Below are 144179 nucleotides of genomic sequence, written 5' to 3'. Positions count from 1 at the left end.
ATAAAAGATATTATTATGTATGAGCCTGCTTATCTATTCACACATCATGCCTTCGACCTTTAGGGAGAAGTATAAAACCAGATGGCATCAATCTGATATCATGCCAGCTTGCTGACCCCACCAATGTTGAATCACCAGGTAAAGCTGTGAACCTTTTATTTAAAATCAAATAAATGAGAAAGATCACCCCTGATTAAGGAGGACCTCTGCTCTCACCAGCTATTTGCAGTTTAGAGCGCAGAGAGAACAGGCTTGCACACCCGCAGCAGGTAGCACTGTCACATTGTTTGCTGGAGGAAATATTTAATGTTTTCCCCACTAGACCTGGTAATATCTCTTATGTTTAAGTTAGGTGGCCATTGCAGATCATGCAGAGTGAGCTGACTTAACAGGCATTAGGGGAGCTGCAGATGTTCAGGTCCCAGCCTCTCCCAGCACAACAATCACTCAGAGGATGCAGAGCATAAAAGACCTTCAGTGTACACAGAAAATGCTGGAGGTAACTGTGACTATTGCTAATGAGTGGTAGAAGGATAATTTCTGCTTCTTTATGTGTGTGTGTGTTTTCCTTCCTCCTTAAATCACAGCAATAATTTTGAACCCAATAACCTTTATAGAAACTCCATCGTGACTAATTATAAGAGAACTAGAAGTACCTATTATTAGCAGAAATAAGATTGTTATTCAATAACCTTGTGAGGTTGCACATCCAATGATGCTCTGAATCTGTAGTTATTAGACTGGGGGGGGCGCAATATTAGTGATGGTTGCTTCAGATTGCTGCTGGCATCTTGCTGCTGAGCTCTGTATATTCAATGCCACAATGTCAGCAGCTCGAAATTCCCTGTCTGGATTTTATGCTGCTAATAATCTTCAGTTTAGTACTGTTTGCAAAGAAAGAGAATGAGGTATTTTCAAAGTAGGGGCATTCTCTGCAGCTCGCTGTCTCGGGGCAGTTCTGACAGTACATTCTCAGGCACTGCTCACCTGCAGCAATGAGTCATGTACTGAAAAACTATTTGCTTAAGCTGCTGGGATGTGTACTGATGTTGATTAACACAATGCAGACATTTGAAATTGCCTTTATATTGTATACATGGCTTTGTTTGAGCAAAAGGTGAAGAGGAACTGGTGCTCCTGCCAGAGATTTCTAGACACCCAGATCTTCACCTGCAACTCCGTGAAAGCAGGAACATCAGTGAATTTCAGCATTACTGAAGCAGGAGGATATGCTTCATTTTCACACTGTGTGGATGTTGATGAGGGAAGAACATACCAGCAAACTAGAAAGCAGACTATTCTTTACAGAGAGCAGTCTTCAGGGCACTGGCTTAATTCCATTCCAGAAGGTAACAAACAAAGCCACAGAATTAATTTTCAGACCCAACATCTGTGTTTTTGTAGTAAGAGACTTACATCTCCCAGATGATTCCTGGACAAATGACTTTGAAAGACTGTTTTCTCTGGAAAGAGAAGCCAGCCCTGTCCTTCCTTCTCTACAGAGGTTCTGCTCCATGAACCATGAGTTGTTTCGTCAGAAGTTTCTTCAAAATTTGGTTTCTGGAAGAAGACCAGATAGATTTAGCAATTGTTATTTGTAGCAAGTGCACCAATTACAACATATGTCAACGTCATTAGAAATCTGTACTTAAGTTAGAAAACCAAGATGAGAGCCAAAACCAAGTTAGAGACACATATTCTCAGAAAGTAGAGACCCTTATTCACATAGTAGCAACACATTTACCATGGTTTAAGCATAGCACTGTTCTGAGAAGATTGATAGCTGTGGAAATGTAACACCTGCCTCGTCCCATCCATCAGAAAGGCACCAGTATGATTTCAGGGTGTTTTCTTAGTCCAGTACATACTCTCTGGCGGTTTTTCAAAATCTGACCATAAGCTGCTGTGTAGACGCACAGCCCTGTTTCATTGATTCTCAGCTTGCAGGCAGAGGTTAGGACCTTCTTCAGTATTTGTTTGATTCACAAACCTCTTTCCCTGTCTAGTCTGTCTTTATATAGAATCAGCAATTAAGAACAACTGTTCAGAGATCTTCATACCCATACTTGCACACTTTCATTTTTCATTTTGTTTTTTAAATTGAATATTTCTGCCATCATCATGCATATAGAAAAAAAAAAGCTGGATTTTTTACAAAATTTTAAAACTGTTTTAAAATTTACAAGACTTTTAATTTTCCTGCTATAAAATTGTTTTTTATTAATCCTTGTTAATAGACAAAATCCCTCTTATCTGTAACTGGTGTTGAAAAAATTGTCCATCTTCATTCAAATCTATTAACACAGATAACTAAAATCATACCATGATTTCAGAAATACCGATACTATAATGCCTCCACTATGGCTCATTGCTGGATATTGTTTATAACCTGACAGAACAAATAAATACACAGAAATGCTAAAAAAAAAAAAATCACTTACTTACCTGAAGAACCAAAGCAGCCTGCTTCTGTCTATGTCACTTTCAAGCATTACTCTCAGCCCACTATCCACAGTTTGGAGACAAACCCACATTTTGGCATGGGGAATGTTCAAGATTCAAAGGATGCTGATACTTGATTCTCTACTTCAAATACAGTCCAAAACAGCCCATCCTGCACAGCAAGCAGGTAGAAAACTGGGGTATGCAGCTGGGAGGTACAAAATGGTGCTTTTATTTCCTGTACTCACTATGGTTACTGGCACAGGTGCAATCTATTCACAACATATTGCAGAATGGAAAAGCTGATTCCTTTTGCACAGCTGAAATAATGTCCAAGCTCTCAAATGTCTCGCTCTTATACCTAACTTAAAAGCTGAATCTGAATTAATAAATGTTTGTCTTTGTTAACAAGTACAATACAGACTTGAATCCAGGGAGATTAATCTGACTTTGCAAACTGAACTTGCTGCAGAAATTCAAAGCTATTAGCTTAGTTCTGAGCAAATTAGCATGCTTTGAAACTAGTGTGTTACTAGCCTGTTTCTTTCCAGTTGTGCAGTGGTATTCGGTAATCTTCTGATTTTATGCATGTGTTATTCTATAAAATGTTCCAGTCAAGAATTAATCAGTATACTTTAAGTTTCATATGAAAGCTTTGAAGAATCTATTTAAAATAGTTTGCTTTTATGTTATTTCTTATTTCATTTGGATCTGTAGCAGATTTTTGCAGCTGACTATAATAAGAGCATAATTACAAGATATCTTTGCAATTCTAATTAAACTGGGAATTTGTACCAGTGGCTTTTCATACATGACATTTAGCATCAGTGAATAACAACATAGTAAACAACAGCAATGAAACCAGCGTCATTTTTGCCTCTCAAAACTCTGAAACAAATTCTTCTTTAAATTTTCAAGCTCATTTGATGCCAGTGTTAAGCAGAATTTGCTCAAAAGTCTCCAGCACTCTGTGGGAGTTTGTAACTAGATATTGCTTCAGGTAGAAAGTGCATATCATATACTGCCACACAAACAAACTCTAAATAGGGTATGCTGAGTAAAGAACAATACTGAATTTGATACTTCAGCCATGAAGCTAAATGCCACCCTTGTGACTGAATTCAGAAAGCATGAAAATAACAATGTGCAGTGATACTGTGAAAAAGCAGATAAAGAGTAGCAGAGCTAAAATTCAAGAAAACCCGTCTTTACCAAACAAGAACAAGCACGTTTGCTAATCTCTCTATCCCTGTTGAAGTGAAGATGCATGTAAAGAAACATGGGTGTGCTGAATAAACAAAAAATGCCAGCATCTAATCCATCCTTAAATTAACTATCGGGCAGAAGGGAGCTACTCCTACAGAATAATCTCATTGTGTGGCTTGAGACAAGGAGGCACAAAAGCACAAAATGGAATATAAACATTTTTAAATAAGTGGAATCAGTTCTAAGTAATGTTAAGTTTGATGGTTTTGTAATGGAAAATAACTGAGTTGCATGAAGGTAAATGCTTGTAGTTGATAAAGTTTTAGGTCCTTATGACCTTAGTACAAAAGATGTAAGAAAAACAGGACCTAGGGATGGAGAGTATCTGGGACTAGCAGATGTCTAGGTCAAAGCATGTCAAAGGTGATGCTGCCCCTCTACTCTTGTGAGACCTCACTTGTAGTATTGTGCACAGTTCTGGTGTCCTCAACATAAAAAGGACATGGAACTGTTGGAATAAGTCCAGAGGAGGGCCATGAAGATGATCAGGGGACTGGAGCACCTCCCGTATGAAGATAGGCTGAGAAAGTTGGGTCTGTTCAGCCTGGAGAACAGAAGAGAAGGCTGCGTGGAGACCTCATAGCAGCCTTCCAGTATCTGAAGGGGGGCTACAGGGATGCTGGGGAGGGACTCTTCATCAGGGACTATAGTGACAGGACAAGGGGTAATGGGTTCAAACTTAAACAGGGGAAGTTTAGATTGGATATAAGGAAGAAGTTCTTTCCTGTTAGGGTGGTGAGGCACTGGAATGGGTTGCCCAAGGAAGCTGTGAATGCTCCATCCCTGACAGTGTTGAAGGCCAGCTTGGACAGAGCCTTGCTGACATGGTTTAGTGTGAGGTGACCCTGCCCATGGCAGGAGGGTTGGAAGTGGATGATCTTAAAGTCCTTTCCAACCCTAACTATACTATGATTCTATGGGTGTAATTAAACTAACTGATAAGCAGAAGCACAGGATGATTGCTATGTCTGTAATGTTAATTAAGCTGGTGCTTCAAAGACTGCCAGAACTTATAAAGATTGTTGAAAGAAGTAAACGACCCTCAAAGACCATCACATTTTTGTATGCATGAGGGAAACTTTCTAGAAAATCATGTAGTTCATGCGTAACCTCATGACTATATATGTATGCCCAGTGACTATATAAGGACTACTTGTGTAGCAATACGGGGATACACATTGGAAGAAGCTATACCCCTTGTCTCCCGGCGCCACAATAAAGAATACTAGCTTGTCAACTTGAAAAATTTTGGCAAGTTTATTCCTGGAGTTTTCTCTGAATCTGTTTACAGTTGAGTATATCAGTGAGGAGATTTTCTTCCAGGATGTGGAAGGAGATAATTTCTTGCAGAATTTTTTTCTATCATTCTCATTTTGTGTCATAAATTAAAATTGCAAATAAATGTCTGTTAATATTGTTTCTGATAAAATGGAGAATGCAAAAATAAATTTTTGTCTCCATTTGACTTTGAGGCAAAACATCACATCTTGTTTCAAGATGGGAAATACAGATACATGACAAGAAAATGTAATAACCCAAAAGAGGAAAATAATATTTATACCTTTTCTAATCCCAAAACATTATTGCATGTGGTCATTTACGATCTGATGAACCAACCTTAGGATGGATAAATTTAGATCCAGCTAGTTCCTTTATTTTGAAATTTATTACATATATTTTTATTAAATGTGCCTGATGCTAAAAATTAAGAACAGATATTCTATTAAGCATATTATCTTAAAAGAAATAGTTGTTGGAATACCATCTTGTTGTCCCCTCTCATTTAGTTAGTCCTGCTCAAGACCCTGGGATTGCTTAGGTACCCAAGGGTTACTAGAATAAGAAAAAAATTGCAGTTTTCAAATTGTTTATTAATAGCATTCATATTTACCTCACTCAATACATCTGCATGCTTTACTTTTCTTGACTGATTGCAATACATTTCCATAACTTAAAAAACCAATTTGGCTAATTTTCTAGTCAGATAGTTTTCTGCATAAAGCTCACTGAAAGCTTATATTGCATTTAAAGTTCGTTTCCATTTGGAATTTGGCAAGCACTTTTTTAATACGGGAAAATAATGTTTAAATTATCCATGCTAAATGACAGTTTTTAATTGCCCTCCATACTTTTCTTTCCTCTTTCATACTGTAGATGTTTTGGAATAGTGAGCAAGCATATTAAATCCCTAACATGTAGCAAATCTCCTTTAAAAAAGTTAAATGGTACTGGATTGGAATATGTCTACTTTTTCCATCAAAGTCTGCTGTCCTGTGCTGACAGAGCTAATCCTGCAAGGCAGTTCATAGTCATAAATGTGACTAAGTTTGCAGCACTTTCAAACTGTGATTTTAAAGGACAGAACCATAATGCTCATTTACACATTGATTTCAACTTACTCACTTGAGTGACTAAGGACTGCTTACACAGGTATGATATTACCAGGCTGATTTTGTCTCATATAACATGTTGGATGTCAAAGAAAGTTGAAATACTGAACAGAACTGTTTTTCAGCGCCTATATAGATCTTGCTAATTCTGTTAAGAAATTCCCTGGCATTTTAAATCTTGCTTTGCTCCTACATTAAGATAGAGTAAGAACTTTTCAACTATTTTATTCTCAAACAGTAAAAAGGCATGAAGATCTTAAGGCCCTTTCCAACCCTAACTATTCTATGATTCTATGAACTAAAGTGAAAGATAAATTAAGAAATTAGTTTTATAGAACAAATGAGATATGCAGTGGTCTGAAATACTATAATTTATGGGGAAGAAAAGAAGAAAGATAAGGAAATCAGGAGAGGCAGCTACCATTTTACTGACATCACAGAAATCTGTTGTATTAAAAGTCAAGTGACCTTAAATGCCACAGGGCCATTAAAAGTAATGGGATATGATTTCAAGCCAGTGAGTGATGTGACGCCAATTCTTTCTCAGGGGCTCAAACTGTAACATCCACATTAATGTATTAGTATCAGTAGATGAAACGTAACGAATAGTACATCTCATTTACATAATGGATGAGACTGGGGAAGCAGTTCCAGATGTCTGATGAGCACCTTGAGCCAAAAGAGGAATTTTTTTTCTGGGATATCAGCATCCACAAGTCAAAAGTGCTGAGATTAGATGAAAATATGGACTTTGAGTGATTTGTTGCCCTTACATTTGAAGAAAGTTAAAATATCTCTCAAGAACAACAGCACTGCATGCAGCTGTGGGATTTTCTCTGCTTATCATTGTCATTTGCTTATAGCTGTGGTAGTTCAATGGAAATTAGGGGTACAAACTTCAGGAAAAATCTTATTCTATGACCAGACCTGTTGAAGGTGAATTCAAAGAGTCAACTGATGTGGTCAAATTCAAAGTCATATTTGTGCATTATACTAGGTTTGTGCCTTAATGCAGGTAGTGATCATTGTGTGGAAATTCTGGTCTATTCAAAAACTCACTACAATGCTCAAACATTCAAACAGCTTAAAGACAAATAAGAATTCAATGTCCCTTTTAACAACTATAGGCTTGCTTTATAAATGATCTGTCCAAGCCTGGCACAGATATAAAATCGAAGACATTGGATCACTTTTATCAGTGCATTGAATTATGTGTTACTGGAAGAAGGAGTCTGTTTTGCCACTGTAAAAAGGAGCTGATGTCCTTGATGACTTCTTATTTTTGGAGAAGGCTGTTTTTTGTGAATGAGCTGAAGAAGGACAAGAATATTTATTTGCCCTGCGGAGAAGGCCTTGGGGGTGTTGGTTGATGAGAAAATGAACATGAGCTGGCAGTGTGCGCTCTCAGCCCAGAAAGCCAACCATATCCTGGGCTTCATCAAAAGAAATATGACCAGCAGGTCAAAGAAGGTGATTCTGCCCCTCTACTCTGCTCTTGTGAGACCTCACTTGGAGTATTGTGTGCAGTTCTGGTGTCCTCAACATAAAAAGGACATGGAACTGTTGGAATAAGTCCAAAGGAGGGCCACAGGTCTGGTCAGAGAACTGGAGCACCTCCTGTATGAAGTCAGGCTGAGAAAGTTGGGTCTGTTCAGCCTGGAGAAGAGAAGGCTGCGTGGAGACCTCATAGCAGCCTTCCAGTATCTGAAGGGGGCCTATAGGGATGGTGGGGAGGGACACTTCATCAGGGACTGTAGTGATAGGACAAGCGGTAATGGGTTCAAACTTAAATGGGGGAAGATTAGATTGGATATAATGAGGGAGTTCTTTACTGTGAGGGAGGTGAGGCACAGGAATAGGTTGCCCAAAGAAGATGTGAGTGCTCCATCCCTGGCAGTGTTGAAGGCCAGGCTGGACACAGTCTTGGGTGACATGATTTAGTGTGAGGTGTCCTGCCCATGGTAGGGGGTTTGGAACTAGATGATCTTAAGGTCCTTTCCTACCCTAATTACTCTATGATGCTATTATTCTAAATATTTTTCCCAAGTCTTGAACTCTCTAGGTGTTTCAAGAATCCCAGTCAGTCCATAGGTAAGATATTTCTGTGTACCTACTAGTACTGAGTATTTTCAGCTGAACTAGTTCGTGTGCTTTACTCACTACACTAGAATTACTTTATGCTAACCAAACTATTATTAAACCAGTACTATGTCAGAGTTAGACCCATTTCCAGAAAAAAAGTCCTGTCTTACCCTTTCCCTTTGCCTGGTTAGGCTGGCAATGGCATTATAGTATTTTTATCTTTCGTAACAGGCAGTGAAGTCTGCCTCCCAGGAGAACTGTGGCAGTTTAAGTCAGTGAATTCAGCATTTCAAAATGTTATAACATTGACAACATTATTTTCTGGGGCACATTAAATTATTCTTATCTGTTGCATTTTTACTCATGTATTAAAGATACTGAGTATAAAAATGCATATGAAAGACTGATTTAGTCATTATGAAAAGGTGTAGGTGCGACAGAGGCAATGCACTTAAGGAGCTGTCGTGGTTTAAACCCTGTCAGCAAGTCAGCCACACAGTGTCTCCCCGTTTGAGGAGAATCAAAAGAATGCAGCTCCCATGGGTTGAGATAAGAACAGTTTAGTAACTAAGGTATAACACAAATAACTACTGCTATCACCAATAATAATAATGATAAAGGAAATAATAAAGGAAGAGAATAAAACACCTCACCACCCGCCGACTGATAACTCACCCCACTCCGCTCAACCGAGCACTGACTGATACCTTGTCCAACCCCACAGTGAACCAACCCTTCCGGGTAACTCTCTGTTACGTTCTGGGCATGGCATACTGTGGTATGGAATACTTCTTTGATCAGTTTGGGTCAGGTGTCCTGTCTCTGCTTCCTTCCGGCTTTCCCTCCTCCCTGGCAGAGCATGAGACTCACAAAGTCCTTGGCCAGTCCAAACATTTGAGCAGTAACTAAAAACATCGGTGTTATCAGGTCTGTTACCAGGTCGAAAGTCAAAAACACAGCACTGCACCAGCTACTAAGAAGGAGAAAAAATGACTGCTACTGCTGAACACAGGGCAGTAGTCTTATAGCTTTCATGTGCTAGGCTGACACTAATTCAGTGTCTGGAGCCTTTCTAGACTTCTGTTTCATACCTTTTTCTATCTTAAGTAAATATCAGAACACAGAATTTCAAAAAGCCTTGGAGAATGTTAGCTGAAACTATAGATTTGTGTCTGAGTGCATGCGTGTGTGTGCACACGAACTTTAGATACATGTATTTGTAGGAGTAAGACGTGGGAAGGAGATATGTAAACCATTTGGTAGAAGGCCATTTACTATTTGAGGAACAATCTCACAGAGTCTGTCAGCAGTTTCTGGATTTAAAAAGCTTCTCAACACCTGTTCTCTCTCAAACATTGGTTTGACTTTTGATATTAAAAAAAAAAAAATTAAAAAAGTTTCCAGCAAATTCCTAAATTCAAAAGAAATCGGAAGAGAAAATATTTCTGAGTACAGGAAAGTTTTACATGGAATTCCCAGTCCTCAGAAACCCTCATAGGCGAAATGCAGCTATGGGGAGTTTATATTTGCTGCCTTGCAAGATTATGCTGTACAGTCAACAAGATGTAGAGAGGCCTGTTGGGTTTGGGAGGCTCGGAAAAATAGATTGCCCATTTTCAAAATTCAGCTATTCCTATTTCAAAATAGGAGGCTACATACAGTTATGAATCTGGTTCTCAACCAGCTCTAATATGCTAACAGAGACTATTGGAGAAAAGTTACCAGTAAGGGGGAAAAATGAAATGCGAATTTAAAAGCACTAAATTTAAATTATATCAGAATGTAACTCTATAAAGAGATATTTTGCTACACTATACACCTTTTTTTTTTTTTTTTTTATGAAACAGCCTTTCTATAATCTTAAAATTAAAAAATGATAATGGAATTCTTTAAAGGTTTTCTTTTAACTTCCCCCTTCCCACTTTCTTTTCCTTTCTTAAAAATCAGTAGCAAAATTGCTTTTAACTTGATGTGTTTTCTATTGCCTGTGGTCCGTGAGCACAATTATGCGCTGTGTATCACTGAAAATAGTATAAAAAGCCATCAAAACAATAACAATGTTGGGAGGTGAGGTGAAATGAGGAAGATGTGATGCAAATGCATCCCTTTGTGCTATGTGAAGCATAAAATGAAAGCATCTTTCATTGCAGAGAAGTGGCTATGAAGCATTTGAGAATAACAGCTAGATTTATTTTGACTTAAGTTAATATTGATTGAGGTGAAAGAGCCAAAACACGAATAGATACATTAATTCATATCATTATGCACTATTGGCAGCTATATTTTTTGCAAGCTTAATGAAATTATAGTTAAACTAATTCATCCCTAGAGGTTTGCCTTATTTAGAGATCTCCTACTGTCTGATTTGTCTATCTTCTCTTAATTTGTTCAAACAAACACTTTTTCGATCCTTAAATTAAGCTGGCTTTTTGCTTCTCCCTCAAGACAGTTGCACATCATTAGAGAGCTGGTGGAACAAGTACAATTGCGAACATCTGCTACTATGTACAGTGATGCCGTAAGCTGATCTGCAGTCATTGTGACTTCAAGTTTATGTAAAGGTCACGTTGTTTGATTGTGGATAAATGACCCTGGGATTTCATGCCATCATTAAGGGACTATAAACCCATTTTGATTACTCAGTAAATCTGTTATGTGAAGGGAGAAATTGTATGAAGTCAAGTAAAAGTCCAGAACTGCGTGCTTTTTCATTACATATGAAATATTCTCCATCATTTATATCACATGGAATTTCAAATGCTGCTACCTAGCTTCTTTCAAATGGGAGAAAATAGTACTGTAATAGTATCATATAATGAATTATTAAACTGTGCTGCTGCTAGGCATGGCTTTTTAAGTGCATACACAATGTGAATACTGCATATAGACAATTTTCTTGAGTTTAAAACTCAGGATGGTTTTTTTTCTTTTTACTGTCAATATTGGAAAGTGACTCATTTATAATTGCAAGCATACTATCTTTTATAGCCTAGCAATCTGTGTATGATCCTACAAGGACAGCTTTCCCTAATATATAGAAATAAGATTTCACCACTAATTAGAGGACTTAGTTGTAAATAAGCCACCTCTGCTTAAATCCTAAAATATTCTCATACTCCCAGCGACAACTGTAGTCAGAGAAGTTATGTACGTACTTCCCTTTAGGGATCTGATTCTTCGTTTTGTTTGGACAAATCTTAAGTTAGTGTAAATTGGAATTGCTTCATTGCCTTCAGACAGGTGATAATAATTTATGCCAGCTCAGAATGTGGTGCTTAATCTTGGGACTGAGAGAAGAAGGTAAAAAAAAAAGAACACTCCATATCAGGTTAAAAAAATTTAGCCTCTGGTCTTAACACAAGACGATGGAAAATTTAATGCAAGTTATAAATAGGGCCATTAATTTGATATACAATGCTCTAGCAGTATACTCCATTAAGCATCTATATTTACTTAGCTGCTACTGTGCTACCAATATGACACAGCAAAGTTACTATGTAAAACCCTTCCATCATATCATATTAATTTTGTGTTTCAGACTTGATTAAAATGCGCATCGCTGTATAATAAAGTTTCTAGTTTTGCCAAGTGCTCACCTGTTATCATAATACCTTGTGATAAAATAAGGATGAAGAAATCTCTTATTCTGAATCTATAGATTCTGAATCTACTTGGTCTGTGTGAGTTTAGAAGTTTGACTCAAATATTATTAAACTAAAATTCTACTTGGAGTTTAAAAACATAAAAATCTTATGTGATAAACATGGAATTTATTAGAAAACCTTTGCTAAAGCACAAATTAAAAAAAAAATAAACAGAGATGAACACATGAAAACTCAGTCTACAGAGAAGTAAAAAAAAAATAGATCAAGTGATAGGGTTAGATGATTGTGTAATGAAGATAAAATTGAGTTTCAGTCTCAGACAAGGGCCGAAGGCATCAACACCCTTACCACTGTTGTCATCAAAAAGACAGACATGGAATATAAGTCTTGCAAGAACCTCCAAGGTCAGTAAATCCAATTCCCATAAAAGCAGGCAATTATTTCATAGTGCCTTATGCATGTAATTCATAATGTCACATTACACTGCCTACAGATGGCTTGGGAGAGGGGTTTGTTCTCACTATTCTTTCCTATTGGAAGGTATTTCAGACCTTTATTCCTTTTGTGACTAGAAGCAACTTCTAATTACTATCTTAAATTTATTAATTTCAGTGCCTCCCAAAATTTCTGGGTCCTCAGAGTCACCCTAATTTCCTCTCAGTTCAGTAAACAGTACACAAGAGTCTGTGTCAAGAAATATCAATGTAAAATTGTATACCACGTACAGAGGCAATCAGATTAGATTCTATAGTGGTCCCTTCTGGCCTGTTTTCACTTTTCCATTGATCAGCTCAATAGCAGCGATTCTACATAAAGTAGACTTGAAATAGCACAAAGAGCTGTAATAGCAACTTCGTAATTAACTTGCCCAATAGCTTTCCCCCATCTCACTGAGGATTTTATAAACTGTTATTTGCTGTTTCCTAGGGTTTGGGGGGAGGGGGGAGGGGGGTTGCTTTGGATTTTTTTTATTTGGGATGGTTTGGGGGGTTTTTTTAAACACTTTTTTTCTCTTGGTCACCTTTCATTCATTCCATCAGAAAAGGCCATTTTCTAGCTAAAGGCACATCTTATGTTCCTAGGGAAGAATGAGGTTTCTGATGGGCAATATAAAGAATATCACGTTCTGCTGCTCCTTGAGTCTTTATCATTTATTAGTTAAATAAAGTAGAGTGAGTCTGTTAGTAATACACATAAACAATTACATTCACATAAAGATATTTTTAATACATAAACAAATAAGGATATATTAAGAATATCACCAACAGACCTACAGAATGGAATGGAATGGAATAGAATATTTCAGTTAGAAGGGACTACACTGATCATGTAGTCAAACTTCCTGATCAATTCAGGGCTCACTAAATGTTAAAGAATGTTATTAAAGGCATTGTCTGAATCTCTTTTAAACACTGACAAGCTTGGGGCATTGACCACCTCTCTAGGAAGCGTGTTTCCAGTGTTTGACCACCCTCACAGTAAAGAAATTATTCCTAATGTCCAGTCTAAACCTTCCAGCAGCTTTGAACCATTCCCAAGTGCTCTATCACTGGATCACAGGGTGAAGAGCTCAGCACCTCTCTTTCCACCTTCCTTTCTCAGGAAGCTGTAAAAGATAACGATGTTTCAAGCATAATTAAGAGTACAATAATTTTCACATGTAGGATTTAGATACATAAAATCTACTTATATTTCTGTAGATGCAATTTTGCATTAATTCATCCAAAGACTGAAAGAGAGCTACTGATGAAAGATTAACATGTTCTGACTAGCAGTAGCCTTGTTTACAGTAAGAATCAAAAGTCTTGCTATGCTATCTTTACCTCAGAAGAATAAATAAATTTTGTACAAAGGAGAAATTCATTGAGGAGATATTTTACATTTTTACATTTTACATTTGTGGTATGATTACTATCACATAATTGCAGATTTTACTCTGAAAGTTTCTGTATCAAGATCAACTCTGTTTAGCCGTTACAGGGTTTTGTTCCCATGACCACACATGGTACTTTATATATACTGTTATTTATTGACAATAAGATTATGCTATTGCAGATACTGGAAATATTTGATGGAAAAATGTATCATACCATGTCTCTTGTGGTGATTAAGAGAAATTGCAGTTCCTTTGCTATACCTTTCCCTCCTCTTTGATTTCTTCTTGCAGGTTCTCATAAACCACTAATCAATTTCCCAGTCCTTACATGTTCTATCCAAGACAAATAGAAAGGGAAGAAAATAGCATTTCTTATACCAAATGGCCACTGAAACATTTTTCAGTGAACCATCAAAACAGTTTACGTCCACTATTTCAAGAGACCATGATTTATGCAATGTTTCAAAACCTGCCTCCAGAGGTGTTTGTTCTTCACACTCAGAATCCTTTAAGGATATAGTGAAGTAATTTAATTCATTGCCAGACTTCAGCCGTAAGAAAAATTACACTTTTCTCTTTTTTAATTGCATCTTTAATTTAGATATTCCAAATATTTAAAATCTCTTAATTCATATGCAGAAGAAAGAATACAGACATGCAAAGAAAAGTACATAATATCTATATTTTTCCACCTATTTTGCTAACAAGAAGTAATAAAAGTCAAAGTTCCCAGCTTTAAGGAGCAAAATAATCACTTTGAAGTGCTGCACCAAGCGTTGAGCTTTTCTTGAATGCATATCAGTAAACCCTACCAGCTGTTTTTAAGAGAATCTCAGTGATCTAGAAATCACTCAGAAGAATTTGCCATTCTGTGAATGCTATCTCACTCTTTGGTGTGTAGTAGCTGAACTAATGGAAAGCTTTATTCAGTCTTACTGAAACTTAACTCAGCTTGAAATTAGTTTTTGATCATAATTCCTGCTTAGAGAAATCAATATGGAGCTAGTGAGCATTGTGTCCGTTCCACAGGGTTTTTAAATGCTGCATTCCTACTGTATAATAGCCTATTTCATATCAATATAATCAGTGCTGCAAAGAGCCAATTAATTCCAGTTTGGATAATGAAGGTATATTCTGAACACTTCAGAGCTGTCAGCCGGGCACTCTATGTTTGAATGCAGTTATGTTGCCAAGACTTTCCGAATTCTCGAGGGTCTAGGAAATAGATGAAAGTTACAGAGCAAACAAATAATAAAATCACAGCTAAAAGTGTCGGCTAAAGTGGTAAATCGTCTATATGCACTTTATCTCTGGAGATTAGTGCTCCAATTCTGCATTAGGACCCGTAGTGAAAATCATTTTAATGGCTTCAATCTGATCCCCTGGATGCAGTTTATCTTCATTACAGATTTCATTATGCCATTAAGAATGACATCCATTTTTCTGCTAAAGAAAGGTGTGGAACAGGAATAACAAGGGACACTTCACAGACCAGGACTGATGTATGTTGGCAGAGCAATGTGTGAAAACTGTAGGCCTGTAAAAGTAAGGGGATTAAGTATGGATTAAGATGCACTGAAAGGGTCTGTGAAGAACTCTGTATGACCTCTGTCTGCACAATACTGCTAATATTCGAACCTTAGCTTCATGAACACCATTTTCATCAGTGTAGTTATTAACTATAATAAATTCTAGTTCATAAATTATAAATTATAGCAGAGGGACCTTGACACACTTGTGAGGTGGGCTGCTACCAACCTGATGAAGTTCAACCATGCCAAGTGCAAGGTCCTACACCTCTGTCAGAGCAATCCCAGGCACACCTACAGGTTGGGCAAAGAAGAGATTCAGAGCAGCCCTGCAGAGAAGGACTTGAGGGTGCTGGTCGATGAGAAAATGAACATGAGCCGGCTTCAGTGTGCGCTCGCAGCCCAGAAAGCCAACTGTATCCTGGGCTGCATCAAAAGGAGCATGACCAGCAGGTCGAAGGAGGTGATCCTGCCCCTCTACTCTGCTGTTGTGAGACCTCACCTGGAGTACTGTGTGCAGTTCTGGTGTCCTCAACATAAAAAGGACATGGAACTGTTGGAACAAGTCCAGAGGAGGGCCACGAGGATGATCATGGAACTGGAGCACCTCCCGTATGAAGACAGGCAGAGAAAGTTAGGGCTGTTCAGCCTGGAGAAGACAAGGCTGCGTGGAGACCTCATAGCAGCCTTCCAGTACCTGAAGGGGGCGTATAGGGATGCTGGGAGGGACTCTTTGTCAGGGACTGTAGTGACAGGACAAGGGGTAACAGGTTAAAACTTAAACAGGGGAAGTTTAGACTGGATATAAGGAGGAAGTTCTTTCCTGTTAGGGTGGTGAGGTGGTGGAATGGGTTGCCCAGGGAGGTTGTGAGTGCTCCATCCCTGGCGGTGTTCAAGGCCAGGTTGGATGAAGCCTTGTGTGGGATGGTTTAGTGTGAGGTATCCCTGCCCATGGCAGGGGGGTTGGAACTAAATGATCTTGAGGTCCTTTCCAACCCTAACTATTCTATGATTCTATTCTATGATTCTAATGTATATCTAAAGATCAGGGCCTATGGTAGCTTATCTCCCACAAGGCTGCGTGCTGCAAATCATAAAAAGACTGCACTTTTCACTTATCCTGATCTAAAATTGTAATAAAAATGAGAGGAGGCTACATTTTAGAGATATCACAATAATAATAATTAACTAATACAGTTGTAGGGTTTATTTAGTATTTGTTGTGGAAGCTGTACCAAGCTGCGGCTTATAAACATGAGGACCGGCTTGATTTATCACAGGTAGTAATTCAAACCATTTTTAGAGGTATATTCTCGATCAGTGTTTTATACATCACAATGTGGGTTTGGAACATATTTCTCCTTTGTTCTGTTCTGGCACTTAGTTCAAGTTTAATCTTCTTGTACCAGCTCTTTCACTCCCATGGGCTATTTCTCTTGTTCTTCAGATATTAATCCATGTAGCTGTTCTTTACAATTACATTAACTTTCACCGTATCTGGGATCTTCTAAATGATGGAGTTGATCCATTTGTGAATGTAACTATAAGAATTCCCAGAGGCAGAATTTTTTAAAGCAGCTGCCTCCAAGCTAGTCTCTCAGATGTCACTGGTACCATGTTGTCTAAGAGACTCACTGACATTGCATGCAGCTAGAAGCAATAAAAAAAGTTAAAACCTGACACTGGCAACAAGAGCAAGCTTGTGGTATTGCCTGTGGTGCAACAGCTACTGTGGTGTAACAGCTGTCATTTCTGGCCCTTCCATGCCTAAAGGATTTCTTGGGTGACCCAGAGAAGCTCTGCTGACCAAAACTGCAGCAGTGAAGGACTGAATGTACCTCTCCAAAGTACAACACTGTGACTTACCTCATCTAGAAAATTATTCTTGGAGCACAAACGGAAGCAGGGAGAGCTGTAGCAAGTTCCCTCTACTGTAATGTCCCATCTGGAGTTTCTGTGCCAGTTAGCTTGCAGAATAGTCATCACTAGATAACATCAGCCTGCAAATACTTGCAGACACCTTAATTGTTCACATTTCTTGCAAGGAATAACATAACCTATATGATGTATTCTGTAGAAGAGCACTATTTTGGTTTTTATACCAAAAGGCTTCAGAAATCTTGAGAGATCTCCATATGTAGGAAAATACAGTTTTGGTATATGTACTATTTGGCCATAAACTTAGGGTGAAATATTGACCATATAGAAAGTAATGAAGTTCTAACACCAACAGGGCCAAGAGTTGGTGCTCTGAAAGCTACAGCTGTTACAATAACCACTAGGTGGAAGACTGGCTAAAGATTAATTTGGGTGGAAGCTTTCTCAAATACACTTCACCCACCACTTTGAAGCACCACTGTACATATTTTTTTCTGTTCTTTTCAACAAGTTTCAACTCAGAAAAGATTAAAAGAATAAATCTTCTTTCCTTTTGATAGCCAAATGGGATATAAGGAAAGAGCAACAACACTGTAATGGATTTGGAATAGAGATGATCACAGGAATAGATGAGAGGAAGAATTAAACAGGAGAAAGGAAAACTGCTGATTTCCAAGTCTAGCTAGTGCTGATATTCAATTAATTTGGCCATTAGCAACAAAAGTTTAACTTTTCAATGTCCTTTGACTTTTTACACCCAATGTGCTTTTCCTTTTAGAAGAGAAAATTAAAGCAATTTATTTAAGGGGAGAAAAAGATTGAGCAAGTCTGAGAAGGGATCAGTTTTTTTTCTATACTTTTAAAACCAAAATATTCTCCATAAGCCTTCTGCACTCTAAAACAAACACCGGTAAAGAGAAAAAGCTGTAAAAATGAAACATTTTCCTTGGCAACAAGGTTTTGCAGTGAGCATGCTTCTACTGAAATACCAGCTGTGAAATGTTTTGCATGAAGTCAAGAGAAAGCCTTAATCTTCCAGTCATTGGCATTTTGCTTATGCATTCAGCATATGTTATTAGCGTTCCTATTGTTATTATAGAACATGTTTTTAAAACTAGCTTTGCCTTTGTTCAGTGACAATGGTTATGAACAAATTAGAGTTTGAAAATGCGTTTTCCTCTCTTATTTGAAATTCAAACACACAATCTTTCATACAATAAGAAATTTCAAACGGTACTTGGAAAAAAATAGAAAAAAATGTGTACAGCATTAAAAATGCCATAGTTTTATTTATTTTTATTTTTGTAATACATACTCTGGTTATTCTCAGTAGGTTGCTGCAAAATGTTCATAATGTAACCTTAGGATAACATGAATTTTTCTCTAAGCATAAAATGCAGCAGAAGGTACCAAATGCCAAATATGTGGATCTTCTTTTTGCTAATCCCAGGCTGATGTGTATCCTCTCATGAAAACCACAGGAAGCTTAAGGATTTGACATTAAACCAAGGGAAACTCTGTAGGTTTTGACTGGCCTTGGCTTCATTCCATCTTGAAATTTAAATTCAGGCTTGTGGCAATTTTACTCATAAGATCAAATTAATCCTTACCTTAATGCAGATCTGCAGAGGTTAGAGTTCTTTTATCTGGGATAAATTAGATCACAAGGACCTCATATTATTCCATGGAGAATATGGTACTTTCAGTAGCAAGTTGTTTGCATCATTCTCCAATTAAGAAGTAAGAATGCAAAGATTTTTCCCCATAATAAGTGGGTAACTTTGGTCTGAAGCATCAGAATTAGAAACTGTCATGGAATTTTAGCTATTGCATGATGAAACAAAAATATATCAGAATGGCTTCTCTGTGGGAAGGCTTTTGTCTCATGTTGACAGTAGGATGCAAAGTTGGTTTACTGTCCTGTACATGGATGCAAGTTAAAAACTTTATGCTGCTTCTACCTGCCTTCTCATCAGCTGTGAGAAAGGATTTCTCCCAGTGTAACTGGAATAAGGTCAGTTTTAGATGATTACAAATAGCTCATAAGAAAATCTATTACTGTAACATTTCAAACAACCTTTGAATTCTTACAGAATCTTCTTTGTTACAAATGCACTCCAGCCAGATACGGACATACTTCAGTGCTTACGCACACTCCTACTCCTAACCTATTATAGTTTGTCCTTGAGATACTAGCTAAGCAGGATAACTATAATTATTGGAGGTGATAAGCAATACGGTTATATTTCTCAGTTCCACATCCAGAGAGAATTTTTTAAAAGGTTGTTAAATCTTGTGACATAAAATTTAAAAGAGTAGAATCCAGAAAAATAACTGAAAGTTAAATTAACGATAATTTTTTCCTTTTTTATTTCATGTTGTTGTAAGTTTTCTGAAAAGAAAAACAAAAACACCAAAACCCCCCACCATGCCTCAGATGGCACAACACTGAATTAATAAGAGAAAATAAAACTATATAGTTTAGAATTTAGAATGTTTTTTTGGTTTTGTTTTGGTTTGGTTTATTTGTTTACATATTCTGACCAACAATGTGGCCAGTTACCTAAAATAATGGAAATTTCTGTAACCACAGCCATCTCCGCTGTTAAGGTTGTATGTCTTCACTGCTGCAATGTTTCACAAAATAACTTCAGGATAGGAAAATTTGAGGATTTATCTAGGGTTTTACACCCTTTCTGACACTGATTCTCTGGGGAAAGAAAGTCTGCTTAAGTTTGCATTTGCTTCAGCATTCAGATTAGATATTAGGAAAATATCTTCTCTATGAGGGTGGTGAAACACTGGAACAGGTTGCTCAGAGAAGTTGTGGATGCCCCAACCTTGAAAGTGTTCAAAGCCAGGCTGGATGGGGCTTTGAGCAACTTGGTCTAGTGGAAGGCATTCCTGGCAGTGGCAAGGGGGGTTGGAAGTAGATAATCTTTAAGGTCCCTTCCAACCCAAGCTATTCTGTGATTCCATGATTCCATGATTCTCCAAGAGTGCTGTAGCTACATGGAGTCTTGAGTCCATGCTCAGGCTTCAAAGTGCATTGTAACATGCTTGGAATCTCCCTTTAAAGAGGTGTTTGTGCTTGTGCAGACATAAGGATTAAGTAACAGTACTCAAAGTGACATCCACTACTGCAGGTTTGTATCCCAGTCCTGTGCTTCATTGTTCAGTGTTTGAAGAAGGGGTTGTTATTCTAGTGCTAATTAACTACTTCTCCTTCCATCCTTATTGCCATAGCAAATTTGTTACAGACTGTCTAAGTAGTCTTTTTATAACAACAAGAACCAAATATGTATGAATATCTGCAAAACATTTAAAATAATTTTTTTTTGGGGGGTGGAGAGGGGAGACATCAAAATTGTTGCAGAAAATTAGTTCATTTGGTGTGAAATTGCCCTGTCAGTATTTTCACTCATTGCTTGTAATAGACTGATTCTGAGGTGGAAGGGACAGGCAGATTAAGGAGGAGAGGGGAGTGCTGTTCACAACTCTAATTCCCTGCCTTTAAGAGGAACAGCAGTGACTAACGCCTGACCGACTTTCATGTGATTAAGGAAGGCTCCTACTTAGGATGCAACTCTTGGCTATGCACTTTCATATGAGATGAAGGAGTTCTACACTGGATATAAGTCTTGATTATTTTTTATGTCCACCTGACACAACATAAAATCTGCCACCTTAGCACAGAGTAAACTGTACGATGCAAAGACAAATTTAATACACTTGGAAAACTGTAACTGAGACCAGGGGTTGTGCAATATGGCTGTGTAGTTAAAGTCAGCATCTCTCAAAAAAAAAAAATAGAGGAAAGGTTTAGTTCTAGATATGCAAATGCGGGTGCTTATCTCAAGATATTTATTTCCTTAGGTGCTATGTAATCAATGAAGCTGAATAGATCAGATGCAGACAGATTAATTTGGTGGCTAACATAGCACAGCCAGGTTTCGCAGAGTGTTATTCAAGGTAGAGTTTGCTCCAGACTCCTGTAGGTAAAATTCCTTAATTTTACGTGCTTCCTTTCATTGTCCTTCTGGCTGTGTTATCTCTCCTTCAAAGAGCATTTGCTAGCCTGCTGTAGCAGGAGTGCCAAGTTCATTCCTTCTTTTATCATTTTTAAGAATAATAAGACTATAATAATGAATAGTCTTTCATATGCTTTAAAAATGTAAAATGTTATAAGGTAATATTCATGGGGCAAAGGGAAACTTTTAAAAGAATTTCTGAGTAGATGCCTGGGTATTGCCAGCCAAAATAAAGAAAATTATAGCACTAAAGAAAGAAAAGAGATCACATCTTTGCAAGGACAACACTATATAAAGTCAGAATAATTCACTTTGTCCTACCTTGGGGTTAAATTCTCACTGCTGCTTGGGAAAGCTTGTATTTCTTTTGTGCTGTCTATGTCTGTGAATGTTTTATGAATCTCACTGAGCTTAGGAATCAAGTTTCTTAGACAGACACAGTTTATTCAGAAGAATAAAGATACAGCAGAAAGTTATTGATTTTTGAGGAATCTACGCCTTGTGAAAAATTAACCAGACATTCCTTCCAAATCAATACTATTATCCTTGCTGTTTCAGGACTTCTTAATCTGACCCACAGAGTATTTCCAGTGGAAAATAGTGTATACTATCATTCCTTCAATAAAAACTGATTTCTGTTCTCCCCTTTGTCTATGTTAATATATGCCAATTGTCCTTCCAGGTGTGCATACATGCATGTCTCTGTGTATGGATACTGGTATTAATGAGAAATAAAGAAACTGTCCTCCCATGTTTAAAAAATTTAGGTGTGTGACAAATGTGCAAGAATCTTTGGCATAAGAACCAAATCTGCTTTTACTAATGGAACTGAAAACACAGTTATACTTTTCCATAATGCTTAAATGCTGTTTTGGAAGGAATAGTACTAGGAGATTAAATCCTTTTTGTCTTCATTCCCAAGAGGAAGCTCACAGCTACAGGTACTAAGTCTTGGCTAGATTAGCCATTTCCAAAGCAGAAATATGCTGCAGTTGCCCATCCGTTAAAAAAAAAATTTAGTTAACAACTGTCAGCTATAAACCTCCTAGTCAGGAGAGTTGCTTTGTAAACCTTGAGCAGTCATTTCCCTCTGCTCATGAACATTGTTCTATAACTGGTCTCCTGCTTCAAACTGACTTATTTTAAAAATTGCTTATATTTTATTTTCCCTCACAGAGATTAAGTGCTGGCTCCCCTTAACTTGAAGAAGTCTGAATGCTCTTTGTTTTGAGATAACTTCATCAAGTTGGCAAAAGTAAATTTTCCAGGAAAAGACTTTGCTAACATTCCTTTGTGTTTAATGCCTTCTGCTGCTGTAAAGCAGGGGGTTTATACATCTTAATTTTTTACTTTTCTAAGACTAGTGATGCTTTCTGTTTGATAATATACATTGAATAAAGTCCTTATTGAAGGAAAGGAACAGAATTACTAACAGCTGTCAATGCTATAGCACAGAACAGGAAAAAAAAATATTGTTTTGCAGTCATCTAAGCCAAGTGCAAGGTTCTACACCTCTGTCAGAGCAATGCCAGGCACAGCTACGGGCTGTGCAAAGAAGAGATTCAGAGCAGCCCTGTGGAGAAGGACTTGGGGGTGCTGGTCGATGAGAAAATGAACATGAGCCGGCTGCAGTGTGCGCTCGCAGCCCAGAAAGCCAACCATATCCTGGGCTGCATCAAAAGGAGCATGACCAGCAGGTCGAAGGAGGTGATCCTGCCCCTCTACTCTGCTCTTGTGAGACCTTACCTGGAGTCTTGTGTGCAGTTCTGGTGTCCTCAACATAAAAAGGACATGAAACTGCTGGAACAAGTCCAGAGGAGGGCAACAAGTCTGATCAGGGGACTGGAGCACCTCCCGTATGAAGACAGGCTGAGGAAGTTGGGTCTGTTGAGCCCGGAGAAGAGAAGGCTGCGTGGAGACCTCATAGCAGCCTTCCAGTATCTGAAGGGGGCGTATAGGGATGCTGGGAGGGACTCTTTGTCAGGTACTGTAGTGCCAAGACAAGGGGTAATGGGTTAAAACTTAAACAGGGGAAGTTTAGATTGGATATAAGAAGTTCTTTCCTGTGAGGGTGGTGAGGCACTTGAATGGGTTGCCCTGGTCACGCTCCTTTTGATGCAGCCCAGGATGCGGCTGGCTTTCTGGGCTGCGAGCGCACGCTGCTGGCTCATGTTCATTTTCTCATTGATTTCTTGGGCATTTGAAATTTTTACAGACATTTTTGTAGGTTTCCAGTGTAAAAGTGCTTCTGTCTGAATTAAACTCCTCCTTACATGGGGAACAAACAAGAGGAATTACTTAATTAAACACCTATTTTCACAAATGTAGTAAATTGTTTTCCATCTCTGTAGTTGCTATATAATTTAAATGGTTACTACTACTTATGAATGGCTGTGTTTTCCTGTAAGACATAATTTGTAAAGTGCTTTGGAATCTATCCGAATGAAAGTTACTCTGTTCACAGAAATGATTTTAATTATAAACAATGAGAATTCTAAATCTAAATTATTTTTTCATTGTGTTCAAGGACTCCCGAAACTACCATGGGAAATAAATTACCCTGTGACATGGGAGTATAGGTCTTGGTCAGGGAAGAGCAGCAAGATCAGTGACAGTGAAGCTGAACTGTAAAGGTCTGATTTTCCTGGGCTGGCAGGTTGTATACAAGGACCTGAGTATTTTTCTTAATCTGCAGTACTGCAGTCTATGGTACTTTTACTCTATACACAGGATCTATGCATATGTGTGCATATGAAATATGTAGTTATTTATATTGACTTCTAACAGACACAGGTAAGAAGCTTCACAGTATAGAAAAAGCAGACTGATATTTCAGAACATGAGATATTCTAATTGATTATCCGCACCAGGAGTATAAAATTGAAAATGTCATAGCTCAGAAGAGATTTATAGCCTTCCCAATATTAAAAGCTACAAATAAATAAATAAATAAATAGGAAGGTTTATGTTGGAACATGTCTTAACTTCAAATGGAATCAGAGATTTCAGGTAAGGAAAACAAATGTTTTAATATGAAGTCATCTGAGATGCAGTTACTGGGAGGCTTTTAAAGGCCTGTGTTTTTTCTTTTTTGCAGTTGTTTCACTGTAGAACTGTAATTGAATTTTTCACTTTGAATCCAGTTGGTGTTTCATTTTAAATTGACTTTAACTCTTTCTTGAATTTACCCCAGAGTTTAGAGAATTTGAATTCTTCAGTGCAGATACGGAAGATCAATTCAGTATCAGTTTTCCCAGGTTCCGCGCGATCACACACACATGATGACTGATTACAACAAAAATTAAAAGAAAACCCCACAAACCAAACCAAACAAAAAAACAGCTTAGGTAGAGTGAAGTTTGCCAATAACTTACTCATAAGCATTTGGAACATCAAAGATCTCAGATTCCAGATTATAGGGAAAGATATATTATAAACCCAAGTTTGAAATAAATAGAGTATTCTGCTGGGACGAATAATTTTTTTAAAGTTTTTGCACATTGTCTTTTAAATAAGAAAGGTTATGACATGATCAGCCAGGACTGACAGAAGGTATCTGTTTAATTAGCAGATGGGTTAAAAATTTGAGTGACATCATGTTTTCCACAGAGTAAGTCTTGACACTTTTTCAACCTGTGCTCTGATATTTGCTAAATGATACTTCACAAGCAGCAGTCTCTGCGGGGCCACACTGATTACAGCTGAGAACAGAGAAGCACAATGAACACAATGACAAAAAGGGCCAGCCTCTTGTACAATTAAACTTGATTGAAAGGTGCTGTGAAGACATCCATAAGAAATTAAAAATGCAATGAATAACAAAGTAGAAAGTAGAAAAAGGAGGCAAAATACTTTAAAAGTTATGAAGTGTAGAAAGATTGTTGAAAAAACTTGAAATAGTAAAGATGGTGCTGATTATTAACCACAAAGACAAGTTCTTTATTTTAAAGTAGAAAGAAAAAAGCAATTCTGCATTGCTGTAGGTGTACTAAATGGAGATGGTGAAATTATTAATTAGATGCAGGGCTGGCATATGTGTTTGATAAATATCTCTGCGCTCCATGGGAAAAAAAAAAAAAAAGGATGTTGTATTTAACCTTAAGAGGATGATAAAGTGTATTCCAACCTATTAGAAACTGACGACGTCTTAACAGATGCTAAGCATAAACTTCTTTCCTAGCTAAAAAAAAAAAAAAAATCCAGTTATGCAAATTTCCAATACTTTTCTGATATTTTGAATATTCCAAAATAGTAAACCAATTACATAGATTTGTCAGGCTGCAGAAAAACAATCAGGTTAATAGGGCATTTGTAGGCTGGTTAGTCTGGCACCTGTCTGGACAAAGTAATAGAAGATATAATACAGTAACCAGTTAATAAAGAAATAGAGGATAGGGATATAATTAATGCCAGTCAAAATGGTTTTATGAAGAATAAACCTTGTCAGACAAACCTGATTTAGTTCTTCCATGGGATTACATGTTTAGCTTGTAAAGATACTGAATATGCTTAGATTTTTGTAAAATATTTTACTTAAACCATCTGACATTCAGATATTGAAAAATTACCTTCATACCCTATCAAAATCAAGCATGCTTAATGAAATACAAAGTGACAGATCTCCAAAAGTAGCTGTCAGTTTGGACTGATCACTGAATGAGAATGTTTTCAGAGGAACTGGTATTCAGTCTGGTAATATTAATTATTTTTTTTTTTTTTTTTTTTATCCAGGATCCAGGAATAAATATGAAATTGCTTCTTAAAAAAATAAGTTAGTAGGTGACAGGCAAGAATAGTAAATAACAGGGGAAGAGGCTTACACTAGAGAGGCGTATCATTGAGCAGGCTGGGGGCATTAGGAGAACTTGCAAGTGAAAACTAGAGTTTATTACTATAAGAGCACTGCAGCCAATACCAGATTTTCACTCCAAATGCAAGAATATAAGCAAGCAAAAGACTGTAGTCAGAAGACTACACTAACATAATTATTTGCTTTCCAGACCTGTTAGAAACTGCCCTGCTAGACAAACCAGCTAGCCCAGAGCTGCTGAGTGATGCCTGCGTGGCACTACACTTTGCTGCGAGGACCTGAGGGATAGATCTCTCCTGACATTAGATATTTAGTCTCCTTTTATAATCAATGAAGAGAAGTGGACCTCTCTGAAGTGTGATTCATGTGATCTATTTTAAACATTAGACTTATAATGAGACAAATGTGACCTAGAATTATCTGTTTATTTCAACTGAGTGTAAAGCAAGACTGCATAACTAATGAAGACAAAAATGTGACATTTGGTGAGATGAATCCCAAATGCTCGTGGAAGTTAGAAGCTGCTAGGTTAAGGCTGACATCAAGTGAGCTATATCTAATTAGAATTCATACTTTAGAACCTAGATTTTACCTACATCCCTTTAAATATGACCCATTCCTTCACTGCACCTGCATCACAGTTGACCTTACAATGCTTTTAGTTTAAAAAGTAAGCTGAATATCCTGGAAGGTTATTCAGGTGAATATTGGTCTTGGGAATGAGCATCTTCATCAAACCCTATTGTCCATTTCTGATGCTTTCTTCCTTTATCCATCCTCTTTGAAAGAAATAAACATGTGTTCTTCAAATTATCTACTTCATATGGTCTTTGCTCAGCCATCAGGCAAAGATGCATTCAGAGACACACATATCAGAACTTTACTGTATCTGTTAGTTGTTACCTCAAATCTCATTTCCAGAGTCAGCTCTTCTGAGGTTTTCTGGGTGGTTTGTTTTCGTTTTATTGTTTTTGTTGGGGTTTTTTTGTTAGCTATTTCTTCTTTTTACTGGGGAGGGGGGGAATTGTTTGTTGTATTTTGTTTGATGTTTGGCATTTTTTGTTTTTTTTTTTTTAGTGGTGGTGGTTGGTTTGGGTTGTTTTATTGATCAAAGCAACTTATTTAAAAGGAAATGGAAATTTGTTTTAGGAAAATGAACATCTTATGAATCAAATATAAAAGAAGTTTCATACTATATATTTAAGATAATTATACTAAGTATTCCTGAAGTATTCCAATAAAGAACATAAAAGGAGACAAGCAGAAACATATGTATTAAAAATATGGACTTGGTAATAAAAAATATGTTAACTTCCAGCGCTCCCAGACTATTACTCGTTCTCCCCAAATTCTCCATATTACAACACAATCAGCAATTCCTTATGATTTTTACTTTTTCATTATGTATTAATCCTATTATAGTTTGTAAATCTTTTTAAAGGGAATGACTATTTCAATGGGAAGAACTTTAGATTTCAGATCACTGCAGCTGGAAAAATTAAAAAGTTTGTAAAGGTAGAAGAAAACAGAAAAGTTTTACTCTGACACCCTTGTGAATTTGTTTGAAAACTGATAAAAAGTGAAAACAATACCAGAATGTATAAAGTAGAAGAAATAAAAAAAGAAAATATAATCTAAATATATGGTGTTTAGAACACTGGTCTCTGCCGCTTGCCAACCGCCTTGTTTAGGCACAGAGCTCAGAGTGAGATGTAATTCATTGCTACTCTTAAAAGTATGTAGCTTGTGAACCATTTTGATAAGTCTTACCTAAATTTAAAATATTATTACCATCCTTGTTCCATGGTAAATCTTTGCTCCAGAGTTGCTTACAAGTCTGTTTGTTTCAACTACATTGAAATAAAATAAAATGTCTATATTGCCTAGAGACCAGAAGTTATTTTCTAAAGCTAATGGAAAAAATATGAGGACTGAACAAATTTTTCATGTTGCTGTAAGTATACCCATGCACTCACAAACAGCCTCACAGACTGTCGTGGTTTAAACCTACCCACACAGCTCGACCACTCACCCCCCACCCCGACCCTCCCCACTCCTGCAGGGATGGGGAGGAGAATCAAGAGAATGTAACTCCCACAGGTTGAGATAAGAACAGCCCAGTAACTAAGGTACAACACAAATCACTGCTGCTACCACCAGTGATAATATTGATAAGAGAAAATAATAAGAGAATACGATACCACCGCCGAACGAGTTCGACCCCCCTCGAAGAGAGACCGTGCCCTTCCGGGTAACTCCCAGTTACCTCCCTGGGCATGACGTGCTGTGGTATGGAATACCTCTTTGGTCAGTTTGGGTCAGGTGCCCTGTCTCTGCTTCCTCCCGGCTTCCCCTCCTCCCTAGCAGAGCATGAGGCTCAGAAAGTCCTTGGCCAGACCGAACATTTGAGCAGCAACTGAAAACATCAGTGTTATCAGCACTGTTCCCAAGCCAAAAAAATGAAAACATAGCACTGCACTAGCTACTAAGAAGGAGAAAAATGACTGCTACTGCTGAACCCAGGACACCTGTCCTTCAGCATTTCAATTTCTATTTCAGAGCAACTTGTGTAGAGCAACACAGTCCAGAAATGAGTAACTCAGGTTAACTACTCTCTCAGGATTCAATTTTAAATTCACAACCACGCACTCTTCCCACTTTGTACTTGACTTTTCTACAATCAGACCAAAAGCGATGTTGACTAGGTGAATTTGCAGTCTGCCTTCTTAATAGTACCCCTTACGTGAAGTGCAAATATTAATCTAAACCAGTCTAAAACATAGAGGAAGCAGTAATTCCTGTGTCCTTCAGGTTTGCATGCTTACCTGGAAGTGGAAATTATTAACGAAAATTGGATAAAATATAAAACCGGTGCAGATTATTATCATAGTCTTTCTGAAGCTGTCTTTTTTTTTTTTTTTTTCTCCTAGAACACATTATTTTTCTGATGTGAAAGGCTTTCCTTGAGTGCAGCTTTTGTTTGGTTTTCAATTCCCTGTCAGAAAGAGGAAGACAGGTAATACATTGTAGTGTATCTCAAAGAGTAGGTGTTTAGATGCTGAAGGTCCCTCTTGTCAGTAAGGACAAAGAGTTGCTTCTGTGAGTTGATTCACCAAACAAATAAGGAAGTATCTATGAAATTCAAATTCACCTTGAGCCTACATCATGTGGGACAGCAGACTGGACCTGCACCCCTCAGTTCCTGGTAATTTTTCAGAGCTCCTATCCACCTTGCCGGTTAAGAAAAAGTATGTCCATGTACACAGTATATTCATCAAGAACTAACGCATAGTACAAGAAAATACGCAGTCCTCCAATATCACCTGCCATTATCTGCTGATGTAGAGAAGCTACCGCAGAAATTTTTGTATCCCCTATTTCTATTCCCTGGAATCCTAGCAGTTATAAAAAGGTCAGCAGCAAACTCCTGAAAGACTTTTGTTTACTGCTACCTAGATACCCTATGGGGATTTTATTTTGATGGGGCTGTAAGCAAGCTAAATGGTCTATTTGCATATTATTATAAAAGTATAAGCCTTTTATAGTGTTTAATAAAGATTTATGCAAAATCGTAAACTTGATACATATCCACTGCTTGTATAATTGAGAGATGCTAGACAAACTGTACTTGCGATATCAATTTCTTCTGTTATTTATGATTTTGAGTAACACCATTAGTCATAAACATATGTTGTTGTAAAACATTTGGTAATACACTCCCCTCCCTCACACTTTTAGATCTAAATCTCATTGAAATTCACCTGTTCTATCACAAATGTGACATTTGTCAAGGGAAACACAGGGAGAAAGATATATTCACAAGTGGCCTGTAACCAGAGGAAATGCCTTGTACCTTTCTTCACTTGCTGAGATTATTTCATTATTTATAGTGGCAGCAACATTGATTTTTGAAGAAATAATTGTAATGTCAAAAAACATTGATTTTTGAAGAAATAATTGTAATGTCAAAATTACATTATAGTGAAAGCTTGCAACTGCAGCTGCAAATGAAGTACGTAAGTAAAATAATAAAACCGGACATCCAGACTGTTGTTAATTTATGTTCAATTAATATAGAATACATATTCTTATCCAGAACAACTGGTTCCCCAACATCCAGAAACACAAACGTCAAAACTAGATAATCATGTCTCTATACACAGATTTTTTGGTTTTCTGTTTTTGATTTTTTTTTTTTTTTTTGTATGGGCAATGAGCATATTTCATCTCTGGGAAAGCCAATGGAAGGAGTTAAAAAGCAAACCAGAGAACAAAAATAACCAAAATCCAACAAAAAACCCTGTATAAAATTATTGGTAAGGCCACTACCTCCAACTATGAAATTGGCTAGTACCAATGTGCACTGGTAGCATAAGCAGTGTTAAACTATGAATGAAGTGGTTCATGGGTGTAGACTTGCAGTGAAGCTTGGAGTCTTGGTTCACACCAAAGCAGGCAGACAACACAATCTTTTGAGAGGTCTTTTAACTTGTTATAATGTTTTTTGTCCTTGTGCAACAGAAGATCTCTTGACCTCCTTGTGCTTGATTTTCAAATCTGTAAAATAGCAGTAATGACACATTCCTTATGACTTGCTGCAGTGACAATGAATTTATTGAGAGGCGCTTAGAGTGGTTTATGCTATAAAGATATCAAATAATCAAGGACTAGGACCTAGACTCAAAATGATAGATTTAGCTTTCCAAAATAATACTAGATTTTTTGGTGTTAAATAAATTTGTCACAAACACTTGCTATGCCTTTATGTTCACACAATTGAAATCTTGCAAGAAAACCTGCACTCCTTCTTTGCACTGATTTACTTCTGTTATGTCTGGAAAAGTGCTGTGTGCACCTAAATGTAACTGTACTCACACTTAAATGATTTTAAATGGGTCATTTGTGCTTTCTGAGAGATCTGATGTTCCAGATTGGGTCTTCTTTCATTTCCAAGCCAAAAGGAAATCTCATTTTGATTTTGTTTATGTAAGATCTTTCTGAAACCATAGCTGTTTGGTTTTTACAAATCCAAAACCATGGATCTAAGCTGCCTAAACTAAGTGTCTTTGATTAAAAACATAAAGAAAATCTAATGTCTGGGTATTTCTAATGCATTCATTATTCTGGCACCGAGGCTGCATCTGGGTGGTAAGAGAATAAATTTTATACTTCTCAAAGTATTGTAGAGGCTTTTTTACATTCTCTTTGAAGAATTCTCAAAACCAAGAAAATAAAATCCTGACTTTAAAAAAAAAAGTTAAGAGGTCAATTCTGTTCCTTCTAAATTAGTGTTGTTACCTCCTGCTGAATTACTGCTGTTCACAGAGCTACCTTAACTGCCCCAACTGTGGTTGCAATTGCTTTGTATGTTATAAATGTCAAGGGAAAGCAAAAGGGGAATGCATTTTTGAACTAATGACTTACTCTCTTACTTAATCTCTCCTTACTAATGTACTTTTTAAATTCAGCCTTTGAGGACATTCATCTGAACTTATGAAGGTCTCCAAAAGGGCTGGTTATCAGCTTTCAGGCTTCAGCTGTCTTCCTGCTTTTACAATCCTTTATGAATGCCATACCATCTATATATGTAGAAGGAAGAAGTGACTTGAATTAATTAGCTACTAATAGTTAGGTACTCATTGACACCTGATGAAGGTAATGCAGCCATATTTTATTTAAGCAAAAATGGCGTAAATGCCTAACTGCTGTTCAGGAACTGAAGTGGTGAAGCCTTTGATTGGTACCATATTTCTGCTTCCTTGTGGAGAATGGAATAGGAAGTCTGAAGATTAAAATCCTTTCAGAATGACAAGCCATCAAACCTAAAAGAAATGCAAACTAGTATTGGTGATCAGCTGATTTGTAAGAGTTTATTGAGTACTGTATCTTCTTATTCTTTTATTTCTCATTTTCTCTTCATGTTTTATTGAAATCCTGCCTTCTTCTTCCAGGAGTTTTTCGAAACCCTTTTGTCACCATTGCTGTAAATGAACACAGGAGACATATTGAAGTAAAGCAGTATTCTTACTATGAGTAGTCTGGGGCTAATAGTGAAATAATGAAAACTAAACTTATAAAACACATATTATTTTTTTAATTTTTGTTTCCCTGTGAAATTATGATAAATCAAGCTCAATTGTTACATTCTTGTACCATTTCTTTAAAAGCTCATTAGATACTAACTAACTCAGTTATTCCTTTGCACTGCTTTAGTCAGACTGGGAACAACTAACACACGAAATTGAGGGAGGAATATGTTTGAACTTTACAATCCACAAATAATCCTTTTTCTAATGGCAGTGGGTTTGAAGTTCAGGTTAAATTCACAATGCTTTAAACTTTTAAGAAGCCACATTCCTATTTTATTATTATAAGCTACAGCTGGTTGGAGGCTTGAAATTGCTGAAAAATACATTTCAGGTTGAATATTAAATTATATCCTGTTTCTAGTTGTAGCTTTCCTACTATACAAGAAAGAAAATGAATGGTCACATTAAAACAAAATTATTTTAAAAGACTGACACAATGTATTTCAACAGACTCAATGAATGTCTCCTCCTTCTGTTTTCCTTTATTCAACATTTCAACAGCAGTTTAAGGATTAGAAGGATTTTGTCTTTATTTGAGCAAATATAAACTCCTCAAACACTTTTCCTAATGGGAAACTGTTTCTATGTTCACATAATTGAAGTCAGCAAAATCATGGCAGTCTGCCTGTCATACAGCAAAAGCAGTACTAAAGCTCGTGAAGATGAGCCAGTGAACAGTGTGGCAGAAGATCTTTCTCTTGAATAGAAATGAGTATCTGCACACTTTCAGATTCCCAAGAATTGCTGCTTTGATTTGAAAAGAGCCTTAAAAGATTAAGGAAATGCTTTTGAAGGATCATCCAATGAGGGATGCAAGGGGACTTGAAGCTGCTGCTCTTCATGATGAAATTGTCAGTGTCTGGCATACGTTTTCTTTTGTAATTATAAATTGCTTAAGGAAATGTTTCCCTAAAAAAAAATAAAAAATAAAAAATGTTTCTATCAATTTTATAGTCTCAATCTGTCATCAGGAGAATGCATTAACCTAGAAAACTGAGAAAGAAACAGTCTCATGAAATCATAGCAAAGCCTACAATAAAACAACTCTAAGACTATTAAGCAGCTTTTCAAAATCATTTACCAATTTGGATCTGAATCCAGATGTAAAAATATTTTGCAGGGATTTAGTGACTGGTGACACAGATGATGGGGACAATTTGGATGGTAGCCCCCTCTCCTGTGAATACTTATTCAACTGCTGACTTGGGATGTCCAAAATTTGAATTCTTTAATTTTTTATTATTTTTTTTAACCAAATGGCACCTCATTCTTCATGTAAGGCTGCCCTCAAATATAAATGGCTACATTTGAAGAACCTGGTTCAGGTTAACACAAATGCTGACAAGTTATGAAACTTTTGATCTCATATTTCCTAGACCACTCATGCTTACAGCTGCGGCACAGGAAGTCAGCCTATTACTTTGTGATTAATTTCTCCCTTTCCTATAAACCTCTAAAGAATGTTTGTCTTGCGGTCACACAGACAGGAAAGATCTGTGCTATTTCTATTACTTTCATTTCTATAGCCATGACAATTTTATGACATCTGTGTGATTCAGAACTATTTCTGAGAAAACAAAGGGATTCCATTTTGTACTGGAGTTTCCTCCTTTTCTCCTCTTGTCTTTTTCCTTGCAGCCTCTGCTAGATATCCATTGTTTCCCAAGGTGCCAACCACAACATTCAAGCCTAGATTTATCCATCTCAACACACCCTTATCTTCCTTTTCCTCATGTTCCTATCTCTTCATGCCAAAAGGCAGTTTCATCCATAGACATCTGTTGCCAGCAGTAGGGTTAATCAGGCTGTAGAAGAAACAATCTTTTTTTGCCCCTCTCAATTCTGCCAGAACTAGGCAGTGAAGGAGACCCAAGCTTCATGCTCACAGCCTAGGGATGAAAAATATAAAATCTGGCTGGAAGGTTGTTACACAGGAGTTGTGAAAGGCTGAATAGTGCTTGGTGAGAGTGGCTGTGCAGAGAATAACTCTTGAAGTCTTTATAATACTCCAAGTGAGCATTTGCTAACTTGATATTCAGAGATTTCTTCCAGTCATGCAGTTTACACAGGAAAAAATCTACCAGTGTGACATGTCCATTAAACTACACTTTGGACACTGCTATCCATGATTTCTCCAAGATTATAAAGGTATTTTCCTCCACCCAAACATAATTTTTCTTGCCCTGCTAGAGACAATTTCACTTCTAAATTCATCAAAACAGACAAGGGTGTTACAGTAAGAAATATAACATCCTATCATAATTTTATTTATAGCCCAATCTATAATAAAGTTATTTCTAGTTCAAGGCCTGAGACCTTGCTTATGTTAAAAAAATTCAATATACTCTCAGACTATAATATTGACTATATCCCTAATGCCTACTGTTCAAAACAAAAAGATGACAATAAGCTTGAATATTTGTGCCAGGATTGATTTTAGTTTCTGAATCACTCCAGCTGAAGTTTATGTGAAATTTTCAGAAGAACAAAGCCTCCCCTGAGATTCTATTGCTTCAAGACTTCAGCTGCATTGGCAACACTTGGGAAGCAGCACTGCCCTCTAAGTTCAGCTCTCATTAAACAAGCAGGAACTGAAGGTGCCTGTCTGAAGATCGAATTTGACCTTTGTTCTCTCAGCAATTTGGCTCTTATGTCAGATGAATACCAGAACAGAAGCAATTTGAATAAATACACTTATAAACATACAGCCTATCTGTAATCATATACAGGCACCTTTAAAAGGGAATTCCAGCTTCACTTAGATTGCTTTAGTTGGTTTCCATTACTTTGCCTTCTACACAGGCTTGAAGTTTTCACATGGATGTTAGCTAACCAGTGTCTCGCATAATTTCTTTTAACTTGATTTATTTAATTGAAAAGATACGATTTGTCAAAACAAAGCAACATTAAACAACTGCAAAACAATGAAATGCTAATCAACAAAAATGAGAATCTCTATGGGTGGTAATGTCTTTGAGTAAAGAAGAAATTTAAGTCAAGATCCCTACATATGCTCTAATATCCTCTATAATCCTCTAATGTCCATCACTGACTGCAGAAATTTCTCATCCTTCTTCAGAGATGGTACTTTATGCTTCTACACAGCTCTTTTTACTGCAAATGCAGCGCAAGCTTAAATCTCCTGTAAGGGGCAAGGTCTGCAATAGGTCCCTGGCAAATAAGCTTTATTCCATGCAATGAGAGGAGGAGCTGCCCACAAGAGGGATAGAAAAAACAAGATCTGGGAACAACAGAATTTAGACAAAATAGCATTAAAATACTCTTGTGGGAATCAGATGGAAACTTTCTGTGGGAGAATATTTTCCCTCTAATGCTACCATAAGGGTAGTGTAGGGCTTTAGCCAAAGTGCAAACATCTTCAGCTCCTAACATCTGACTTACAGCATAGGGGATTGAAGTAGACACTTGAAGGACCAAGGAGATGTGGGGCTGGGAAGGGAAAGATAATCCTGTAAAAATTGTAATCCTGGTAAAGCTAGGGAATTAGGTGTCTGACGGTGAAACCCAGGCATAAAAATATCTGGTGACAGTTGACTTCAGCTTCTGGTCTGGTTTGGCAGTTCCCAGTGCTCTGACGTAAGGCCTTCTTGCATTTCCCAGAGCCTGCTTCATGCTAACACTTTACCCTTCTGTACAGGGATGTTCACCTGGAGGTCCTAAGGCTTATTATATGTATTCACTAAGCCTTACTGAGCCTTTGAAGAAGTAAATAATAATCCTGTTTGACAGGTGGATAAACCAGGCTATGGTGCACTATTGACTGCCTGTGGTTTCCAAACAAGCCACTGCCAAACATTACAATCAAACATCTTCATTCAAAGCATGAACCATCATATAGCAGTGTTTTTACACTCTCCCAGATTTTGATATGGGAAAGAAAAGATCCTGTTGTGCTGGGTAATTTGTATCCATTCAATTGTCTTTGAAATCAAAATGCTACAGCAAAAGTTCCTTTAAAAAGAAAAGATAAACACAAGTATGGCCTAAGACACAAGGTTTTAGCTCTTGCAACAGTTTTGTTACCTGATATTACAGGCAACGATAGAGATATTAAAAGGAGGTGAAAAAAAAAGAAAAAAAATTTGTTATGCATAACATAATTTCATCAGTGACATTTAAAAAGACTTTTTTGTTATCCAAACAGATTTTAGGGAAAGAAAGAAAGAGCTGGTTTGGCAACATTGGTTTTTTAGTTGGCATTTCCCCCAAGTTTATTGTATAAATCCCATATTCCTGGTTAGTAATCAAAGCTTAAATATTTAATGACATATTGAAAAATCTGTTTTTGTTTGTATGTCTTTTTTATTATTATTATTATTATTATTATTTTTAATGTCAGTTGTTCTCCAGTTCTCCCATTCTTTTTGATTCTTATTTCTCATTCTGAGTAGCTTGGACAAGAAAAGTTTTTTGCTGAGCTCTAATTGTTAAATTTCTTCATGGTCAAGTGAATATTTACCTTGATTTGTTTTCTTTCTCTGTACAAAGAGCAATACTAGTAAAAGTATTCTAAATAGGAAATCTTTTACTTGTTTAAAGTACAACAACTCAGCTGGAAGAATAGCCTGAAAGAGTCAAATAGTGGCAATTACTAAATCTGCAACCTCAGTGAAAAAAGGAAAGAAATAAAAAGCATTGCTTAGATTCAAGGAGGGAGATGCCACTACAGGGATCAGAAATTTTTAAGGAGCAGAATAATAGATTAGAGAGTTGCTTGCTTCCAGGTCAATTTATTTCATAATTCCTTAAAAGTAATTGCAAGATTATCAAAAAGCCACTACTGATACCGAAAGAATGTCACTGCTGTAAAGGAAAGAGTAGAAGAATAACATCAGGTCAAATTAGAAAGTTTGAAGATGAGAAGTTAAGCACAATAATAGCTTAAAGCTTTTCTCACACACATAGCCTGAAAGAAAAATCTCATGAAATGCAGCAGCAGATACTGCTTCCTGTAAGCATATTTTCAGATTTTATCTTTTCTTTATAATGTTCTTTCAAACTGTCAAATGAGCACAGTTTCATTGTTTGTTCAACTTGGACACTGTGTCAAAATAGTTTTATTAATAGCTTCATGTTTTTATGTGTAATGATGTTTCAACAAGGGTTTAGGCAGATGCTCAAAGATAACAGAGAAGGTCTAAACATTTCTCTGTCAACTTACATACACTGTCTGGCTGGAAAGAAGCTTGGCAGAAAAGGACCTGAGGGTCCTGGTAGACACCAGGTTGAAAATCAAACAGCAGTGTGCCTCTGTGTCAGAGAAGACTAAAGATACCCTGGGCTGCACTAGGAAAAGTGCTGCCAGCAGGCTGAGGGGGATAATCTTTCTCCCTACTCAGCACTGGTGAGGCCACACTGGGAGTACTATGTCCGGTTACAGGCTCCCCAGAAATATTGCAGAGAGTCCAGTAAAAGGTCACGAAGATGATTAAGGACCTGGAGCACATGAGGAAAAGCTAAGAGAGCTGAGACTTCTCCTTGGGGAAGAGGTAGCTCAGGGGGATCTTATCAATGTGTATTAATGCCTGAAAGATAAGGGAGCCAGGCTCTTTTCAGTGGCCCCCAGTGACAGGACCAGAGGCAGTGGGCACAAACTGAAACACAGCTGTTCCATCTGAACATCAGGAAACAGCTTTTTATGGTGAGGGTGGTCAAACATTGGAACAGGTTTCATAGAGAGGAAGTTATGTCTTCGTCTTTGGAGATACTCAAAAGCCACCCAGAAGTGCTCTTGGGCAGCCTGTTCTAAGTGCCCTGTTTGAGCAGAGTGTGTAGAAAAGATAACCTGCAGAGGTCCCTTCCAATCTCATCCAGTCTGTGATTCCACGGGGTTTTAATATATTCATTGTACAAAGTACAAGGGTTTTTAATTATTGGGTTGCACTTCTGGTAAAAAAAAAAAAAAAAAAAAAAGAATGAAAATAAATAGGTATTTTAATCATATGACAATTATTGAATATAATTCAAAAGAAAAAAACTGAAAGGTTGCATCAATGTATATTGTTTGATTAGTATGAAAGTTAATTTAGAACAGGGCTTTTAAAGCAATGAAGTTTTAGTCTTAAACTCAATATGATCCTAAAACCTCTATTTGGTTACTGAAGCTATTAAGTCTAACAGGAATGAAGAGTACCATGTATAATTGAAGTGTTCCCAGTGACCTTCTAAGTCTTCTACCTTTGCAGACCATTGAGACCTTTAACAAGATTTCGTGACTTCTGTTAAATTGTAATTATAGAAAGTAGTTCAGTGCTAAGCAATGATCAGTATTCAAAGCGTTCATAATTTTAGTACTATTAGTAAATTTTACTCTGTGCTGACAAGATCATTTGGGATAAAACAATTTGTGACAAGATTTTATGGTATGAAATATGAAGACGTAATTATTTGACAAGACTTTAAATAGTTTGTTAAATTTACAAACTCAAATACTGTTCCATAGCCAATTTGCTTTTTTAACAGTACTTAAGCGCCTTATCAATTTATGCTATTTACTTAGTAAAGTATGGATATTTGGTAATAGTCTCAATTCCATTTTTTACTAAAAATGAATGAATACAGTGGAATTATTCAGATTTTTTTCTGATTATTTGTGAGTAGAATTATTACTCATTTCATCTAACGTCTATTATAGTTGATTTGATGGGTTCAAGATATAAATACCTCTTATATTTCAATATTCCTTTTACTGGTGTTATTAAGATTAAACTTGTTTTGGCACACTGTAGAGAGACTTTAAATTCACTGCCACTGCATACTGGTTTTCTTAGAATCATAGAATCATAGAATAGTTAGGGTTGGAAAGGACCTCAAGATCATCTAGTTCCAACCCCCCTGCCATGGGCAGGGACACCTCACACTAAACCATCCCACACAAGGCTTCATCCAACCTGGCATTGAACACTGCCAGGGATGGAGCACTCACAACCTCCCTGGGCAACCCATTCCAGTGCCTCACCACCCTAACAGGAAAGACTTTCCTCCTTATATCCAATCTAAACTTTCCCTGTTTAAAATTTAAGCCATTACCCCTTGTCCTGTCACTACAGTCCCTGATGAAGAGTCCCTCCCCAGCATCCCTATAGGCCCCCTTCAGATACTGGAAGGCTGCTATTAGGTCTCCACGCAGCCTTCTCTTCTCCAGGCTGAACAGCCCCAACTTTCTCAGCCTGTCTTCATACAGGAGGTGCTCCAGTCCCCTGATCATCCTCGTGGCCCTCCTTTGGACTTGTTCCAACAGTTCCATGTCCTTTTTATGTTGAGAACACCAGAACTGCACACAATACTCCAGGTGAGGTCTCACAAGAGCAGAGTAGAGGGGCAGGATCACCTCCTTCGACCTGCTGGTCATGCTCCTTTTGATGCAGCCCAGGATCCGGTTGGCTTTCTGGGCTGCGAGCGCACACTGCCGGCCCATGTTCATTTTCTTCTTGGACTTCTGTAGAGCAAGAAAACAAGGCTACATGTAGATCCTCAGTTTTCCTCTGAAGATTCCTGTTAGCACACCTCCCTCCAGCACTTAGCGGGGGTTTTTTTATTCTTGATTTCTATGTCTTTTAAGCATACTTCATGTACTGCCCCTTCATTTCAGTGATTTTAGTTGAAAACTGATTAAGTCCTCTCATTTATGTATTGTGAGTACACAGGAGAGTTCAAATGAGTAGCTCTAAGTAAACTACACATCTGCAGCTATTTGGAGAAGAGTACTCAATTCTCAATATTAAGAATGCTCAGTTGCTGAATACTCAATATTCGTTAACTTACTGAACTGTATTTCTTGTCTTAGGGAAGACCTGCAAAGTGGCAAGTAGGCTGAGGTCTCCAAAAGGGCTTCAACATGAGATACTGAGATAGGTGCTAAGCTGATTTGTTGTATCAGTTTGATAATAGACCAGAATGTGTGTAGAAACATACTTTGGTTCCCTGGGGCGATTTTCTGGGGAAGACCTGAGTGTTTAGGCAGTCCAGTTACTGGTGGCTTAGAGTGCATGACAAACTCCACCAAAACTTTGGGAATTCAGGCATTTATTTTGTTATGTGCTAGAGAAACCTGTAATTGTTTATCTTGATCTGACATCTTTGGTCATATCAGAATGACAGTGCACTTTCATCAGATAACTACTCACGCAAACAATCGTCAGCAGAGTGGGCTTAGCATTACCTTCAGTAGTGTCAGAAACACAGCTGAATAATTCCTATGAGAAATTAGGATCTTTGCCCTTTGTCCCGTTTTCAGTGTACTGAACATGTGATAAAAAGTTAGGCTCCCCAAAACATGCAGTTGATCACCATTCCCAGGCACTACTAGTGGTGGAATGCTTGCCCAGAAATTTATAGAAGAGCTTAACTTCCACCTCTTTGTATCAGTACAAATTTATGCCTTCTCCCTCTCAAAATGCGCCACTGACTATTAAATTATAAACTCATCTGGGTGAAATCAGGGGCAAAGCAGCCTTCTTTGTGCAGAGTCCAAGAAGTGTTAAAACACTAAAAGAGAAGCAACATTTTTTAATAAAGAAAAAAAACCAAGCCAATTTTGAATGTCAGCATTATTCTACCCCTGCACAGCTTATGATAGTGAAGTCTGCATAAGGGCAAGTTATGATCATTTCAAGAGTCTTTCCCTGTTTGTTCTTCATTAGCATATTCATCATTTGGGATGTCTGAACGAATGGATACTCAGATTTAGAGCTCCTCCGAGACAATTAAGGGTTGAAGTTTGTCCCCAAAAGCATTCAGAAAGCAATTTTTCTGAGAATAACATTAATGCTTTGGATGTGATCTATGAGCTTAATGCCATGGGTTGCTAATGATGCAGGCATGCTTCATTCTCTTGTATAATACTTATGTTAAGATTTTAAAGACCAGATTGCTAATGCATAATTCCTAAGCCTGATCCTTTGATGGATGGAAGCTACAATGCCAGACTGAGGATAGGAACTGTGTCTGGAATCACCTTCGTGATTACTTCATGATCCTTTCCCGTTTCCTAACAGATCAATGACAATTAAGTAGTGAAAAGGGTAGCACATTTTACAAACCATCACAAGAAATAGTTTAATTTACTGATTTTTTTTATTTACCCAGTTATTATTTTTTTAGGTCTCTATAGGAATGAGCTTGAATCTTTTTCCTCTTTTCTCACTGACCACCTTTGGGAAAATCTAGGGAAAAATTAATCATTGGTAGCTGTCTGAATTGTAGTTTTGCCATTTGCTACATGATATTTTCTCCCTATTACTGATTGTTTGGCATTATATAACAACAGATTAACTTGGCACACAATGACGTTAGTTGTGAGACTGTAAGAATAATGAGAATTCTCCAACAGCAGAGCAATTCATGAAGGAATATTGTCTTCCTGTGAAAGCAAGCGCGAATGTACATATTATCTGGTTTTAATACTTCTCTCTTTTCATGCTTAACATATGAAAAAGGACCTTTCTGCTTGTTTTTCTTTGCTTCAGTTTTTAGAGCCTGCCAAGGAAAAATAAGATAGTCTTAAATTTATTTCCTTCTGGAGGGGTTCTGTGGCAAAAAGAGAAAACCAGGATGGAAAGATTTTTAAGTTAGTGCTTAATATGACAGCAGTATCTCCAGTATTAAAGAGTTTTCCTGTATTACATATTGCCTTCTAAGAGTTAATCATATTTTATATTCCTGTTAAAACATAGACATAAAGGATACCTTGAATGGAACTGAAAATTGACCTAAAAAAACTGCAGTAAGAATCAGAGATACTTCATGACAAATATCTTTGCCTGACATTTTCTATTCTCCAATTTTATATAAAATATATATACATTTCACTTCAGCAACACTAAAAGAGATTATTACGTTTGAGATTCTTTATACGCTTTCTAATTAGAAGTTTTATTTCAGCTTAGGGTGAAGACAATCCCTTAAAAATATTCCAGACACCACTGGATCTGGTCACTCAGAAAAGTAGTTTAAGACATATGTGATCTCTCAGAATATCTCTCTTTAACCCAATAGCAGCTCTTATTGTGCCAAAGCCTGAATTAAGAGAAAGAATTGCATGCTTTAATTATCCTTGTTGATTATTTCTTTCACTGAGACTCCCATGCTAGCCCCTGGTGAGTAGATGATGAATGAGGGTACAGAGTATATTTCTCTTGTGTCCCTGTCACATTGAGTTGAATATGTGTTACAAATACTGTCCCCTGAACAAGGAGACTGTCCAACTGCCTCTGCTAGTTATTAGAGCATGGGATACGACATTTCAGGACTCACATCTAATCACTAAATTGCAGGAGGGTACATAAGTTTTTCTTTTACGGGGGACAGAGTTGGTCTCTTCAGCTTTCTGTGCAACAGCTTACGTGACTTTTAGTTCTATTCTTATCACAATGTTGAGTCACAGAAATGAAAATTTCAGCAAATTTTATATATTAATTATAGCTTCTATAGAAACAGCAGGCTTTTTAAGAACGTAGGAACAGGGCACTGACATCTTGGTTTTGGACAAGAGGCTAAAGAAATCAAGGTCAATAGAGATGAGAATAAACCAGAATTTACCATGGGTTATACTGTTTCTTCTGTCCAGATTGTAAAATAGCATAAGCCAATGTCTCTTTCTTTATGTACAGAACTTCAGCTTCAAGCCAAACATTGTATTCTAACCATTGAAAAGCGCATGTGTGCTTAATGGCTGATTCACTTTACAGATGGAACAATAATCCATAGAAAAAAGTTTCCACCGAATATGCTTGTCAGTCTGTTTTTTGCATATTAGACACAGAAACAACCCTGAAGTTATTTACTTTTTATGGGTTGGAAGTAAGTAAGGGAACTGCCTAGTTTCTAACAGTGTTGACTAGGCTCACTGTACTGGAATATAGAAGAAGGTTTAGTTCTTGGGAGTGCAACTGAATCTTGAGGTTTTGCATGTAACATGAGTAAAATGAGACTATTCCCAAGAAATTTTTAGGCTGATGTATTACCTCCTATTTTACATCACTAAGTCACACTCACTGTTCTTTTTTCACTAGTGCCGGTCAGCAAGTGCAAGGACATTCCTTTGCAATATAGTGCACATTTGCTCCATGGTTAATTTGTTCTGATTCTAGTAATAAAAGCTTTTCTCTCCTCTGAGACATACAAGTATTGATTATCTGGACTTTTACTGAGAAAGCAACCTCCCTTGGTAGAGAGAAACACATGTTCATGTTGGTCACGTGCCCACTTGTGGGTCATTTATTGATATTCCGTGAGTCTTTCAATGTAAGTGGGAAAGATACAGACCTTCTGTAGATCTCTGGGGTCTGGGTGGTTTGCCTGAAATGGAGCCAGTTAAGTTGGAACAATTCTAACTCCCCTGATAAAGGGCTGGTTGTGAGGTTCCAGTAGCAGTGGAGAAAAGCATCTGTTGTTACATTTTACATGGAAGTTGTTTCACAGAGCCTTAGGTGCTTCAGCGCCTCAGCCTTAGCACTGCTAATGACTTGCTATTTACAGCACTGTAACCCTGTCACATAGGCCACTGAGTGGCTATAATTTTTCTGTGTGGCTGTGATTTTTCTTGCTGTTCTCATGCTGCTCTTCTCATATTGTTTCTCTCGTGGCCTTACACCTGCAAACCCCAGCTGTGGTACAGAGTTCTCCTGGGCAGCGCCTACCACTTGCATGAGACTCACCCTTTTCTCCCATTCTTTTCTCAACTCCTTAATGTAACATGGAGCAAAATACATGATAAAAATTAGTCAAGATGAAGGATATACGTTTGTGTGTGCACATTAATATGTGTCCACTTTTGTTTGCATGAACTGAAATTGCATTTTATTTATGCATTATATTTATTATTAGGCATTATATATATATTATGCATTTGCATAAATGAAATTAGAATTTTTGCAACTGTTTTATGAAAAAGCAATTTTTGGTGTCCATGTTATGTTCCTCTTCAGATTTGCCAACAAGATCAGACAGAACATTCTAGGCATCTCTAGGTACATGCTCTAAACCACCAACAATTCTGTATAGATTAAATCAAAGTCAGCCATTACAGGTTGAGAGATAAAAAGAGTAATACATAATTGTTAAGGATGAGTGAAAATCAACTGTTGATGCCTGTTGTGTCTGTTGTTTGCTAAGAGGTACCAGTCTGGAAATGTATTTCACTGAGCTCAGAAAAGTTACCTGGGCGCATAGCAGATTGCTGCTTAAGCAAAATGTACTGAAGTCATCTGAGAAGGGACACTATAAATTACTTTTTTATTATTATAGTGTTTTCTGTAACACCTAATGTGACTGTCATTATTTTAAGTTTAGTAAACATAGTTGATGGCCTTTCACGAAGAGTTTTGAAAAAGAATAAAACTGCAGAAGAAATATGCTGTGCTAGCTAATTTCTGAACCCAGAAATCCCAAATAACAAACTGTAATTTCACTGAAGCACTTAGAATAGGCAAATGGTCCATTTGCTCTCATTTTTCTGACCACAGCTTAGTAAAGATGCTTTAGAGGATTCTTAAGGAGTCATTTACTGACAGTTAAAGAAGAATTTTCAGCTTTATTTTTTAGCTTATGAAGTGCTGGATATTATATGTCATTTAAATGTGCATTATTTTTTCAAGTTTTAGTGACTTCTTGACCTCATTATATTTCGAAAGTAAATGTCACTGTTCAGCTATCCGATCAATTGTGTGTTTATTCTTATTGTAAACTTTAAAGTAAATTACAATTCCATTAAGAAAAAAAAAATAATATAACATATTTTGCACCATTCTTCAGGTCTTCTGTGATGCTCTCTCTCAATCTCCCAGTCTCTCAGTCATCACATAATTATTGATGTTTGGAACCACAGGACTTAATTCTCAGAGAATTTAAATAGCGGTGTGTGTGTGGAAAGGGAGAAATTCAAAACACTGTACCCTTCAGACGTGAATTACACAATCCCATTTTATAAGTAATGCGTTACCATATATAGTAGAGGTATAACAGCTATGAAAATAACTTAGTCACTCACAAACTATATGTTGAATTAAAATACAGGGATCTTTCTGGGAAGACAGCAGGACATTATGAATATAGAGGAATTCCTGTGCCCACATCCTTTCTAGGTGTTGTGGTTTAAAACCAGACAACAACTAAGCCCCATGAAGCCACTCACTCACTCCCGCCTGGTGGGATGGGGGTTAGAATCAGAGAGTAAAAGTGAGACAACTTGTGGCCTGAGATCAAACCAGTTTAGTAGGTAAAGCAAAAAACACATGTGCAAGCAAAGCAAAGCAAAGAACTAATTTGGTACTTCCTATTGACAGGTAGGTGTTCAGCCATTCCCAGGAAGGCAGGACTCCATCACATGTAACAGTGACTTGGGCAGACCAACGCTGTGACACAAAACATTCCCCCCTTCCTTCTTTTTCCCTCATCTATGTATGCTGAGCATAATGTTCTATGGTATGAAACATCCCTTTGCTTAGTTGGGGTCAGCTGTCCTGGCTGTGTCCCCTCCAAACTTGTTCACCTGCAGCCTGCTCACTGGTGATGTGGGGTGCAAGGCAGAAAATGCCTTGACTCTTTTAAGCCTTGCTCAGCAGTGATAAGAATATCTCTGCATTATCAACACTGTTTCTATCACAAATCCAAAAAAAAGCACCATACTGCCTACTATGGAGAACAAACTATCCCAGTCAAAACCAGCATGTTAGGAAACAAAAGAAAACAATAAAAATAGTTTAAAATGCATAAAATTAGTTTAGCATCACTTTCACTTTTTTCATGTTAATTGAAACAAAAATCTAACACAGTTCAAACTTCATGACCATCCACTTCCACATTTACTAGTAAAGCACTTTCTCCTGGGTCTACTCCTTGTAATACCCAGCAACCATGAAGTTTCACTTTTACGGTAGTGTATCTTTTTTATAAATGTTCTGAACAGTTTTGCTTACCTCTTTATTAAGCAAAAGTTTAAAGGGTTGGTTTACGACAAGCTAATGCAAAACTTTGAGGATATGATTTAGTGGGGAGTTTCTAGTGGCTTAGACCAGGGAATTAGGACATGATTCAACCAGAATAAGGTGGAACTTGTACTTGCCATGAGAATGTTTCCATGCCAGCATTGATCTAAGCTCCTTTAGATATACAGATGTCAAAGTAGCTGTTAATCAATCAGACCATATGAATTTATCTGTAATTAAGGATAACAAGTCTCACACCTCAATAAACCATAGTCCAGACAGGATGAGAGTGAAAGAAGAAATTGAAAACTTATACATATTCTCATAGAAACTGATCAGATTTCCGCATGGTTAAAACTATTAATGCATCTACAGTCTTGCCTAGACTGGGACTTCATTCCTACTACATAATTATTTTGGCCTAATTAGACTACAGATCAAAAACTGTATCCTTTTTTTAGAGTGATGTTCTGCAAACTTTAGCTCCTGTGGGTATTCTTCTATTATATTCAGTGCCATTACTTACATATAGGTGAAAATATACCAACTGTTCAAACTGATATCATGGAAAAGCAGAAATGCTGTCTTGTGAGTATATATATGTATCTATATTCTTATGTGTATATATGGACACATAAAGAATCAGAATGTTTTTTGGCGTGTATGCACTAAACAAACCAGAACAGTCTCCTGAAATAAAATAACATTTAATAAAAAAAAAATTATGCAATTAAACCCTCTCCTGGAATCATCTGTGAGCATTATATCTGAGATGTCTAGATACAGAAAGCATCTGTAAGGACCACTGATATTTCACAGACTAGCCACTGAGGAGAGATGATAAAAAACATAATACCTTATCATAAATACATTGGTTCAGTATATGCAACTAATTCACTATTACATTCACAACTAAAAGCTGACATACATCTACTGTTTCAGAATGATTTATGCAGTGTAAAATATTCTCAGAAATTATCTTATTAGATTTGTTAATAATTCTAACATACTTGTCTGGCATAGGTTCTTGGTTCTCAAAGTTATTTAATAACAGTGCAAATGCTTTCAAATGCCATTTATATCAGTGATGCTTTCTAGCTCAGTAGTGGTTCTATGTTTTAGTGTACATGTGATGTTTTTACTTTATTTTTTTAAAGAAAAAGATATTAATTCTAGTGATTCTTAATAAACAAATAAATGTGAAAAACAAAGTGACCTCTCACAATGCAGTTCCAATATTTTGATAATTTTCTGAAGGGTTTTGTGTCTTTTAACAGTGAAAAATTTTATCCCCACTATTTTAATTAAAAAAATATAAAAATTAAGCTTCTAATCTACATTATGTTAAAAATGCATGTAGAATTTGGGTTAATTTAACGGAAGAACTTTCATGTAAGAGATATTAAAAAATACGTGTTGTACAGAATTTGTTGCATGCATTCCTCTCAGGACTGAATTTCAAAGGAACCTGCTACTTGCAAGACAGCAAACTTTTTCTATTGCACAGAACTTTTTAAGTGTTTGCCATATCTGACACACTTTCACTCAGCTGTCAACCCAAAGCATAAACAGCGATTTATCATTATATAAGGAAGAGTTGAAGCAACTGAAATTCAAGGTAAGCTCCCTTTATTCATTCAGAGCATTACCAGCTTTACTTTTCCAATCACTTTTCAGGTAGAACTATCTTTGAGCTCTCTTCCTTTATTCTGCTAAGACTCTGTTTCCTCCACATAATCTTACAGATGGCTGCATTCAACTGTGACAGGACTGGATAAAGACTGCAAGGTAAAATTATCAGTTGTAAGAGTGTGAAAAATCACAAGTAATGTTTGTGTATTGGTAATTAATTTTTCAGCAGCTGATGGAAACAGGAAAACTTAATATAATAGGAACTTTTGGTACTGGAGATAAAACTGAAAAACATTTTAAGATTTTCACTTTTAAAAACACTCCTTTGAATGTTTCCTCATGTTCAACTTGGTGGCCATTTGCATGCAGGTCCTTTTTTGTCAAGCTGCTTTCCAAACACTTGGACCCCAGCAGGTACTGGTGCCTGAGGTTGCTTCACCGCAGGTGTAAGACTTGTCGCTTCCCTTTGCTGAGCTTCATAAGGTTTCCATCAGCCCATTTCTCCAGCCCATTGAGGTCCTTGTGGATGCTAGCATAATAAATTGTTTTCTATGTCACTCCTTCCAGCTTTGTACCATCAGCAAGTCATATAAATTTTCTAAGTACTTAAAAAAGGGTTTTTGAGAGAGAATTATCCCATATATACAGATACTTGTAATGAACTGCTATTTTGAGCCTCCTCTACTGAGGTAGATGACTTCTGTGTTGCCTCAGAGTGACCTCTATGTAACCTCTATGTTACCTTTGTTGATTATGTTGAAAGCAAAATGACCAACTACTTGGTACCAGATGTCAAACTTCTATACAGCTGAATATAAATAAGATGAACTTAGGTCTAGTGACTCTTCCTTCATCTTTGTTGATTCAGAATTAACTTTCCCTGTACATTCCCTGTGATTCTGGTCACTTTTCCTACAAGTCTTCTCTTACACTGAAGTCAAAGGTAAAACCTACAAGCTTTGAATTGAGATCTCTTAGTAGGCTCTGCTGACTCATGAAAACCTACCCAGATATGAATCCATTCCAGCTATCTTTCACAAAAGCAAGACACCACATGAGCTTGCATATACCTCTACTTAAGTGCTTGAATAAAGAAACTGATATGCAAACTAGAGAGGAATAACAGAACAAAAAATACATTTTTTAAAATGTTCAGTACAGATTCACCTTAAAAGGTGTCAGTCTTCAGGTACTTTTGTCTCAACTCAAATGCAGGATTCTCAAAAGCCAGAGGAATGAATATTAACAGGAGAGGCCTATAAGCTTTTAACTTTCAATTGAAAAAGAATGCTAAACCCCCCCCACCCCAATCTTCTAATATTTGTGAAATTGCAGAACTTCCAAAGCAACCATTTTGGTTGAAATAAAATTTCTTGTCAATCTGAAAAGAAGGAATATATCCCATCTTTTTATTTTTTTTTTTAGAAGAAGAAAACTATTAAAATGCAAGAAATGTAATAAATTGAATAGACAAAAAAGAACCCCAAATGTATAATTTTCACAACATTCTTTCATAGAAAATGGCTATTTCCACACCTCCCCCCATTTTCACTCCCATTCAAAAATTAAATGAATGAATGTTATACCACCCTCACCCCGAGGGAAATGAAACTCACATATTTCAAGGTTTATTCCTCACTTGCTCAGTGCTATTATGACTAATTCTCCAGTCTTGTGTAAGATCTAAACAGCTGATTTTTTTAAAATATACTTGATTTCTATCTAATCTATATTTTCATAATATAGCACTTTACCACACATTTTCTTACTTTCTCCATTTTTAATTTTGCAGCCCTCAAATACATGCAAAAAATGTTGTGGATTTTCTATTTTGTTTAGTATGAAATGCATCCCTGAAGAAAAATTATGAAAGATTGGTAGCCGCCGATCTCAGACAGAGGTGTCAAACTCTGAAGCACTATCCAGGAGATTTGAATTTATGCTATTTGTGTTATTATGAATTTATTTCCACATCTGGAACAATGTTATCATCTTTCTTCTAAAACCATTTCACACATGCACAGATTTTAATGCCAGAAGGAATAATATGATCATGCAGTTTCACTAGCTGCATAACATACTGCGCTGAATTTTGGAAACTTCTGACACAAATGATAAAAAGGATTTCTCATTAACCTGTGCACTCAGAAGCCAAAGCAGACAGGAGGTTCAATGCCCCCTTTGTGTTGGCTTGACAGTTACTTTTACGACAAACACTGACATAGCTTTAAAATATGGTAAATTCTCCTCACAAGAAGAGCTGCGGGTTACTGATTGTATTAAGAAAAAAATAAGAAAATTAAAAAAAAAAATAGCATATTACTGACCTGAAAAATGTGAAAAGCTAAATAAGACTTTAAAGGCTGAGGAATTATAAACAATAAAATGCAATAGCTTTAGCTTCCTAATAATTTAATAATAGGCTGCTTCAGAATAGTGCTTTAATTTACCATTTTTCACTTTCTCAAGCATTTTCACGTTATGTGTGTTTCAACAGTCACTTTACAGTGGTGCCACATCATTTTGTATCCAAAGATTATGTGAAGCCTGTTAGATATAGAAAGAAAACAGCAGATAAAAGCTGCCAGGGTCTAATACCTCTCTGCCCTATACACTCCTAAAACTTACATCAGATTCAGATTTTGCTTACAAGGTATCTCAGAGTTCATTTATGATTGGGTGGAAAATATTTATAAATGGAATTATAAAATATTCTCACAAACGTTAATTATTATTGGTGATTAATTTTCTATTCTAGGCTCCATTAAATGCCTTTACAGATATTCTTTCCACAAACCTAGGTCTCTAATTTATTTCCCGCCTTCCCCTTCATGTCCTAACAGTGCAGGGTCATGCTGGGATACTCATTAGTTTTATGCTAGCAGTTCTGCCAGGCAGCCTCAGAGGCAACGGCATGACCTCAGAAATCATTAACGTAACTCGTGCTGCAATCTAAAACTGACAAGCATAGAATAATCATTTAGGAGCTGAAACACGGTCTTAAAAAAAAAGAAACATGTGTGTTCCAGTCATCCTCTGGAGACAAAAAGAGATCTTAACAAATTGAATCTGAAGCAACTTTTGTAATACATGCTTGCCATGTTTGACGCATAGCATCAAGTTTTTCAGAGCCATGATTTATTTTTTGCTGACAAAGTCCAGAAATATTGAATCACACGTGACAGCAAAGATGCTGGATCAGGTTCGTAATGTGACACTATATTGGCTGAGCCTGATTACATTATTTGCGTACTTGTCATGATTCGTTTCACTTAAGATGTCTGCTTCCTCCCTTACAGGGACTATTTATGAAGCAATTTTTCACAAGAACAACATGAAGAATTTGCATGGTCATATGTATGAAGATTCATCTGAAATAAATAGCACAGTTTTGAGGGACTTTGAATAATTAAGTACTGATGCTGACTGGATCAGTGGGTCGTTTGTGGGAATCTCAAGAAAGTCAGCTAAGAGAATTTGGGAACAAAAAGGAGATGTCTCCTCCGTGGCTTAGTGACTTGGCCCTTCAGGCTCCCCATTCTTTTTCTGACTAACAAACAGAAACATCTACTGGTTTTCCTTAATCATTCTCTATAGATGCATGTACCCTTTTAAACACCTTTCTATTTCTAACTTTTTCTCCTCATAGCTCCAAATACATAATACTGATTTAGGATCACTTTTGCCTTTCCCAGATAAGTGAGAAGGCAGTTACCTACTGGTCCATACTGGCTCCTGACTAAAACACAGCCACATGTTTATCAGTTATAATATAAACCAAAAAAAAGGCTCTTTGAGATAATGGAGGGGAAGCTTGCCTTCATTAACTATCACATCCAACACTCAATTCACTGATAGTCTGTTTGCTTGTAATGGTCAGGTTTAGGCTTTTTGTCACATTGGAAAGGAGAAGAATAAATCAAGAGCTTCTGAGTTAAAAATACCAATGGAAGCAACACCAAATTCAGGTGATTGCAGCAGATGGTAATTTTTATTTTTTTTTTTTATGAATAAAGAATAAATTACTAAGTGTAAACTAGCCAAGAGACAAAGTTCAACAGTGACAGTCTTCAGGCCAGCGCTCATCTTATCTGTGTCTCGACTGGGGCTCAAAATTCCATTCTAGTCAGTGAAGACTAAGTCAGTGAATTCAGTATTGTTCACATTTTCATTTACCTCACTCTAAGGTAGATTTGTAGACTTATACATCTGGGAAGATGAATTGCAATCCTAAATGTCACTGATGGTACTGATTAGCTATCAGTTGATCCTGAGAGCTTTGATACCATGATCAGAGTTATAATCTTAGGAACTTATTCAGTTGTGTACAGTTTGGTGTCCAGTGCCGCTTGAGATCGCCTGAGATATCTATGACATATTCTTTCAGTTTCTGGTCAGGACAGTAGAGTTACAGAAGAGCTAGATCCCCTGAAAGTGGCAAATGAAGGTTAAGTGGGTTAGCTAGGGTCATCTCAAATGTCAATGGATACCCATGTGAGATGAAAAAAAAATCAAATCAACCCAGCTAATGTTAGGCAGCATTACTTACAACCCTTGACTGTACTAGTTATAGTTCTCCTCGGTCATGGCACTTTTAATCTGTGACTGTTCTTCATCTGTAAACTGTGTATAAAGCAATGCCTTATGAAGCAATAGAAACACTAAAAATCTTTAGGCAGACACATAGTGGGGGGTGGTCACAGAATACACTAAGACAGCTAGAGTATAAGCTAAACAAAATTGGAAGTGTTGAGCTAAATAATGCATTACGTATAGGATTGATGGCAGATTCTAAACCAGCTGTTTTGTTTGCCTGAGCTCTCAGCTTTGCTCACTAAAATATACAGTAAGTTTTCCCTTTTCTTTTCAAGGTTCAGATTGTCCCCCTCATTGCTTTTAATGCTACTACTTGCAGAGTAAAGCACTTCAAAGCAGTAAATGTGGCAGAACCCTGGCTGGTAAAACAGAAACTCATTATGAAAGTTGCTCTTTTGCTCAGGGCAGATCTCAAAGCTCCCTGCAAAATGTGGGAATCATATTCAAAATCCCAAGTTCCTGAAAAAAAACCACTACTGCTCATTTCCTCAGTTCCCATGAGAGATACACATATCACTGCTGAATCATAAGCTGATAATACCGAGGTTGAGGTAAACTTTAAAAGCACACCATCAGGCATTTTGTGACGCTCTTTTGCAACACTATAAAAATGCCATCGGAAAATTTTTCTGTTTGGCTGGAGTTTGAAAATACAGTCATCTTATCTAAGATGCGCAAGAAAAAAACTGAGCAAATTCTGTCAAGACAGATAAAAGGATGGCACTTAAAGAGTGAAGAAAGAGACTTTGTGACAAATTGATTTTTATCTCCAATTATGGCTCTTTAGAAATTATATCTCTCACAGAGGAATCAAACATATCTCCTAATGCAGGTGGCTATTACCTTTTCCTGGCAACTTTTTACTTTCATTTGTGCTTTCATTAAATGTCTTTGATGCAAAGCTGTCATGTACAAAAGTTTACAAATGTGATGCTGTCAATAGCATTTTAAGACCTGTATTGCAGTTCACTCTATCAAAAATGCAGATATGATAACTGTTACAGAGTATTCTCTGAGAGGCCTTTTGCAAAAGCAGCGCTATACACTTTCTGGAAAAATATGGCATCTTATTAGATTAAGCTGTTAAAATTCTAAAGTATTCCAGGTAGTAAATTTCTGTAGCACACTGCAGAAAAGAAGGGATGAAGTTTCAAGTAACACAGGCTTTATCTTCCTACCTCTGAATCATTTTGTTGAGTGAATTACGCCAAACCAACTGCACAGCCCTCACCTTATGCAGAAAACAAGTGAAGAGGCATTAGGATAATGGTGCCAAGGAGAGGATTCTCATTTACTTTTATATGCCACTGTGGATTTCAGAGTGTATCCGCAAACATACCCATATTTTTATTTTTTCTGTTAAACTCCTGTATCAGCACTATTAATGGAAAGAAGATATAGTATATTAAAATGCAAATTAAATGAACTTTGGCAGAGAATTCCTGTGGTACTCCTATCATTACAGTAACAATTAGCTTACGAGCAGGAGTAGTGGGTTACCAAAAATAAATATTTAGATTGGGGACTTAAATCTGCCATGTCATATTCCACTTCCAGTGTAAGTATAACTAAATTGTGACTTCAGTTGTACTTGAATGAACTAGAAGCGACATCCAGACAGTGATTTGAAAAATAATAGCTGAATAATAGCTGTGCTGTTTATAAAGCAGCAATATAGTATAAGCAGAAAAATCTACCTAAAGCAGTATATAACAGATAACAACCCTGCAACAATTAGCAGTAGCTATAAGGAGCACTAAGGTGCAATTTTCTGTTCCTAAATAGGACACACAGCATGTTTCACTTGAATTAACAAGTGGAAAAAGCCTAAAATGGTTTCAGCTGTTTGAATGAGCTTTTTGATGGTTGTTATATGGCTTCCATTTGATTAAGAATAAAGAGGCAAAGAATAAAGAGGCAAATTAAGCTTTTCGGCTCTACAGAGGTGGACTAGAAAAAAATCATTAATCTTCTTCCCCACTTCTAGCTGACTCAGTCTGGAGATTCTGAAAACAGGATACCCAAGCTATTCTGACACTTCGACTGAGGTTTGCTTCAGATTTTCGGCGGACCACAGGTTAAATTTCTCTGTCTGGCAGTACTTTTTTTTTCCCAAAAATGAGGTAAGAACTCCCTCATGATTGCAAGGATAATTGTATCACTCTCCTTGTTCTAGTCCTTAACCCAACATACTTTTACCTGTCCTGGGGAGCAATGGCATGATTTTCTCACTTTTAGACTAAGCTCTTGGTCGTAATACTCTGTATACTGCTATTGCTTACAAACAAACGCAATTTTATGTGGTAGTTCTTCCCTCAACTGGTCTGTGACCAGAGGTCAATGAACTGCCAAGACAACTTTCTTAAATCAGAATACTGTTTCACTCCAAATGAAAGAACACAGAATTTAGTAAATTTCATTTATAAACACAAATAATCTGCACAATCTGTAATATCTATAATCTACCATCCCTTAGGCATTGGTGGACCAGGCAGGTTTGGCAGTTTCTGATATCAGAAAAGTTGGTTTTACCCATCTGATTAGATACCCATGAAGTATTTTCTTTTGTAACTGCTATAGCTCTTTAGTTCTGCTGGATCCCTGCTGCTAGATTCTGAATGGGGAAAGAAACTTTTTAGGTGGCTGAAGGCAAGGAGCAAAGACTTCATGGTAGTAACTCAGCCATTATCTCATTCCAGTCCAAAAGCGACCACAAAGTAATGGCTTGTCTTCACATTCTGCTTACATACCCCTTATTAAATTTAGCCAATACATTCATATGACAAATAATACAATAACTGGGTTATGTACTGTGAACATAAATTATTATGGAACAGACATTCTCATTCTGAGAAATATTAATGAAACTGATTTTTTTTCATATAAGATCATATAGTGAACATGTAGTTGTTCTCATACTATGCTCTACATTTTTTTTCTATCTTACAGCTTATTCTATAAGCACCAGATCTTTTTAGTATTTTATAGTTACTACTGACTTTTGGAAGGTTATGTAGTCAGGAATTTTGCAACAAAAAGACTTTTATTTTTTTTCTCACAGAAAGTGGTGATGAATCAAAGATTCATTCTCATCTCTCTTTAAATCTATCAGTTTCTGAAAAAAATGGTCTAGAAAACAATTTCAGATGGAAAGTAGAAAGACAATCACTTCTTGTCCTTGGACTGTCATCTAAGTAGTTGCCTATCCCAGGGATTAGTATATCAGCATTAAGTGTAAAAACTAGAAGCCCAAGCCCTGGGAGAAGAAATTGCTTATGTCGTCCCAGATGAGTGCCTAACCATTGCTCTAAAGCAGTTTTCTGATCTTCCCCAGAAGAAAATGAATCAAAATATGTCAGGTTTGTACACAGCTGGCATAAGAATTCTGCTCACAGGTCAGTTGGGAAGTAAAAATATATAGAACATTGCATTTTGTGAGGGTGTCTATCTGAGGATTAGTTTCTTATCATAACACAAAACTGATTGCAACAGTGCATTTGGCTAGGTAACATAAACTGCAAAACCTTATGGTCTGAGGCCGTAAAAAAATCAAAACAACTTTCAGATCAGTCACAAACTCAGGCAGGTACCAGAACTCTAAATCTCAAAAAAAAAAAACCCACGAGACAAAAAACCCAAAACAAAAAAACAAACAATAACAAAACAAAAAGAAAAACAAACCAACCAAATTAAAAAAAAAACCAAAACACCACCACAACAAACACACACACACACACACACACCCAAAAAGGAGGAAAAAACTCCCAAACCAAGTCCTAATTTTGGAACTGAAGCAAATCCAATTTTTAAGTCTCCCTGCAATATAAAAGCACAATTTCACAGCAAGATTTACTTCTTCTCTAATTTCTCACATGTATTTTCACATTAAATTTCACTTAAGACTTCCCTTCAATCTCACTAAAGAAATGTGTGTACTTTACTGTGAGGTTACATTAGAAAACATTGTTATGTTTAAGAATATCTCACTGAGAAGAAGGGAGCACAAATCCAGAGATTTTGCTGGAGTCTGTCTGAAGAGTGCTCCCAGCATCCAGACAGACTGTGTGGATCATTTAGGAGTGGAGCCAAAATGAAGAAAAATCCCCTAATGGAAAAGTCACCTGTCAGAAAAGCTCTGCCAAGAAATGTCCAGAGTATGAGGCTTGATGATGTTGTTGTCCTCAAGCTATAAATATGAACAGCATCTATGAGCCAGAGATGAGAAAACCAGCAAGGATACAGAATCAGCAGTTGGACAAGAAAATGTAAACACACTTAAATCCGTGAAGAAAAAGTGTTTAAAAGTGAAAAGACTGGTATCCCTTTGAGACACAGAGGCAAGCTTTCCCTTAGCAGTGCAAGCAGCTTGCGGGCAGAGACAGCTGGCGTGACAAAGACTCTCTTCATCACTGTGTAGGCTGCTGTGTGGAAAAGCCTGCCCAGACAGCAGAGGAATGAAGCTCAGACTTTACTTTCAGAGACTCCTGGATGGCAGCCCTCTTTAGTTAAATCTAGACCTATCGTAAAGCAAATGGGAACCTTGCCAGGGACTAGGGGCTGGTATTCTCTCTCTCTCCCTTACCAGTAACAGCAAAATATTTCTATATGTATTCATTTTTGTTGTGTTATCTAAAATGTGCTACACAAGCAGGATAAGACTGAAAATATTCTATCGGTTACCACCGATCATAGAATAGTATATATTTGAGGAAGGCAGTAGGATAAAGTACTACTGATTCATTTACAGAATATAACTTCTCATTTGACATAGCCCAGTCATTTAGACTGCAGTGCTGACTATAATTGTAAAAGAGATATGTATATTTTTAAAGATCAAGGTATTTGTGCTGCAGAAGACAGCAATGAACACAAGAAATGTCTGTGTAAGATCTGTATCCACAACAGAGTACAGATCTTGGAAAAGATCTGGTATGATAGATACTCATGTATAAATAAAGACTATATATGTGTCAGAGCGATCTATGTGACAAATTGCATTACACCTTCCTGAGCATTTCATGCAGATTCTAATAACTAATGTCTCCCTCCATCATTTCACTTCACATTCCAAATCTCTGGGCAGCATCAAGCAGACTTACACTGAAATATTTCCTTCTTTCCTGCCAGGAATCTGTAGAAGATTCTAGTATCCTCTGACTGAAGTTTGGGATTTCCTTGCAAGGAGAGTGTCCATGGGTTTCACAAGATTTGACAATATTTAATTATTATTCTTTAAAAATTTAATCTCTTTCACTTATGCTATCTCAGGATTTTACAAAGGTTTTTAATACACTGATTACTGTTTTCTTGATATATAAGAATAAATACACTAACTAAAGCAGACGCATCATCTATGGAGACTATAGTCTATCTTAATTCCCACTTAAATTCAGGCCTGACAATCTCAAAAAACTTCCATGCATGAACCTCTTTTGAGTATGCTACGCAGCATTCACAGGCTCAAAAGCAAACCAAAGAACTCATTCATCCTTTTGCACATTGCTGGTTTGTTTTATTGTTTGTTTGTTTGCTTGCTTGTTTTTATTATTTATTTTCATAACCTAGATGTTCTCAGGAAAGGGTTTCTCTTGTTACGGTATGAGAACATGATTGGTGACTGTAACTATTTTTGTGAATAAATATCATGTGTATGAGAAACTGGTACATGGACAAAGCAGCTTGTTCTCAGTAGGAAAAGGATTTCCCTCCCATTGCCAAGCCTTGTAGTCTAGGGCACAGTTCTACAGAGCTTGTAATCACAACAGGAAAAGGAGTAATTAGAGACAGTAGAGAAGGGGACAAAAAGGTTCAATCTGGCCTGGGGTCAAAACAAACCCACCATATGATGCAGGGTGGGAGTTCAGGATTGATACTAGATGGGAAGGTGATTGGTATGAGAAGAAAAACCCTCCACTTGCTCCTTCAGTTTGACTTCACGTACTCCATGCACCCTCTGCACAGCTAGAGTAGCAGAAAGAGATTTAACTTAGGCTGAGAATCTGATCATTAGGCTCTCTAAAATGAATGGCATATTCATACAAAGAAAAAAAGAAAACCTAGCTGTTTGCCTGCGGACACAAAGCTCCACTGTTTTTCCTCTCCTCTCACAAAAATATCTCACCTGTTTTCACTTAAATAACTGGGACCACTGAGGAAAACCAGAAAGACTAATATGCAGAATAATATGGAAATAAAAACCCTAGTTTTCTCATTTACATGTAAAGAATAATTTGACAAAGATATGATCAATAAGTCAACAAGGAGTGGAAAATGAAGAGTAGAATAGAAGTATTTTGGAAAGGTTCAGTATAAATAACAAATTTTGATAACCAGCATCAGATATTTGTGATAAATGTAGCTAGTGTTTTAGCAACAGGTTAATGGGATTTGCAATATATACTGTAAAACTGTATACCATTGAAGAGGCAAACTGACACAGATCCCATCTCAGATTAAAAAGCATTTACATGCCTCTGAATCTGCTTACAATTCTATAAGAAATCATTGTCAATAGTAACTGTAGTTGAAAAAAAAGCCAAAAAAAAAAAACCAAACCAAACCAAACCAACCAAAAAAAAAAAACCAACCAAACCAACATCCAGAATATTTGAATAGAAGAGATGAAAAGCAAAAGCTCTTCACAGGAAGAGCAGGACAACTAATCAACCGCAATTTGGGAGGGCTTTTGTCCCCCATTCCTGTCCATAATTTAGCTAAACCATCATGGTAGGGATTCTGTTCAGCTATTTCAATGTTGCAGCTGCTTGAAAAGACCCTATTAATATATTAGGTATCATAAGGTGTTCACGACCTGCTCATGATGAATATTTGTAATTCACTATTAGTATTGTGGTACATGAAATCATATATTTTGGGATTGGTCTTTTCTGATGCTCTTACAGAGTGACCAAAGCTGTAATGAGTGCAAATGAGGCCTTTGATTCTTTTGGAGAGAGGATTTAGCAGTCAATAAATAAGCCTACACAATTTAGATCATTTAAAATCTTTTGCTATCATCTTTGAACCAGCTGGAGAATTATGTTTGGCTCCACACATGGACCTTAGGTTTTAAAATAACCATATTCCTTCCTGAGTGAGGCAGTGTGAAGGATAAAAGCCAGATGTATAGGCTGTCTGAGAGACTTAACTTTTTTTTTCTTGACACATTCACACCAAGCAGTGAAAGTGTGCGGTCCTAGTTGTGAAAGCTGTGGTTAGAGCCTGGTTCTGGCAAGGAGGTTGAGAGAATTTCTGTTTCTCTATCCCACATGCAGAAGAACATACTTTTTCACATTCCTGGCAAGTACGTGCAATGAGTTGATTTTCTCTTTTATGTAGTGCTCTCAGCAACTACTCTTCACAGAATTACTTGTACAAGGAAAGTGGAGTTGACAAAGCAAGTGACTGGGTTTGGGAGTCACTAGTCTTCACTTAATCACCAAATTAAGGGATTTTCACAGAGATAAATCCTTCTGAATAAGCACTTAAAATTTGCTGGATTATTTGCCAACTCACCTTTGTTGAGACTGCTTTCTGGCAGCTGATCTACCCTTCCAGAAGCTACAGCTCTTGAAGAGCTCAGCACTGGTCTGTTAATTTACAGAGGGAATCCAAAAAGTTCAGTTTTCCAGCCAGCTGAATCTGAAAACAAAAGCAAAAGCATAACAAAATGTTGCTGATAAATAAATTAATCTCTAATGTTCCACTTAAATCCCAATCCTATGTTTACTAATTTTTATCTGCCCACCCTATTAATTGGGTATATTGGTCTCTCTTTCTTTTACTAAATTATTACACCAACAGAAAAAAAACCATGATAGTCCATGAGGCAGTTTTCAGACTTTACGTGGATATGAGATTCTTAAGTGCAAGTTCTCCTAATTTGGAATATTATTTAATTCTTAGTGGGACCTATAATACAGGGACCCAATTCCTACCACAGTCATCAGGGATTTAAAGCCTTTTCAATGGGTCTGTAATCCAGAGATTCAGGTGCTTGTATCCACTTATATATGTGGATATTAAGAGCAAGAATATATATGTGCTTTCGTCACTGGCTCATTGAGCATAAACAAGCTATCCCCCATTTCAATCAAAGGTGTGTCACAGTGTAGAAATTAAATAAAGATTTTAGGGCTTTTAAAATACAAAGCAGTACGATCACTTGACAGCATTCTTTTCTATGCTACTTGCATAGGATACTTATATGCCGGTTTTGGCTGGGATAGAGTTAATTTTCTTGATAACAGCAAGTTTGGGCCTGTGCTTTGGATTTGTGCTGGAAGAAGTGTTGATAATGCAGAGATGTTTTTATAACTGCTGAGCAGTGCTTTCACAGCTTCAAGGCATTTTCTGTCTCACTCCACCTCACCAGTGAGCAGGCTGGGGGTGCTCAAGAAGTTTGGAGGAGAAACAGCCAGGACAGCTGACACCAACTGACCAAAGGATATAAGGTCGTCCAAAGGTCCATACCATAGGATGTCATGTTACGAATACAAAGCTGGGGGGAATAATAAGGAAGAGAGTGATGGCATTTGTCTTCCCAAGTAACCATTATGCACGATAGAACCCTACTGTCCTGGAGATGGCTGAACACCTGCCTTTTTGTGGGAAGTGGTGAATGAATTCCTTGTTTTGCTTTGCTTGTACATATGGTTTTTGCTTCACCTACTAAGAGTCTTTATTTCAACTTGTGGGTTTTCTCGCTTTTGCCTTTCTGATTCTCTCTCCCATCACATCAAAGGTGGAAGTGAGCAAGTGGCTGGTGGGGCTTTGTTGCTGACTGGGGTTAAACCATGACAACTTGGAAGCAGAGACCTGTGCTCCACTCCCAGATCAGAACACTTAGGTATTTTGCCAAACACATGTTTTCTTTGAAAATGAATAAACATGCCTCATCACAGAGAATGGAATTCAGATTATCCCTCTCCTTGGTGTGTGCTCTCAATACAAAACAAGAACAGGTTATTATCTATTTCTGATGACCAGCAGCATCAAAAGAACAATTGTGAGGATCTTCATGCCAAAGATGACTAATCATTTTGTTGCTGTTGTTGGTTTACAACACAGTTGCAGAAGCTGGGGAAATGTGACTTTCAGTCTACTAAATCTTGATGGGACAACTGAGCTCTGCTACCCCAGAGCCTAAGCAAATTTCTCAAATCATGTGGTAAGCTGTGCCAGTACAATTTCAAAGAGAAAGCTGCTAACTCTAGTTTTAGGTTAATTCTTCCAGAGGTTTTTTTTTTTTACATGTACATCAGAAATGTGTTCAGAAAGTACCTGTAAGAGCAAGTTGATGTAAATGCTTGCCTACTTCCTACTTCCTACTGCTTTCCTACTTTCTGTTTTAGAGACTGAGCTACAAAACCTGATTCAGTGCTACCACAGTTGATGCAGTCCTGAAATGAAAGAACCTGAAAACAGGTACCTCCTATACTTCCTGTTTAAAAACTAGTGGCCATAATGTTCCTCCAGCAGCAGAGAGCAAGTAAGCAAAAGGCTCTGATCCTGAAATACCATCTCAGCCCTATTATGTTCAACTGTTAGTTGATCTTGATTTTGGATACTTCTGCAAATTGAATCTAGTCCTATTGTGTTAAGATATTGTCATGTTGTTTCCAAGTACCAACTAATTCAGTACATCAGAAGCTCTCATTGGAAAACATGTATTCTACTGAAATGCAAGTAAATACTTTTGACTATTATGCTTATTATTGTTATTGTTATTAATGCTATTATGTAGTATTATTATTATTATTACTTCCACTACATTCTTTCCTAGTTTGAAATCATAGCAAATGAAACTTTATTTTGCAGCTGCTTAGAGCTGTTCTATTTGTAACTCTCAAACAGGTTTATCTTAAGGAAGTGTTTTCTTTGCTAACATTAGAAAGAGATATGTAAATAACTGAAAGATAAATCAGCAAAATGTTTGGAGGCAATGACAGTTTCAAAACTGAAAAAATAAGATTTTTTCATCTAATCTTATACTTGATTTTACAGTCAAAAATGGTCACAGATATCTTGTATAAATTCACACTTTTTAGTACAAACTTTCATATACACTCTCTCTTCAAAGATACTTCTAGTAATGATTCTTCAAGTAATTGATACAATACAGGAAACACATGAGAATAAAATAAACTACACGGAAATAAATGCAGTGACAAATGCACTGCATAACACCAGTTTGCTATACTGAAGCCTCTAAACCTATAAATTATGCTAGAAATCTGGATTGCAATCATAGCAAAATGCTATAATGCACTATAACATGTAACATCATTTTCGATTGGGAGTGAATTTCAGTGGTGTCCATGAGTGAAATCTTGTCTCTAAATTAAACGTTAGAGTTATGACACTGCATAGCGGCAGAGAATCTGTTGACGTGGTTCTTCAGATAGGAACTGGAAAGACCTTTGAGGAAGAAATGTTTAAGGCAACAGGTCTGAGAAAATAAATTCTCCTTTAAATATACAACAGTAATCCCAGGACTGATGAAAGTAACCTGTCTTCCATGATGTGAATATGCATACATGGTCTTATGAACTATATAACACACAATAAGACAAATAATCATTTAAAGGGACTCTGTGATGCAGAGAATATTTTTTTCAGTAATTTTTTCCAGTTTTGAGTTAGCATCCTGTGTGTTCGTGTGCAGGTTTTAGAGTAGAATTCACATACCTGATTCCATTCCTAGTTCTCTGACCATAAGAATTGTTCTTCCTTCCCAAGAGAAGCACTAAATGTAATTGGAACGCTTTGATCTGCTCTTAAAACCAGATCTGATTTTAACAGGGAGCAGCTACACAGAGAGTAGGGGCTAATATTGTTTGACCCAAAGCTGACATTGTTTTATGCATAGATCGTCAGTGCATTAAACCCTGCCCTGAATTTTAAGGTTCATAGTTTAATATGCAGAACACTAAGACATTAAATTTTACAGATTTCTGCAAAGATAGAATGGAAAGAACCCTGGATGTTGTCAGTGTATAAGGAGGAGGTTAGAACTAATTTTGTCCCACCTCAGAAGGTATTTTGGCTAATATTCTCTCACCCAATTTAACCACATACTATCCTACCTACATTGCATTTGCAGTGACTTTGGAATACTCATCTCTCTTTCTTCTGAATGCCAGATGTGTATTAGCTTTCAACTTAGGACTGTTATTTGTTTGAAAGGTACACTGAAATCCATAGGTAGACTGGTCAAGTCTATCTTCTTGGTGTTGGTTTACTCCCAGTTGGTTCTGTGATACTGAAAAAGTTTCAATTCTACAGTAGGAAAACAATTCTCAGCTACATTTGACTTTCAGTTGTTCTGGGTTCTCCCCTTCTGAAGATAAAATACGTGCAGATATGTATTTTGTGAGTTTTAGATACAATCTACCCACCCACATTTATATCAAATTGCCCAAGCAAAGGCTGTCCTTATCCTCTTCTCCCAGTCATTTGCATTTAAAAAATTTACAATGAGCTTTACCACACTGGGCTTTTCATCTCCTCATTAGGAGGAGAAGGAAGATAACTGAGATTTAAGGAATGAAAATCCTTATAAGATCTCCAGCTACAGGAATTTTGAGCACACTTTTACATGGTACAGCATTTACCAGGCAGTAGAGTAGGATCATTTCTTTTCTTTAAACTGAGATTTATTTTAAAGTGCTGTCTCTGCTGCTTTTAAGATAGCATAGAGCATCTCCTGCTGCTGTGCTTTGCAAGCTGTTGGTATTCTCGTGTAGTGAATTGTGGTCTGTTATTGGACACGGCTTTGGTAAACCCTAAAATGCAAAAAAAAGCCCTTAACCATAGTGCTCCTGTGATTTTGGGTAGAAGTTGTTCTGGGCATGCAATTACTTCAAATAACTGCTGTCTGCTACTAAGAAGCATTCCTTATCTCTTTCAACATTGCTGGATATATTGCACTACAGTATTCAAAAGCCACTTCAATCATCGTAAAGATACATGCTCTTGTGGTTTATACCAACTCCTCATCTCACACTCAATCTCTATGAAATCTTGGTTACCAGTAATAGGTTCTTACCAAAACTGTCATTTGACACTTTCTGAAGTATTTTCTGGGCAGGTTTGCAAACGATTCAGCTCAGTAGCATAGAAGAAAGCATTTCATCACTGAAAATTCCCACAGCAAGTATCTTTGCTCACTCAAGAACAGACACTTGATCACGTGTCTACAGCAGTAACTGTTCTATAATTAATCCAGGTTCAGCTGATTCCTAATTAATAATTAAGGTTGTGTTCAGCAGTTTAGTTAAAGAAAGGATTCAACCATTTAGCTTTATACAAGGAATCCAATCTTTCTTACATTTTGAGTGTTTAATCCATAAATAAATATAAAATAATGTCTTTTCAACTAACTGTCTTGTTTAATTTAGGTGTTAGGAATGATCAAACCCATAGCTTTTAAAAGAACATCTATCTACATATCACTTCTCTCCAGTTCTCTTTTAATAATGAATTGTCAGTTTGCTATCATTTTAACATCCAAAACAGTTAATATACGTTAAAACCTCATAAAAAGAAAACACTTCATCCTTTAAAGGACTATGCTTATACTGTTTATGACCTGTTTCTTGGTTTTACTGTTCTTGTGGTTTTCTTTAATTCATACTGGTGACAATTTACAGTCTCAATATGCTTGTTACTGCCAAATGGATTGAAATTCTTCAAAATCATGCCTCTCTACCAAAGCCCTGGTGGACAAGAGTATAAGAGTCTCTAGTAAAGGTGACCATTACAGAAATGTAGGGCTTGATTTAGGAACTAGGTGATCTTTAGGGTCACTTCCACCCCAAACCATTCTATGATTCTATGATTAACGTACTAGTGAGTTGTTGTTTTTTTTTTTGTTCCTAGTTCAGAATTTCTAGATTTGGTAGGTTTGGGTTTGTTTCCTTTGGTTTGGGGTTTTTTGGGTTTTGGTTGTTGGTTTTTTGGTTGTTTTTTTTTTTTTTTTTTGGTTGGTTGGGTTTTTTGTGTGTCTTTAGGTTTTGTTCCAGGTTTTTTGAGGGGGGGTTTCCTCATAGATACCTCAGTACTTTCAATAATGAAACAGAATTAAAGCAATACCTTGCCACTGTTTAGCTACCTGTTTGTAGCTAGACAAGGGCAAAATTCTGTATTTCAAGGTTACATTATTTTGACCTGGAAGAATAGCCCTTTATCAATCACTCAAGGACTTCCTTGCATACATTTGTCCAACCACCAACATCTGCTTGAACAAACAAATCTGTGCGTTTCATCCCACCTTTAAACAGATGACAGGGGAGGAAATCTGATCTACTTTATGTAAATTATATGTGACCTCTGGGCTGTTGGTAAGGTGCCAATGCATCCTTCAACTGAGCAAATATTGGAGACCTGATCTAAAACCTGTATTTTTGGAAGCTGTATGTATTTATTTGTGTCATTCAATTCAATCAGCTTCCTGCAATCAGTAAAATAATCCTTGTTGGAGAGGTCTGGATAGTGCATGTATTTCTTTCTGGCTCATAAAGGGACAAAGTGTCATTAGCCACTCATTCCTAGCAGGGTTTGTGGAGTCTGTGGTTTTCTTCATTTGGTCAATAGTACAATTAGTCTCACAGAGAAACATAGTTTTCATTTACACAAATAGGAGTGTTCCTTAAAGAGCATCTACAGAGGACTTTCATGGGGAAAGGCTGCTTTGGCACCTCAATATTGCTGTCAAGAACGATTTTAAGAGATGTATACTGCATGAACTTGCTTTTTTATAAAGCAGAGCACACGTACACAGCAGTGAAAAATAGATACACTTTAAGGCACATGACTAGATATTTATGATTTCATGCTATTTTACGTGTATATATTTAAAAGCTTTTTAAAATATATATCAAGTCATTTTTCAAATAAAGACTCCTTACTGTGCCAAAAAGTAAAGATGTCCATCTGTACATTTTGTAAATTTTGAACTAAATCATTCACAGCTTTCTGTGTGAAGGCATTACTAGCCATGGATTCCATGTGATACCTAATTATAGTGCGGATGTGGGTTGAGAAGTGCATGATGCAGATAGGATGGCTTTCTTGTAATTTTTTTCTGAAATATTTGCTTCATCTCTCACTCTGGTTACTTTACACCATCTGCTTTGAGTTCCCTTCAATCTTACTTGATAGAGGATAAGAATACAGCCAGTTTAGGAAGCAGGCAAAAGTCAATCCCCAAACCTTTTTCTGTTTAAAATCCCCCAAACCACACCAAAACCCCAGAACAATCAGGGCAAACAATCACACTATATATAGCAGCTGGCTTGTGAGAGTGCATGTATGCATGAGCCTGTCTATGCACATGGTTTTTGTTTTGGTTTTGATAAGATAAGGGTTCTTGCCAATGTTCTTTTTTCTATCCATAAACACTTCCAAAACTTTGGAAGGTATCCACTGAGAGGTTTTTGCTTGTGTCTTCAATTCCATTTTTCTTTTTCCACCCTTTCCACTATATTTATAGTTGAAACTATGTACTAAGTTGAATGAAAATATACACTATGCAGTTTTTATATGAAGTAGATACTATACACAAGCACTATAGCATAAGTGAGAAGGAAAGTATCTGCACTTTGAGTTCTTCAGCAATTATATCAATATGGATAAATGGCATTAAGTGTAATCATTCAGAACCTTGAAAAAAAAAAGAATAATCTGGTCTTAATATTATATATTGCAGAGAAGAACAAATGCTATTTTCTAGCACTTAAAATTACTGAAAATCGTGTATTCTGGAGTTTCTCTTTTAAGTCTTCAGTAGAATTATTGCATTTGTCTCAAATATTTTAAATTGTATCATTCACATCATGGTAACATGCCGGTGGTTAGAATAAAAAATTGAATGTAAGCAGGTACTTCCTGACAGTAGGAGGATTGAAAAAAAAAACAAACCCCAAATTCCAATCCCAGAAGAAAATCTAGAGCAGGTAAATATAGTATTAATAATAGAAACATCTTTCTGTACTTTATATGGCAGATATTTAATCTATTGATTGTTTCCCAGTGTAGTGAAAAGCATGGATTAATAAATATTAGAATAGTTAGGGTTGGAAAGGACCTTAAGATCATCTAGGTCCAACCCCCCTGCCATGGGTACGGACACCTCACAGTAAACCATGTCACCCAAGGCATCATCCAACCTGGCCTTGAACACTGCCAGGGATGGAGCACTCACAACCTCCCTGGGCAACCCATTCCAGTGCCTCACCACCATAACAGGAAAGAATTTCTTCCTTATATCCAATCTAAACTTCCCCTGTTTAAGTTTGAACCCGTTACCCCTTGTCTTGTCACTACAGTCCCTGACGAAGAGTCCCTCCCCAGCATCCCTACAGCCCCCCTTCAGATACTGGAAGGCTGCTATGAGGTCTCCACGCAGCCTTCTCTTCTCCAGGCCCAACAGACCAAACTTTCTCATCCTATCTTCATACAGGAGGTGCTCCAGTCCCCTAATCATCCTCGTGGCCCTCCTCTGGACTTGTTCCAACAGTTCCATGTCCTTTTTATGTTGAGGACACCAGAACTGCACACAATACTCCAAGTGAGGTCTCACAAGAGCAGAGGGGCAGGATCAGCTCCTTCAACCTGCTGGTCACACTCCTTTTGATGCAGCCCAGGATATGGCTGGCTTTCTGGGCCATTCTCTCCCTGCAACTTTCTGAGACTAGTTTTTACAGGCCACAAAATTCTGAACTCTAATTTTGATATGCACTATGACTGCAGTGTTTAAACCTGCTCCTGGTCCAGGGCAGAAATGAAGATAATTCTGAAATTCAGAAATGAATGAAGCATCCCCCATTAGTTTCTGTCTGTTCTATTATGTTGGTTAGGGCTGGAAGATTCAGAAGTCACATTTCAGACAGATACAGATCTGTCACATGACAAAGTGAGGATGACAAAGTCAAATATATTACCAAATTATATGACATTTATCATGAGTGGCTATTACCACCATGTACAGCTAAGCAGGTACATACGCTGCATTTATTTGAACCTGAGGGTATTTTTTCCTCCCCCAGTTCTTTAGGTACTTGAATCCCAGAGTCATGTTGGACAAACATATTGCAATCTAATTATCTCAGACTTGCCATAGGGCAGAAGTTCAATATAGCTATCAGGGAAGTATTTTGCCACGCATCACCCATTCCATTAAGACTGCCTGCACTTAGGTAGTGAATGTAATGCAATTCAAGCTAGTTTACACTGATAATATTATTCTCAGTAGAAACAGAACTTTTGTAATTGTCATTAATAAGGTAAATTTAATAAATATTTTGGGCTATTAAAAATTAGATGAGGCATGGATTGTCTTAAACTCAGGTTTGTCTGTTACCCGACTAGATATGACTCTATTTGTACATTACAAACCATATTAATATTTGCGCCCCAGATTATTTAAAGATCATTGTTTCCCAAGATATTACTGGTGCTGAATACCAAATTCGTGATACTTAAGACTTTTCTAAGTAAATGAAAAGTCATGGAAATTTACTGCATTATATAATGGAATCTCCATATGCAACTTCTCTGCAGCAAAATAAAGAATGATGTTATATGAATTTTCTCCATTGTAATCTTACTTTCCTTACTCTGAAAATCATTGTCAATGGCAAAGAAAGCTAATAAGATGCTTAAAGAATATCTTATTATCATAAAAAAAAGCATAACAAGTCATTATTTTGCTTATGCACGAGTTATGGACATAAACACATAATGTTTAATGTTTGTTTAAATATCAACATCATAGAATCGTAGAATAGTTAGGGTTGGAAAGGACCTAAAGATCATCTAGTTCCAACCCCCCTGCCACAGGCAGGGACACCTCTCACTAAACCATCCCACCCAAGGCTTCATCCAACCTGGCCTTGAACACTGCCAGGGATGGAGCACTCACAATCCTCACATATTTTTGCCATTTCTATTAAATGGATATATCTTTCTTTTTAAAACAGATTGCATAGGTGTTTTAAAGCAGATAAACAATAGCAGAGATGGTATTTATATGCCATTGAAAGACACAATAAGACTAGCTGGAAAATATCTATAAAATTAATTATTTCCTTTGGAAGTACAGTTAAGATCATTTTCTGGGGATTTACCAATAATATTTTTCATTATGAGGTATGAAATATTTGTCATGTAGAAGAACTACTTTAGAAAAATACAACCAAATGAGTTCTGAAGTTTAACTTTGTTTTGTCAAGTCATGACATGCCACATAGCAACGTTGAATACCTTGTCATGTCACAGGATAGTTAGCCCACGTTTCCTCTATTATTTTCATGCAGATTTTGATTTACTTAAAACATACAAATAACCATCTCAGCTGGTACATATGAAACATCTTTGTTTGGTGAGAAATCGAATTGCTCTCTGCTCTTTTTCAAACTCTAAAAAGATTTCCACTCTGGCCATGCTTTTGACTTAGATTCCTCCGTCTGCATTTAGGTACAGACAGCATTTGTATTGTGTGCAATCCTACACATAAATTTTAAAAATCTCCCTTTTCTGCAGTAATTTCTGCACATATCCAAAGGAGCTTAACCTGTGGAAGAGTACACTGATGGGGCCAGGCAGACCTCAGCCAGCGTATGCTTAAAATCTCCTGTGCAAGTGCACCTGCACTGAGGAGTGGGGCTATGCAGACAGAAAATCCTACTGCTTCATCTAAATTGCCTGTAACAAATTATTAAACTCCTTGATTAATAAAAGCTTTTTTTTTTTTTTTTTTTTACAGTGCATTTCCTTCCTGCTTTTATCTTTCCAATTCTCAGCCTGATTTATTTTCTAAGCAAAACAGAAACAATCTTTTCTGAGTGTTTGGTACTTAATTTCGGTGCAGGCATATGTTCTGCACAGTTCTGCTATGCTGGGATTTATTCCTATTTCCCAGGGTATAGTACCACTGGGCTCGGGTATCTGTACCAGCCTCCACATGTTCATGTTTATCACTCTTCAGCGAGCAGGCATGGCAATGCTTAGTAGTTCTGCCCTCTCCCATAAGCTGTGTGTCATACTGCTGTCGATTTATTTGGAGCCATTCTGATTTGGAGCCGATGGCAGCGTTCCTATTGCTCCATCGGAAGTCCTCAAGGTTGTTGTGGGTTGAGGACATGCTGGCCATTTTGAAACAGTATGGCATAACTAATGGAAGTGTCCCATTTCAGCAAGTCGGCATGAAGTTTATTCCTGTCATTGGTGTCACCAAATCAAATCTGCTTGCAAAAGTTAAAGCTATCAAAGCCTCCCTTGTTTCCTCACTTATAATTCAGGAATTGCAGAGCCATCTACTGGTGTTTCTTATAGCTATGGGTATGATACTAAGGCATTTGGGAACAAAAAATAAAGGAGCCCTGAATCTGTAAGAAAGATGTTCATCCAAATTAAGCAGGTGAATTTTGCCTTTGTTATTGCAATTTTGGGGAGAAAAATGAGTAGAAGTGGGCAACCACATTTCATCTGTGAAAATTCATAAAAATAATGAGCAAGCTAATAGAAGAATGTGAGTCATAATGATGAAATGCTGAAGCTTGAGTGCTGAAGTTTAAGTGAAGGTTGAAAGGGAAAACTTCAAAATCCACTTTTTTGTGTGTTTTTGACTACTTATAACAGATATTTTTATTAAGGTAAATAGCTGCTCTTAAATTGTAGTAAAGATAGACTTCTTGGCTACAAATTCTGCCAGGTGAATTGTCCTGGTGGTCCTAACTGGAGCAAAAATAAGATTGAATTTGAGGATCTTCAGTGGGAGATAAGTTCTCCTTTCAGGAACAAGCAAAGTTAAGGTAATAGTGAATATTACCACACATAAATTAAGTCCCCACCAATAATTAGCTTCTTGTCCCCAGATAAGTGTCGTTGCAATTTGTCTGTTGCATTTCTACATCTCTTGCAAAGAAAGCTGTTCTCTGGAAGGCCTAATTGCAACCCACATTCAGGCGGCGGGTCCTGTTCTGTGTCAGATCTGCTTGAATTTGTGAAGTTTAACGTTAGGATGACTAGTTGAAGGCACACTGTTATGACCACTAGAGCAACTTCTAGCACAAGGCAACAGTGAAGAAGCTTTATTCAGGCCACTTTCTCCTGGGGAGAACTTCTGGCTTATCACTCCTCCTAGGTGTGTCTAAACAGAGGGATGCAGCTGGGGAAACAAGACATATTTGCAAAGCCAGTCCCTGGCTGTCCTTAGGATAAATCTACACTAGTATATAAAACATGCAGAGGACGGTTTCTCATTCGAAACCAAGTGGCACAAATTGGCTTAACAACTGCAATGTGCTTTCTAAAGAGGAGTATACAAATATACATTACATAGAGCTCGGCCCAGAACCTTCTCTGAGCCCCATGTAGTGCTGCTGAAGCCCTAAGACATTGTAAATTATAAATATGTATTTGGTCAGTTCAGAATCTCTGAAATAATGTATGGACTGTACAGCAACCCATCAGCAAGAAAAGGCTGGCTACAAGATACATACCCTGATCTGTGTCAAGAGGGCACATGGAGGTGTCTGACAAATCAAAGCCAAGTTATATAGTGTTGAGTGACTTTAGGATAGGGGAATCAAACTGCTCTGGCCTTGTTCTTGCTGCTTATGGAGAATATCTTTGCCATTTGTTATGGCCTGAATCATGCCTGCATATTGCCCACAAAAGTACAAGCAGGGATGAGCCAAACTGCTCCTGAGAGCTTTGTGGCTATTAACCAGTACTGATGATCACAGATCAGTGTTTATTTTAGGCACATGGCTTTGTTTAGATTTGTTTTTTGTTTGTTTTTTTTTTTATTCTTATGAGCAGACAGAATTGCTTGAGCAAAATCAGGGCAAGCATTGGTTAGCAAGGAAATAAATTAAATACAAAGTGGAGAGTATGAGTAATTTGGCAGAGATTCAGGAAAAAATTGTTGTGAAAGGTGAGGGAAAGAAATTAAGAAAAATGTTCTCAAATCCAAATCAGGAAAGGAAAGAATAAGGAGTGTTGAGTAGATAAGAATGAGGAATTAGAAGGAAAATGGAAGTCAAATAAGACAAGAACTGACGGAGGAAACAGAACATCACATTCAGGGACTTATTGAACCCAGCACACAGAGATCCCTAGTCAAGTCTGTGCTCCCAAGAATTTCCCTAATTCCTATGGTGTTTCATCTCTAATTGATCTGCTTTAATTCTTACTAGAACAGAGATACTTGTTTCATTTATCAGCAGACCTAAGACAGGTCTGCTTCAGGACACAGACTAAAATATTCTCAGAAGCAAATCATAGCACATTAACAATGCAGGAAGTAATAGCTTTGTCTTTTCTTTTTACAAAGCGCTCTTGCAGCAAAGCCCTTCATCATTCCAATGCAAGTAATCAATCTATATTTGGCAAAATATTTAAGTACTTGTTTAATATTACACACAGATTTAAGGAGTTCCATATGTTAATGGATCCCAACTATATGGTTGATTTAAAGCTGTACTTATGCATTTTCCTTGAATGGGACATTTAGGTTTGTACTTGACTAGTTGTATCTTATTCCCAGCATTTCTGAATCCAGAATCTATCACATTATATAATTAGAGACCAGTTCAAGAATCTGTCACAGCAATACCTTGACTAATTCTTGAAGTTACAGCCTATATCATCCAGCTTCCACTCAAATCAGAGGGGCCTGTGCAACCTCCTTTTCAGAGACCATCTCTACTTAGCCAAAGCTCTGTCAGCAACTCTTTGCTGCCAGAACTTCCAAACAAGGGATAAGGAGGAATTGGATTGTACTGGGCAGGAAACAGTCACTTTCATGACCTTTCTTCAGCCACTCTGCGTTCAGGAATGTTAGAAGACAAACCTAGAGGCTCTTCCCCCTTCATCCTCCATCAGCACCTTACCTGCTGACTGTTGTCTCCCCAGAGAAATGTGTAAATGCACTCTCACGCTTGGGCATAATAAGTTTCAGAGGGTTCAGCACTGATTTCATCTTATGTATATATTCCAAAACACATTAAAAATCATTGAACAATGTCTTGAGCTTTTCACTCTTTTCTAATGCACCAATTCTAATCCATAATTTGCTGGATTTCACTATACAAACTGATCTCAAAAATACAAAGACCATGTTGTCTGAGACCGCTAGAGACCTGCTACTGTGCACAACTGGAGACAAGAGGCTCTCTGAGGGGGTTTATCTTCACACTTCTGTACATTTTTAAATGTTCTGAGAATGAGTGGTGAAGTGTTATTGGATTTGCTAAATATACCCCTATGCTGGTATCTGCAGCACAGCTAAAACACATCCATGTATTACATTGCTGTTGTCAGAGCATAGTATATAATTAAAAGCAAAAAAAAAAAAAAAAAAAAAGCCATAAAAGGAATAAAACCCCATCTAAAAGACTTCTTATAATAAAGCATGTAGGGCTTTGTAGGTGCATTTATATTAAAATAGGAGCCATTTATACGTTCTTATAATAGAATTCAAATCTACAAAATAATTGCCTTGGGTAAGATTTCAGTATTCTCCTAATACAATAATAAATAATTCTTATTTAATTTTGCTACAGTAGCACTGAAAAGCATCAGCTAAGAACAGCTTTTTGCACACTATGAACGCACATTAAGAAACGATTCTTCCCCTGCAGAGTAAATCAACAAGCCTGACTGTGCCATAGACTGAATGTATTTGTATGTAGCATGTACTAGAGAGTATTCTGATAGAAGTGCTTAAAAAACTGATAAATCAGGCTACTTTCAAACTTCAGCTCTTTATTGGACTGGCATTAATTGGCAGTACAAATGGTCAATAAAATCATTATCACTACATATTCAAACACTTAATCCTTAACATTCCTTTTATTCCAAATTAGTTGAAGGTGAACGTCACCTCACAAGTTAGGACAACTTAAGGCTAAGGTACCTAGTCACTGATACAGAGTTCAGGGTTGAGACATCTTGATGAATAGAACTATGGCCCAGATACGGATGCTTTTTTCTTTTCCATTTTCCTTACTCATGTTTTGTTCTGCTCAACACTTTCCACGAAAGAAAAGGGATGATCTCATTTGCTCTTGACATAGTTCATATTTGTGGAGATGGACCAGGACTTGTTCTGGTTTTGCCAAGCATCTTTCCTACTTGTTCGTGCAGAGTTAACCCAATTGCATCAGACATCTATTGTTACACTTCTTTTGTTCTTACCTAGTGAATTTTGCTGCTTGCACAAACTACCATGTGAAGCAAATACACCACAAATCTCCATTTGTGTGTTTGCAATTATATATCAGGTTTATGTTTAGCTATGTTACAATATGTTTATTGCTGTGTCTGGTATTGGTAGTATTACCAATTATATTTAAACAGGTCTACATTATTGTCACATATTTTAATGTCATTATATTGGAGTTTAAGGCAAGCAAATGAGAGTTGTACCTTTCTTAGCCTACTTCTACCTTGCCTGTGATAAAGTCTTGGCTATGTCAGGCCTGTTAAAAAGGACATTTTAGATATGTAGCACACTTACAGCATAAAAGAGGAAAACTAAAAATCTAAGGTACTTAAGGCTTCTACGATTAGGTGATGCATGAATATGAGACTTCGGATAGTGTGTGGTGTCCCTGCCCATGGCAGGGGGATTGGACCTAGATGATCTTAAGGTCCTCTCCAACCCCAACTATTCTGTGATTCTGTGACTCAGATGTGTTTTCAGATATGGACACTTTAGTACTGCTTAAGTCTCCCTTCACATGTATCAGGCCTTTGATGATAAGATTATGTCCTATTAAATAAAAGATGTAATCATTTAACCTACCAATGAAAGGATGAAGGTATTAAGTGAGAAGGTGTCCTGGGTTCAGCAGTAGCAGTAATTTTTATTCCTTCTCAGTAGCTGGTGCAGCGCTGTGTTTTTGACTTTCAGACTGGGAACAGAGCTGATGACACTTGATGATTTTAGTTGCTGCTCAGTAATGTTTACTCTGACCAAGGACTTTCTGAGTCTCATGCTCTTCCAGGGTGGAGGGGAAGCTGGGAGGAAGCAGAGACAGGACACCTGACCCAAACTAGCCAAAGAGGTATTCCATATCACAGCACATCATGCCCACTATATAAACTGGGGGCAATTACCCAGAAGAGTTAGATCACTGCTTGGGTCGGGCTGGGTATCGGTTGGTGGGTGGTGAGTGGTTGCATTCTCTTCCCTTGTCATTATTATTATTGGTGGCAGCAGTAGTGGTTTGTGTTATACCTTAGTTACTGGACTGTTCTTATCTCAACCCGTGGGAGTTACATTCTCCTGATTCTCCTCCCCCATCCCTCCGGGAGTGGGGGAAGGAAGGGGGCGAGTGAGCGATCTGTTGAATGGTTCTGGGTTGCTGGCTGGGCTTGCATCATGACAGAAGGAAAAGTATTTTTCTTCATAGTGTTTTTGTTTGGATTTTTGTTTCTTTGGGTTTTGTGTCATTTGTATGTCCTAATGTCTAGCTCTAGATATTTATTTGCAGATGTGTTGCTATTATATCAGAGTGTGCTAATACAATGCTTTTCATGACCATGAAAAATTTCATACTGACAAAAGGGTGAAATTCTTTTAATATTTGCAACAGTTCAGCATGAGGTGTAACTGTTAAGGATTTTATTATTATTTTCATGTCTTTGTACTACTATGATTAACTAACGTGAAGAAGGAATATTTGAAATAAATAGACTACAAGAAAAATCCTCAGGCCAACCCTAACATTTAAAGATGAAGAAACAGACATTAAAGAGATTGTTCTCTCGAAAATTCAGGAATTAGAGAACAAAATTATAGTTTATAGGCTTAAAAAATACCATTTCACAAAGGGTAATAAACCTTAGATATTTATCTGAAAAAGAGGAACTATGGCAATTATGAGCTTAAGTAGTGATGAGATGGCAGCTGGAACAAAAACTATTAGACATAAAGAAGTTTAAGGAAAAAGAGATGTTGTTTCAGGGTGAGGGAAAAACCACCACAAGCAGTGGCAGGGGGTAAACAAGAAGGCTATTTCTTACCTGCATATACTTTCATCCAGGCTACTAAAATAAGAACACAGGCTTTTTTTTTATTTATGTGTTTGTTCAAATGCTTGGATTTGCTGACTTTTTTGTTGTTGTGGATATTACATTTAATTGGCAGTTTACTCCCAAACTGCCCAGTAAAATCAGTATAGATGTTACCTGTGTAAAACAGAATCAGCACAAAACAACTGTCAGTTTCTTCCCTTTCCCTTGCTTATTATTCTAGCATCGACAGGCTGAACAACAATCTGTAAACAAGTTTTATTACAAACCATCAAAGAGCTTCAAAATGTGCTTTTCTTTAACCATGTAAGCTCACTCCTTTGCTTAAATCATTCTTTGTGCTTTGATTGCAGCCTTAATTATTCATATTGCAAATACTTGATTATTGATCAGATTATTTAAATGAATTTTAGCCTTCCACATTTCAAACTGTTATCAACCAATTTTGGGTATTCCTTCATCATATTTAATTTTTTACTTAAGTCTCATAGTACTGGTTTTGGAGCTCAGTGGATATGCGCATCTTTTTTAACAGGCATGTGACTAGAGAAAACACAGAATGTATTACTGGCATGAACTTTTGGATGAATAAGTCAAGTCCTTTCTCACTAAAATATCTTCTGCAGTTCCATTTAATATATCTCTATCTCTCTTTCTGTATATATATACACCCTCAGATCTATCTATCTATCTATCTATCTATCTATCTATCTATCTATCTATCCATCTATATCAGCTTCAAATTTAAAGGTGATGAGATTATGGGCTCCCAATTTGGACAAGAGTCTTCAGTTAGATATTTTGTATATTGCCCTTTCTGTACTTCATTTTCACCCTAGGGAGTGCACATTTAACTTCAAACATCTGGAATACCATATCTGCCCATATTTCAACTAGCTGCACTGGATCCCATTACAGCCAACAGAGATCCTGTTAGTCAGAGGAGTTTAATAAATCATCTGTCCAAAGCAGGCATATACTGAAGGATGAATCAAACCTTAAATGTTTTTAACTACACTGAATATCTTCTCATTAATCTTAGAGGGAGCCTGAAGTATCTTTCTCAAATGTAAACTCCCTCATATCAGTAGATAAATGTCACCATTTTTGTCTACCATATGCTTCTAATGAATGTATCTTCTCAGCATTATTGATTCCCTTTTCAAACCTAAATTAAATTAGGCTGAATTCTAAATACTTTTAATTGACTTCTAGCTATAGTTTCTCACTCTCACATTTTTTCTGTTTTTTCCTAGATGCCTAATTATTTGAACATTGAACAGCAGTGTACTAGGAAACATTTCTGATGTACAGGCAGGCAGCAGAATCACAGAATCACAGAATCACAGAATCCCAAGGGTTGGAAGGGACCTAAAAAGATCATCTAGTCCAACCCCCCTGCAAGAGCAGGGTAACCTACAGTACATCACACAGGAACTTTTCCTGTCAAAAAAACCTAACCAAATTCAACCATAGTCAGCAAATTCAAGCATAGTCATCCACAAGGATGGTAGTAAAAGTTTTGAAGGTGAATTTTTCCAACATCATGCAGATTTTCAGAAATTCACGCTTTTTCATAAATTGGAGTACTCAATTCAGCTGATGCCCCCACAAGTGCTATTTTAAATTGCCATTTCTTGTGAGGCAGGTACACCAAGTGCATTTGTAATCAAAATCTTCTGTGAGGTCTCAGTAAACAAGCATGTAGGCATAATACTCAGGACAGAGAAGGGTAAAAGTAACAATTTATAAGAATAAGAGAGGCATGAGGGCAATAATACAATGACTCTAGAAACTGTAGTTTCCTATCCAAAATTTTCCACCTGACATCAAGTAAAAGAGCTGACGTTTGTCGTGATGAAAATGCAGATCTTGATACGGCAAGATGGAAGTTTATGGGAGCCTTCTTGAGAATGAGAAGCAGCTCTGTATTTTCCACAATGTTCTGATCTTAACCTGAAGCTCAGTGTTTAATTTGGATTCACAAGACACTAGCTATATTTATGTGTTAAAGAGCCAACAGAACTCACATTGTAGATGATAAAAATGTGCATGCTATAAATAAGCATTTTTCAAATAGCATACAAAAAGCTAGCAAAAATCTTACCAAAAAAATCAGTGACTCTTCAAAATTAATCATGTCTTAATAGTCTATTTTCCTTTGCTATATTTTCATTTTGTGTTAACAGATAGTGTATTTTTTAAACCAATTAATATAGAAAAGGGAAGAAAGAAAGACAGGAAAAAGACATTAACCCTCAATTTAAAACAATTAACTCTGAGCTAGTTGTGTATTTCCAAAGAAATGCTTGCTTTGGAGTAAAATCTGAGCCACATATGAAAAACCAACACCTAGGAAACACCTACTGTGACTGTAACACATGCATTTTAAAATAATAAATAAGGATCAGATAGGGTTTCATACTAGGAACTTCCATGGGCTTTAAGGGCTAGGTAAACTTCATCTCTTTATGGTATCTTTTCTACTTAAAATGAACTTCACCTATCTGAGCATGAATCCTCCTAGGTTTGTCTGTGCTAGTTCTAATATTAACAATATAGCATTTTGTAACAAGAAAAATACACTTTGAACACCTTTAATTCTTAACATTCACTGTAAAATTACTTTGTCTAAAGCTGGGACATTTACTAATTTCATTTTGTTTGAATTTTCTAGCAGTCACAAGAACTTATCTGTATGACAAATGAGGTTAGCCACAAACTGTTAATTTGATGTTGAATTTAATCTCCAGTATATGTGTATGTTCATTCTTTCTTCTTCCCAGGTTAGTTAATTTAATAGATATTTGCAGAATACTCTACAGAAAAGAAAATTAATTGCCTGAGAACTTGGTCATAATTTAGAAATAATTTACCTATAATGTAATACTCTGTGAAAAAAGAATTGGGATTCCCTAGAGACTACTGACGAAGGACAGATGTGCTGAGCCACCCATGGACATGCAAAGATCTCCAAATGTCAAACTTTTGGACAGCCCAGGCATTACATACTTCCTGTTTTGACATTTTCTGCCACACTTCTTACTTGGATCATGAGCTCTATTCCATTAAAATTTACTAAAAATAAATGTTTTCCTTATATTGTGCATTATAACTGAAGCAGGGATTGTGACAATGATGACATTACAATTGTATATTCTCATCCTTTAAATAACTTTGTTGAAAGAAAACACACTTAGCAAATCACATAAATATAACTCATGCATTTAATATTATATAAACCACAAAACAAAAAAAAATTAAGAGATAAAGTAAGCAAAGTTTTTTTTCTTACTTTTCTTGGAAAATTACAGTTCTTCCATTAATACCTTACTCTTTTAAACAAAAGAAAACACGAATTTTACTACACTTTCCATGACTAACTTAAAGCCTTTATAAGTGGGAAAATCATAATGCTATTCCCACATAATATACCTTGAGATCCTCTGAGGGGGAAAGTCTGGCAAACAGTCACACACAACTAGACTTTATAATTTTCTGATGCTTTCCATCTGGGAAAGCTTTGCATTATAAATTATTAATAGGTACAACACTTATCAGGGCTATGGATAGGAGGTATGAAACAGTGGCATTCTGAAAAAGATTAGTTTATTGGTCTATACAAAAAGCTATACCTTCTGCTTAAGTCAGTACAAAATGCTGTTTTCTGCATATATATATCAACTGCTGATACAAATCACTTGAGTCTAACTTCAGTCTAACGAACCTATTAAAAAAATCAGACCAAACATGATTACATTGCAGACAGGTCTATCAAAATGCCCACATAAAGTCTTTCATTTTCAGAAAACTGACCCAAACTCTCTTAACAAAAAGTGGTTTTGTTCATATTATTAGTGGCCAAGAACACAGAGACTTGCTTTAGGAAAGTTTGTTTAACCCATGACAATTTTGCTACAATAAAATATGGATATCCTCTGGAAATTTTAGAAAAAGCAGATAGATTTTTCTAGGTGTGCACTAGAAAATTATGAGAGAAGTTGAGAAGTCAAGTGTTTTCCTAAAAGCTGCACCTTTGTTTTCCTCACATATTTAAAACTCTCATTACCATATATTTTCTGACTTCTGCCTATGATGATGAAGTTAATAATATGTCTTTCTGTTTTTTTCTGCCAAATCAGCATTTTCTTCACCAACTTTTCATTCATTATCTGGCCAATGACAAATGCACATTCAGGACAGTTAAGTAACATTGGTGCATTCATATTGTTAATTTTGTGTAATAGTTCAACATAAACACAAATGAGTTGACAGTTGTAGAGCCAACTCTCACCTCAGAAAACTGGCGCAGAAAAGTAGACAAAGTCATAAGTTACTGAAAAGTTTAGTCTTTTCTTTCTTCACTTTAAAGGTTTCTTTTAGACACTTTTCAAAAACCTGCAATGCTATTTGGAAACTGACCAAATTCTTTGAGTATATAAGCAGAACTAACTGAAAGCATCTCTTTAATCAGATGTCTCTTTTTTGGTCAAAGATATTTTCATCTGTATGGTTACAAATTATGACATTAGAGCTAAAATATAATGTTTCTAGCCTAATTACAGCCCATGTTTTCTCCTGCTTCAAAGTAAAATTCTTCCTGGAATTTAACAAAAAATTCTGAAAATCCTTAATTTTATTGATATTAAAAAATATTTCCATTTGATGAGAATGCGGGTTTTTTTAAAGTATTTATTAATAACAAATATTGAAGTTCTAAAAATACCAACAGACTCAAACCAGAAATGGTCACTTTTTGGTGTTAATAGAATATTAAGATTACTTTTTTTGTTTTGTTTGGGTTCATACCAAAGTTTTGTAAATGATGGAATTTCCTGATAGGAATTGTATTTCTCAGTGACCTCAAGCAAGGTTATAAGACTCTCTCCAGTGTTCTAGTGGTTCACATTGCTGACTGAGCACTAATATATTATGCAGTCAATCTGAAATTCACAGCATCCACCACTTTCATTTTTTGTAACTATTGACGGATGAAGATATTGTAGACAAACAACCCTTAGGTTGCATATGTACAGTTGCTGTTATTAATGCGCTAGTGTATTAAGACCCATTCTGTAAAAAATGTAAATTGGTATCAATAACATATTCAAATGATATGCTTACTGAAACCCATAAGGAGGTACATCAAGGGTAGGAATGTATCACGGCACTGAGGTACCCAACTAAAATTTATTTTGGTTGGAACTAGTCACTAGTCTTTGAGGATCTTGGTCTAAATTTATATGTGTGCTGTTCTTGAAGTATACCCACTCCCCATCAAGGTGGGTACATGAAAATTATTATGCCTGTGCTAGAACATATAACACAACAACTATGCTGGGTAAGGCCACATGGCATTCTGGAATGAAAATAACCCCTTCCAAGTATGCATACAGGACTTAATACAAATTCCTTTTCTTGGAATGAGATCAACCTCCCTGCACCATTCTACCACCACTTAATTTCTCAGATTAATATAAAATTATTGAATGGTCTTGCATCTTACTATACAGCCCAACTCCATTCCTAAATGTGAGATGACTTCAGCATCAGAGCAAGCTATACACATTACTAAGAAGTGGGGAGCTTGTTTAATACACAAGACTGGTTGCATACTGCTCTGCCAGAGGCACCCCAACAGCTGCAGAAAGGCAGTGCTAACACACCACAGACTGATGGGGACAGCATACTATTTTCCCTTCACAGAATCAGCAACACAAAATGACCTGCAATTGCAAGTCCACTGCACAGATGAATAACAGCAGAAGTCACTGCACAGGTAAATAACAGCAAAAGCCCTTCACATTCAGAAGTAAATTGAAGATAATCTGTGATTCTGTGATTTTGAAAGAACTGAAAACTAAACCACTTGTCCATATTTTACCACAGGGTCATGTATATGTTTGTGTAGCAGAGAGCTCAGAGATCACTATACAGTCAGCCAGTGCTCACTAGCTCTAAAGTGCTGGCAATTCTGTGTTTCTGAACTGGGTGATTGCAGGTTAAGTTGAAGAATGCTAAAAATTCTGAAGGCAAAAAGATCCCACTGTGCTGTCAAATTTAAGTAGATAAATAAAGGAGATGCGAAAAACACTAAAATGACACTACAGTTTCTTTCCTTTCAGAACAGAAGTGCATGTATCATGTTTCTAAAAGCTGAAATAAAACTGAAAAATAATACAGTACAGGCTCTTTTCAGGGTTTGTTTTCTTTTTTTTGTTGTGGGTTTTTGGGGTGTTTTTTGACAAAACGGAGCTTACATTTTGGGGCAAAGCATAGTCTAAGTGTATTCTCTTTGCATTACCAGACAAATATTCTCTTTCTAGGTTAAAAGCAGCTAGACTGAGAGACATAATAAAAGCACTGATATCACTAAATCCAGAGGCCATTAGATTTGGCAACTCCCTGTTTGCAGTGACCCAAATCTAAATGTGTCTCGCAGCAACTCATTAGGAAAAAAAGCCTCCTGGTACTAGCAGTCCTTCATGGTACACCTAGGAGGAAGGAGGCTGTGACTCCACAAACCTGACTGTTATTGAATGATCTTTTGAAAGTTATCATTCTTCAGTTAAATTTTATCTGCATTAAAGTGATGTATAGTAAAGCCCCCAGAGATCAGCTGAAGTAACTCACTGCATAGAAGTATTTAAAAAATGTATACGTTTCCAGATGGTATCCTGCTTTGCATTGGTAACCCACACTATATAGGGTTACTGAAAACAGGATACCATTCTCAGTAGTTTTATTTGTTTCGGAGCTGTTGTAACATGGTAACTACTCTTCTATTTCCCTTTCACCATATTCTCTAACAGCATCTCTAACTTGCAACACTGCTTATGTCAAAAATAAAAAAAGAAAAACCCAAAACCCTACCTGATTCCAGTTTTGCTAATGTATGTGAAAACAACTTTCTGTCAAAGCATTTGAAGGTTTCTTTCTTTTTCCTCTTTTCTATTCTCCAAGTAGCTCTTCCAAAAAATATTATTTTTAGACAGACAGATTTTTAGATGAGTGCACTTTGCATTTTTAACACACCAAATAATGAAGGGATTTTCTACAAGCTAAGAGAATATTAAAAGCTTTTAGTACTTCCTTGCAAGAGGCTTCAAACCCATTGAGTATACTATTATGATCACTGTTCACTCAGCACTCACTGTCTTTAGCTCATGAATAAAGTAATGCCCTGAAATATTCTCAAGATCCTCATTGCATTTCTGGCCATGAAGTCTAGTGTACTTATCCCAGTGCCTCCATCTCTCATCTTTTTAGGATCTTAATAAATGTCTTAGAGAATCAGGATGAACTGCACTGCATTCCAAGGAAAGAAAGAGAAAAAAAAAAGAAAAGGAACAAAATGTAATACAGTGATAGATATGCATTTCTTGGTATGTTAAATATGTTTGCATTAATAGTGCCATGTATTGGAGGCATGGAGTTGAAAAGTCAGGCATGCTTAGTTTGCGATATCAGAGACTAGGAAAGAAGTGAAATGGATTGCCATTCATCTGATATTGAACTGACCACAATGAAATATTTGACTCAGGCTCTATCATTGATATTTGCTAAATAAAACCCAACAACCAAACAGCAATCTAAACCAACCTGCTGGAGTACCTTAGAACTCATTGTATATGGCTGACCTGAGACCAAATCCAGTACTGTACTTAAGCACTTCAAAGGTAATTTGCAACAGTATTAAATTTCTTCATCTCCATGATGACACCCAGAGCCTAAAGTTAGCTTCTAAAACACAAGGCTTATCTCCTGTAAAGCATGTAATGTGTAAATTCAGAACTTTCTTGCCCTCACTTTCATCTTTACTAATAGAACTGGACAGGTAACTATAAAGGACAATTTAGTCCTATGATCTGAATTACATTGTAGCAGCACATATTCCTCTCTACTGACTACAGACAATAACTAGATGGATAGAGAATTTCAGTTAACTGTTATATACAACATGTCTTGACCTGGAAATCCATATGTATGCATAAAGGAGTTTATGTCTACCGGCTACTATTCTGAGCTGGGACTAAACTCCAAAACAAAGCAAAAAAAAAAAGTAGCTGACAGAAAATACATTAGAATGTGAATTAAATCCTGACATCCTTAAAGCTAAAAAAGCCTAATCAATGCATGAGGAAGAAGTTTTCATTAAGCTAGCACTTACCAGCAGCTGATAGAAGCAACTTGCAAACTTGTGGATGAGAAGGCAAGAGGTAATTTAGACCTTGTCCCATGGAAGAAGGTGGATCAGCAGAAGAATGGTGACACACAATGATGAAAACTTTTTTTTCAAACTACTTTTTGTCCTCCTCTCTGGAAAAATTGTAAAATTATATCGATTTTTTTGTCAGTTTAAAACAGAAGTACAGAAAACATTCAGCCGATGTTAATGTTTTTTAATAAAAACCTAACTTCTTTCTCAAAAGAGAAAACAAATAAAATCAAGCCCTACTACCTTCATCTACCAGTATTTAATTTGTAAGCAGACTTGGCAGAGTTTTTAAATGAAGCTATCATGAATGTCTTGTTCAGGGTTCACATTATTAAAAAAGCATGCAGAACATAGAAAAAGAACAGTAAATGCCATTTTTCACTCTCACAAAATCTGAAGTCTTGCAGCCTTCTACAAGGGATAATTTGATCTAACTTCTACCAGCCAATATACTTTAATAAAGCAAATATCTTTTCAAACTGCAGTTAAGGTGATAATGCTTTAAAATATTCAGAAAATTACTACACCATTTAACACAGTGAATTTGGAGCTTTCGTGCAGTCCAACAATGTTCTATTTTCAGCACAAGCTGAACTTTTATGACCACACTACCATTTTCAGTTGGCAGAATGATATATTTATTTGAATGAAGAGATTTCAAGTATGTAAAGAATAAATATTAATATAAGCACTATTTCACCACTACAGAATTTAATTTTATTTTAATATTGATTTGCCGTTCCTATGTCCTTCTTTTTTTGTATTCCCCCAGTCTGGTTAAGAATGGTGGACAAATCAAAATGTATTTAGTAGCCCACTGTTCTTCCTTTCTTATTGTATTGAAGCATTGTCAAAATATTACCAGGTCCTACATACTTACACTGAAAAAGAAGGTGTTATTGTCATCCTATGCAATGGCAAAAAACTTCAATTGAAATAATGAATTCAACCAAGTACTTCACTCTGAGATCAAGATATATTAATAAGGGATTTTTAGATTAAATTCTCTGCCCCAGTTAGCTTATTATCCAGTTCATATTTATGTTCACTGCAGCAAAAATTGTTCCATTTATACTTCTGCAAATTCATGAACATTTATGCTTCAGGAAGTTTTTAGAAAATCAGATCACACTAATATGTAAGGCACAGTTCCTTGGCTTAGCCAGTTATGGTCTAGTTTCTCCATCAAATGATCATAATAACCTAATTCCCTTCAAAAGAGAAAATCACAATCATTTTATCATCTTCCATGTAGGTTTTTCTCTAAGGAATACTGTGTTTGTCTTCCATATGAAACACATGCTTCTTGTAATCAAGTAATATGATGAAAATTACTAAAAATGTGCTTCCCATCTTAAAATAGATTATAAAAAGAGCTAAAGAGGTGACATTGTGCAAACATTACAAAGCATTCATGTAGCCATCACTATTTTAATCTACAATCTATATGTAAATGTCTTCACCTTGCTTATGAGTGTTTCATAATTACAAGCTCCTATAATATATTTTGCTGTTATTTTTGAAGCATTATGAATAGCCCTACAATCACTATAAAATTATATATGGAGGTGGGAAGCATGCTTTCAAAGCTCATTATAGCTTGGTTTATGAAAATATGTATTAGTCACCATATTTCTGTTTTCTTTTTAAAGCGATAATATGAACCTGAAAAATAAATCACTTTTATCTGTATTTCTCTAGAAGTTAGTAATGTTCCAAACAGCTCCAAAGAAAACTGTGATTGATTGAATCTGGAGGAGGATCAGTTCACTTTAGCTAGTATAAATCGATGAAATATCACCAGTTGGCTTGTTTTATTATCTTGTGTGCGTTTACACTGCAGACTTAATAGCACTTTATGCTATTGTTTACAGCCTGATGTTACTTTACTTTTACACCATATGACTCTGCTTTCACACATTTCTGTTCATCAAGCCTACAAGAGGATAATATGCCAAACCAACAGCAGCAAATCTGCCAATGGAAAGACACTGGGCAAGTGTTTTCATATATGAGGAAACAACCGAACAGCTATGCTTAGGTTTGCTGAGCTCACCTTTTAGGAATATCTCCAGTGAAACAAAAATATATCCAGTGAATCTTTAGATATGAGGCATACACAGCATCAACACACATTATTGAAAAGGCATACTGTTTCTTTTTGACATAGTTTAAAATTGCACGTTTACTTGACTGCTACTACTGGGATCACTCTAGTACAAAGTGTTTTGGCTCTGTTTGCATATTCTTTGTGCAAGTACACGCAAGTAGCCCCTCAGTAGGCAGTGTGAGTCTATGCAGGTGGAAGCAGCATGAGGAAATAGCCACTGGGAAGGAGGTGCAGCTCATTACTTGTGTGACTACACCAGGAATCACACCTTCACAGATGGCATGCAAAAGAAGTAATGCCTTATGACCATGACTGCTGAGGTAGAGAAAATAATTGCAGTTCTCTTAATGAATAATAATATATATATAAAAAAACCCCAAAAAAATTCCAAAAGCTTGGTTTAGCTGTTCGGCTGAGAGAGAAACTAATCCAAATGTTTTGGTCCTCAGGAAACCAGGGGTTTTCCCACATAAGAGAAAAAGATAAAGATACAGAGCTAAGATAATAAAACTAACAAACTAATTCTCATAATAAACAAAACTAAATTCTCATAATAAAACTAATTCTCATAACTTTTGATAGCCCTTCTTCTTCTCCAACAGTGTTTGCTTGTTATGATTTTACTACTGCATCAATTCACAGTATCTTGGATGCTTTCTGTTTTTCCTTTCCACCTCATAAAGAAGATAGACAGTGGAAGAAAATTGAAAGCAGGACAATACTGACAGTCAGAAAAAAAAAAAAAGAGGGAGGGGGCTTGTGCTTTCTAACTAAGCTAGGTTCCCTTTTTAAAATTAAACAACTGAAGGGGATATGGTATAAGTCTTCAAAATTATGATTGTCATGACATAATAGTGGTCGAGCATTTTCACTCTCCTCCAAGACAGAAACAATAGAGTTCTGGATAAAGCTAATGGAAAGCAAGTTCCAGAGGAACTGGTCCTTCATATACAGGTCATTGAGCTGTCTAGCTCCTTTTGAAAGATTGTGGTGGGAATTACAGGTTAATTTTGGTAACACATGAAAAGGCCATCTGCTGTGTTAAGGGTTTTTGAACATAATAGTCATGCTAGAGCTCAGAGAGCCCCAGAACTGGAAATAGTTGAGTCTAGAAAACATTAAATGAATGTATCATCTGTGACTGCTGTGCTTTTATACTCTTCTACAGCCACCTACTTTTGTCCATTCTCAGGAGAGGGATTGGCCTGATTTTTGTGATGGTCTTGGATATTTTAATTTTTTTTTTTTTTTTTTTTGTCTGATCCAGGCTACATGGCCATTTTTCCAGGTTTTGTTTTCACTCCATTTTTCAATAAAAAGGAGGAGGGTGCAACTCCTTATTGCTCAGGCCTTTCTGACTTCCTCTAATGGAGATGTAATTTAGAGCTAGTGTAATTTCCAGTTACCTACAACTCATTTTAGAGACCTCTAAAAATGTTTTCAAAGGAAAAATAAAATGCAGTATCTTCAAACAAGTCTACCAAAGAACATTTCTGGTCATTTTACAATAGCTAGGCTTTCTCAGTCTTTACTAATGGGCAATATAATTGGCTTAAACAGCCTATTTTTTGTTGTTGATGTTGTTGTTTAAGGGTATGATTCATGATTTTGAGTAGCAGTGTTAGAAGATTCATATCCACCTTTTAAAAACTAGTTCACTAAACTAGATATATACAAAAATAGAAGGCTATTGCCTTAATGAAATCAACCTGCAAATTGCTTTCCTTCATAAACTTAGAGGATTTTGTTCTACAAGTCAAGACTGTGGCTCAGGACATAGCAGAATCAAGGTTCCTATGTAGTATAGATAGACTAGAAGTGACTTTTTTAGAGAGAAAATAAACTTGAAAGCTGTGAAAGGTTTTATAAGACAGTATATCAGAGGAGAAAGAACATTCTAGTTTACCGATATATTTGAATTTGTAAGAGATAAAGGTCCTGTTTAGGATATCCATTCTTCACTGCTACTGCAGCAATTATTACAGTCTTTAACATGATGGAATTAAGCCAAAAGAGGAAGACAATGGGCTTGTCTCAAATTCCAGTAGCGTCTGTGTCTCATTTCAAGTATGAAAAATATTTAAATCATTTAAAAAATGTTTAAGTTTCCAGTAATAACTGCAAGAAATGCTCAGTAAGACTAATTTTTAACAATTTTGGTTAGTTCAGGCTATTATCAATTGTTTATTTAGAAGATTTTTTGCTTTAACATTCTTTCCAAGAACTCAGAAAAGCTTTCTAGGGGGCACATTATCAAAGCCAATGCTAAAGCTAATAGCGACTGTTTAGCATCAAGAAATGTGGTTTAATAAATAGCTCAAGATAGCCTTGTTAAATGAAATCTAACAAACAAGGTTTAGATTTCATTTAAGTTTCAGAAATATTTTCTATTTTAATAGGTTCCGTGGGTTATAAAAGATGCACTGATTTGCTGCTGTCAGTCTAAACCTGAAGGACTGAGGAAAGGCTTGCTTGCACTGATTTCTCTGGGATTGTTCACATGATTGACTTCAGCTTCTTTGTAGCCTGGGTCCCAAATTTCTGTATTGCTCCTGATTAAAAGAACATGCTTATGAAATTCTGTGCAAGAACATCGTTGACCATGAGCAGCATTTGCCAATCAAAGCATTCTTTTTCACTTTTTTGCTTTTTACATTGGATCCATTACAATTAGTCCAGCAAGATCTTTAAGAAAAGTGAGCATTTATGAGTCCACTGCTGCCTTTACAAGCTATACTTCATCAGTGTGCTGTGAAAGGCAAAAACAGCACTGTTGAATTGTGGAGATAAACTGAAACCAATATGTTGAGAGCTGGTGGCATAGCCTCACTAGACAAGAGAGGCTGTTATGTTTAGAGCTGGGCCAAAATCTCTGAATCCTCTATGTAAGCTGATCTGCATTTGAAATGTAGCTTCTATATTTCACTGGAATCTTTTTTTATTCTGTATGTGGAGAAAGAAGAAACTGATTATCTCAGGTAACACAAAAATAATTACTGATTTCATATGCTTACTTTTTTTTCACCCTATTTATTCCTGGCGTTTCACATCCTTTACCCTTCACTTCTGGTAGCAGCACCCCAAAGCTCGCTTGGACATTTAAAGAAAGAAATATCTTTTTCATAACTAAATTATACTTCTCCTAATTCTTCTTTTCCCAATACTCCGAATTATCTCACTACAGATTTTCTTCTCTCCTAAATGTCATTGAAATTGAATCAAAAACCTGACAGAAGAAGAAATGAGGAATTAACCTTTATTTTAATCTCTCAAATTTAGTCATGAAATACAAAAATACTATCGAAGGATTTTTATGAAGGCCAGAAATATAACAAAAATATTGCACTTCTTTATTATTTATTTTTTTTATATACTTTGCTGTACATGCTACTAGCTACTCTGCAGTAGCAAAATCGGCCATGGAAGAAACATATCTCATGGATTTCGCAGGAAAAGCTGACTAAGAAACATCGTTATTTAGTGTCCAAAAGCATTCCTCTCTGTGAAGTACTCTTCAATTAACTATTATAAAAACTTATAAAAGCACTAAAAGAAATATGCTTTTTGTAATATGTGGATAGCAATAATAGCAAATAATTAGATACTGAAACACTCTTGATAAAACTCCACTTACAAACAGATAGATTACTGTGCATTCTCTTCTATTTTATCTGCTCTATTCTTATGTTGGAGTTCGTTTCTCATTGCTGAGTGATTTTTATTTCAGCTGTTTCTTTTTAGACACCATCATCTAGTTCTAGGAGAGTTTAGCAGAACGGTGAACTACAGTTATCAGATTTTGTGAGAAGCAGTTGACTGCCTTGAGGATGGCAGGTGATACTTTTCAGTGTAATTGGAGCACAGCAGTGGAAGCAATTTGAATCTCCTTATGAACTGCTGAAGTCTTCTTTGTCTTAGGGGAGGAAGGTGAAGGCTTAAGTCAGACGTTTGCCTTGTAAACAGCTGTGCAACTTTATGACATTACAGTCACCCACTAATTTGTTACATCTCTTGTCTTCCAAATGGTATTCTCCCACAAAACAAATTTGTGTGAGCTCAACCCGATCCACTTCATTTAAAATCAGCTGTGGTAAATTGCACATTTGGACTGATGTTTTGAATGACCTGGCTAAGCCGTCATCTAACTGTCAAGAAGTGAGGAACTTCTGGAGGCATATTCGACACCTCCTACATCAGTGCAGAGAAGGTCATCTTTATCTGCTGTCACAATGCCATAGCTTTAAACACAGGATCATTCCTACCATTGCCAGGGCTTTGTGAACAGCTTTTTTGGAGAAGACAACTGGAAACCTAGCATGGTAATTGAGATTCTCCTTTAGAAATGAGAATAGTAAGCTGAACCGTTTCAGCCTGAGCAGAAAACTGAGTTTGATTTTCCCCTGTCTCTAATAGTCTTCTTGGATCACAGACATTAGGGAAGCATCCCTCTGGATCTGAGGTACATGAATACAGTAAAGAAAATGCATACATCAGGCGCATATTTCTTCTACATGTCACCTTGGAGTCAAAGCACCTAAAGATGAAGTATCCCAGCAGCTACATTCTAAACAGTTTAGTATCTTTGCTGCATCTACCTTTTAATCCCTAATTTTGTATTCCTCTGAAGTTTCTGGGTATTCCCAGAGAGGAATGAAATGGAGAAAGAAAACTATCAGGAGGGAAAGGGCACAATCTTGCAGACATATGTTATGTCTGCAAAACATATGTTATGTGGCAAACACAACACTTCATCTAAGTAAGCTATGTCCTATTGGAAGCAGACAGCATTTCCCAGTGTTAATGATTACTCAGAACCATCTTTATCCACCACAGGCATTTATGTCTATGCCATAAATGTGGAGGTTTTCTAAATATTAAACTACTAAAACTCCAATACCATCTCCATAATTAAGATTTCTTCAGTGGCTTTCTCCAAGGACTCCAGCCACTGAACCAAGATACTTCTCAGGACAGAGTAGAAGTTTTCAATAGACTCATTCTCTTTGATAAAGCTTAATTCATTTTTTCTTATGTAACAGACATAAAATGAAATAAAGTTCATTACTCTAAGAAGCTTCATCCCTGCAGACCATGACATTTCTTAGATTTCTCAAAAGGAAAATTTCTTTTCAGTGGAGTATGCGAAAGATGTATCTGTCCTGTTTGTACAAGCTCATGCAAGGAAACTAGTCTTTCTCAACATGAACCATAAGGGAAAAAGAGATGAGAATTTCCTGGAGTGATGCATACTAAGATCAGTGAGATTTTGAATGGTGAATCTTAACTTTGTCAAACTGAAATGAGCTTAAACTATTTTGAAATATAAAGTAAACTGATTCTGCTCCTGACCTTTCCCCTCTGTGTGCACACACACACAATAAATATTCAGGTTTTCCAACTCTTTGTTATCTATTCACTGCAAATAAATCACCTGAGAAGGAAAAGATAAGCTTTTTTATCCACATGCTGTTCTTGTCTCAGATAATTTTATGGTACATTGGTTATTTTCACCCTGCAAGACACATGATACCGATTTTGGTTGGCATGAAGAAAGCTGAAAAATTTCAAAGTGCAAGTTTCTTGTTTCATAAAGGTTTTAAAAAAACAATGACAAAAACATAGTAAAACTCTCTTTGGCTCATGTAAGTTCACTAATAAACCAGATGTCCTATGAATAAGTCCTTAGGGCCTAATATGCAAATACTGATGGTGCTAATAATCACTGGACCCTACTTTCTGTAATTGTTTTTACCTTCATTATCTTCCATTATCTCCCATAAGCAATACATTTTCCACTATGAAATCTGTTGCACACAATGCAGCACATATCAAGGGTTTAATGGCCTGCCTTTCAATAAATTGAATTTAGTATCTTTTATGATTCTTAGGAAGGACCAGAAGATAATAAGACCATGGCAATAGAACATTCAATGATCGTTTTCAGCCACTGAAACCTAATACAGAGGCTAACCAGTCCCTTGAAGCATGTCCACTTACTCTATGATGTATGCACAAGGTATTCCATCATAAATGCTCCTTTCCTAGCAGAAGGATTAAGAAAAGCTTTGCCTTATATATGTTACGATGGAAAGAACAATACACAGTATCAGCAGCAGAGCTCTGTTTAAACCCTGTGGAGTCCAGCTGCAAAGAGATGGTATTTCAATATGTAGGTTAATTCCAAAATAATAGCTTTGTGAAAAGGAGACAGTAAATTGTCATAATCTGCAAAATAAACTTTATTATTGTGTGAGCACTCTCCCTTCTTTCATCAAAATCTTTTTCTCTATCATTCTTTTTCTTTAGTTTTTTTCTCAGTTGCTAAAATTATGGCCTAATTCACCCATGTATTTCTCTCCACACCCCTCTTGTCCTGTATACTGTCTTTATAGAGATGAAATGATTATGCACAAGTAGTTAAAATAATTGACAGGTCTAGTTTAGGGGCCTTATAGTGTAAGTCTGCTGCCACCTATGGATAAATTGTAATATTTGCAAGTAGATGCAATGTATAAACTGAAAAAGTTCACAAGGAAAGCAATACTATAGGAACCTTCTCTGTCAGAAAATGAAATGGTGGCTGTCTGAATTACTGAAAATACAAAATGTTGATAAATTAATCTGTTTACCGTGTCAGTGGTAGATGCCCTTAGTAATAGCAGTGATAGCGTGCAATTGGCAAAAAGTAGATAAAAACAGAGGAGAGAGGATGTCATGTTTCAGAGATGCGATTTTTGTTTGTTCTTTCAGAAACAGCAGTTCACATTAAAAGCATAAGTTTCTTTATAACATTTTGGAAAAAAAAAATAAAATATCAGCACTGTAACAGCAATCATCCAAAACATAAATTCTGTGCCAAGTTGAATAGACGTGAATTCACTGAGGGAACTGAGGGAATCCGTAACAAAATTGGTGACTGCAGATGTAGGACTGGGAGTTAGAACATATTGGGTATTGGGAAAAAGAGAATAGTAAATGAAGCCAAATACTTTCCAGAAAACAATTTTCACAGTACATTCCTGAAGTAATGCATAAAAATTCTTAATAAATACTAACTAGAATGATTAAAGAAGAAACAAACAAACAAGAAAAAGTTGCTTTCCAGTCTTGGTCTGCTGATATTTTAAGAATGAAACTTTATATGTAGATTCCTTGGAAATATCATCAAGGAAACATCTTTGTGCAAATTCTTTCAGAATGACCACTGAGTAATCCCCTTCATTCTGTTCAGTCAAGTTAAATGGGGCAACCTCACAATTACAAGCTTGAATAAATAGTGGCTGATACAAAATAAATAAATATCAGATTATTAATAACGGGAGCTCTTCATATGGATTTTGCCGCTTGATAGATACTAGAATAACATTTAAGAGTCAGATGAAATTCTTGTAAGGCATAATAAATTAACAAGTGACAAATAATAAGTGATAGAAAAAGAGGTAATAGCCTCAAGCTGCACCAGGAGATGTTAGACTGGATATTAGGAAAAAGTTCTTGACCAAAAGGGTGGTCACACATTGAAAAAGGCTGGCCAGGGAAGTGGTAGAATCACCATACCTGGAAGTGTTCAAAAATCATGTAGATAAGGCCCTCAGTGACATAGGTTAGTGGTGGACATGGCAGTCCTAGGGTAATGGTTGGACTTGATGATCTTAAAGGTCTTTTCCAACCTAGCTGATTCCATAATTCTATGATGATAAAGATCTAAATCAGAGCATGGTATCTGTAGGGTACTGTATTTCATTCCATATCTGCTACTCCTGGTTCTTTATTGACATCCTACAATATTGAGAGCTGAGAAAAATAGAGCATTAACTGAAACGTAAATCATATTAGGGCTGAAGAGGATTCATACTCCTTAATTCATTTTCATTGCATACAAATGACTCAAATTTAGCACAGGGGCTTCTCTTTTTTGTGACAACCAATTTTCCTTTTTCAAGTCCATTATTTCTCTTGAATAATAAATATGGACTAAGGGTTTATAGCTGTATTGGAAGAGAGCACCTGAGACAATTGGTTCCCATGGCAACCAAACTCACTTATTAATAATTTTAACTTCTTTTCCACCTCTATTCCAAATGAATTTATTAGAGATGAGAGAAGCTTAAAATACCTTACATAAAATCCTTGCAGCTAAGCTTTTCAGATGGCACATTGTGGACTTTATATATAATCAATTATTTCTATCACCTGAAAATTCATTTAAAGAACCGCCAAAAAACCTGTAGTCTGTTTGGGGAGCTCACCTTGACACCATGCTTACTTTGAATTCAGAAGTTACTGATAAGCTGGAAACCAGTAACGAGTGGTGTCCCTCAGGGATCAGTGTTGGGACCGGTCTTGTTCAACATCTTTGTTGCCGACATGGAGAGTGGGATTGAGTGTGCCCTCAGCAGGTTTGCCGATGACACCAAGCTGTGTGTTTCGGTTGATACGCTGGAGGGAAAGAATGACATCCAGAGGGACCTCAATACGCTTGTGAGGTGGGCTGATGCCAACCTTATGAAGTTTAACCATGACAAGTGCAAGGTCCTACACCTGGGTCGGAGCAATTCCAGGCACAGCTACAGACTGGGCAAAGAAGAGATTCAGAGCGGCCCTGCAGAGAAGGACTTGGGGGTGCTGGTCAATGAGAAAATGAACATGAGCCGGCAGTGTGCGCTCACAGCCCAGAAAGCCAACCGTATCCTGGGCTGCATCAAAAGAAGCGTGACCAGCAGGTCAAAGGAGGTGATCCTGCCCCTCTACTCTGCTCTTGTGAGACCTCACTTGGAGTATTGTGTGCAGTTCTGGTGTCCTCAACATAAAAAGGACATGGAACTGTTGGAACAAGTCCAGAGGAGGGCCACGAGGATGATCAGGGGACTGGAGCACCTCCCGTGTGAAGATAGGATGAGAAAGTTTGGTCTGTTGGGCCTGGAGAAGAGAAGGCTGTGTGGAGACCTCATAGCAGCCTTCCAGTATCTGAAGGGGGGCTGTAGGGATGCTGGGGAGGGACACTTCATTAGGGACTGTAGTGATAGGACAAGCGGTAACAGGTTAAGCTTTAAACAGGGGAAGTTCAGACTGGATATAAGGAAGAAATTCTTTACTGTGAGGGTGGTGAGGCACCGGAATGGGTTGCCCAGGGAGGCTGTGAGTGCTCCATCCCTGGCGGTGTTCAAGGCTGTTGGACGGAGCCTTGGGTGACATGATTTAGTGTGAGGTGTCCCTGCCCATGGCAAGGGGAATGGAACTAGATGATCTTAAGGTCCTTTCCAACCCTAACTATTCTATGATTCTGTGAATATAGGCTTTGTACATTTTTTAAAACTATTTTATTTGTAAGTAAGAAGACGATATCCTCATCCTGGCTGCAGAGATAACCTGCAAAAGTAAAGAGAAATCTTACTTTCTGTTTGAAGCTGTGTCTCATACTTGATCAAAATCATGGAAGGTACAATACTAGGCTGCTGGTTCACTTCAAACTGTTCCTGACTGCCACTGACCTTCCTGAGGTCTTTGACAATTCATATAATTTCTATGCTGTGATAATTATTGCAGGTTGTCACTATTTGTAGGCATCTTAAAATTTTCCTTCATTGAGCTACAGAACCTGTTCCAGAATTCATGACTCCAGTGCAGTGCTTAGTGTTTCTAGGAAAAGTACTTGACAGTGTTTTATGTAAAACTGTTCCTTTTACCATGGTTTTCTGCTTGTACAATTCTTTGTCCTCTTGTACATGTCCTTTGTCCATTGAATTTAAAATAAATAAGCCCCAGTATCCTGGGAGTTTCAGTAAATACCATTCCCTTCCAGCTGTACAACCTCTAAACACAAATATTACTCCTGTCCTTATTCATGCCCACTGTATAAACTAACGCTTTGAATGGAAATGTCTTAAGTTTAAACAAGGGGGTTTCTGTGTGAATAAATTCAACAGAAAGGTCTGAATGACATTTTGTCTTGTCTTCTCTTGCAAGAAATACTTGCAAGAATGTAAGACTATGCACCTTGATTGTATTTAAAATTAAAATTATCCATCTGTGGAGGCATTATCATTAAATAGCAGTACATTTCTTGTCACTTTGGTCCTGTGACAAAAATACCTAACATTCCATTACAAATTACAATGCCAGCTACATCCACAAAGGCAGACCTTTGTGAAACTTCCCATAAAAGAATTCCTGAGGATTAGGGATGAGATTTGCCCATTTCATCACCAAATCCTTTTTAAGGTGCTGAGTTAACTTTCTTGACATTCACCAGTCACATGCTTTTTCATCAGCCTCTTACTTTGAGGTTGCCACTGGCAACCAGATGTGCAAATTACACAATCCTTGAGAAACCCAGGAGAAATTCTGAATGTGTACATTGAAGCAGTGACCCTGCTGCAGTGTAGGCAGTATATGCAAACTCTGACTAAGCGTCTAACAAGATGCAAGGCATAGAGCCCCTTGGCATTTCTCAGAGGTGGATCAAATCTGCTCAGGATAATATTGCAGTCTGTTCAAGTCTGGTATGTCTTTGGCTCCTCTGGTCTTGCTCTTTCTCAGCAGCAGATGAGGGGCTCACCTACACTGGTGCAGAGGCTGTAACTACCACCTTTCTCCCAACATTTGCCTCATTCCCCTGTCACAGGGACTTGATCCTAACAAGGTATTTCTAGGATAAAATATTCTTGTTAGGAGAAATGTGTGACCTGTCAGAGAACAGGGTGTAGGTGTGAGTGAAGCAACAGTTCTGCAGTACTCTATTCCTACTTGCTTGAGCTTAATTGTGCAGATGTTGCCCTTAAACAATACAAACAAGAAGAGCATTGGAAAAGAGGGAATATACCTGATTTGGGCTCAAAGAGGCAGGGGAAGAGGTGTGCCTTAACTGTTGGGGGTGGCACTGTTGGAAGCTGTTTGGAAAGTGACCTCCTAGTGGTCACCTTGCTAAACGAAACAGCCTATGTCATAGAAGACCTGTAAGTTCAACATTAGAGAGGTATAAGCCCAGTGGTTGAGTCTGCTGGAAGAAAAGCAGAAGCAACACTCGTTCTCAGAGCTGGATAGATGAGAAACACTCAGCATAGCCATCCTCCTTTGTTGGAGTGTTTTTTCCTTGCCAAACCAACAACTTTCTACTATGACAAAAACCAGGCAGCAATAGCACAGAAGATTCCCAGCTGTACCAAAACAGTTCTTGAAATGCTCTGTGCACCTGACAGAATTTAGTAAAAAACACAAAGCAACCTATATACATCTAGCCTCAAGAGCATCCTTCCCTGGACCACATGACTAACATTCTCCCCTGCTCCCACATCTGATTTATGTTCACAAATTCTCCAATGCTGCCACTAGGCATAACTCAAAGATTTTTTCTCACCTTTTTAAATAACAAGTCTGGATGCAACTGCAAAGATGCTGTTGCTGACATACTGATAGAAATAATTGCAGTCAAAAGATTTGCCAGTATTTTCCATATGATAAATTAGCATAATTAATCCTCCTATTTTCTGCCTTCTGCATCCTTGTATTTGTACCACCTGTTCCCACCAGCAGTTCATTCTGTCTTCAATTCTGAGAGAAGGGCTCCCCAGGCTAACCCACTCACTTTAGTAGATGTTTGCATAAATGCAGAAATCTATGTATGCTGAGCTTCTTATGGGACTGCAGCCATTTTTTACTTTTTTCTTATTTTGCTACAAAACCTGATATCAGCATACAGGCTTCATCTTTCTGTTTCTTTACTTCTGTGTGAGCCCTCTGAAGGTTCCTTCTGAATAACAGAATATACAGCTAATGGATGCTGTCTAGCTGGACATGTTTTGTGACCCTGACTTGCTTTTCCTCAGACATCAATACCAAATCAGTCTAATATTGCTTGTACTAGACATTTATCATCACAGATTGAAAACTGGGTTTGCACTGGTAGCTCTAAATTTCTATCTAATGTTTGTCTCAAACATAAGTCCAGAGGAATAATTATGATGCAAACTGCCTTGAGCCATCTTTATAATGTAAATTATTAAGATGAGTAAGTGAATGATAGTCCACAGCTCAGTGGCAAATGTATTGTAAGGAGGGCTTTTGGAGACCAAAACAAAACAATCATATATTTTTTGATTCTAAAGGGAATGCTTTACAGGTGTGTCCATTCACTCAGATTCACTGACTCAGATACACTGTTACTGCTGATGCATACACAACTACATAGAGGGCTGATTTTCAGGCCTTTACTAATCTGAATTTTTGCATCCTTTTTGTTTGTTACAAACTGTTTTTAAACAGTTCAGTTTGGCTTTATAAATATAGGAAATCTGAAAGTAATCTCCCACATAAAAGAATAAAATGCTATAGAAAACAACAAAAATTATTTGGAAATGCTTCAGACATAAATCTAAGCAAAGGCAGTTCCAGAAACTGCAGGAGAAAGTTTTGCCACACCAGATGTTTACCAGACCCATGAATTATGTCTTATAACTTACACAGGACAGGCCCCAGCCTGTACAGCAGTTGGCCAGGATATGGAAAATACTGAGAATGGCGTTAATAATGCAAAAGGTCATGTTCTTGTGCAGTCATTACTGATTGCTTGTCAAACCCAGGTTGGTCTACTCTCTTTTGGAAGATTCACAAAGCCCACATCTAGATTTCTGGATTGTATTGGCATTTGCATTCCATATTGTCCTAGTCAAACCCTACATTTCTGTAATTTTTTTAGTTGTTGGGTGGATTTTGTTTTTCTGGTTGGGTTTTGGTTTGGGGGGAGGGGAGCTGGGTCTTTTTGGTTGGGTTATTGGGTTTTTTTTTGTTTATATGGCTTTATATATCATTCCTCTTAACCCATCCCTAGGATGTTTTCAGCTGGACATACACCACAGGCCATTACTATCTCCAAGACATTTGGTTTCACTCAAAGTCTTGAGTAAAACAATGTAATTCTACTTTTTTGCCCTTCAGAAAAACAAAAAGTTTTTTTGCTTGCTTGCTTGCTTGCTTACTTGCTTTAAGGCAAACTGCTCAGTTTTAGAAAATATCTTTTACTCTTCAACCCTCCAGTTGGAAAGACACTGGTTATTTATTCAGGACTTGAGTAATATTCTGACTGTAGACTTCATTCGTTCAACTGGGAAGACTGTCATCACAAGAAAACCAATATCCAACTGTCCGTTGGAGTATTTTATGTACCTGTGGAGTTCATCAAAGTTACCCACTCAGATTCTAGTCAAGCAAGTGCAGGTGCCAGTAAAGTAGAATGTTCTTGATACAGTTTTGAAAATCAAATTTGAAAACTTTTGACATCTACATCAATACACATCGGTTTTTTCAATGTGCTTCCGCTTAGATTAGGGAGAAGCATTTAGTCACAGAAGGTTCTTCATGACACAATGGTGTTCAGAGAAACCAGTAAGGAAACTCCATAGAAAATCAAACCCATCATTGGCATGGATTACTCATCACCTGGAGCAACACAGCACCTAGAAAAACACTGGGTAAGCAAATGAGTAGAAAGAATTTTATTGAATATCACATATGAGTTACAAGATTTGTAAAAGTATCTGGAGGAACGAAAATGAGCTAACTGTTCTTCTGTATTAGCAGAACCGAGGAAGGAAAAATCTGACTTTAAAACACCAGATCAGTGTCTTCAGAGACACTGAAGAAAATAAGCTGGAGAGTGATGGTAGCATTGTATGATACTAGTCATCTACTGGATGATCTCAAAGTTATTAGCCTCATAGTGTTATATTAGCAGAAGCAAAAAAACTCCCCAAACCTACCTAAAATATAGTCTGTGGTAAAAGGCATGGTTTTAAAGGAGTAACAGTTTGAAAGTGATAAGCTTTTCGCTCAGCATGCTTATTTTCCAGTATTAAACCAAGTAGCTTATATGGAAATAGGAAGAAGAGGAAGTTTGGTTATTTCAGAATAAATTCATTCTTCTGTTTCCATCAGCACATAAAATGGAGATCAGGGAGTACTATTTTTTCTAACTATCCCAAGTCCCTGAAACAATAACCTGTTAGCCATATAACTCACCATAAATGGATTGCAAAACTGCCTGTTTCATGAATTATAACAGTCTTTTAAGTAGTAAGAAGTAAAGCTGCAGCAATGTTCAACGTCTTTAATTTTACTGTCAAAAGGTATATAAAGGCTATGTCCTGGAACTAAGGGATTTCTAGCAGAAAAATTAAATTTCATGTTTTAATACATAAAAATAGAGGCTTTGCTGGTATAATTTTAATCTAATTATTAACTCAAGGAAAAGGTTTTGTGAATCTGAATTAAACATTAGCATACAACGCATAATTTTGTTAATGGTCTACATGTTGTCTAGATTGTAGTATTGATAGAATTGTATTTCTTTCAGAAAGTAGATTTAAGTTCTTAAAATAAGAAATAACAGCAGTAGATGAGGAGAACAGTTATTTTTAAGCACAGCAACGTTCCAATTTCTATGCTAAGGGGCAATTTATTTCAGCTTTTTCATCTTTGTTTGCTGCTATTGTTACAGTGAATGAGTGAACTTAATTAGCACTGCAAGGAAGGGGCTATGTTCCCAAAGCTCTCTAAATGGGAAAAATATTTGAAGAACATGGAGCAGAAAAGGATAAAAAATGTTTGGAAAGAAAACAAAAAGAACTACATAATCTTTGTCTACTTACTGCAAATACAGTTGCATATAATATCTCCAAAGTACAATTTCAGAAGAGTCTTTGAGATTTTCCTATAACAAATCAGATGACAACTTTCCGTATATGTGACGCTCATAAAACAAAGTGTCTAGAGAAATGAATAAGTAACCACTCCATTCTAAGTTAAAAAAAAAAATGAACTTTACACATGATGACACAAATAGATGACATATATTGGACCTCTATCATATTCACTAAAACTCACACCTAAGTGGGAATATAATATGGACTCCTGATCATTATAAATTAAAAAGCTTAAATCTACTTTCAGCATGAATCTAGGCAGCAGGTTCTGATGAAATTACAGAATTCTTTCCATTTATTTTAAATAGAGATACATCAGGCGGTGATGACATTTCATAGCTGGAGCCTAACAGTCTCCTTAGCACTACTTCTATCAGTGGAAAGGATCCATCTCTTATCGTAAGCAGAAAACATGGATAGCCTTCTAGAGATGGATGTGTGCTTTAGCATAACACAATAGGATGTAAGGCCTAAGAAATGAACAAATGAGCAAATGAAATAAAACCCTAGAGTAACGTGAAAAGAATCTATGAAGCTCTCACTCACCTTCTTGTAAATGTGAAAGATTCAGTTGAGATATATATATATATTTGACAATTTGCTAACTGATACTCTGTGTAAAAATAAATGAAATATTTATCTGACAGCAGCAACTATAGCAAAAATCTCTTCATGAATTCCCTTGGAAGGTTTCCAGAATCACACAGTAGATGCTCTGTTACAGTTTTGCTTTTGTATTCTCTTCAACACACCACGTCATCTCCTGGAGAGAAATTTTCACAGTTACCTTTAGATTAGTTACTTTCCTTTCAAATACTTGCAGCTCACAGAAGGGAGCTTATTTCCACATGTGATCATGGCTCTTCCTTAGATGGCTGGTCTGACAATGAAAGAAGGTTGCAAGAAATTATCATCATGGTGCTGGTGACGAAGATAGGGCTGGTATAAACAGCAAATTCTAACTATAAAATTCTGCTTATGATCAGTCAAAAACATGCTAGAAACAACATAATATCTTTAAAATATATATGTGAAATGTTGAGATGGAAAAAAGTTGCCACAAATGGACACGTGCAACTATTACTCGTGTCCATACTAAGAGAAGATGGCCATGACTAAAAGATGTAACATCAGTATAATCACCCTGACGGTTGTAATGAGGGAAGTCATTAGCTGCAAAGTGGAGTTGCAGAAACCTAATGTAATCTAACTTCCTTGTACATTCTGTAATCTTCCCTAAATAGCATTATAATGCCATGTCCAATTCATCTCTATCTCTTCACATATTTAAACAGAGTAGACAGTGACACACTGTCCTCTTTCTGAATTAAGCAGCTCAGTGACTTGTCTTAATTTGCATTCAAAAGTAAATGTCCAGTTCTTCATGAAAAGGTTATTCTTAGCCACACATATATTTTCTTCTTGGGAAGAAGAACTCAGTGAAACTCTTTCTGCGTGCTCCTATCTGTTATTCAAGTCATCAGTGTTTTCAGGCTTCATTATTGTTCAGATGCAATTTTAAACTCACCAGACCACCCCATCATGCCTTCTCCAAACCTACCCTCCTCATCAGCCTAACCAGCCACAAAAGCTGCTCTTTTGCTCTGGGCAAACCTCATATTGCTAAAGACACTGAATGTCTTAGCACACCAAAAGCAATTTTTCTTATGTGCATTTGCTGCTTTCCTTCCTCCACATAAATCCTTGCTAAACTGATCCCTCTCTAACATCCAATGAAGGCATTTATCATGTTTTAGTGACCAATTCTGCTCAGGCAGTGAATATGCTGTTCTGTTAAATATCTAGCAAATCCAGCACAGTATCTGCTATCTGAACCTTTAGAGGATTCCTGTTTTTTAAAGTCAGCCGTTAAACATTTCTAGTGGTGTTCAGCAATTATTTTTTTTCGGGGAACTCAGGACATGTGAGTAAAGTTGTCATCAACATCACACAATGGTTTGAGAGATTAAATACATCCAGGTGAATAACTAATTAAAAGAATGAATAGGTGGTTACCCTTTGCTCCTGTAATGAAGAGTTGAAACATTAATTTCCTGTCTTGTAATTTGATTTCTCATAAACTGTAATGTCATTCCCATTAGTAGCTGCACAAAGAAAAGACAGGTGGTGAGCAGAACTTGTGCAGGGATGCTTTAATGGTCATGCATTAGTCCCTGAAAGCTTTGAGATTAACACAGGAATGGCTAGACTTTAGTGGAGTCTGTTGACTTTGTCACTGCTCTATAAATCCTGTAGAAGACAGATTTTTGAAACGTATCCAAATATTCACATTTTAAAACCCATGAGTGTAGAAGGCTAATTCCTACCATCCTCCATCAACATTTCGGTCTAAGTTTGGCTCAGCTGTTGTAGATGGGAAGGCACAGAGAAGGTACATCTTTTCAACAGTGGTGGGCTGAGGACAGCGTAGTACTGTGAGGGTTTCCACAGGTGGTGATGACTTCCACAGCACCTGGGGTTGTACCATGGCCTGTCACAGCATACGCACAAACCTGGATGTCCCCATTGTGTGCCATGGTGACAGCATACCCATGTCAGAGCTCCCCAAGCGATGGGCTCAACTGTGGGAAAGAACTGTCTTGTATACTGTTCTCTATCATATCAGGGGTAAATATGGTTCTAAATCAAAATTTTTTGTCTCATTATGTCAAGCTTTCAACGGCAAAATAAATTTTTATCAAATCATGAAACCAGAGCCAACTGCACCATCTCTTCTACAAAATGCTACTTGGCTCTGCACAGAGGAAAGCTCCCAGGGAATGGACACACTCAAAGAGGAAGAGCAATCACTTTCCAGGTTGTAACAGGAGTCTTGTCCTCATCCTTGTCCTCATCAAAATTGTCCTTGTTGACCTTGAACTCCTCCTCCTCATCATCATCTCTCTTATCTTTGACCTCCTCATCCTCCTCATCTTCCTCCTTGCTGTTGTCCACACACTCAACCTCTTCGTTCTAGTCCTCCTCATACTACCCTAACACTCCTCATACTCCTCACGCTCCTCATCCTCATCTTCCTCCCTGTCTTCCACCTTGTCCCTATCCTCATCATCCTCTCCATCCTCCTCCTTAACCTCCTAATCCTCCTCATCCTCCTTATCCTCCTACTAGTCCTCCACTTCATCCTTATCCTGCTAGTGTTCCTCATTATCTTCATCATCCTCATCCTCATCCTCATCCTTGTCATCCTCCTCATCCTTGTCATCCTCCTCATCCTTGTCATCCTCCTTATCCTCTTTGTCCTCTTCCTTGTCCTTCTTGTCATTCTCCTCATCCTCTTCATCCTCCTTTTTCTCTTAGAACTCATCCTCATCCTTCTCATCCTTGTCCTTGTCCTTCTTTCCTTCCTCATCCTCCTCATCCTCGTTCTCAGCCTCTTACTCCTTGTCCTAATCATTGTCCTCGTGCTCCTTATTCTTCTCATCCTCCTTCCTGTCCTCCAACGTCCTGGGTTCGGCAATAGCAGTCATTTTTATTCCTTCTTAGTAGCTGGTGCACTGCTGTGTTTTTGACTTTCAGCCTGGGAACAATGCTGATCACACCATTGTTTTCAGTTGTTGCTAAGTAATGTTTACACCGATCAAGGACTTTTCAGTCTTTCATGCTCTGCCAGGCAGGAGGGACATGGGAAGCGAGGATGAATCAGAGACAGGACACCTGATCCAAACTAGTCAAAGGGGCATTCCATACCTAATAATTAAAGTGGGGGGAGTTACCCAGAAGGCCCAGATCACTGCTCATTCAGGCTGGGTATCGGTCAGCTGGTGGTGAGCGGTTGTATTCTCTTCCCTCGTTATTCCCCTTATCGCTATTATTATTGGTGGTCGTTATTCCCCTTATCGCTATTATTATTGGTGGTAGCAGCAGTGGTTTGTGTTGTACCTTAGTTACTGGACTGCTCTTATCTCAACCCGTGGGAGTCACATTCTTTTGATTCTTCCCCCTATCTCTCTGGGACCTTGGGAAGAAAGAAGTGAGGGAGTGGCGAGCAGATGAGTGTTTCTGAGTCGCTGGCAGGGCTTAAACCATGACACCACCTCATCCTCATCCTAGCCCTCATCCTTATCCTCATTATTCTTGTCCTCCTCATGCTCCTGCTCATTCTCCTCATCCTCCTCATTCCCATCCTTGTACTCCTTGTTCTTGTCATTGTCCTTATGCTCCTCAGCACGTGTCCTCCTCACCTTCCTCATCATTCTTGTCCTCATCCTTGTCCTCTAACTCACCCACATACTCTTTCTCTTCATCCTCCTCATCTTCTTTTTTTGTCCTCCACCTCATCCTCATCCTAATCCTTCTTTTCCTCCTGCTTGTTCTTGTTCTCATCCTCATCCTCCTCCTTGTCCTCCAGTTCGTCCTCACTCTCATCCTCTTTGTCCTCGTCCTCATACTCCTTCCCATCCTCCTCAGCTTCCTCAACCTCCTTTTTGTCTTCCACCTTGTCACCCCCTCATCCTCCTCCTCATCATTGTTCTTATGCTACTCATCCTCCTCGGTGTCCTCCTCCTCCACCTTGTACTTTCTTTTTTAATTTGTATAAATTGGTCTTAAATTTTTATTCCTGAAGTAATTAATAATGTATGTCCTTAAACCACTTCTGTCTTCCTCTCAAGACATGGTTTCAATCCAGACTGTAATGTATTATGTTATGTAACTTGAAAAATGCCCTTCATATATAGAAAGTTAACAAACTAGATCCACAGTTGTATCTAGACAACAAATATTTTTGTTACTGTTATCACTGTGTTGTTGCTATTATCCCCTTTTCACAGGTCTTGAAATAATAATGCAGTGCCACTCCTGCATAAGTATCCATAGGGCATCCAAAGCAAGGATGTGATCTGAAAAAGACATTGCCTTAAATAATCATCCAAATATTTTAAAATCTATAGGGTAATCACTCTCTGAAATTTATTATTGGTGTCTAATATCGAACAGAAAGAGTTGGGAAAACCATTCAGACTAGTTTTTGATGGCTAAAATTGTGACGTCAATGGTCGAAGAGGAAGACTATGAAAATTAAGACCAGTGTGTTAGCCCTATCTGAATACTTTAGCCACAAGGACATATTCTTCACACAGCCCTTAAAAATATGTGAAAGAAGTATTTGTATTTATTTAAAAAAATACCACAGAATACATACATTCACTGAGGAAGATAAAATGAATGAAACAAGTTGCCACTTGTAATGTTTCTTTCATTTGGTCTTCCATTTGAAAAATATGTCAAACAAATACATATCAATCAGCCACTTTAATCCTTGCAATCCTTGCAGAAAACTAGTAATTGCCAGTTCCCTTATAAATTTAAATTACTTATTATAACGTGCTCTCAGGTTCCTTTACTGAGGGCGAAATTCCTCCCCTTCTCTATACACAGTACGTTATTTCTTTAAAATACATATACATAAACACACACTTAAACAAACTCACATCTGGGTTTGACATTTCTGAGTCACTCGTCTTTTTTATATGCTAAACCATGCAGAGCTGCCCTTGGCACTAACCACTTCTTTTAGAGATGTGCCTGTAGTATGGGATTCTTGTATTGTATGATACTTGTTATACATGACTGCTAACTGTGTTATGCCTGCCCAGAGGGAACTCATCAGCTACAATCCATCTGCTTATTCACAGCTCCCTCATTGATTATTCATGGAGCAGCTGATTTAGAAAGCAGGTATTGGTCATATTTGTGATGACAAACCTGCATGTATCAAAACCTTAAGTGTTATCATTTCTGCTTTTGCCATATGTGACCTTGAGAGCATCTGGAAAATGTGGCAGGGCCTTGGGTTCAATATGCAGAATCTGGAGCTGGTTTGCTGTTTGTCACATCAGTAACTCTACTGTTTAGCATGGGCTTCTGCACATATGGATGATGTTCAGTCCTCTTTTGTTCAAGATGGAAAAAATATGTGCTCCTGTTGCTGGGAAAAAAACATACCAAAAACTTCCATAAACCTCAGATCCATTTAAAGACTAAATTACTAAAATAAAATTAAAAAAATAATATAAAATAAATAAAATAAAACAATAAAGGCAGCAAAAGTTTTAAAAAGAAATAGGCAACATTGATGGAAAAATTGTGGTGATTTTAAACTCAAAAGGTAGCTGTAACTAAGTTTGGCTCACAGTGAAACTGGACTCCACTAAGCTTAAATAGTCCATACTAGAGGTGTGCCATGGACTAAACCTCAGCAGACGTGCAATACTTTGTCTTGTTTTTTTCCATAGCCATGTGTAAAACCATGTCTTTGTGATGTCCAAGAGAAAGAGTAGTGGTGACACTTAAGCTAATTCACAGATGAAAGAAAAATTATGACATGAATTAAGAAAGGAGAGAAAAATGTTTATTAAAAGAAAGGTTTAGAACACAGGTGTCCTCATTAGCCTGTGGAAGGAATAACAGATTATACTACAGCAGAGTTATGTCAGGCCTTGAAAAAAGGAGGCAAAAATCCTAAAGCAAGTTGCAAGAAAAGTAAGTGAGGGAGTATAAGATGACTTGTTGGTTTTCTTTCATTTTTTCTGTTTGCATTCCTGAGACCTGGGTAAGATGTTGGATGCCATACTGCCAGATGTGGAAGAGGAAAGGCAGAAGTTCGGGGGGGGGGGGTGTGTGTTAAGTTCTTACTGCTCTGGGTGATGCCTGATGTCATTTCATACATGATTCTGGAAAGACTGGAATCGTGAGACATCGTGGTGATCTTAAGGATGAGCTGAACTGCATCTTTCTCTCAGGAATAAAGTTGATAAAGGTGCTTGAGTCGTTCAGTCCACCTCTCCTTCCAGTAATTTCTGTAGTTGCTATGCATTATTAGAGTACAATAAATTTCATTTATTCGCTTAAAAAAAAAAAAAAAAGCAAACAGACAAAAACTGCTTTTCATCCATCTACTTTTTTAAAGTGTAATATTAGGTCAACAGTAAACAAATGTCTACAGGCAGGAACTAGCATCTATATTTTAAGGCAGACAGAAGGTTGATTCTTCTCTCATGACATTTCCTGTCTTGTTATTGATTTTCTAAGTCTTTCTAAAAAGAGTTTTAAATTCATTAGGGATTAACTCTTTTTCAATAAGTCATCAGTAAATAAAGCACATGATGAATCACTGTTGATGACACCAACTTAAACTAGAATGACTTTTCTAATTGAGGTAACATGTAAAACTGTTGTTAATAAACTGCAGAGATAATTTTTCATCTATTTGGCAACTAAATTAGGAAACTATATGGGGATTTTAATGTTAATTGCAATAAACAGTATGATTCTTGCACTGCTGAAAAATGCCAGACAGCTAGTCTGTAGTTTATCTACAGAACATTGAAGTTGTAGCTATAGGAGTTCCTCGTATTGCCCTCTAAATACATCTCAGTGTTGTTCTGGGTGGATGTTTGAAACACATCTTATTTTTCATGCCTCTTTCCATCCTTAAACACTCTCTTTTGAGACTACCTTGTGTTTTGAACTGTGAAAAGGCTAGAGGATGTTCTTGTTCTGCTGCTGAGGTCTGGGCTGAGGCCACCCCACAAACATTAGTTAGTAATATGTAGAGGAATTCCTCCACTTAATGACAGAGCTCCAAGAGGAGATGGTTGAGGAGTATCACTGGCGGTAAGAGAGAGATAGACTCACGGAATCACATCTTACCTTCCATGAGACAAACCCAACAGGCAGACAGGGCACGCGATCAGGAGTATTCCCTACCCTCTCTCCACCTGGTTGAACACAGTGACACAAGGGATAGGGGGCAATGGCAACAATTCCTGTCTGGTGAAGCAGGCATGACTCCTCAATGACTACTCCACCTTCCCAGGTGTCCTTGCATAATAGATATGAGACTCTGCAAGCAGAGCCAGACCATAATGAGGATAATGGTTCATTCATCTATCATGGAGGTGTTGCCAAGTTTAAGTCAGCCCATCAGAACTGCATCAAAACTGCTTCCATGAAGAAAAAAAAGGACAGGTCCCTGTCATAGCAGAATCCCTTCTGAAGAGAACAGCAGACCCAATATGCATACCGGCCTACTTCTTAGGGAAGTCTGCTGTCTTCCTGGGCATGGGTTAAAGATGTGAAAAATACTGTGTTCAGTTTTGGGCCCTTCACTGCAGGAAAGACATTGAGATGCTGGAGCATCTCCAGAGCAGGGTAATATAGCTCTTGAAAGGTCTGGAGAAAAAGTCTTATGAGGACCAGCTGAAAGAACTGGGGTTGTTTGGCCTGGAGAAAAGAAGCTTAGGGGAGACCTTATCACTCTCTACAGCTGCCTAAAAGGAGGCTGTAGCAAGGTGGGTGTTGGTCTCTTCTCTCAAGTAACAAAGTGACAGGACCAGAAGAAATGACCTCAAGTTGATCAGATGTTAGGAAATATTTCTTCACTGAAAGGGTTGTCAGAGATCAGAGCAGGCTGCCCATAAAAGTGGTGGATTCACTGTCCCTGGAGGTATTTAGAAGACATGTAGATGTGGCACTTAGGGACATGGTTTAGTTGTGGATTTGGCAGTGCTAGGTTAATGGTTGGAGTCCATGTTCTTAAATATATTTCCAAATGTAAATGATTCTGTGATTCTATCAATAATCACAGATTTGAGACCAGAATGGTGTCAGTCTTTATAACTTAGTCTCATATCCTGAGCCTCTGGGGATAAATTATATCTTTATAACCTTGTCTGCAGGCATTTTGATCAGGCTTCTTAAGATATTAGAGTATATTTATGTTAATTTCTATATCAACAACAATTACAGGTGTGTCAATACTGTGGGCAGTTTTTTCTTCTGTAGTTCTGTCACCTAGATTTGCCTCTTAACTATGTCCCAACTACATAATGGGAAGAAACATGGATGTTCCCAGTCCTCCCATTCGCCCTGACTTCCCATGAAAAGAAACTCAAAGGTTTTGGAAAACAGGGAGCTACACTGTGCTCCAGCAGTGGGGAACCAGGAATATGGGATGCTGCAGAGAGTGCAGTTGCCCCAGAGCATAGCTGCAGCCTTTGAAGTGGACTGCAAAGGTAGTAACTGACAGATGCTTGCTCCCTGAGGAGATACCTCCAAGGATTCATTTATAAGACTGTGACCTTTGTGATTAAAAGGGAGGTATTTCTAATTGGTTATGTCTGATTTCTGCAGTGAACTAAACATTTTCTCAAAGCCAGTTTCATATCCTTGTCTTCATGCATTTTTCAGTAAATCAGACACATGTAAAGGTTTTGCATTGTTTTTCTTCTGAATTACCTTAATATATTTTGTTCATCTGTTCATACTGATTTCTGTTATCATAAATAGATATCCAGAGTCTTCTTACAATGAATATTTAAATGTAATGAATTTTTTATGTCTTATAAGATTGGATCTCAACTTGTCATAAACGTGTAGATTATGCTTAAATTTACTGACTAAACATAATAACTGCTGGATGACATTAAGAAAAAAAGGTGAATCCAAATCCTTCTACAGAAATGCAGGGTAATAAATTAATCCAAAGACAAGCTGTAACATCTGGTTTGGTTATTTGGAAGTTTATATTCACTGTTTCATGAGGGAGGTTTTTCCTTGGCTTAAACTTCAGTGTTTGGGTTCCTGACCCTGCTACTTTTACTCCACAGAGTGACTGAGATGCACCATTCCATTTATGGCATTAACCTGAATGGGACCTACAAAATTTGGATGTTGGACCTGATCCAAAAGGGGATTTTTGTTGGCTATAAAGGACTTTAAAACAAGCTTTTAGAGACAGGCAATGGTTTGTCATACACAGCTGCTCTTAGAGCCAAGCAGCAATCCTGTAAACTGCTTCTGAGCTCACCTGCTAAGTAACATAGCATCAGAGGCATGCAAACAGGTGAATAGTCAGCAACCCATAGTCAGTGGATGAATAGTCGCATAGCAAGAAACTTCGTCATGGCATGCTTAAGGCACTGCACAATGCTAAGGAGAGTTTTCTTTTAACCCGCACAACTGCAGGATATTAATTATAACCTCGAAAGGGAAGAATTCAGGAATCCTGTTACAATAACAGTATTTGTCCTTTCCTCCCCCACACTGATGACATAAAGTATTCAAAAATCATGATATGAGTTGAAATTTATAAAGGTTAAAAAAAATATTTTTCTCTTAAGTATTTTTTGTTCTCTTAAGAAATATTTTAAACAATAATGTAAAAATCATTGGAATATTATAAATATGTCAAAGGTATGTGATATTCACAGTATAATTCTACAGAAAATACTAATTGTTAGATGTGGCCAAAGCAGAATCTCAATCACCTCTCATGGATATGTTCATCTTTTGGACTCTGACCTCCCTGTAACCTTCCCGTGTGACTCCCTGTGGACATGTGTGAGTCCAGGCAGCTTATTTTAGGCAGTGGGAGTTTAACTGCAAACTTCCATCTGCCAATGTTTATTCTTGATGAATCATGTGTCAAGTACTATCACATTCTGGATCTGCTTTATGTCTGTTTCTCTGCCAAGAATACTAGAAATATACCATACCCAGACATACGGGTACAAACCCAGAAACAAAACAAAACATAATAAAAGAATTTGGGAGTGTGGGGTGTTGTTTTGAGTTTGTTAGTTTGTTTGGGTTTTTTTTTAATATGAAACCCACAAATTTATAAGTCTGTCCCTTTGCATATTCAAGAGATGGAGTCTTAGTGCACTAAACTAAGATGCAGTTTAGTGCAGAGTCAGAGAACATATATCTAAGTTAATTATTCAATGTACATTCATAAGCAAAAGCATGCATGCCCATTCAAATAAAGGAACAGGTGCTGTATGGCATGGCTTAGTTAATAGCAGAAGAGCACAGCAAAGACAGGAAACCAGCAGAACAATGTTCATGAACTTTAATGTCTTCTTGCAATAAAAAGTCTAGCTCTTTGTGATAATGACTATGTTTGAGGAAATCACAATCTATTTTGGATATGTCCACGTGTTGTGGTTTAACCTGGTACACAGTTAAACAGCACACAGCCGTTCACTCATTCCCTCACAGTGGGATTAGGGAGAGAATCAGAAAGAAGATAAACTCATGGGATGATATAAAGACAGTTTAATAGCATAAAAACAGAAAAGAAAATAATAATAATGGTAAAGGACTATACAAGTGATACACAGTGCAATTTCTCACCACCTCCTGATTGATGCCCCAGCCAATCCCTAAGCAGCAGGCCGTCACCTCAAATCCCCCCAGTTTTATTGTTCAGTACAATATCTCATGGCATGGAATATCCCTTTGGACAGTTGAGGTCTACTGTACCGGCTGTGTCCCTTCCCAGCTTCTTGTACACCCTTAGCCTGCTCACTGGCAGGCCAGTATGAGAAGATGAAAAGTCCTCTACTTAGTGTAAGCACTGCCCGGCAACAATTAAAACATTGGTGTCTTATCAACTTAATTTTCATTCTAAATCCAAAGCACAGCACTGTATCAGCTACTAGGAAGACAATTAACTCTCTTCCTGCTGAAACCAGGACACAAAGGCAGAAAAAAAGGCAGAATTCATGGCAATGATGTGATTTGCTCATCCTATATGACCATGTCTACCAAAATTTAAGTCCCAAGAAGGCCTGAAATTCTCCTCCTGTAGCCATGCAAAGGTAGAGAATGAAAAAGTCTCCTCTGCTTTAAAAATCTAGATAAGTGTGTTTCATTTTTGTGTGGAAAGCTCAGTCATCTTCTGTAGAATATGCTTACATATCAAGATTTGTGTCTTGTACATACAATGTCAAAACAAGAAAAACTAGAATCCTCACAGAGTCACAGTACACAGATCACTGTGATTTTTAACAGAAGACATCAATTTTTATGAGACTTCTGATATAATGACATTGGACAACTTTAACAAAATTCAAAACCCGCTTATGTCTTGCTCCCGATCACATGAGTTCCAAACCACTTCTATTTAAAAACATTCCTTTTAGATATTTTAATATTTTTATTTTTTCTTTTTATTTTTTACTTTTTTTTGTGTGTGTGTGTGTGAGCTTCATTGATGTTAAAGAAGGACAAAAGAAAAAAAAGTATTGATGAGAAACAGGAATCTCTATTATGAAATTTCCTTTTCTTCCAGTCAAAAAAGGCTTGATTGACCAAAAAGTAGCAGTAAATCAGCAACATTGCTATTATTCAGTAAGATATCAATTCCCTTTTTAATGTTCATTCTGATACAGTAGAAAGTCTTCCCTCACACTGGTTTTGCCCCTATGCCCTACACTTGGGGACATGTGTCTCACTCTTGGGCCCGTTTAGCGGACTAGTGAAAGTATGTTTTTCCGTTCTGCCCCACAAACAGATAATGCATTCTCAGCATCTTCTCTACGTGTTTCAATATAATTTGCTCTTCAAATTTATACAGTTATAACTTTTCCAATAAATTTCCTTTAGAGTTAAACAAAAATTCTAGTTGAATAATTCATTCAATGTATTTAACCCTGTACTCTGCAGCCAAATAGCCAGGGGCACATCAAAACATTTTTGAATGTGCTTGTTATTTTAATCAATATGACAAACATCTTTATGATTATTTTTTTAATGTATGGATTGACTGTGCTTGATTGTGAATGGTCAGTTAATCACCCAGAATAGTTTATGAACAGTTGATGGAATGAAACCACTTCTAGAACAATTACAACTGCATTTGCCAATCTATAATGATATGTGAAGCACCCATTACCATAGTATCTGAAAATGAATATATTTAAATGTTTGAATCCATTGCTGCTACTACCATATGTTCAGAAATCGTACTACTCATGTACTTATTGTTAACCTAATGTGCTCTTCTAATCAGTAGATCTCACAATATTCACAAAGGGGGTCAGTGTTATTATTTCCATTTAATAGCTTTGAAAATCAAAATGTATTGACACCACATCTTCAAAGAATTAGAGCTCTGTGACAAAGAATATTTCCTCATACACTGCCTTTTTTTCTGCTTGAGCAATGTTCAACAGTGATGGTCATATTGCTCGCATTGGCTTACAGATAACAGCACAACACTTGAGGGCCATACGTCTTGCTCAGCAGTTAAGGGCTAGTTGAGCATGTGCCAAAATAAAATATGGCTGGTATGCAAAGATGACTATAAGCCAATCATCTTACTCTGCAAATAGTGGACATCCCAGGGCTGCTGCACTGCACAGCAGCAGACTGCATGACAGATTCTCCCCTTGTGTAGGGATGTCTCTCAAGGTTACTCCTCAAGGTTGAGAGATTCCCTGCCATAACAGATTCTTGGTAAGTGATTAATACCATACTAAACTTTGAAATCTTACCTAAGTAATATAAAGCATGGATTGTGCACCTATAATCCTTTAGAAATAAACTGTTGACCAATTCTAGTGGACTAAGTCTGGATCTAGCTGCACTTAAACTTCCTTCTGAGAAAGAGCTTAGAAAGCAGGCGCGCCCGTTCTGAACCTCATGACTCAATAGGAGAGTCTCCGTGGCAGTTTTGTCTGACTCTGTGCAATAAACAACCAGGTGTACCTTGCCATCAAATCTTGTTAAACCACTGTCACATTTACTATCAAACTTCGTTAAATCACTGATTTATATCAAGAAACATGTTGCTATTTCTGTTTTACAAGTGAAGTGCATTACTCCATTTGCAACAAGCTCCTTCTCCCATTCCTGTCCTGGATTCGGTTTCTTTCTTTTGCAGCAATTTCTATGCATGTGTCCTACCAAATCAGACAATGTATGCCAGAGCAACTCTCTTGAAGCTTCCAACAGCTATGTAGTAATTTTGTTCAGAAACACAATACTGCATGTACACCTGCAGATTTGTTTTTCCCTTGAAGAATCCAGTCACTAATAGAGACAAAAAGCAGGGAATATTCCTGTATTTTTTTTCCCACAATGAGCAGTTATTGGATGTTATACTTCCACATTATACCTTTCTGAATCAAAGTAATTTAACATAACTCGGTCCCTTATTTTATCTAGTATGATTTGAATCCCTTTTATCTTTTATTAAGTTGCTTTTTAAATCTTGTTAGGGTAATTCACCTATTATAAGGTCAGCTGAAGAGTGGGGAAGTCTGGTGACTAGGTTGCAAAGGTGATGAAATATGGAGTTTGGTCCAGGTTGTTTGCCAAATAAAGGATCCATATTTCATTTCTGATAATAGGGTCATATAAATTGAATGTGAGGTTTAACCATATATGGATGAATCATAACAAATACATTTAAACACAGGAACCACGCTGTGTTCTGATTGTGTTTACCCAGTCACCATTCTCTTGGGATTGCTTCATGTTTTCTTATCCTAGCAGAGACACCAGTTCAGATGCATTTATTCCCTTGAGTTTAGCACTTACTTATTCAGGTACAGAACAAAACTACATCAGGTATGCATATCAATGGAGAAAAAGTATGCACATTCAAGCTCAGAACTGATTCTGCTAAGAGCTTTTTCAGTTTGGTTTAACACCAGCAGGTTCACAGATCAACCTGGGGTTTCCCTCCTGTACCAGCACATGTTCTTTCTTTCACTGTGTGAATCATTTTTCTACACATTTCAGCTGTGTATATACAGACTTTTAATCTAGGGGTTAAAATCATCACATTAAGTTCTTACTACATATCTTAAACAGATCTACTTGATAAGCTAGCACTTCATTATGTTGTTTCTGCCTCACACACTTCAACTCAAACCACCAAATTTCAGCAGTTCACCCTCTCTTCAGTGGAAGGTTCATTTGTCATCTATTTGTTCATCCATCATAATACATCACCTAAAATAGCAATATTAGGTAGTTGCATTGTGATGGTTCCCTATGAAGGAACAACCTCTTAATGACAGAACTGAAAAGGAGCTTTTCCGCAGTACAGTACACTGATAGCAGAATCACCAAGGAAAAAGAGGGTGTGATCAAGTGCATAGTGTGCTGTGCCACCACGGAGCAGAGCTTGGTCCATTCACTTTGATTTTTTCTAAATTCTCTCGAGTCAAGTGAGTAAAATCCCCAGGATATCCTGACTGATGAGGGAGTGATAGCCTCTTTATTCCCCCTGTACAATACCAAATTTTCATGAAAAGGAAAATTAACCTCAAAACACTGGGGGATGGAGCAAAAAATGAGTCATGATACCTAAATTTGGGAAGATAATCTCAGCTCTGCTCCTGGTTAACACTGACAGTTTGCTCTTCTACTTCCTTTTTGTACAACTCTGTAACAGCTCACCTTAGCCGGCACTTGAACTATTTGCATTATAAATACCACTATTGCAGGTGTTCTTTGTGCTCGTGGGGAAAGCTCATGACTTTAATATTTATATCAGGAAGAATGGATGAGCATGGCTAACTTTTTTCCTTTCATTTCAGCATACATATCTTACATGACAAGTTCTGTGAAAGACTTTCAAAATGATCCAAAGGGCAAACTGGGACAACAGCAAATATGTGAAGAGAAGAAAACCTTTTTCCGTAAAACCAGGCCTCCTTGAACACCAATAGTTTATTGTAGTGTTGTAATCTACATTGTTTGCATATTTGTGAACCAATTATCCCATCACAGAAAACAATTTTTAAGTGCTCAGCATTTTTTTTTAAATTGCTAATATTGGTGATGTCACCAGAATTGAGATTGTTTTAACTACAGGAGATCATTCGATTTTATCAGTCCTTTGAAGGTGATTCATCTGTAACTCAAGCAACAGTTTAGAAAAGTATCTGTAAGATATGTTTACATGAATGGATTTTGAAGAGCAGAAATGCTTTACTTTGATAGGAAAGTGACAATTTACTGGTTTAGGCTTCACAGTACTAAAGGGAAAAGGCCTTTGAAGTATCTCTTGGACACATATACTTTTCTACTTTCTGTCTTTTATTCACCTATGTTTTATTTGTTGATTGTTGTCTTCTTTACTGTTTCACACAGGTGGATACTACACTTGACAATATGAAAAGATTTGTAGGAAGCCTATCCATATATTCAGCAGTAACATAATTAATTAATCACTATCATAATCTCAGAACACAAAGTTGATATAGATCTGCTTGGTCTACCTTAGGTACTAGAATCAGTCTGGCTAAGCAGCAGTGGAGATTCTGCCAAGTTAATTTGTTCTGTTGAATCTACATATACCAGCTAGGGTCCACATGATGACAGGGTACTTCTCCATGATTATATGAATTTTGTGACTGCAGCCGCTAAGAACGTAGTTGCATATGACTGAAATGTCTATTTATATGACCTTAGCCTCAAAAGAATTTCTCTGAAATGTCTTAGATTAGTCCTAGGGATGTTGGTAGAGTCTTTATTGTCTCCAGCCACATAAATTTGGGATGGTTTTTTTGATGTCCTGCATAATCCTGGATACATATTATCCATAAAATCTTATGGATATTGTCATTTAATCCAAGAAGATAACCACATATTTTCTAAGTTGCTTGACTTTTCTCTCTAATGTCTGAACTGCAGCATTGAGAATCTCTTCCAGACCACAGGTATGAGAAAGCACTCTCAGGAATTTTACCTGGAATGCCTTTTCTAGCACTTAGATATTTATGCTGTCAAGTATTGCATAGTTTATAGATGTTTAAATTATCAAGTACTTATTCATTGGTTTCATTATATAGTTTATTCTCTCCTCATCTCACTTTCATAACTGCTGTGGTGTTAATACCAATAGAAGTTAGCTACTGAGGCAGAGCTATGAAACACTACGAGCTTCAGCATAAAACCACTATCTATGCCTATAAAAGTGTTAAATAAAATCAATGCACTGTGCTAAGAAGTCCCAGTGTAATAAAACCAGGGGGAAAAAAAAGCTCTTAAAGCTCCTTTTGAAGACATCACTGCTGTGTTTTGGAGAAGGAAAAAACTTCATATACTTTGAAAGGCAAAGATCCAGGGAAAGGCAAAGATCCAGGAAACACAACTTCCCTCACTTTCTGCAACCCAAGTCCCACACGGGAAGTACAGTGATGGCAAGGCATCATGGGGAGACATGCTACCATTCAAGAAGCCAACCTCTACAAAGGCTGATAGCATGATGTGGCTTGCTTTTCACTTTCTGCCTTTTTCCTTTTTTGTCCTTCCTTTCCCTTTTCCCAGATGTTACTAATCAGCTCTTTTCTTCCCAACTCCAAAAACTTAAAAAGAGGAAATGCTGGCAGGTGTCTTTAATTACACTCAGACTGTCTTTAACAGCCTGTATCTGTGTTATCTGAAACATTGATGTTTTCCACAGAAAGTTTAAAGAGCTTGTAAAGATGTCAAAGATTGGTATTTAAGAGTTCCCTAGCAAACACTGGTTTACATATGAATTCACTCACATTAATTACCACTACCAATTCAAAGATGCTATTCTGTATTTGCAAACTCAAAGCTGTTATGTGGAAAATGTAAATCATGAAAATTATTACAGCAAAATAATATCTTTTTAATATTACTAAAATTTAAAAATTAGGCTAAATTAACCCATTTTGCAACTAAGAATATTTTCATATACCTACTGAACAAGAATACATATTTGAATTATATTTGACAAATAATTTCATGTTTTAGCATATAAAAACCTTGTTATCTTCCAGGCGACTAAGAAGTATTAATCAATTTCAGGTCTCAGATCTCTTGTGAAGTAATGAAAAGGATATTTTGCTCTTTATAATAATCTCTAACAAATTAATGGAGATTATTAGCAGTGGTTTCAGCAAGTTCTGTGTACCAGGGGAGGTTTCTTACATCCAAAACCATGAGTATCTTTGTTGCTAATACAGACCTGCAGCAGCAGCAATTTCCTTGCATTATTCTGGACATGACCTTGGTGAGTGAGTATCCCAGCAGTCTGCACCCTTCTCCTGATATAGTCTAGTTTACACAACACTCCTAATCAAGGACTGTGTCTACCATCAAACTGCACCCTTTCCTTCTGCTGAAGCATTTCATTCTATGGGGATCTTCATGCACTTCTTACACAAAACTTCAACTCAGAAACACTAACTCAATAATTAAGAAAAATTAACCTACGGTGGATGAAATCTCACAAATATTCTCAATGCTTTCATCAGAGCCAGGTTTAATATAATTTTAACTTTCTAGTTTCCTCCAAGCTCTAGTTTTGTTACAGTATGACATCACATCATGCATTATAATATTGTTCCATGCATTACAGAACACTCCTGTAGTTTAGAGCCTGTCTAGAGTTTTAGAGTAAAGGGTTGTCTAAATCATTACTGAGCAGCGATGGAAAGTTTCTCAGTTGGTTGGTTGGGTTTTTTTGGTCTCTTTTTCTTTTTGAATATCCCATTTTGGTGTTGCTATGATGAGGCAATCCAAAGCTAATACAAAATTCTGAGATATGGTTTATTTTAACCCACATAACAAGAGGAGATGGGAAAGGGAATGTGCTGTGATTAGAATGACAGCTTTCATGGACAAAGAGTAGAATTTGAAAAAGCAGAAGCTGATTTATCTATAAACTTAATTCAGCTTTATGAAGCAGAAGATAGTCTGAAACTTAGAGAAAAGGTTTCTCAGACCTTCACCTACGTAAAGAGTAAGGAACACAGCACACTCAACAAATGACATGCAATAGGCACATTACATTACCAAAAGAGTTATCAGCTAGACAAAGAACCTAAAAAAACCCCAAAACAATGTTATCAGCATGTTTAGAAACTACTCAGGAGTCAGCTCAGCTAGAAAAGACAGCAGGGCACATTTAATGAACTGCACAACACTCAGCTCAGGTTGTGCCTTCTGAGCCTACAAGCATTTAAAAAACATCTGAAAAAAACATTTTCAAAAAGCATAGCTCTTGCCATGCCAATGTCCTTGGTGAAATAAACTCAATGCGCTCTTACCTTAACAGATTACTTTCTTTTTTTTTTTTTTAGGTACAATATCTACCTGGAGAACTTTTAAAATTTGGAAATATCTATATATGCCTTTCCTTTCCCATAATCTTTTAAAGAAACAGCATTTTGGATATACTTAACAATCATAATGCGTCCATAATATATCAAAGTAAGGTCATTTGAATTGCATAACTGGCCATATCTCACACTCTAACCTGAGTATATTTGAAATCCATAGCATTTTTAAGGCAATAAAAATTCTACTCCCATAGCTTTCTGTGAGCAAAATCCTGCATCATTTCAGACCCTCGCAGGTCCCTAAATAGGCAAAGATTAGGATCATACTAAAATCCAGGCTGGAAGGGAATTCAGTAGATCTCTAGTCCAATTTCTTAGTTCAAACAGAGTCATTTATAATATCAGACTAAATTATTCAGGTCTTTATCCAGTCTGGTCTTGAAAAACATTAGGATGGAGGATGCACAAAGTCCCTGGACAACCCATGTTACTGCTTGGCTGCATTCATGGTGAAAAAAGTTTTCCTTTTACAGTCTGAAGGTCTTTAATTTCACCTTATTCATGTTTTTCTCTTGTCATCCTTCCACCTACCATGATGAACACCATGGCTTCCACTTCACAGTAACCTCTACCTAGGTACTGAGTGTGTGGCGACTGCTACTAGGTCCTCTTGAATCTGTCTTTTCTCCTGGCTGAATGAGCTCTTGTTCCTCCTGCTCATAGGGTAGGTGCTCAAGCTCATAGCCATGTTTGTAGCCCTCTGGTCAACATGATCTATTTTATCACATATGTCTTGCTTCAGGAAGGCATAAACTCCAGATAGCATCTACGTGCAGTCTGGTGAGTGCTGAGCAGAGGGAGATAATCGCTTCTCTTGATCTACTGCTATGATCCTGTTCATACAGGCCAGGATCTCTCTTTGGTGCCAGGGCACACCAGTAACTCCCATTCATCTCACTGTTAACCATGACCCCAAGGGCCTTTTCAGGACAGTTGCTTCCCAGCCTATATAGCTGCAAAGATTTCCTCCTTCTCATGTGCATGACTGTGAGTGACTCATGTGCACGTCGTTTTTGAGTTTCACAATTTTCCAGTTGAACCCATTTATCTAACCTACGTAAGTCTCTCTGGATGGTAGCTGAATGGTGGCTCCATCTTTGAATGTGTTGACTGCTCCCAATTTGGTGCCATTTGAGAACTTGAACCAGCACTCTATTACTTGCCCCACATCACTGAAAAAGGTTTTGAATTGTAAGGGTCCCAAGACGTCCCTCTGCTAATGAGTACTTCACTTGTCACATGCATCCAGGTAAAGCCTAGCCAGTTAACTCTCTAAGTCAAATCATTCAAGCTCTTTTTCACTCAGCTAGTTGTCTACTCAGCCAAACCATAGCATCCCAATTTGGATACAAGTATATTGACGGAGGCAGCAACAAAAGGTTCACAGAAGTCAAAGTAAATGGCACCTATTGCTCTCTACCCATCCACCAACCTGGTCATTTTATCACATAAGATTAAAACATCTTCTTGTGTAAAATACAACCTTGGTAAATATATACTGGCAGTTGCCAAAGACTTCATGTGCCCAAGATCATGCAAAATGACTCATTCTGTGAGTTTCTTAAGGACTAGAGTGACTTCTGCATGCTTACGTGTGTTGTAACAGATGACATCTTTAAATATGAAAACATTGCTTTCTGCCTTATATTTTTACCATGCAATGTCATCCTTGCCTGAAAAAAGTGCCTTCACTAAACAGTTCACTAGATATTTGATAGATATTATATAGTGTATTATAGATACACTTTTGTATAGATATTGTATAAACAATGTATTATAGTTCAGAGTTCCATTTTCAGGACATTTTCCCTGATTTTCCAAAATATACAAAGGCCACCATCGATTACAATATTTTACCAATGTTTTCTTATTTACCGAGCCCCCAGGAGACCCTCCAAGTTCTTTCCAGTGTGCCAAAATGCACCCTAAAAGACTCTTTTTCAAGATCCCTTCACTCTGCTGATTTTCCATTATCAGTCTCACATTCACACACACACACACGGGATCCCACAGACACACTCCACACAGTCACAACACTGGAGACAGAGACTAAAATTCTATCAAACAAACAACAGTTAATAACACAGTTATAGCATCCTGTCACCAATACCAAAGCACACGACCAAAATCCTTAACGTAACAAGCCACAAAATAAATCAAATACCAACAAGATCCAAAACCATTTCCACAAGACACCCCCTGTGTCTTGTAGGACCCAAACCACAAGAAGCCCCCTGCTTCTTGTGGGTGTATACCAAACGGACGCTAGCAGCCGGGTATACGCCTTTACCTACGAGATTTCCTATCTCGATTTACGGAAGGCTTCCAAACCTTGCGTACGCTTACCAAACCAACCCAGTTACCAATTTAGTCTTTATGCAAGATGCCCCCTGCACCTTACAGACTATACAAAAGAAAAGAATACCTTTTATGAAGATGGTCCTTGTCTGCTCCTGCAGTGATCCGAATGAGTCGAGGGGTCCCTCTGGGAAAAAATACCGAGGGCCCTAGGGAGCCCTGTCCTCAGCGGGTCCTGCAGCCGAGCAGAAAGGGTCCCATCTGAGTCTCCAGATTGATTCGGAGAAAACTCCAGGAACAAACTTGCCAACAAAGTTTTCAAGGTGACAAGCAGCTACTCTTTATTGCGGCGCCGGGAGACACGGGGGATAGCTCCTCCTAACGTGTGTCTGTCTGTTGCTCTACAAGCTGTCCTTATACAGTCCCTGGGCATACATACATTACGTCATTTTCCAGAAAGTTCCCTGCATGCGTACAGAATTGTGGTGGTGGTCTCTGAGGGTTGTTTACTTCTTCCAACAATCTTCGTCACTTCTGGCAGCCTTTGGAGCACGCGCAGTAGATGCTCATACCAGTTTAATTGGTTCGTTAGCACAGGAGACATAATAATCCTCCTGTCCTCCTACTTATCAGTTAGTTTAACTGTAGCCCATCCTGGACACCTGCCATTCCCAGATGCTCCTTATCCCTGTGTCCTGTTCCTCTAGACTGTTTTTCTTAAAACTCTGTCAACTATAACAATTTATCTTGTACAAGAATGCTCAGTGTGTTCTCTAGCTGCACTCTATTTTTTTTTCTATGTATCATGCACTTTAGTAATTTTCCATTGCTACTGTTACAAAGCCATCAAACTTAACATTACTTAAAACTGATTCTAAAGGTTTATATATTCCATTTTGTGATTTTCTGTCCCCCTTTTTTCAGGTCCCAACACCAATCCCTGAAGTACACCACTCATTACCGGTCTCCAGCTGGACATTGAGCCATTGACCACAACTCTTTGTGTGCGGCTGTCCAGCCAGTTCTTTATCCACCGGGCACACATATCAGTTAGTCAAGTATGTGTCATGCTTTTGTCAGTGCTCAGCATGAAAGAGTTAGGGAGAATTTGAACAGAGGTTCCATCTGTAAAGTCAATAGCTACTAGCATCATAGAATCATAGAATGGTTAGGGTTGAAAAGGACCTTAAGATTATCTAGTCCCAGCTCCCATGCCATGGGCAAGGATACTTCATACTAGTAGCCCAAGGGTCTGTCCAACCTGGCCATGAACACTGCCAGGGATGGAGCATTTACCACTTCTTTCGACAAACTGTTCCAATGCCTCACCACCCTCACAGTAAAGAACTTCTTCCTTATATCCAATCTAAACTTCCCCTGTTTAAGTTTTGACCCATTACTCCTTTTCCTATCACTACAGTCCATGATGAAGAGTCCCTCTCAAGCATCCTTGTAGGCCCCCTTCAGATACTGGAAGGCTTCTATGTCTCCATGCAGTCTTCTCTTCCCCAGGCTGAAGAGCCCCAACTTTCTCAGCCTGTCTTCATATGGGAAGAAATATGGGAAGACCCCAGCCCTTATCATTCTTGTGGCCCTCCTCTGGACTTATTCCAACAGCTCCATGTTCTTATGTTAAGGTCACCAGAACTGTACACAATACTCTAAGTGGAGTCTCACAAGAGCAGAGAGTCAGGATCACCTCCTTCAACCTTCTGGTCATGCTCCTTTTGATGCAGCCCAGGATATGTTTGGCTTTCTGGGCTGCGAGTGCACACTGAAGCAGGCTTGTGTTCGGTTTCCCATTAACCAACACCCCCAAGTCCTTTGCCATTGAAATAGTTATCGGTTTATTGGAGATAGAGGAAACAGAAGGCAAAACAGTTGAGGCAATAGGGAAAATCTTAAAAGTTCTTTATTTTAGCAATAGCACTCATCCATCCTCTGTAGCTGTTGAAAGGATTAATTTTTACAGGGAATTCTCTCATTTCCATCTTATCATTTCAAAGTTCTTTAACGATGACAATATCATCCTTTTTAGAGAAAAACAGATTCATTGTAGAGGGCTAGAAGAGCCTCTTGTTTTTATATTTAACTGATTTTAACAGGACCGTTTTCCTGAAGAAAGAAGGCAAATGTAAAAAGAAGTTTAAAAAGAAGGCTAAAGAGAGAAAAAATAGCTTCTGTCTCTCATGGTGACTTTTTCTTAATCTTACTGCTAAGGTGTCACAGGTACAAAGCATGGCTTTTTCATTCAGTTTGAAATGTGGCAAACCTATGCTCAGTGAAGTTATTTAAGCCATTGTCTTCAGCTCACAAGCTTAGAGGAAAGCTGAGGAAGGTATAATACTGGTCAGTTCAATCAAATAGTTATTAAAGTGCAGGGGAAACTGAAGACAGAGACAAGAAGGCAAAGCAAGACAGTCAGAAAGCCAGTGCAGGGAGAAGAGGCTCCAGCTTTACTTGCTTAGTGGTACTGGGGATTTAGTCAAAATCTGAATTGATGGTGATGTCATTTAAGTGTGACTCCTTTGCCTTGTCTCCTCAGGACATCACTTGAAAGATGGTAGAAGTCCACTGATATTACAGTGGATTCTGAGTGTCTCAGAATACATTTAATGGCAACTGTCACAGTGAAACTAGTTCCTTTCAACTCATTCCTGGCAACAGAATGATAGCATTATGTCTTCTACTGGCTGGCTAGTTAGGCTAAGGAGCCTACAAATCAATAGTGGCTGGATTCACACACCTTCTCTCTTTTCTATGGTGATAAAATGGTGTCCCTTTGGAAGCTTGTTTGTCATGTGTTTAACTGGAAAATATTTCGCAAAATGTCTTCTAATTATTGGTCATTATATTTTTGGAGCACATTTACTGGTTTTCGAAACATTGAAGGAATATAAAGCCAATTTAACAAACTACAGAAATATGATTGCACCATGGCACATACTTGGATGACATGGAGCATTCTATTAGAAATATTTGAAGCTTGAGCAGGATAGTTTATAATTTCAATCCAAATGGAAATTAACAAAACTCCAATGAACAAAAAATGACATCCTAAAGAGATTACAAGCAGAGGGCTAGATCAGAACCTTAAATTAACTAAAAATAACTCAGCTGAAAGAAGAGGACTATCAATATCAAATCAATGTAAAAATTAGTATATTTTTTAATATGTGATAACCATATTGGAAATTCATTAGTATGCACAAAACCATGGGAACCATATGGAAATACATCTCACAAAGGACTAGCACACAATAAATTTTACAAAAGGCATAAAATATCTTTAGGATGAATGATCACTCTGGAAGTAATGCACACTGAAATTGTAAGAGTGGTATTCACTCATTAATTGTATGAAGCCATTAACTACACAAAATCATTCTTTTTTGCATAACCATTTGTCTTATAAAATCATTAGCTCCCTCATAAAATTGTTAAAAATGTGAAATGATTTTTCAAAAAATCATTAGTTACAGGGTATTACATTATAAAAATCACTGGCATATTACTTCATCATTTTCTGCATAAAAATCTGTCAGTTATGCAAAATCGTTTATGTTGATAAATAACTTTTTAAGAAGCTTTATTGTCCAATAGTCAGGCTGTTAGCTGTTTGGTTTCAATAGTAACTTTTGTGGCCAAGACATTTATTAGTTATGGAAAACTCTAAAATGAACTAGAACAAACATTACTTTCCACCCTGCTAAAATTGACAGTTTTAAAAAATGATCTTGTTTCCTGTAAATGTGTTCTTAGAGTTTTAAATAGTGGCAGTTGTTCCTGTTTATTTACCATCATTTTTTCACTGTTTGAATTCTATTCACTGCAGCTATCAGGTTCTCATTGTCACATCCTAAGCTAAATTCAGGTAAAAGCTTTCATAGCAGTAACTTTGGTTATATCATGGATGGTTTTCTGTAGACTGCAGTTGTAGTAGGAAGAGTGACTTACATATCAAAATAGAACTCATTGTCATGCTTTCTCGCACAATAGTCAGAAAACTTTTAAGCACATTAGCATCAATTAATTTCTAGAGGTGAGAAATTTGAAAAGGGGAAGTTGTGCTTTAGCAGGACCTGATATCTGTGAGAGCCATATGAAGATATCCAGTGCACAGATGAAAACCTACAGATTTCTTGACCATAAAAACTTTGCTGGGGAAAGTAGCCTTCTTGGGTGTAGTTCGTTCAAGGCAAACTATCTATATTATTGCATTGTCCAGTTATAACTTCAAAGAGCATTTTATATTTTTCCACAGAAGCAAGAAAACTGTTTTTCTCCCAAGGAGCCTATAGGTTAAGACTTACCTATTATTGCCAACCTATGGCTAAGGGATAAAAGAGAAACAAGTAACATCATATACTGACCTCTGTGTTACAATAGTCAGTATCACGTCAAACCCAGTGATGTTCCTTGAATCTCACTTGTAAAGGATTGACCCTGGCCACCCACTCATATGGTTGCTCACTTCCTTCCCCAGTGGAATAGGAAAGCAAGTCAGAAGAGAAAGAGTGAGAAACAATTCACAGGTTAAGATAAAGACAGTTAAATAAGTGAAAGAGAGAAAAAAAGTGGTCCAAAGGCATGACCCACAATCAAGATCAATGCCCAGATGGTTGGTGAGCAATGGCTACTTTGGAAAAACTACACCCCAAGTTTTTATTGCTGAACATGACATGGTAGGGAATATACATTTGGTCAATTTGGTCAGCTGTTATGGTTGTCTCCCCTCCCAGACTTGCCCTCCTCCTGCCTGCTCACTATGGGGGCAGAGTAAGAAGCTTGGTAAGAGAAAGACTTGATCCTATGCAAGCACTGTTCAGCAGTAGCTAAAACATTGGTATGTTGTCAGCACTGGTTTAGTCACAGATCCAAAACATGATATCATAGAGGCTGCTATGAGGAAAGTTAATGTTAATTCCATCCCAGCCAGACACAGTGCATCACTACATCAGCTGTCTAGCAAAACTGTATCTAAAGAGATAGCAAACAAGCTAACAAAGCCTTTAAAACCAGAAAAAGCTGCCCTGAGTACCCACCCCCAAATCTATGTTGCAGCATTTTAGGAGACATGGGCACTGACTCAATAACACGTTCTATTTATGGCAGTAATTTCAGCTGAAATTCAGTCTTACAGAAATGCTTTAAGTGCACACAGAGGTACTGTGTTAGTGGTAGTTTGTTGTCGGCAGCTGACTTCTGTTTAGGGGCTAGGATCTGAACCAACTTTAGTTAAGAATGAAAGAATTTAAAATAGGCTCATGAACAAGTGACCACTAAACTAAGCAAAAGAAAATTTTCATTCAAAAGCTGTTATATGTGTTCTCCTCATTCCCTGTCTTACCCTTTCTCTCAATAAGTCTGTTACTCTTTTTAGGTCTTGACGTTACATCCATCCCTCTGGGATTTCTGGGTTGATGATACTAGGCTCAAGAACCTAAGCTGTGATGGAATATTGCTTCTTCGAGATCATCTATCTATCTACACAACAGTGAAGCATGGGAGGCCTATAGCCCTTCATGACTCTCTGTTATGGTGCCTTTTCACTGCTGCTTTTGTGAGATACTCTGTCCTCCAGGCCTGAATTGCTGGTTCTGTTACACAATCCACCCATGTATTGTGAAAGGACAGATTTACTTGTCACAGCATGACTCTGGTCTTTCTGTCTGTGAATTCTTGATAAAAGTCAGATCCTGGAAAGCAATCCTGAGGCAATACTTTCATCTTATGATAACAACTAATTGGAATGTAAGTTTTCTTATTATTGTTATGATTATTGCTACTGTAGGAAGGACTTTCATCACATGAGGGTATGTGTAACCCTGATTGCGCAGTTGCTTCAGCATGTGAAGGGGAAAAATATAGAAGAGAGCAAAAGAGTGAAGGAAACAGAGTACATGAGAAAGGAGACATGCAATTCTTCACAGGCTCACAAGAATTCATTCTGAATAGGTAAATCACTCCAATATGCAGAGCAGCAACTTAAAGTGGAAGGCAGAAAAATCAATATGCCTTCCCCAAGATATTAAAAAGTACTGCAGTTGTTCATATTATTATGTAGCCAACAGGTACTGCATTTTTGGATATCAAATATGCATTATGAAACAAATAGGTTCCCTTATTTCAGTGCTTGGAAAAAAAGCTTGATGTTTTAACTTGTGTGGCGTATGTCTAGCCAGACACCTGGCTGTTGCAATGGACCACGTTCACCAGCATGTTCTACAGCTGGGCTTGACACTTTCATCATGAGTGATTGGTCTTGGCTGATATATTTTACAATCTATATTGTCTCTCTCATCCTTGTTCCAGAGGGCCAGATCTTTGAAGAGTCTTCCAAGCGACCCTGACAATTGCAGTTTTTCTCCTCCAACTGCCATCTATACCACTTACAATCCCCTCCCAGTTAAATGATTTTCCTCACTGAAAACCTGAAACTAATATTACAAATGTGATTTGAGCTGCATTAAGTCTTCAGCTTTCCTGATTTTTTTACAGTCTGTAACTTGAACACGGTATAATTTATTTAGTTTCTGAGAGCCCCTAATGATGTCCACAAGGACAGAAAACATTTTGAAAGAATGTCTGAAATATGTTCCTCAGTGCTACCACATTATAAATAGGACAGAGAAGTCTTGTGATTTCATAAAGAAAATGGAGTTGAAAAGATCTTGGAAGGACATTCTGAGAGATATTTGTCTAATTTGTTCCTAACAGCCTCTCCTCCTTTCGATGGATATTTATAACATTCTCCAGGCATTTTTTCCAGTGTATGAATCTTTAATGTTAGTAAATTCCCCCTTTTTGTGCAATTTAAGCATTCTTCAAAATGTTTTCTTGCCTTGTCACAAATAATCCATAGCCTATTTTCTTCCCCATTTGTCATACAAAGTATCTGTTCTACATGGCTCTCCAGAGCAGTGTAACAACAGCTACAAATTCAGAAACTTCCTATTTCAATTCTTTCATTTTCCCCTACCCCCTGTTTTTTGACTTTTTGAACGTAATAGATGCAACTCAACTGGACAAGGCTGTGAGGGGTTGCACAAAGTTGGCCCTACTTTGAAGAAAGGATTGAAGTACATGCCTTTTGGAAGGCCTATCCAGCCTAAATTACTAGGGTTTTTTTATAGGAATGGGACAACCCTGGCATGGATAGCAGCCACAAGCCAAATTCAAAGATCCTGCTACAAAACACAAGGGTGCTCTAGTCTCTCAGAGTCAGTCCCTTGGGTACTTGTGCCTTTGTGCCACGAATAAATTACTGTCTGTTTTTTTTGTTTTGGTTTGTTTTTTTTTTTCCTTAAAAGTCTGTTTCAAACCAGATAAATGTACTCTGTTTAAAAATAAAACCCAGAAAAAAAAAAAAAACAAACCACCATTAATTTCCATCTTAGGCAGGTACTCAGCATGAAAACTTCACCCAAATACTCACAGGCTGGAAAAATTACAAGCACCTAAAGCTGTTGTTGCTTATGGGATGGGCAACTTCAGTAATAAATAATATGAAGCCCCACCATTATTATGAACATACTATTTCATTGAAAATAAGGTTTTCCAAAATCAAGATAAACCCTAATATCTGCCTTTCCCTCCCACCCGTTAAAATAATCAGAACATACAACATCTTATTCTAAATGCAATTTTCTTTGTATGTGGAGGTTATCAGCTGGGTCCTGCATTATTCCCAGTAGTTTAGGTTGAGAAAAGTGTTTGTCTAATGTTGTTATGATTGAATGCCCAGCATCATATCTATGCATGCAGTGAAAGCAGTGATAGACAAGGTATGTTTTTATTGCCCTGAATGTTCTATTGTGTCAATGAGGTATTTGTTATCTAGAAAAGGGTTCTGCAATGAACCTCTTTGCCCTGAAGTGTAAAACCTAGCTTAGCCAGGTTTCCCATCCAGCTTGGAGGCACATCAATCACATCTGCTGAAATTAAGTGCAGATAGCTCATGGCTTGAACAATATTATACTGTTAATATCCTAAGAGTTACATTTGAAATAAATGCCAAGAACATTTCAGTCACTTTTATTTTGGGAATTGGACTGTGATTATAATCAACCTAGTAAGCAACACCACCTTCATTTGAAATGCTTTGTCATCCTGTAGTAGTGCACTGATTGACTGATGATTGGTTTAGGTGAAATGCAAATGATCCCCCAAAAGCCAGGCTTTGGCAAATTGACTGTGCTTTCATGGGAAAGCCAGACATACCATGCAGGTCAGAATGAGCACACCATTCTGTAATACACTCAGATTTTCTTTAACTGATAAGCTGCAGACATGGTCACATGAACTACATGGATTTTAAGGTCCTGCAGAACTCAATCATATGTTCTATGCCTTTTTCTACAGTCTTTCGCTGGTTATATTTCAGTTTTTCTTCCCATTGGTCCTGGATCTATAATGCACAAAACAAGGAAACTGAAACTATTCTTTTATGTATCCTAGGGTTATTGAACCACAAAGTATAGAGCCATGCATGGCTAAGAAAGTTGGGGCTGTTCAGCCTAGAGAAGAGAAGGCTGCGTGGAGACATCATAGCAGCCCTCCAGTATCTGAAAGGGGCCTATAAGGATGCTGTGGAGGGACTCTTCATTCGGGAGTGTACTGATAGGACAACAGGTAATGGGTTAAAACTTAAACAGGGGAAGTTTCGATTGGATATAAGGAAGAAATTCTTTACTGTGAGGGTGGTGAGGCACTGGAATGGGTTGCCCAGGGAAGTTATGAATGCTCCGTCTCTGGTGGTGTTAAAGGCCAGGTTGGACAGAGCCTTGGGTGACATGGTTTAGTGTGAGGTGTCCCTGCCCATGGCAGAGGGGCTGGAACTAGATGATCTTAAGGTCCTTTCCAACCTTAACTATTCTATCATTTTAAGATTCTATGATAAGATGTGGCAATTAACTTAGCACAGCTTCTTTAGCCTTAATCAAAAGACATTTTAAGCATTTATTAGAAATGCCTGAATCATCCTCAATGTCATCTGTAAGTGCGTGAAAGACAAGAAGGTTATCAGGAGTGGTCAATGGAGATTCACCAAGGGGGATTCATGCTTGATCAATCTGATAGCCATCATGGAATGATGGAATGACTAGGTAGGTAGAAGAGGGGAGAAGAGTGGATGTTTACTTCCTGACTTTAGCAAGGCTTTTGATGCTGTTTCTTGTAACATCCTTAACATAACAGCTTAGGAAGTGTTGGTTAGATGAGTGGACAGTGAGTTAGATTGAGAACTGGCTGAATGGCAGAGTTCAAAAGGCTTGTGATCAGTGGCAGAATCTAGTTGGGGGCTTGTAGCTAGTGGTGCTTTCCAGGGGTCTGTACTGGCTCCAGTATAGATCCACTTACTCATCAATATCCTGGATGAAGGGATGGAGTGTATCTCCAGAAAGTTGCTGGGAGTAGTGTCTGATACACCAGATGGCTGTGCTGCCATTCAGCAAGACCTGGACAGGTTAGAAAGTTGGGTTCAACATGAAGTTTAACAAGGGCAAGTGTAGGGTCCTGAACCTGGGGAGGAATAACTCCATGCTCCAGTATGAGTTAGGGGTTGACTTGCTGGAAAGCATTTCTGCAGAGAAGGACCTGGGAGTCTTTTTGGCCAACAAGTTAGCCATGAGCTAGCAATGTGCCCTTGTGGCCAAGAAGGCTGACGGTATCCTGGGGTGCATCGGAAGGAGTGTGGCCACCAGGTCGACGGTGGTGCTCCTCCCCCTATACTCTGCCCTGGTGAGGCCTCATTTGGAGTACTGTGTCCAATTCTGGGCTTCCCCGTACATGAAAGATAAGGAGCTACTGGAGAGGGTCCAGCAGAGAGCCACAAGTATAACCAGGGGTCTGGAGTATCTCTTCTGAGGAAAAGGTGAGAGAGCTAGGTCTATTTAGCCTGGACAAGAGACAACTGAAAGGATAATGTAACAATGCAAACAAACATCTTAAGAGCAGGTGTCAAGATGAGGAGGCCAGACTGTTGCCCCAGCAGGATAAGGAACAACAGGCACAAAATGAAACACCGGAAGTTCCATCTGAATATGAGGAAAAACTTCTTTAGGTGTGACAGAGTGCTGGAGCAGGCTTAGGGCTGACAGAGTGCTGGAGCAGGCTTCTCATATTGGTTATGGAGTCTCCTTCTCTGAAGATATTCAAAGCCCACCCAGAAAAGATACTGTACAGCCTGCTGTAGGGTGTCGTGGTATAAACCCAACCACAAACCTCGTTCACTCACTCCTCCCGCTTCTTGCCCTCCCCCTGCTTCTGGAGGGACGGAGAGGAGAATCGAAAAGAATGCAACTCCCATGGGTTGAGATAAGAACAGTTTAGTAACTAAGGTATAACACAAATTACTGCTGCTACCACCAACAATAATAATGATAAAGGAAATATCAAGGGAAGAGAATACAACACCTCAGCACCAGCCAACAGATAACTCGCCCCACTCCCCCCAGCCGAGTACCGACTGGTACCTCGTCCAACCCTGCAGTGAACTAGCCCTTCCGGGTAACTCCCCGTTACATCCTGGGCATGATGTGCTGTGGTATGGAATACCTCTTTGGTCAGTTTGGGTCAGGTGTCCTGTCTCTGCTTCCTCCTGGCTTCCCCTCCTCCCTGGCAGAGCATGAGACTCAGAAAGTCCTTGGCCAGACCAAACATTTGAGCAGCAACTGAAAACATCAGCGTCATCAGCTCTCTTCCCAGGCCAAAAAATGAAAACATAGCACTGCACTAGCTACTAAGAAGGAGAAAAATGGTTGCTACTGCTGAACCCAGGACATAGGGGAACCTGCATTACCAGCAAGGTTAGACTAGATAATACCTCCAGATTTCCCTTCCAACTCCAACCATTCTGTGATTCTGTGATACTGTTTTAAGCAAGAATATTGCGTGCTGTGTTTAATTTACAAATGCACAGAGAGCAATTACTGTTCTATGCTCCTAATGTTTAGCCTTCCTCTGTCATGCGATTGACTTATACCGTAAAGACCTGCCACTCCAAGATCTATGAGCTCCATCTGGGACCAGAATGCTGGATAATATTTGTTCCTAGCATTTGCCACTGTTTGTGAGCGTGCTTGAGCAATTTCTCTTGGACCAGAAGTTACATTGTTTGTGCAATTTTCCATAGCATCCTATATGGTAATGAGATGCAAAACCCGTTAGTATAAGCATAAACCAAAGATTTACATGGCTGATGGTATATGACTCCTGTTTGCAAAGCACATTCTCTGTATCAGGACACTGGCAGTCCTGTGTGTATCAAGCAAAAAAATGCATTTCTAGAATTCTTTATGTAATTTGATTCACTAACAAACAAAAAAATATATCTTTGGATAAAATAGTGTTTTCTCTCAGAGAAACTCTACAGAAATACAAATACATAATTGCATAGAAGGCAATTGTCCTGGGTCAGCGGTAGCAGCAATTTTTCTCCTTCTTGGTACCTGCTGCAGCGCTGTGTTTTGACTTTTGGCCTGGGAACAGAGCTGATAACACGAATGTTTTAGTCTGTCCAAGGACTTTATGAGCCTCATACTCTGGACAGGACACCTGACCCAAACTGACCAAAGAGGTATTCCATACCACAGCATGTCATGCCCAGGATGTAACGGAGAGTTACCCAGAAGGGCTAGTGGACTGCAGGGTTGGAGGAGGTATCGGTTGGTACTCGGTTCGGGGGGTGGGGCGAGTTATCTGTCAGCTGCTGTTGAGGTGTTGTATTTCTCTTCCCTTGTTATTTCCTTTATCATTATTATTATTGGTGGTAGCAGTAGTGATTTGTGTGATACCTTAGTTACTAAACTGTTCTTATCTCAACCCGTGGGAGTTGCATTCTTTTCAATTCTCCTCTCCGTCCCTCCAGGAGCAGGGGGAGGGCAAGACTAAGGGGAGTGAGAGAGCGACTGTGTGATTTATGGCTTGACTTTGTTTAAACCACGACAGCAATATATTAATATGTTATCAAATGGCTGGTGGGAGAAGAATGTTTTGCTTGATGATATTGGCAAAGAGGAGAACCAGTACCCAAACCCAAAGAATTGAAAGAAAAATTTAAAGTCTGCTGATTTGTCAGCTTCAATAGCACTAGATTTTGTTAATGGGATATTCATTCTAATAATGGATATATGTGGGGACAATACAAGAGCAACGTGGATAGCTGGTGATTCCAGCTTCTTCCAGCTCTTTCTTACCCTCTAATACTATTCCACCTTTTTCAGAATGTCGGGGTAGAAATATTCGATGTGATTTGAATACTTGCTGCTGAATCAATTGTCTCAAGAGGGCTACAAAAGTACAGCAAGCTTCCTAAGGCATAGATCTACATAACAGTCAACTGGCAGGATATTGAATCTATAGTAAATTATTATTTTGTTCCATTAAGAAATTTACTGAATCTTATTATCCCTGTTAACAATAACATATGCTGACTGAGTAGCTCAGCCTCACTTTGCAGGTCTATATTCATGGTATTTTCTGCAGCTGATTTAGACAATTGACAGAGGTTAATTGTAAATGTATAGGGTGAAGGAGGTGATCCTGCCCCTCTACTTTGCTCTTCTGAGACCCTACTTGGAGTACTGTGTGCAGTTCTGGTGTCCTCAACATAAGAAGGACATGGAACTGTTGGAACAAATCCAGAGGAGGGCCACAAGGATGACTGGGGGGCCTGAGCACCTCCCGTATGAAGACAGGCTGAGAAAGCTGGGGCTGTTCATCCTGGAGAAGACCAGGCTGAGTGTAGACCTCACAGCAGCCTTCCAGTATTTGAAAGGGGCCTGTAAGGATGCTTGAGAGAGACTCTTCATCAGGGACTGTAGCAACAGGACAAGGGGTCATGGGTTGAAACTCAAATAGTGGAAGTTCAGGTTAGATATAAGGAGGAAGATCTTTATTGTGAGGGTGGTGAGGCACTGGAACAGGCTGTCCAAAGAAGTGGTGAATGCTCCATCCCTGTTAGTGTTCAAGGTCAGATTGGACAGAGCCTTGGGTTATGGTCTAGGATGAGGCATCCTTTCCCATGGTCAGGGATTGGAACTAGATATTCTTAAGGTCTTTTCCAACCCTAACTATTCTATGAGTCTATGATTCTATGGTATAATCTCTGCAGCTGACAGTGGTACTCGAAGTTCTTTCATCTCCAGCTGTGACTATAGGGTTCATTTGCAGATGAATATGTATATTTTTCTAATTTACTTAGATATTAACTATTAACAAACAGGTGGGTATAGTGTATGCCCTCACTCCATTAACAGCTTTCTCCTGGCACTCTGTGCTGTGCCCATGTTTTATTTCACCTGGCAAAGGAAATAGCGGGAATCAAGAGAGTGGTGACAAAAATGATTAGTGACTGGAAATATTTCTGCATGAGGAAATTGAAAAGTTTGGCACTGCTTCTTACAAAGAAAGTAAATTAGAGAGTATAAAAAGTAATAAATGAAAAAGTAGGTTGTTATTTCTCATAGAGAACTGCCTTTCTCTCACCAGGTTAGCCCAACACTGTTTAGTCAGACTCAATGGAGGTGATTACATCCATCATTTCTATGAATAAGAATATTGAATTCTATAGATTTACAGGATAATTTCCATATAAAGTGCTTTTTTTTTACTTAATCCCTCTCCATACTGTTTCATTGTAAAGCATATATATGGCTAATGAGCATAATAGATATGATTTGCATGCACAACTTTATACTTCTGTACCTCCAATACTGAATCAGAACTGCCATCAGCTGGACTTTCGAAAAAAAATTGAAACTCTGAGATAATTGGGCAGAGGGAATTTTTTCCTATAAATTTTGAAACCTTCACTTCATTAACTTGAGTGAAGGAAAAATTACTGAATAGATATAAAATTCAGTTAATTATATGGAAAAACAACACAGTCTTTCATTTGTTTCCTGAACCTTACTTTCAGGAAGTAGGACCAGGCTGTTCCCTACTGTCCTTTCCTTCCACTAATCAAACGAACACACCTCCTGGAACGAACTGACCATTATCTGCCTGGCTAGTCTTTTTAACTTGTGAAGGCCTTGGTCAGTGGTGGGTGGTGAAAAGGAGGGTTAGTCATGGCCATACATGGGAGCTGTGAGACATTCCTGAAGGTTAGGTGGCTCTGGGTTGCAAATCTTCATCCAAGGATAAACTTCACTGCATGTTTTGCAACAACACAAAATGGGTGTCAGATAAGGGAGCTCATAACATCTATAGTTTCAGATGGAATAGGTTTGAGCATAATAGTTGCATCCAATTAATAAAATAGAGACTTTTCCAAATTTTTTTCTGTGTTGAATTTTTTGCTGAAAGTTTCAGTAGGAATTATGTTATTAAATATATCAAATACTTATTAAATATAACGTAAACAGACTTTCCTGTAATGTATTTCTGCTGTCTTCATAAATCCAACTTATCTGTCCCCAGAGAGCTGAAAGTTCTTAAGTTACTGTCTTCTCTATTTATAATCTGGTAACTAAGTTTAGCCTAAAATTTGCCTGGTGCCTGAATAGGCAAACACTATGATTACGGTATAGGTTTTGGAAGTGCCCACCTAAGGGGAAGTCAGTGAAGCACAAGGGTCTGGGCACAGGTTGCCAGGAGTCAAGGAATCCTGGCCAGCACTCAGCTGTCCCTGCTGCCTCTCTCCAGAATCAAACAGCATGCTGACGCAGTGTGTGAGCAGTGTTTGATGACTGGACTGTTGCTTTTTTTTTTACCTCAAAATTAACAATATTGTAAAGATATACACCCTTCAGTACTCATTTTTCATTGTTTACAGATTGTAAATGAAATGTTTCTTTTTCATACTGGAAAGGAAATAGAGAAGGAGGCACCATTATTTTATACTGAAAAAACATTTAATAACTAGTTTGTAAACAAAAACATAGAACTTATTGCAAAGCTACAGTTCAGTTTCTCTTTTCTAATGAGATGGTAATGACTATTTGTTACCTTTGTTGCCTTTTCTTTTGGAATCTGCTGCCTCTCCCTCATTTCTTTTTTCTGCTCTTAATGTTTTACTGCCTCCTCCTCTCTCCTTTCTATGAATCCTATTCTTTTACCTGACTAGTGTCAATATTTTCTGTCTCTGTGACATTGCTTTTATAGTTGTTATTACAGGTATGAAATCTACAGCTGTTCTTGAGTTTCTCATTTCTCTTTTTAACATGACATTTGCCTGTTACAGTATGCACAGTCATGCCTATCTTCAGCTTCAGACTTGAAACATGCCTAGGGAAAGTAAAAACTTCTAAAAGAAACAAGCTTCTAAATGACAAATACAAACAAACTTGCATTAGTAGCAAACAGCCTGTGCCCTAGAATAAGAAAACAACAAATGAAGAAAGGAAATACTAATAGCACACAAGCAAACAGAACAAGAAAGTGGAAAATAATTGGGAATGATCAGGTCTTGAACAGCTTTGATCCCTCTGTCTCTACCTGCAGCTTGCAGCATAAACACTCTTCATGTTTAAAAGAATGATATATCAAAGGCAAAACTCTCACCTAAATGTATTGGCTTGCTTTGTCACTGGTCCAAAATGCCAAGATATTCTCCTCTGCGGACCTCATATGGTTTTTTAAAGATTCTTTCTTTTAAATTTGGTGATATCTAGGCAGTTTCTTTAAAAAAGCTATACCTTTAAGTAAGGGAGTAAGGCAGCTGCTTGAGACTTTTTTTATGATTGTTTTGGAATTTATCCGACTATATTAAAAAAATCCTAAGTAAAAAGCTTAGCTTTTTAATCATAGATATTCCAAGAAAATCTATCAATGATTTTGAAACCTTTTACATTATTGAATACTATCATTAACAACAAACTCATTCCTTAAAGAAAAAACTATGATTGAGTAAAATAGTCCATCAAATCATTTTGTAAAAAAAAAATAAACTGGAACCAAAGAGCCTGACATTAGGAATCTTAAACCTAGTACAATAACAAAACTGATATTTATAAATTACTAGCATATATTTAACATAAATATTATGTAAGGAGCCATTTATTTTAGGCACTTACCAGTGTAAGTAGCCATTTATTTTAGGCACTTACCAGTCTGGGACATTAATAAGAATGAACGAGTTTGAATATTAAATTTTAAAGCTGTCTGTGTTATATTGCCTTAGCCTAAAAATTATCTTTGGCTGCCTTGTTATGCAGTGGGACATCTCTCAACACCCCAAGTCCCAGTCCTCTGGTGGAAGTATAGACTAAATGAGCAGGGTTATAAGGTTTGGGTTGGGCCTGAAAGTTTTTGAATCTGGAACTTTACTTCTGCTTGTCATGGACTAAGATTGTAGGTTATCCAGCCTTAATAGATGAGCTGTCCTCAGAATCTGTAGAGCAGCATTATAGCCATACCTAGGCTTCTTTTTGGAACAATTTCAAGTTAGTTTAACACCTAAAAGATGAAATAAATTTGTGAATAGCATGAAGGTGAAAGCAGTAAGTCTAGTTTAAAACAAAGACTAGTACCATGCTGTCCCAGGCATTTAGTTTAAGACATAATGACTGCTGTCAGTAGTTTTCAATCTAAAGAAACAGAACAGAACAAGGGAAGCTGAAAGGACTCAAGTATCCTGAGTTTTATTGATGGGAAGCATATGGAGATTAAAATATTTGCCTAAGGATATATTAGTAAAGGATGATTATTAGCTAATGAATGCTTTTACTGTAAGATAATATCCTGTGTGTCTCGGTCTCATCATAAGTCAGTCTGCTTTGATCAGGGGATATCAATGTCACTTTTTTAGACATTTAAAAATAGCTCGTACAGGAGATGATTTTCAGAGAACATCAGGAAGGTCTGATGGAAGACTGTGAAAGTCTTAACTTGAAGTGTGTCATGGTTCAAAGGTCACAATGCTTAGAATAACTTAATCAGTTTTATTCCTTTAACCTTGAAGTATGGTAATTATTACTGTGATGTCTAGGAAGAAGCCTGCATTTAGTACTTATGTATTTTGTCTGCTAGTCCATATAAACTTTAATGCACTTCTAACAGATATTTCATTTAAAATTTTGTGTTCAGGGACAACTAAGAAGCAGTCCTCGTGCATTTCTTTCATATTGTTTGCTCTTTTTTTCTCCTATCACCATTATACCAACACCTGAAGACCATCTGTGGTGTGTAGTGCTATAATAAGCCATAAGAGATGATTTGTGAAGGGAAGAAACCAATAATCCTAATTTTCAAATAACCAATTGCTCACAGATGGCAAATGTTCAGGGATTGAGATGCTGAGCATGTGCAGCTGTGTTTTGTTCCAGAGTGAGAACTGCGCAAATTTTGTTTACAAATGTACGGCATCTTACATTACAATCTGTTATCTATCAGTTGTGGAAGAGTTCTCCCTGCTTTACAACTTTCTATCCATAATTTTGGAATCTCATGATTTAATAGGACTACAATGGACAGATATTTCAGTTGCTCAGAGATAGTCAGTAGTGATTTGAAGAATGTTAGACTTGTGAAGGAGGCAGATGCAGACAGTCATATCATATCCAGGAGCCTAGTTGACTCATGAGCTTCCTTCACTATGTGGCAGCATGCAGCGTGCACCTTCATAAAGAAGAGAACTTTTACTTGAAATATTGTATTTCCTGACAGAAAAGGAGAAAAAGCAAAGTGCTCTTCAGTAACCACAAGAATTTTGCCGTAACTGATGCAGAATGTGCTGCCACATACTCCTGAACAGGAAAAAAAAAAAGGAAAATTTGGAATTCCTTTTCCACCTGTAAGAGTAGAAAAGAGTAGTGGTTGAATAAGCTTGTTAAAAGTTAGTGATCTTCTTTGCACATTTCACAAGGAGATATATCTGCTGGAAGAAATCATTGCAGGTATTGCTTTGTCTTAATTTCTGGGAGGCAAGACTGCAGTGAAGGGAATTTCTCTTTCCAGTGGATCTCAAGAAACCAAGAAATCAGCATATTTGGGGTTGAAATTAAACTGATTTAATTTCATCTCAGCTATTTTGGGCTAGAATCAGCTATTTCCACATAGATAGTAGTTCTACAAACATGAATTTTCCAGCCCACTTTGAAGGTTACCTTGAGAGGTTGCATCTGTCACCTGGAAATGCTGCTGTTAGCAGATTATGTGAATATCTTCTTGTTTTGCACTAGAAATAATTACTTCTGGAAATGCCTCACTAGTAAAGCTTGTGAGCAGTTTGGCTGTATTGAAACTGATCGCTCATTTCAAACACAGGGACAAAGGACTTTCTAGGGGTAGGCCAGACCTTAAAAATTCAGTTCTGTGTTAGGAACAAAAGTATAACAAAGAGCTATAAAAGTAGAAACATCCCAAAAAAGGTTACTAGACCTATAGCAGCCCCAGGCATTTCAATTCCTTCAGCCTGTGAAGTTGTCTTATTAGTCAGCGGCAAATGATGGCATTCCTGCTCTAGGCCTACTGTCAAACTGTCAGCAGGCTGACAACTTCATGATGAAAATGAATATAAAGGTAAAAATATATCATTCTCACTTATCCTTGTAGGCTTTACAGACTCAAAGGTTACAGAACTGATTGAGGATAAAAGGAAGCAAATGACTAAAAAAACCCCAGTGTTCTAGCAAACTGATATAGGCCCATAAGAAAATAAGTGAAAAGCACTATTTTAAATGAGATGTTTGTGTAAGGCCATGACTTCACCTGTGTAGGAAACATGCATAGTAAATAAGACAGGTCTTTGCGCAGCGTAGTTTGTTATGCAAAAGTATTTTTTTACTAAGAATGTTGTTGAGAAAGCGGAGCAAAGGCTGAGCTACAATTGAAGATAGTTGACAGACATAAACACAAGAAATGGGGAGCAATTGGCTAGGCTGGCACAAAACATTTGATTTCATAGGTAAAAATGAAAACTGGGTTCAAAAGCCTGGCAGTCAATGAGGTAAAGCTGTGAAAGAGAAGGGCTTTTTTAAGGAACTGGGTGTGTCCTCTCTGTCTTCAGTTTTTGTACTAATCTCTTAACCACGAAAGTTATCAATCACTTGCAATGCATTTACCTGAAGATCCCATAAACCTGTTCTTTATCCTGCTGTTTTTACTTACCTTGGAACATCAGTGATAATAATAATCATTGTGTCATACTTTGGTTTTGAGGGAAGTCCTGGGAAATGTCATTGTTTTTTCTGTAAAAATCAGCTTTTAACACCCAAGGCAGACTAATAAATAATTGTGTCCTGTTTTCTTTTCCTACAATTTTAGACTAGCAAATTTCAGACTTTCTATTCTGAATTGTAGCAGGTGGATCAACTTGTTGTCTGTCATACTGAATGACCTATTGCTTAAATAATACTGCTGTTTTGAGCACAGCAGACAGAAATAGAACAAATTCTTGTTTTTTTTTAAATCTAAATATTCTTCATATTTAACAAAAAGTGCTTAAAACTGAGAACAATCCCTCCAGTTATAAAAGGAAGGGGAAGAAGTCTTTATCTTGATATCTTCAGAGAAGGAAGTCTGGCCTGTTTTCCCCACACTGATATCCTCAATGTTCCTTTACTAACAGAGTTCTGGGGAAGAGGGGCTTTTCTCTCTGTTGCAGGACAATATCTATCCTGAATTTGTGTTACTTTTATGATGAAAGACTTGTCAAAACTGGCTGTGAAATTTTTTTCATTTTTAGCAGGTTTGGTTTTTTTTTTTCCCTGATAAATAGACTACTTTGTCAAAAAAATTCCAGCTTTCCCTAGATATAACTTTCTACAGAGTGTGGACAGTTGTGCATACCCTATTTAAGATAGAGGATAACAATTCTATTACCTTCTCCTAATCAGCGAAATCAAGGTTTACTATTTGAATTTCAAGAGCACCTGGGATTAACAGGAACCTATTGTCTTATTATCTGTGACAACAGGACAGCCATGTGAAACATTTTGTGTTTGCGGTTTTCTTCTTTTTTTGGTTTTTTTTTTTTTTTTGTCTTTTACAACAGTCTCTGCATCTGGTATCTGGTTCTTGGATTTAGCTGTTCACTGAGTGTGGCTTGTGATATGGATTGATACAAACTCATCCATACATGCACGCAGAAATGGTTGAATCCTGACACTGAGGAACAGTTGGTGTTTCTACACTTCTTCCTAGTGTTTATTTTGTTTGATTCTCCTATGCTTCCATGCATGAGTGTCTTAGCATGTCGTAACAGGACAGACTAGGATTTTTCTTCTTCAGAACAAACTTTTTTGACAGTGAGTCTGGTGATACTCTTCCTACATACCTGAAATAACCTGTAATGAATACAAAGCTTTAAGAATCAGATTTATTTTTTTTTTTATTTTTTTCAACCTGAGCCAACAGCATAGAAGTGCATTATTTGCAAATATACAAACATATTTAAAGAGTTCACAGTAGGGATTTTTTGAAGTTTATCAAGCCTGAACCTTTACTTGACCAAAATGTTTTGTTTTGGAATGTAAAGTCAAAAATGGCTGGTATCAGTGGTACTGATTCTAATCTCACTTGAAATTGTTAAATCTATTTAAAATACCTTGAATTTATCAGATTTATGCTAATAAAAACCTACCAGAAGAGATATAAGAACCCCAGATGGTGCTTAATACCTCTTAGCAGTAGGATTTTGATTCATAAGTGCACTTGTGACTTCCATATTATCCTTTCTCTATAATAGGGAGATTCTGAATAATCTGCTTGTCTGTCTTTATGAATAAATTACTCCTCCACCATTCAGAAAGACAGGGGTGGGGTGGAACAAAATCAAGTCCAGACCACACTTTATCAGAATAACAGAATCACAGAGTGGACCATTTCTAGACTGCATTTGAGTATCTCCAAGGAGGGAGACCCCACAGCCTCTTTAGGCAACCTTTGTCAGCACCCCTTATGGTCAGACAGAGCTTCCCATGTTTCAGTTTGTGCCTGTCACCTCTGGGCCTGTCACCTGGCATCCCTGAAAAGAGCCTGGCTCCCCCGTCTTTGCACTCTCCCTTCAAGTATTTGTACACATTGATATGATCCCCTCTAAGCCTTCTCTTCTTCAAGTGGAACAGTCCCAGCTTTCTCAGCCTCTTCTGATATGAAAGATGCTCTAGTTTCTTAATCATCTTATTGGCCCTTAATATCTTCATGTCTTTCATGAACTTATAAAATATTGGAGCTTTAATTCTTTAAGTGTTGAATTCAACTGTCCTCTGAGAAAGAACATAAATTGATACATAAATAAGGGAGAAAAAATAGTCACCATTTAGGATACATTTTATGTTGATGAAGTTTGACATTTTGTGAAAATAACATCACCTGTTAACTTTCCCATTCAGGGGAAAAAAAAAAATAAAAAAAAAATGGGAAACCCCAGAGGGGCATGACAAATGTTATTTTTTATTGACATTATCTTACTCCCATTATTTGTCACTATCATTGCATTTTACTGGCTCTCAATTTAGAGATTTTTGGGATGATTTAATGTTACAAAATACAGAGACATCTGTGAATGTCTACATCCAGATAGCCCTGCAGGAAGGAGGAAGAATGTGTGAGGGCAGGTACCTCATTAGTGGAAATTATTTAGAAGTTCTCTATGTCTGTTAATTAAGCGCCCAGAGTTCTTAAAGAGAACCTCTTCTGAAGACTGTTATTCTTCTATAGTCCTGACCAGCTTTTTATCCCCATCCCAGTGAGGCTAGGAAAGTCTACTCAGTTTTCATCAGCAGACTCTATGTAAGTAGTAGACTCTGCTGTGAGCATGCTACTCCTCAGGACTGA

The 144179-nt window shown here is 37.4% G+C and overlaps 2 long non-coding RNA genes across 3 annotated transcripts in view; both read right to left on the bottom strand.

The window, feature by feature from the left end:
• The window catches only part of LOC136016830 (uncharacterized), an 8336-nt gene extending 5823 nt beyond the window's left edge, over window positions 1-2513 (bottom strand). For both annotated transcript variants that reach the window (XR_010613720.1, XR_010613721.1), the window contains exons 1-2: window positions 2446-2513; window positions 1417-1560 (exon numbers count right to left, since the gene is read on the bottom strand). This is a non-coding gene — a long non-coding RNA (uncharacterized LOC136016830). The remainder of the gene's footprint in view (window positions 1-1416; window positions 1561-2445) is intronic.
• Window positions 2514-31538: 29025 nt separating this feature from the next.
• LOC136016831 (uncharacterized) lies at window positions 31539-122642 on the bottom strand. Its single transcript, XR_010613722.1, has 3 exons — window positions 122584-122642; window positions 59688-59813; window positions 31539-31890 (listed from the first exon to the last, which is right to left on the bottom strand). It is a non-coding gene; the product is annotated as an uncharacterized LOC136016831 (long non-coding RNA).
• Window positions 122643-144179: the final 21537 nt, after the last annotated feature.

The sequence above is a fragment of the Lathamus discolor genome, chromosome 6 (assembly GCF_037157495.1).
Source record: "Lathamus discolor isolate bLatDis1 chromosome 6, bLatDis1.hap1, whole genome shotgun sequence".
In the NCBI taxonomy this organism is placed as follows: Eukaryota; Metazoa; Chordata; class Aves; order Psittaciformes; family Psittacidae; genus Lathamus; species Lathamus discolor.
Note: the sequence above shows the minus strand (reverse complement) of the source record. Positions and strands in the feature narration are given on the sequence as shown.